This window comes from Callithrix jacchus, chromosome 4 (genome assembly GCF_049354715.1).
Source record: "Callithrix jacchus isolate 240 chromosome 4, calJac240_pri, whole genome shotgun sequence".
Taxonomy (NCBI): domain Eukaryota; kingdom Metazoa; phylum Chordata; class Mammalia; order Primates; family Cebidae; genus Callithrix; species Callithrix jacchus.
The window spans coordinates 22,702,515-22,846,693 of NC_133505.1; the positions used below are offsets into that span (position 1 = coordinate 22,702,515).

The following is a 144,179-nucleotide window of genomic DNA, read 5'->3' on the forward strand; positions in this document are numbered from 1 at the left end:
AATCTTCTCTCACTAACCTGTAAGCAGTTACCCCCATTTCATAGAGAAGAAACTGAGGCTTAGAGAAGCTAAGAGATCTGTCCAGTGCTACACAGCTGGTGAGCATTGGTGAGATTTGGGCTCTGGTGTGACACCCACACACTTTCTGTTCTCCTTACCACCTTCCCCATAGGATGGGTTGGCCTAAGTGCACTGGTTTCCTAAGCAGGGAATGAGATAAGCAGTTGAGAAACAGTCACTTCAAGGGAAGAATAAATTGGGTATCATGAGGGAGACAGTCACCTTTGGCCTCATTTGGGATTAAGTGGGGATGGATCCAAGGGTGTCTTTTTTTTTAAGATGGGGTTTCTCCATGATGGCCAGGCTGGTCTTGAACTACTGACCTCAGGTGATCCACCCACCTCAGCCTCCCAAAGTGCTAGGATTACAGGCGTGAGCCACCACGCCTGGCTCCAGGGGTGTCTTAACAGCCTAGAAGGCACTCTGACACGTAGGAAGCTGGCCTAATGGAGCTGAAGGGCTGGAGACATGGATGAGTACAGGGCCTCTCATGCACGCCTTTACCCATCAGCATCTTGGCACCAAAGAATGGGCTGGGATAGGCACTAGGGGAGGTAAGGCTGCTGTAACACAGACTCCAACTAGAGTGGCTTCACAAAATGGAAATTTCTCCCATATAAATCTGGGTGGATGATCTGACCCTTTGACGGTGTTGAGGACTCAAGCCCCTCCTGTGCAGGAGGTTGATATCATCCTGGCCAACATGGTGAAACTCCATCTCTAAAAAAAAAAAAAGAGAGGGCACTTCCCTTCCTTTTCAGAACATGACCGCACAGTTGCCAGATGACATCCCTTTGGTCACCAGCTGGTCACATGCCACACTTAGCTGACAGGGAGTCTGGGAAACATACGTAGTAGAGCTTCTAGGACCAAAGGTACAAGAAGGGAAAGTGGATTTTAGGGGAAGTTGACAATCTTTGCCATGAGCTGTAAATGAGAACGGGCTGGGGAGCCTGCATTATGTAGGCCTTCCTATGGGAACCTGCTGGGAGAAGAATGTTTCCAGATGGACTTCTTTTTGTGAGGGGCCTAGAGCAGAGGGGGGCCACAACCCCCTTCACTAATGCCCTCACACTGGACTCTCTCCCCTCTGGTCAAAGGTGGAGGGTCTGATTCTCCCTCAACCTGACCAGAGGCCCCTTGGAGGTCATCATGGAGCCCTTCTCACAGGAGAACCCTATAGAATCAGGGTGAGGTTCATTGAGGAGCACCGAATTTGCCCTGTGGGGGAGTCTGTGCCGTTCTTTGATGAGGCAGAGGGTCACGTCCCCATCCCTTAGAGAGGTAATTGAGAAGGTCAAATGTACTGTGAGCGGGGTTGAGGCAGGGAGGTCAAGGTTTGTCAAAAACAGAGGAAAGGGTTTATTTTCAGAATGTGACCTAACAGTTGGTAGATGGCTTATCCCTTTGATCACCAGTTGGTCACATGTCACAGTTAGCTAACAGGGAGTTTGAGGAACGTATATAGCAGAGCTCTTCTCTGGAGATGGGAATGTCCACGTGGCTAGAGGCTGACAGGTAGCCTTGTGGGTCCGGTGTTGACTCATTCACTTCCTCATTGATTCACTCATCCGCTCAGTGTCTATTTATTTATTTTTTATTTTTTGAGATAGAATCTCGCTCTGTCACCCAGGCTAGAGTGCAATGGCATGATCTTGGCTCACTGCAACCTCCGTCTTCCGGGTTCAAGTGATTCTCCTGCCTCAGCCTCTGAGTAGCTGGGACTACAGGTGCATGCCTCCATGACCAGCTAATTTTTGTACTTTTTACTAATAGAGATGAGGTTCCACCATGTTGGCTAGAATAGTCTTGATCTCTTGACCTCATGATCCACCCACCTTGGCCTCCCAAAGTGCTGGGATTACAGGTGTGAGCCACTGCACCCAGCCTCTGTGTTTATTAAGTGCTTACCATGGATATACCAGGCACCATGTTCAGTGTGTGTGAAAGAGGAAGGCACAAGACAGGCCCAGTTCCTTACCTCTTATAGCTTATAAGCCCTCATTTTCCCCAGTTCCTTTTCTGCCTCCCTGGGGAGGAGAGACCATGCCATCACAGCTCTGAGAGAGCCATCCTTGTGAGTCAGAGCTCAGAAGGCCCTAAGGGAGCCTACGAACACATGTGACAGGCCCTCACCTTGGAGCCCACCATTGTGGGGCAGCCCAGGTGCAGGATGGGCCAGGGTCCTGGAGGGGAGGGCAGGGGAGCAGGCATTGGAGGTACACTTTCACTTCCCTCTCACACCAGGCCTGGAATCTGATTTTTCTCGGTTGGTGAGGTTTGTGACTTCTGTGAGCTGAGGGGAGATGTCCTCACTCAACCCCTCCTCCAACTCTAGCTGTCCCTCCAGTTTTCCAGGTTGGATGGGATCTCTGCTTCCCATTCTTCCCATTACCCATAGCCCCAGGTCACCAACTGCACCTCTTCGCTCCAGGAAAGAAGGTGGTGCGGCAGTTGGAAATCTCAATGAAAACACTTCCTCTGTGAGGCCATGGTCTCTAAGGCTTCTCCCTGGGACTTAGCTTCCTGAGCCCCTCTTGGCCTTGCTGAAAGAGAGGCCCCCTGCCCTGGCCTCCTTGGAGAACTGCTGGGCTCCCTGTCCTGTCAGTTAGATCCCAGACCTTCCGTCTGCCTGCACGCAGGCCCTGCTCTCTTCCTGCCTGGATTTTATTTCATTTCATTTCGTTTCAATTCATATTTCATTTTTGAGATGGAGTCTCACTCTGTCACCAAAGCCAGAGTGCAGTGGTTTGATCTCGGCTCACTGCAGCCTCTACCACCGGGGTTCAAGCGACTGCCCTGTCTCAGTCTCCCAAGTAGCTGGGATTACAGGCGCCTACCACCACACCCGGCTCATTTTTGTATTTTTAGTAAAGACGGGGTTTCACCATGTTGTCCAGGCTGGTCTCAAACTCCTGACCTCAGGTGATCCACCCGCCTCAGCCTCCCAAAGTGCTGGGATTACAAGCGTGAGCCATCGCGCCCAGCCTGCTTGCCTGGACTTCCGAGTGGCCCCAGACTCCCAACGTCACTTCATGCTCTCCTGCTATTGAAGAGTGCCGGTGCATGCCTAAAGAGAGGGATCCTCCTCATGATTGAGGGAGGACTGGAGCCCCACAAGATGCTGGCCCTCCTTCCATGTCACTGGAGGCACATAAGCCTTTCTGCCTCTTCCACACACCAGCTGTGATATCCAGGTGAATTCTTAAACTCTCTGTACCTTAGTGTCCTTATCTGTAAATAGGGCATAATAATAGTATCCACCAGGCTGGGCAAGGTGGCTCATGCCTGTAATCCCAGCACTTTGGGAGGCCACAGTGGGCGGATCATGAGGTCATGAGATCAAGACCATCCTGGCCAACATGGTGAAACACTGTCTCTACTAAAAATACAAAAATTAGCTGAGCATGGTGGCACACACCTGTAGTCCCAGCTACTTGGGAAGTTGAGGCAGCAGGATCACTTGAACCTGGGAGGCAGAGGTTGCAGTGAGCCGAGATCATGACACTGCACTCCAGCCTGGTGACAGAGCAAGACTGTCTCAAAATAAATAAATAAATAGCACCCACCATACAGGGCTATTAGGAGAATTACAGGAGTTGTTGGGAGGCTTTATGCACATACTCAAAACAGTGCCTGGCCCTAGTACGTGTATGTGTTAGGTTGTTACTATGACACAAGTGTTTGCCTGATGTAAATACTGGCGAAACTTTTAAGCCCCAATACTAGTATATCAACCCAGGGATCTAGGCCAAATAAAAAAATAAAACCTACAGATGCCCCCGTTGTACAGTTAAGATGGTCAGTGGGCGGGCCAGGGCCCTGCTTGCATCCTGTATTTGTTGCTTTTAGTGTTGGATTCTGTACTTACTGGGTTTTCAGTGGATGATGGGTGGTGGATAGATGAGTAGATGCAGACTGGCATTCACAGGTACCCAGAGGATATTATTACAGTGTTTAAACACTACCAGTTCTCACTGTTCTCACTAGTTATGTTCTGTACAGTCACCACAAACACTGAACTGGTGGATACTGGCCCATCACACAGAGGGGAAATACAGGGTTAGGTCTCTGTGAGCCATGAGTCACAATACTTTCATAAACTAGTCAAGGCATAACTTTGTCTTCTGTGTTTTTATTTAAAGACATCTTTTTGAATATATATTATTGACTCATTAACATTGAACTTGGCCCACAGCACGATAACTCATGCCCAAATGAACCTGATCTAATGTATTTTCTCTGTAAGGCACATACAGTCATCTCGTACTTAGAAACATTTGCCAGCACATCAGCCCTAGGCTTGGGGGACATTTTAAACAAGGAAATCAATAAAAAGACCAGCAATGCAGAAAAGGTGGCACTAAGTAGGCTGTGACAAGGACACCTGTTTTTGTTTGCTGTGTTGTTTGCGGTGTCTCGCTCTTCTTGCCCAGGCTGGAGTGCAATGGTGCAATCTCCACCTCCCAGGTTCAAGCATTTCTCCTTCCTCAGCCTTCTGAGTAGCTGGGATTACAGGTTTGCACACCATGCCTGGCCAATTTTTGTATTTTTAGTAGAGACGGGGTTTCTCCATGTTGGTCAGGCGTGTCTCAAACTCTCGACCTCAGGTGATCCGCTCAACTCAGCCTCCCAAAGTGCTGGGATTACAAGCGTAAGCCACCACGCCCGGCCTGACAAGGACACTTGTTTACATTACAGGAGCTGAAACAGGCAGAGTGCTGCCCTGTCCCACCTCAGCTGAGAACATGCAGAGCCATGAAAAATTTGAGTCACCCAACGTGCATGTTCTGTGAAAGATGACAAAGCAACTCAAGTATTGATTTCAGGGTCACAAATTTTAGCAAGGAGGAAAATTCACAAATACAGGCTCCATGAATAATGAGGCTTGACTGTACTTCTACATGGTGCCCCTCTTAATCCTGTCCCCCCACAATCCAGCCATCTGCGGATCCACTGCCTGGCACAGCATGGGGCCTCCAGCACCCTGAGCCAGCTCTTAGGCCAGTGCCATTCCACTTGTTGAGTCTCCCATATCCCTCCTGGGGGTATAAATGTTGCTGCCATGGCAGAGCAGTGAGGAAGTCCTGCCCCGCCACCCTTCCCCTTCCCCTACCTCCCCACCGCACGTGGGGCCTCCCTTGTGAGCCAGACCCACGCATGTGTAAAGGAAGGCGCAGATGACATTATGAGCAGAGGCCACCTGTGACTGCTTCAGGCCGAGTGATGCATCAGCACCTGGGGAAGACCCCTGGCCATTTGGGGGAGCCCGTTTTGACCTGATCTTTATTTACCCCTCAAAGGAAGTAAATAAATAGCTCTTTATGTCTCTGTGGATGTGCCTGTACCACAGTGGATGTGCCTGCTGCACACCATTAAAAACCATGACCCAGAGGAAGTGGTAATACAACGATTGTTTATTTTCTGTTTATTCTTACATCTCCTCCCCACCTCCATTGTCCACCCTTTTTGTGTGTGCCGAGAGGTTTTCTTTAGCAGCCTGGGATTCAATCATTTGTTCATTCATTTCTTCATTCACTCATTCCGATGTGTACCGAACCATCATAGGGCTAGATGCTGGTAACTATGAAAGATGCTATAGGAGAAAGTGAGATAGGGAGATGGTGCTTTGGCCTGTGGGTTCAGGCCAACTTGGATTCCGATCCTTGGGATTGTTTCCTGGCAAGATGATCGTGGATCTCTCTCAGCAGAATCATGGGCAAACTTCAACCTTCTGGAACTCAGTCCGCAAACTGGGATCATACTATCTCATCTCATACCATCTCATCTTACAGAACTGTCTCCAGGATTAAAGACGGAGCAGTGATTTGCCCATGGTCAGCACTTAACATGTGTTACTTGCTTCCTTTAAGCCAGCAAGGTGGGAACAAAGTTTGGAATTTCCCCTCTGCCCCTGCTCCCTGTGGCTGCCAGCCTCCTTCAGCCCTTTATGGATACCCACCTGGATTACTGTGCCTTTTTTTTTCTTTTTTGAGATGGAGTTTTGCTCTTGTTGCCCAGGCTGGAGTGCAATGACATAATCTTGGTTCACTGCAATGTCCACCTCCCAGGTTCAAGGGATTCTCCTGCCACAGCCTCCCCAGTAGTTGGGATTACAGGTGCCCACCACCACGCCCGGCTAATATGAATTTTTAGTAAGACACAGGGCTTGACTATTTTGGTCAGGATGGTCTCAAACTCCTGACCTCAGGTAATCCACCTGCCTCAGTCTCCCAAAGTGCTGAGATTATAGGCGTGAGCCACTGTGCCTGACTACTGTGCATTTCTAAAGCTCAGAGACCGTTAGAGGCTTCCCAGGGCCTGCAAAATCAAATCCACCTTCTCTTGATGTTCTGGTTCTGCGAGGATCTGGGCTCAACTCATCATTCCAGGCCTTTACCCACAATGTACCTTTACAACCCTCTCCCTGCTAGCTAGATCTGAGAGATCCTGGGGTGTTTCTGCTTCCATTGCTTTGTGTACACTGTCCCCCTTCCTGGAATGCCCCTTATCCTACCCCCATCCACCCCTCTCCATCCAAACTTGACCAGTCTTCAAGGCCCATTTTAAATCCATTCAGCTCCTCCTCCCACATACCTCCTCCTAGTGTGTGTTATGTGTGGATAACATAACCCATATTATTGTCCTTACTAGACTAGGAGCTCCTTGAGGACAGGCTCTGTGTCTGATTGGTTTCCACCCTTCTCTCATTCATTCAGTGCATGTGAAGGATGACTGCTCTGTGGCTGATGCCTTTGGGACCGTCCTTGTTTCTCCAATACTGCTCATCACTGCATAGGATATTCTCTTAGGAAAAGGTGGTCCAACAAATAAGTGAGGGGAAACAGAACAGAAGATGGCAAATACTAGTCGCCCTTATTCACAGATCCCTAGTGGATGCCTGGAATGGCGGATAGTACCAGACTCTCTGTATATTGTTTATTCCTATATGTACATACCAATGATAAAGTTTAATGTATACATTACATACAGTAAGAAATTAACCACAATGACTAATAATAAAATACAAGTTATAATTATGTATTGTAATAAAAGTTGTGTGAATGTGGTCTCTTTCTCTCTCTCAAAATATCTTTTTATACTGCACGATGGGTAACTGAAACCAAAGAAAGTGAAACTGTGAGCTAGGTGTGGTGGCTCACTTCTGTAATCCCAACACTTCGGGAGGCCAGTGCAGGCACATCACCTGACGTCGGGAGTTTGAGATCAGCCCGACCAACATGGAGAAACGCCGTCTCTAATAAAAATACAAAATTAGCCAGCCATGGTGGCAGGCGCCTGTAATCCCAGCTACTCAGGAGGCTGAGGCGGGAGAATCGCCTGAACCTGGGAGGTGGAGGTTGCAGTGAGCCAAGATTGCACCATTGCAATTCGGCCTGGGCAACAAGAGCAAAACCCCATCTCAAAAAAAGTAAAAGAAAAGAAAGTGAAACTGTGGGTAAAGAGGGTGACTGCTCATGAACTCTTGGGGTGCAGGCTCTCTATGCTGTGGGAATTCTAAGAAAAGGCGAATAGGGGAGGCTGCGGGTGAGGGGAGAGCTTCCTGGAGAGCCGAGTGGTCTTTAGAGGTGACCTGGTAAAGTTTGGAGGGCTGCAATGCAAGGCAAGGGCAGGGCAGGAGCCATGACCATCTTGGCAGGGCCAGGGATTCCCGCTGAAGCCCCGCACCACCATGCAAGTGTCTAGATCTGGGGAGTGTGCATGGAAGAAGGCTCAACCATACAGAGTCCTGGGGAACTGATCAACACAGTGGAGCAAGGGAGGACAGAGAGAGAGCCAAGACCTTCCGCATGCTAGATCAGATGCAGGTGCCAAGAACATCTGAGAAAACATGCATTCATTTATTAAGACTGTTCTTAAGGTTTTGGAAAAAATTATAAAAGTATTTTCTCATAGAAATGTGGACAATAGAGAAAATAGCAAAAAGTTAGAAAAATCACCCATAGTTCTCATCACCCAGACACAGCCCTGGTTTACATTTTGTGATTTCCTTCGTCTTACATCTTTATTAATTTAAAAACTATTGCCGGGCACGGTGGCTCAAGCCTGTAATCCCAGCACTTTGGGAGGCTGAGGCAGGTGGATCACGAGGTCAACAGATCGAGACCATCCTGGTCAACATGGTGAAACCCCATCTCAACTAAAAATACAAAAAATTAGCTGGGCATGGTGGCGGTGCCTATAATCCCAGCTACTCAGGAGACTGAGGCAGGAGAATTGCCTGAACCCAGGAGGCGGAGGTTGCGGTGAGCCGAGATCGCACCATTGCACTCCAGCCTGGGTAACGAGCGAAACTCCGTGTCAAAAAAAAAAAAATTATTAATTTTTAGATTTAACTTTTAAACTAATTAATAGTAAAAATTGTAATTATAAATATAAAACAAACTTCCTTATTGTAAAAACGCATTACAAGTAGGAAGAAAATGAAAGTTCAAATTCCACCCGTCATTAAGTCCTATCCCTTAGGGAAAATCAGTGTTAAGGGTTAGTTAGTAAATGTCCTCTGAACTTTTTTTTTTCTGTACCTATACACTCACTGATAGTTTTACTGTTTTAAAACAGGATGGGGGCCAGGCGCGGTGGCTCACGCCTGTAATCCCAGCACTTTGGGAGGCTGAGGCAGGTGGATCACAAGGTTAAGAGATCGAGACCATCCTGGTCAACATGGTGAAACTCCGTCTCTACTAAAAATATAAAAATTAGCTGGGCATGATGGCACGTGCCTGTAATCCCAGCTACTCAGGAGGCTGAGGCAGGAGAATTGCTTGAACCTACGAGGCGGAGGTTGCGGTGAGCCGAGATCGTGCCATTGCACTCCAGCCTGGGTAACAAGAGCGAAACTCTGTCTCAAAAATAAATAAATAAAAATAAAATAAAATAGGATCAGAATACTGTTCATTAATAACTTTTTTTTTTTTTACAAAGTTAGGATCATTTTGCATGCCCGGTGTTATATTTCCTTTGAGTGTGTGTGTGTGTGTATGTGTGTTTCAATACAGTGTTGCTCTGTCACCCAGGCTGAAGTGTAGTGGTGCGACCTCAGCTCACTGCAACCTCCACCTCCCAGGTTCAAGCAATTCTTCTGCCTCAGCCTCCTGAGAATTGCTTGAACCTGGGAGGTGGAGGTTGCAGTGAGCTGGGACTACAGATGCACACCACCACACCTGGCTAATTTTTTATATTTTTAATAGAGATGGGGACCACGATGTTGACCAGGCTAGTCTTGAACTCCTTACCTCAAGTGATCTGCCTGCCTCAGCCTCCCAAATTGTTGGAATTACAGGCATGAGCCACCTTGCCCAGCCCATCTTTTTTAAATAGAATTTATGTAAATCTCCAAGCCTAAGTTTTTTTTGTTTTGTTTTTTTTACTGAGTCTCACTCTTGTCACCCAGGCTGGAGTGCAGTGACACGATCTCGGCTCACTGCAACCTCTACCTCCCGGGTTCAAGCTATTCTCCTGCCTCACCCTCCTGAGTAGCTGAGATTACAGGTGCTCACCACCACACTCGGCTAATTTTTGTACTTTTAGTAGAGATGGGGTTTTGCCATGTTGGCCAAGCTGGTCTTGAACTCCTGACCTCAGGTGATCCACCCGCCTAGACGTCCCAAAGTACTGGGATTACACGTGTGAGCCACCACCCCTGGCCAGAAATATCTTTTTCAATTTTGTGTCAGATGTAGAAAATTAAAGAAAAAGGCATTTTTCTGAGATCTCTCAAGTGAAATAAACATGGCCTCTGAGGTGAACATTTTACATTCATTCATTCATTCATTCATTCATTTTTGAGACGGAGTCTTGCTCTGTCACCAGGCTGGAGTGCAGTGGCATAATCTCAGCTCACTGCAGCCTCCGCCTCCCAGGTTCAAGTGATTATTCTGCCTCAGCCTCCCAAGTAGCTGGAACTACAGGCATGCACCACCATGGCTGGCTAATTTTTGTATTTTTAGTAGAGACAGGGTTTCACCATGGTGGCCAGGATGGTCTCGATCTCTTGACCTCATGATCCGCCTGCCTTGGCCTCCCAAAGTGCTGCGATTACAGATGTGAGCCACTGCACCCGGCCACATTTTATTGTTAAAATATAAAATATTATACTGTTAAAATATAAAATATTATTATTTTGGAAAAATTTTAAATTTCCAGCCTTTGCCTTTTACCTACACAACATTTTAATAAACTATTTTTTGTTTGTCAGGATATAGATTTCTTGATTGCCTATGTCATAGTCCACGCATATTCTACTCAGTCATTGCACTATTTCCATAGACACTTCTGTTTTGGGCTAGGTCCGTGAGACAAAATGCCTGCCTTCTGGAGCTCACAGACTGGTTGGGACCCCACAACCTGACCAGTTTCCACTTAGTGCAATAAGCGGCAGTAGTGGATCTTGTGCTGGGTGCAATGGAAGCTTGCAGGGTGTGGGGTGGTTGGGGGTGCAGTCAAGGAAGGCTTTGTGGAGACAAGGCATTTTTGCAGTGGATCTTGAAGGACAAGCAAGAAGTCCCACAAGCAGAGGCCAGAGGTCTGAGTGGAGAACTGCCAGCAGCCATGTGACTCCTTAGCCAGCTCCCCTCGTTCTGTAGTTTGTTTCTGCTTTTCCTTTAGAAATGACAGATTCTGCAAACAAGAGCTCCAGTTGTTTATCAGGGGTCCTGCCAGGCCCTAAGTGCCAGGGGCTCCTGCTCCCTGCTGGAGAGGCTGTGGGCCCCTGATTAGGGAGGCAGCTGAGGCAGGGGACCATGGGCACTGCAGGTGGGAGCACTGGCAGGCCACAGTGAGGGGCAAAGGTGAAGACCTGCAGGATAGGAGCAGGATGCTGTACCGGGGAGAGGGAGGGCAAGGGACAGAAACAGACCTTGTCCCTCTGTGCTTCCAGGACATACCCCTGCCCTTCTCTGCTTGGTGAGGTGCTAGTCTATTAAGGCCCCTTCAGATGGCACTCCTCTGTAATTCCGTTTATCTAGAGCTTCCCCATAGCATCATTCAGCATCAATTTTTCTCCTTTGCCCACTTAGCAGGTTGAGAGTGCGAACTCTGGAATGTTGGATGTTGTAGTTGAGAGTGGGAACTTTGAATCAAGAATAGTAATAGCAGAATAGGCACAGTGGCTTACGCCTGTAATCCTAGCACTTTGGGAGGTTGAGGCGGGTGGATCACTTGAGGTCAGGAGTTTGAGAACAGCCTGGCCAACATGGTGAAACTCCGTCTACTAAAAATATAAAAATTAGCTCTGCATGATGGTGGGTGCCGGTGATCCCAGTTACTCAGGAGCGCTGAGGCAGGAGAACTGCTTGAAGCCAGGAGGTGGAGGTTTTGGTGAGCCGAGATGGAGTCAGTGCACTCCAGCCTGGGCAATAGTAATAGCAGCTAACATTTATCAAGCATTTGCCATATGCTAGGCACTGTATTGCATGTTGTGAATCTACTTTCTCACTTAATACTTCCCAGCTGTCTGTGAGGTAGGAATCATCATTATCCCATGTTGCTGAAGACGAAACTGAAGGACAGAGAGATTAGTAAACCTGAATTATCACAGCAGAGATTCAAACCCCTGTCTGAGTTGCAATTTCCTCATTTATAACACAAAGATGAAAATAATATCTTTTTATGTTGGCCAAAAGATACAAAATTTCAGCTAGATGGGAGGAGCAAGTTCATGAGACCTATCGTACAACATAGTGACTATGGTTAATACAAACATACTGTGGTGGGGTGCGGTGGCTCATGCCTGTAATCCCCGTACTTTGAGAAGCCAAGGTGGGCAGATCACCTGAGGTCAAGAATTCAAGACCAGCCTGGTCAACATGGTGAAATTCCGTCTCTACTAAAATACAAAAATTTGCTGGGTGTGGTGGCACACATCTGTAACCCCAGCTACTCGGGAGGCTGAGGCAGGAGAATCATTTAAATCCAGGAAGCGGAGTTTGCAGTAAGCCGAGATTGCATCACTGTACTCCAGCCTGAGTGACAGAGACTCTGTCTCAAAATAAATAAATAAAAACTTATTGTATATGTGAAAACCGCTAAGCGCAGTGTTTATGTTCTCACCACACACACACACCCACACACAAAATATGAGGCAATGCATATGGTAATTAGCTTGATTTAATTATTCCACAGGATATACATATTTCAGAATATCACACTGTACCCCATAAATATGTACAGTTTTTTGAAATGACCAAATTCATTAGGGGTCCCATATCAGCCCTGAAGAGGCAATAGGACCAGGATTGGCAGGTGGAGGCTCCATTACCCAGAAAACAGGACCAGGATCAGCAGGTAGAGGCTTCAGGAAAGAAAGTTTTCACTTAGTAGGTCAAGGAATGTTCTAGTGGTCAGAAATAATCAGTAATAGAACAGGCTGTGAGAGGGGGTTATGTTCCCATATCCAGAAGTAGACAAGAGCTTGGATTCATCTGTCCCAGGATAGCATATAATGAATCTGGTAGAAGCTTGGATGAATATATATATACAGTTCCTTTTAGTTTCAGGTCATACTATGCATGAGAAGAAAAAAGGCTTTTCTGCAAATATCTTGTAACGTACATAATTCCACACTACCCTCATAAGCAGAATTCCAACATGTAGAAATCACAAGTTCTCAGAACTCCTTCACTCATCACTTTATTTATGTATTTATTTGAGACAGAATCTTACTCTGTCTCCCAGGCTGGAGTAGGGGCACCATCTTGGCTCACTACAAACTCCGCCTGCTGGGTTCAAGTGATTCTCCTGCCACAGCCTCCTGAGTAGCTAGGATTACAGTCACGCACCAACACTCCTGGCTAATTTTTTTGGTTTTGTTTTATATTTTTATTTTTTATGTATGTATGTATGTATGTATGTATGTATTTATTTTTGAGACGGAGTTTCGCTCTCGTTACCCAGGCTGGAGTGCAATGGCGCGATCTTGGCTCACTGCAACCTCCACCAACTCCCCACCAGCCCCAGGTTCAAGCGATTCTCCTGCCTCAGCCTCTGAGTAGCTGGGATTACAGGCGCCTGCCACCATGCATGGCTAATGTTTATATTTTTAGTAGAGATGGGGTTTCACCATATTGGCCAGGCTGGAAACTCCTGACCTCAGGTGATCCACCCATCTCTGCTTCCCAGAGTGCTAAGATTACAGGTGTGAGCGACCATGCTGGGCATACCTGGCTAATTTTTTGTGTTTTTAGGAGGCCCTCGTCAGCCTCCCAAAGTGCTGGGATAACAGGCATCAGCCGTCGTGCCTGACCCCACTCATCGTTTTAATTCAGTGTCCAGACATGGGCTCCAGGAACTTAATAGGGTTGCAGAAAGTTTAGCACAAGAGCCACAGGACTGGACAATGCACTCCTCTTGCCTATTTTTATTTTGATATAATTTCAGACTGAAAGAAAAATCGTAAGAATTGCACAGAAATTCTCATATAGTGTTCATACAGATTCTCCAACTGTTAACATTTTAATACATTTGCTTTATCATTCTATCTTTATATCTATTTCTATCTTACGTATATACAGTATATTCTTTGATATAAGTTGCAGTCATAATGTCCCTCACCCCTAAATACTTTAGTGTGCATTCTTAGAAGAAGGTCTTCTCTCACACAGTCTCCATAGAATTATAAAAATCAGTTGGGCGTGGTGGCTCACGCCTGTAATCCCAGCACTTTGGGAGGCCAAGGCAGGTGGATCACGAGGTCAAGAGATCAAGACCATCCTGGTCAACATGGTGAAACTGTCTCTACTAAAAATACAGAAAAATTAGCTGGGCATGGTGGTGTGTGCCTGTAATCCCAGCTACTCAGGAGGCCGAGGCAGGAGAATTGCCTGAACGTAGGAGGCAGAGGTTGCGGTGAGCCGAAATCATGCCATTGCACTCCAGCCTGGGTAACAAGAGAGAAACTCCATCTCAAAAAAAAAAAAAAGAATTATAAAAACCAGGAAACTGACAGTGAGATGTCTAACCTGTAGATCTTATTCAAATTCACATTTCTCCCAACGCTGTGCTTTACAGAAATGAAAACCAAGTCCCAGATCATGGGTCATATTCAGTTATTCTGTCTCCCAAGTTTTGTTTAACCTAAAATGATTGCTTTGTTTTTCTTTGTCTTCCACGACATCAACATTGTCAAAGAGTCGGCAAAGAACTCTAAGCAAAGTCTTAAAAATGAAGTAATGCCACCAGGCGTGGATCACTTGAAGTTGGGAGTTTGAAACCAGCCTGACCAACATGGAGAAACCCCATCTCTACTAAAAATACAAAATTAGCCAGGCATGTGGTGCATGCCTGTAATCCCAGCTACTTGGGAGGCTGAGGAAGGAGAATCACTTGAATCCGGAAGGCAGAGCTTGCAGTGAGCTGAGATCATGCCATTACACTCCAGCCTGGGCAACAAAAGCGAGACTCCATCTCAAAAAAAAAAAAAACCTCCTATGCCTTGCTACCTTTCTCCCTTTCTCCAGTTCAGCTTACCCAGCCCCTTCCTACAATTGATGTCCCTTGCCCTTTCCTGTTGTGCACATGAATTCACCATTTGCCTGTCAGTAGAAGTCATCTTCATCCTTTAAATCCTTCCTTTACACTGCTGACAAAGTCAGTGATCTTCTAAAGCCATGCCTCTAACCACACCATGCAAGGCTTAAAACTTTACCCTACCATCCAGGTACAGGGTCCTTTCGAAACCCAAGAACATAGTGTCCCTCTTCTATCCTGTGCCTGCCAACCCTGAACCATCCCCCATCACCATTGTGTGGTTACACCCTGTGAACCCTTTGGGTATCAGCTTCCCCCCAGGGGTAGGATAGCAGCTAATGGAGCAATAAGATAAAACAAGAAAAAGAAGAGGGTGGGGCATTTTGAGATCAGCCTTCCCAGCAGGGTTTCTGAAGCAGCCCAGGTTTCTGTGAAGGTGAGGCATTGTGAGAGGGAGGGAGAAGTGTGTGGCTTCTAGTTCCAGCTTGGAGTTGGACAGAGGAGACAGTCAGTGAGAAGGGGCGATAGGGAGTGAGAAGGAGTTTTTGGGAAGGATGTACTGACTAGAGTTATTAAGAAAAAGGAGATACTTCACATCCTAAACTTGCAACCACACACAGCACGATAGTACTGTCTTCTGTATAAGACTGTGTACTTAGTCATCCAAATTCTCACTTACTGGTTACACAAAGATGCTTCGGAAACTAAAGTACAATTTGAGACAATTTTTAAAAAACTACTTACTGCCTTGGCCAGGTACGATGGCTCACGCCTGTAATCCCAGCACTTGGGAGGCTGAGGCAGGTGGATCATGAGGTCAGGGGTTCAAGACCAGCCCGGCCAAGGTGGTAAAACCCCATCTCTACTAAAAACACAAAAACTAGCCAGGCATGGTAGTATGCACCTGTAACTCCAGCTACTCTGGTGGCTGAGACAGGATAATTGCTTGAACCTAGGAGGCAGAGGTTGTGGTGAGCAGAGATCACACCACTGCACTCCAGCCTAGGTGACAGGGCAAGACTGTCTCAAAAAAGAGAACGTACTACCTCATGTAGGCCTTTATTTCTACTTCTTGACCTAAGTTCCGCAGTCCTCCATGGGTTTCTGGGGCATATAACATGTTTTATTCTGTACTTTATTATTTAGGGAAATTCTCTCTTCCTTACATATGCCTCTCCAGATGTGATCAGATGCCTGATTCATCTTGCAAATCAAGATGACACCAGGAAGTGTCACCTGGTAGTAGGAATAGCCATTGTCTTATTTATTGAATGAATTAGTGCTACATATTCCTACAACTTTTCAGCTTGAAACTTGCATTCGCCCACAAAATTCTATTTCAGACTCATCCTTGCTGCTTTTGCAAATAAATGCAGTTGACAGAATCATTTGCAAATGAAGCAGCGTATCTTACACAGTAAACACTCATCTCAGAGGTGAACAAATCCAGAATGCTTTCTCTCTTCAGGATGCAAGATGTCTTAGTTTTGGCGATTGTTTTACTTTGTTTCCCTTGATGTCTTCTTGTTTACTTACAGGCCACTATAGGCGAGATATGTGCGTCTATGGCCCTGGGGATTTAAAGTGGCTCTATGAATCCTCTAGCATGTTCGCTAACAAGTTGGAGTTGGAGACCTACTCACTTACTGTGGAATGCCTAGAACTGAGGATTCGAGAGAAAACTCTGAAGCAGAGTGAAGTCCCTGGGGAACCAGACTGGTATTTGCTCCAAGAGTAAAAGCTACTTCAAAGAAAATAAAGTATCAACAATAAAAAAAAAAACTAATAACTCTTATTTTGGAATATGTGTCCTACTTTCCTCATGCGTCTTGCCTAGGACACGTGGCAGACCTGGGGACCACCTGTGAGCCTGCGGGAAGAACATCCCAGGTCACTGTGAACACGGAAGGCGTGAAAGTTCAACTGACTGCAGTTGGCAGCTTGGCCATGAGTGGCTTTTCTTAACTCCTCATGTAACTCCTACTCTAACCCATTCTAATCAGTCTTAAATAATGTTATGTGTTTTGTAAAATGCCCTAATTAAGGAGTGTCCCTTCAAAAATTAGTGGTTTTCCCTGTCTTCCTTATTGAAAGAGGGATCCAGCTTTTTTGTTTTTAAGACAGGGGCTCACTTTGTCACCCAGGCTAGAGTGCAGTGGCATGACTTCAGCTCACTGCAGCCTCGACCTCCTGGGCTCAAGCCATCCTCCCACCTCAGTCCCCAAGTAGCTGGGACTACAGGTGCATGCCATCATGCCCTGCTAATTTTTTTGTACTTTTTTGTAGAGATGGGGTCTCGCCATGTTGCCTAGCTAGGCTGTCAGCTGTTTGATATGTAAGTAAGGACAGAAAGTCACCTTAAAGCAGAATAGTTCCTTCTTGCTGTGCCAAGAACCACTAAATGATTAACACTTATGTAAGTATAGAGCCACGAGCCTTAGTATTCTGGGGAAAAGGTTTAACCACGCTCTTTGAATTTTGAGAGCTCTGTGAAAATTGGCCTCCAAGAAGGCAGGGGAACACTGTCTTCCTAGGGCTCGAGCCTGTTTGTAAAAGATGATCTGCTAGCAGAATGTAACCCTCAGCCATTACTTTGCCTTAAAAACCTAACATATTTATAGCAGCATTACTCACAATAGCCAAAAGGTGGAAGCAACCCAAATGGACAGACAAATGGATAAACAGAATGTGGTGCACGTACATTCGATAGAATATGATTCATCCTGAAAAAGAATTCTGACATATGCCACGACATGGATGAACCTTGAAAACATTGTTACGTGCAATAAGCCAGACATTAAAGATCACATATTATCTGGTTCCATTTATATGAAATGTCCAGAATAAATCTATAGAGACAGAATGGTGGCTGCCAGGGGATGGGAGGAGAAGGGGAATGGGGAGTTATTGTTCAATTGTTACAAAGTTTCAGTTTGAAAAGATAAAAAGTTCTGGAGATGGATGGTGGTGATGGTAGCCAACAACATGAATATACTTAATGCCACTGAACTGTCCATTAAATCAATAAAGATGCTCATCAATAGAGAAGGGACTGATTTTTAAATTTGCATAATAAACCTTACTTGTGTTTACTGTGCTTTTCCTGGTCACCTCTCCATAACTTGCCTCCCTCAATTTCCTTTGAGATGAAGGTCACAGGTGTTAAAGCCTGAATTTTAAGCCACCTCTATGAGAGTCACTCATTTTTCCCTGGGTATCTTCTGGGTCTGGGTATGTACACATGTTAACAATTGTCAGCTTTTCTCTCGTTAATCTGTTTTCCATTATGGTGGGGGAGGGCACCTAAAAACTACGAAGGGTATAGGAAAAAAATTTTTTTCTAACCTACAGAACTGTCAGACAACTTCAGCCCTAGCAGTGATCCCAAATGAGAAGGCCAGTCTTTATTGCTGATCCTATTTAAAATATTTTCAAAAAGATGACATGATGATTTGGCAGTGAAAAGGGTACAGAAAACAAATCAGCAGGGCCAAAATTAGACTTTAGTGGAGCCCATATTTGTTTTTAGAGAAATGACCACAAATCCATGTTTTCTTGCATATTCATTGTAAAGAAATGACCAGTTTATTTCATTTATAACAATCTTGTGTGAAAATAAGTATTATTTTTCATTGTTATTTATTATTTTTGAGACAGAGTCTTGCTCTGTCATCCAGGCTGGAGTGCGGTGGTGCAATCTCGGCTCACTGCAACCTCCGCCTCCTGGGTTCAAGTGATTGTCCTGCCTCTCCTCCCGAGTAGCTGGGACTACAGGCACTGACACCACACCCAGCTAATTTTTTGTATTTTTAGCAAAGACAGGGTTTTGCCTTGTTGCCCAGGCTGGTTTTGAACTCCTGAGCTCAGGCAGTCTGCCTGCCTTGGCCACCCAAAGTGCTGGGATTACAGGTGTGAGCCATTGCGCCTGGTCAGTGTGATTTTTTAAAAAAGTGTCTAAATGAAGCAAGAGCAGGGTTGGCCAGATAAATAGTTCTGCCTCTGAAGGCCATCCTATCTTTGTTCCAGTGATTTGCCTCTCCCATTGTAGTGCAAAAGCAGCCAAAAGGGAAACCAGTGAGCTTGGCTACCTCTCATTAAGCATTATTTAAATCCAAGGTGGTTGGATTTGGACCATGAGCTATAGTTTGCAAATCCCTGGTCTAAAAGGGCCCCTTTAAAATTTTTAAAGTAAAAATTATAAGTGGTTAAAAAAAGTATTGTCATAGTTTAATTGGCAAGGTTTTATATTTCTTAGTGGTACAAGAAATTATGGAACTTTACATTTAGTAGAATTTTAGATTGAATGACATACAGTAAGGGGCAGAGCATCACACAATAAGGCTTGATGAGAATGAATAGAAGTTAGCAGTTAGATAATGATTCTAAGGTTGTGGGCACCACTGTTAAACTCAGTTTGGTGGGGCAGCATATAACATGGCATGCAGAACTTGATGAAGCTTATTAAGATTTGGATTTAGGGTGTGATGAGGGAGTTCAGGACAAAATGAAAGCATCAGCATACATTCATATGTTTAAAAGGCTCCTGGTGGTATGAGCTCACAAGGGAATCTCCTGATCTGCAGGTTGCAAAGATCCATGGGGGAAGTGTGGTTTCATGAGTGGGGTTGCACCACTCACACTCACCACTTCCCTTGGCTGGGAGCAGGGGTTCCTTTGGCTCCAGGCTGTTCCCAATTGGGTCATCTCCCCACCCTTTTCTTTGTTCTCTGTGGGTCAAGTTGTTTTCCTAATCAGTCCCAATGCAAGAACCTGGATATTTAAGTTGAAGGTGCTAAATTCACTTGCCACTTTCATTCCGCTCCATGAGCACTGCAGCTGCTTCTAATCAGCTATCTTGGCCCCCTCTGCCTTTGAAGTGACTTTCTAAAGGAAAAACTGACCATGCCAATCCTATCCTTAAAATTCTTTGATTGTCTCCTAATTTTAATAAAATCCAAATTCTTTACAGTGACCTAAAATCCCTGCCTAAACTTACTTATGACTACCACACTAGCCATGTATTTGCAACAGGGAACAGTATCAACCTTTAAGGAGGTGAAAATTGGTTCTGGAGGAATAGAGAGGGGATAAGTCTTACTTTTTCCAATGTGTAAGGAACAGGCATAGAGCATATATAATAAATATGGAATTAAAATCTTATAGAGGGGAACAATTAGAAAAAGAGTGTGAAGAAAAATTGAGAATCCACCTAACCTATAAAGACCAGTGCTACGCAATACGGTAGCCCCTAGCAACGTGTGGCTACTGAACGCTTGCAATGTACCTAGTGCAAAAGGAAAAGCAAAGCTTTAATTTTGCTTAAATAGAAATTCAATAGCCATATGGGGCTAGTGGCTGCGATATCAGACAGCACAGCTCTACGCACATGCTATCTGTATCTATCCATGCTATAGTCAGGATACTTTGCTAGAAATAACAAAAATTCAGAGTGGATTACACCTAAGTCCAGATAAGAGAGAATCCAGGGTTGGCTAATTCAACAGCTTCGAAGCCATTATCATGGATCCAGGGTCTTTCCATCTTCCTTCACTGCCATCCCAGGTGCATCAGCACTACCCTAAGATTGTTTTCCTGATAGTCACAATATGTCTGCCACAGTATCAGGCATCATATCTAAAACTAATGCTCAGTACGAGACTGCAGCTGTCTCTTTTTTTGTTCCTCCTTTGAAAAATGAGATAAAACATCACCTCACATCTTGTTAGCCAGAATTTTATCAGATAGTCTTCACTGACCACTGGCAAAAAGAATGGGATTACTACACATGACTCAGGTGCTATGAGAGCCATTCCCTGGAGCTGAATATAGTGCTGGTCCCCATAACATATGGCTAGAGGAGGAAGGCTTATCAAGCCAGGCCTTGTAGGAAAGTAGGGACTTGCACAGCTTGTATTAAGGAAGGAAGAGTGAAAGCAGAACTTCACCCTCTGTTCTAGGTAGAACTAAGCTGAACTAGTTGAGAATATCCCTGTGCCAGTGGTTTTCAGAGTGTTGTCATCCAGAAACTTTTTAGAGAATTGAAAATCATCAGGTTCCACCCAAAACTTATTGAATCAAACTCAGGATGGTGCCCAAGAATCTGTGTTTCAACAAGCCTTCTAGGAGATTCTGATACACCCTAGTTTGAAAACATTGCCCTATTCCAGTGGTTTTCAATTGTGTGTGTGTGTGGGGGGGGGGCATTTTTGTCCCTAGGGAACATTTGGCAATGTCTAGAGAAATTTTGGTTGTCACAATAAAGTGCAGGGTGCCTCTGGCATCTAGCAGTAGAGGTCAGGACAACGTGCAAGACAGTCTCCCAGAGCAAAGATGCGTCCAGCCCCAAATGGCAATAGTGCCAAGGTTGAGAAACCATGGGGCAGAAGAAGCTCCTTTACAGTGGCTTCAGCCCACCTGGCTCTCAACCCAGGTTTCAGGTCTTTGAACCTGGTTAGCGCAAGGATTAGCATCTGTCAAGCACCTTCAGAGCAGAAGAGATGTCAGATTGCCTTTGCCCACAGTCTGATCAACTTCCTTCTAAGCAATCAGCCTTCTAGTGGTCAACTCAGATCAGTCCCTAGGGTCACTTAAGAATCAAAACACAATGATTATTTCAGGACAAAAAAAAAAAATCTTATAAGGAACACAGTCAATATACACATTGGCTGGCTTTTATGAGGGCCTAATTCCTCTATCTTAGAAACTTGACAGGTTGTTTGGATCGAGCAAACCTTTTCCACGCTTTTTTGTTGTTTTGTTTTTGTTGTTTTTGAGACAGAATTTCACTTTGTTGCCCAAGCTGGTGTGCAATGGTACAATCTCAGCTCACTTCAACCTCTGCCTCCTGGGTTCAAGCGATTCTCCTGCCCCAGCCTCCTGAGTAGTTGGGATTATAGGCATGTGCCACCATACCCAGCTAATTTTTGTATTTTTAGTAAAGACAGGGTTTCTCCATGTTGGTCAGGCTGATATCGATCTCCCAACCTCAGCTGATCCTCCCGCCTCAGCCTCCCAAAGTGCTGGAATTACAGGTGTGAGCCACCACGCCCAGCCTGATGCTTAGGAATCTTTCTGTTCAACTGAGTCTCTACCACCACCTCTAGCTCTCTCTCATGGGGCCAGGAAATGGAGATCAAGCATCCAGTTCTAACTAACATTTTCTAGACAAGACAGAAGCAAGGAACCTTACATTGCCTATGGATATAATTTCTAAGAGAGTTTGAAGTTACAGAAAGCAGCAAATCATATCACAGTAGGCAATGCCACAATCAGTTCAGCTCAAACCCACCTCATATTAAACCTATTTTCCAAGGGTTTTGTAGCACAGCTTGTTCTACCATGATTACCACATGAGCTCTTCTGACACTTACCTAATATAACACACTTCCAGGAACAGATGTGCTGGTGAAGTTTATTTACATTAATGTTCTCTTATGTCAATCACATGTAAGCCCTGGGTGCTAGTTTTCATATACAGAATCCAGTACCTTCCTGGGAGAACTACTTTTTTCCCTAAACAAAAGAAGACACAATTAATATGATAACTGGGGAGCTTAATGAACATCTTGCTTCACTTTGGGGTGTCATCTGGAATTTCTGAGTAAACTGTATCCAGCGGCTGCCAGTGGCAATTCATGAGGGAGTCGTAGAGTTCTTCACTTTTCACCATAAACTCTTGGTTTGATTCCTCAATATTCAAATGAAGATGTGGATCTGCAGAAGTCAATAATGGATATGAAAGAAATAGAGTTTTACAGAACACATATTAGAAAGTTTTTAGAAAGCATTTGCAGGAAGTACTGCAGATAGTCAAGGTTAAAATTCTTAAATTGTGTATTTCCTTTCAATTAGACTTGAAAATAGAAATTTAAGCTATAAAAGTATTAGTATTGGCCAGGCATGGTGGCTCACATGTAATCCCAGCACTTTGGGAGGCAGAGGTGGGTGGATCACCGGAAGTCAGGAGTTCAAGATCAGCCTGTCCAACATGGTCTCTACTAAAAATACAAAAATTAGCTGGGCATGGTGGCAGATGGCTGTAATCCCAGCTACTCAGGAGGCTGAGACAGAAGAACAGATTGAACCAGGGAGTCAAATGTTGCAGTGTGCTGAGATTGCACCACTGCACTCCAGCCTGGAGACAAAGTGAGACTCTATCAAAAAAAAAAATTTTTTTAAAGTAGTAGAATCAACAGACTTAACGAGCATCTGACCTCGACAGAAGAGATGGTGAAAAAAAAATGGACAGATTTGAGATGCTTAAGAGATGGATTCAACTTAGAAGGAAAGAAGAAAAGGAAGGTCAAGAACCACTGCCATGTTCCTGGCATGAGCCAGGTAGATACAATGCTAAACAGTGAGCCAAGCCAAGGGCCCCAAGGACAGGGGTTTATAAAAATAAATATGCTACTTTACCTGCTCAGTTAACACATTCATGTTAGTGAATAAATTTTACATAGCAACTAATTCAGAAACACAGGATGACTTGGCCTTCTATCTCTGAAACATGGAACATTATGAGGAGGTGGTATTATGTTATAGCAAATGTATTAGACCTGGATTTTCAGCCCAAGTTGCCAGGCTTCCAGAGCTTGCCAAGGCTTTCAAGGTCATTAATTTTTTTTAATGTAACCTGTCTTTTTCCTCTCCTTGTACTGAATGTAATGGAAGAAGCCTTTTGTGTTTTCCTTTTTAATTTTTCCAAGCCTCAGTTCCTTGAGGATCATAATTTGCTTCCTAACACTCATATAAGTTCACACTATTCATCTGTAGTGCAATGGGACTAAATCTTGGCCCCACAAAATTCTTCTGTTAAAGCCTAAACCCCACAGTGTGAAGGCATTTGGAGATGAGGACCAGGAGGTCAGATGAGGTCATATGGGTTGGTTGCTGGTATGATAGTAGTGCCCCTATAAAAAGAGAGCAGGCTGAGCACAGCAGTTCACACCTGTAACCCCAATACTTTGGGAAGCTAAGGCCAGCGGATCACTTACGTCTTGGAGTTTAAGATCAGCCTGGGCAACATACTGAGACCCCATCATCACAAAATATAAAAATAAATTTTAAAAGAAGATAAAGCAGAGAACTTGCTCACATTCTCTCCTACAAGGCATGCAAAAAGAGGTCAAATGTGGAAACAGGAAGAAGGCTGACTGTCTGCAAGCCAAGAAGAGAGCCCTCACCAGAAATCAAATTAGCCTGGATATTGGATTTCCATCCTCCAGAACTGCAAGAAGATAAATTTCTGTTTAAACCACCCATGCTGTGGTATTTTGCTGTAGTAGCCCCAGAAGATTAATGCAGTACCCTTCTATATTTATCATTTTGGAACCAAAATGGTCAAATCAGCATTAGGCATCATATAAATTTCATGAGCTACTTCTCATTTTTCTTCACTGGAATCACTGGTGACTGTGTTGTCTGATTCTTAAACTTTAGAGCTTCCCAACCTTTCTGAACCATCTTTCCCTTGAGGATTTCTGATCATAAAAGTAGAAGTTTCCCTTTTTCCCCCCCAAAACATTCTGAAATTTTAATACACTTCTGCCCCCAGTTCCTTTCCTTCACCATTGTTACAGGCAGTTGTTTGCTAAAGGGTCCCTGACCGCATGCCCCTAGTGGGGAGAGAGGTGTCAGAATCATGTGCTTATGAGCATGCTCTCTACTTAACCCGCAGCCAAGAGAACAGATGAGGTGTGGTTAGCTCCAAACCCTGGATGATATGATCTCTGCCCTTCCAGTGATGTTGACCAAAACTATAATAGAAGCCTATACAGGACAAACTAATTATGTCTTCCCTAAACCTGTGCATCTTTTAGACCAACGCTGTCCAACACTAGCCACATGCGGCTATTGAGTGTTTGAGCATTGCTAGCCTTGACTAAGATGTGATGTAAGGATAAAATACACACCACATTGAAAGCAGAATGGTGGTTGCCTGAGGGAAAAGAGAGTGAGGAGTTACTGTTATTTAATGGGTAGGGAGTTTGACGTTATAAAATGAAGAGTTCTGGAGATGAATAATGATGGTTACACAAAACTATGAATGAACTTAATACCACTGATACATTTAAAAGTCTATTGCTTCTCAGCCTTTTGGCTAAGACCAAATGTGATACATTGACAAGTCAGGATGATAAATTTTATGTTACGCATATTTTACCACAATTAAAAAAATTTTTAAATCTGCTTTAAGGTACAATCTGAATAGCCCCCAAAATAAGGATCCCCCACAATCTGCAGGTGAGAAGGCAGCCATAAAAGAAAAACAATAGAAAAAATATACATTGTATTTCAAAGACTTGATGTAAAATGAAAGTGATTAATTTTTATATTGATTGCATTTGGAATAATACCTTGGATATTGTCTTAGATTGGGCTGCTAACAACATATCAGAGACTGAGTAGTTTATAACAACACACAGTTATTTCTCACAGTTTTAGAAGCCAGAAGTCCAAGATCAAGATGTCAGCCTGGTTGGGTTCTGGTGAGGACCCTCTTCTGGGCTGCACACTGCCCAGAAGTCATATCTTCACATGGGAGAGGGCAGAGAGAGGAATCAAGCTCCCTTGTGACTCTTGTAAGGTTACCAATTCCATTCATGAGGACTCTACCCTGATGACCTCACCTAATCCTAATCACCTCTCTAAAGACCCACATCCTAAAACTATCGCATTGGGTGTGAGGGTTTCAATATATGAATTTGGCAAAGAAAAAGAACGCAAATTCAGTCCATCGCAGATATTAGGTTAAGTAAGAAACATTATTGGGCCAGGCACGGTGGCTCATGCCTGTAATCCCAGCACTTTGGGAGGCCGAGGCGGGTAGATCACTAGGTCAAGAGATCGAGGCCATCCTGGTCAACATGGTGAAACCCCGTCTCTACTAAAAATACAAAAAATTAGCTGGGCATGGTGGTGTGTGCCTTGTAATACCAGCTACTCAGGAGGCTGAGGCAGGAGAATTGCCTGAATCCAGGAGGTGGAGGTTGCGGTGAGCCGAGATCATGCCATTGATTGCACTCCAGCCTGGGTAACAAGAGAGAAACTTTGTCTCAAAAAAAAAAAAAAAAAAAGAAAGAAAAAAATAAAGAAAGTAACATTATTAATTTCACCAGTCTCTTGAGTTGGTTCTTTAATTTGGCTACTAAAAAATTTTAAGGGAGGAGGACTCAAGATGGCGCTGTGAGAACAACCCAGGATTGGAGCTCTCGTTGAATCCGCAAAGAGGTGAGTCGGAGTTGCATTTCCAGACTGATCTTTGTTGCCCACAGAACGGGGAAACTCCCAAGTGTAAGGGAGACACGGGACGCCAGGCAGTAAGTCTGCCTGGCGAAGCCGGCAGCCAGGGCGGCGGCGGCCAGCCTTACCCAGCAATCCCCAGAGGGCGCGCTTCTCTGGGTGCCCTGTTGAACCGGCAACCTGAGACTTGAGAGGGCTGGACTTGAGACTGAACGAGACTTGGACAGTAGGCCAGCCCAGGGGATTGCAGAGACAGAGCGTTCGGGGTACCCAGTGGGCCAAACAAAACCGCGTTTTCAAACTATCCCGAGCAGACGGTCCAAGACACTCTGTGGGGGAGGGGCGTCCACCACTACCGAGGCAACCCGCCCCAACTGAGATACACGCACACTGCTGACGCAGTCAGCCATTGCCAAGGCAACCCGTCCCTACTGAGATACACGCCCACTGCTGAGGCAGCCTCCCATTGCCGAGGCAACCCGTCCCTACTGAGATACACGCCCACTGCTGACGCAGCCTGCCGTTGCCGAGGCAACACGCTACAAGGAAGAGACTCCGCCGCAGGGCGTGGCGGAGACCACAGCAGAGCCTGCAGGAACAGGGCGAATCACACAACAGCAGGGCGGAGACTCGGCAGGCAAACAGTGGCTAGTCTGCCTCCTAGCTGGGCAGGACACCTCAACGAACATCGAAAAATAAAGCCCGAACCCCCCCAACACAGAGCATTTGAGAAAAAAAGGGTTTTTTAAATGAGCTCTGTTGCAGCAGAATCAAACATAGCAGCCTAACAGCCCTGAATGAACAACAGAGCTCACAGCTCAGAAATTGAGCTCCTTTTTAGGAGCTGTCTCCTCAAGCAGCTCCCTGACCCCTCTATATCCAAAAGACTGACATTTGGCAGGCATCATCCTGGGACAAAGATAGCAGAAAAACAAACGGGTAGCATCCCTCACTGTGCCACAGCTGCTAGAGGTGCACCCCAGACAAGCAGGGCCTGGAGTGGACCTCAGCAGTCGTACAGCAAAGGGGCTAGGCTGGTAGAAGGAAAACCAAGTAACAGAAATACGTCATCATCAACAATCTGGGTGTCCACTCAGAGACCCAATCGAAAAGTCAGCAACTACGCAGACGACAAGCGGATAAACCCACAAAGATGGGAAGAACCCAGCGAAAAAAGGAGGAAAACACCCGAAACCAGAACACCTCGCCTCCTAGAAAGGACCAAAACTCCTCCCCAAAAAGGGAACAAAGCTGGACGGAGAATGACTGTGACGAAATGACGGAATTAGACTTCAGAAGGTGGATAATGAGAAACTTTTGTGAGCTAAAAGAACATGTATTAAATCAATGCAAAGAAACTAAGGAACTTAAAAAAAGATATGAGGAAATGATAACAAGAATGGATAACTTAGAGAGGAATATGAATGAATTAAAGGAGCTGAAAAACACAATACGAGAACTTTGCGAAGCATGCACAAGTTTCAATAGCCGAATTGACCAAGCAGAAGAAAGAATATCTGAAGTCGAAGACCAACTCAATGAAATTAAACGAGAAACCAAGATTAGAGAAAAAAGCGCAAAAAGGAATGAACAAAGTCTCCAAGAAATGTGGGACTATGTGAAAAGACCTAACCTACGTTTGATAGGTGTACCAGAAGGGGATGAAGAGAATGAATCCAAGCTGGAAAATACTCTTCAGGACATCATCCAGGAAAACTTCCCCCACCTAGCAAGACAGGCCAACACTCAAATGCAGGAAATACAAAGAACACCACAAAAATATTCTGCAAGAAGAGCAACCCCAAGGCACATAATCGTCAGATGCAACAAGGTTGAAATAAAGGAGAAAATACTAAGGGCAGCCAGAAAGAAAGATCGAGTTACCCACAAAGGGAAGCCCATCAGACTCACAGCAGATCTCTCGGCAGAAACACTACAAGCCAGAAGAGAGTGGGGGCCAATATTCAACATTCTTAAAGAAAAGAACTTTCAATCCAGAATTTCATATCCAGCCAAACTGAGCTTCAAAAGTGAAGGAAAAATAAAATCCTTTGCGAACAAGCAAGTACTCAGAGATTTTTGTCACCACGAGGCCTGCTTTACAAGAGCTCCTAAAAGAGGCACTACACATAGAAAGGAACAACCAGTACCAGCCATTCCAAAATCACACTAAATGCTGAAGAGCATCAACATAATGAAGAATCTACAACTAACAGGCAAAACAGCCACTTAGCATCAAAATGGCAGTATCAAATTCACACATAACAATATTAACCCTAAATGTAAATGGACTAAATGCACCAATCAAAAAACACAGACTGGCAAATTGGATAAAAATACAAAACCCATCAGTGTGCTGTATCCAGGAAACCCATCTCACATGCAAGGATACACAAAGGCTCAAAATAAAGGGATGGAGGAAGATTTACCAAGCAAATGGAGAGCAAAAAAAAGCAGGAGTTGCAATTCTCATCTCTGATAAAATAGACTTTAAAGCAACAAAGATCAAAAGAGACAAAGAAGGCCATTACATAATGGTAAAAGGATCGATACAACAAGAAGAGCTAACGATCCTGAACATATATGGACCCAATGCAGGAGCACTCAGATACATAAGGCAAGTTCTTAGTGACTTACAAAGAGACTTAGACTCCCACACAATAATAGTGGGAGACTTTAACACTCCACTGTCAATATTAGACAGATCAACCAGACAGAAAATCAACAAGGATATCCAGGGCTTGAACTCAGACCTGGAGCAAGCAAACCTGATAGACATTTACAGAACTCTCCACCCCAAATCCACAGAATATACATTCTTCTCAGCACCACATCACACATACTCAAAAATTGACCACATAATTGGAAGTAAAGCACTGCTCAACAAATGCAAAACAACTGAAATCATAACAAACAGCCTCTCAGACCATAGTGCAATCAAGTTAGAACTCAGAATACAGAAACCGACCCAGAACTGCACAGCTTCATGGAAACTGAACAACTGGCTCTTGAATGTTGACTGGGTAAACAATGAAATGAAGTCAGAAATAAAGAAGTTCTTCGAAACCAATGAGAACGAAGACACAACAGGCCAGAACCTCTGGGACACATTTAAAGCAGTCTCTAGAGGAAAGTATATAGCAATAAGTGCCCATATGAGGAGGATGGAGAGATCCAAAATTGACACCCTATCGTCAAAATTGAAAGAGCTAGAGGAGCAAGATCAAAAAAACTCAAAACCCAGCAGAAGACAAGAAATAACTAAGATCAGAGCTCAACTGAAGGAGATTGAGACACGAAAAACCCTTCAAAAAATCAATAAATCCAAGAGCTGGTTTTTTGAAAAGATCAACAAAATAGACCACTAGCCAGATTGATTAAAAGGAAAAGAGAGAACAACCAAATAGATGCAATAAAAAAATGATAAAGGGGAAATCACCACAGATTCCACAGAAATTCAAACCATCATCAGAGAATATTACAAACAACTCTATGCACATAAACTAGTAAACCTGGAAGAAATGGATAAATTCCTGGACTCCTGCATCCTCCCAAGCCTAAACCAGGAGGAAGCTGAAACTATGAATAGACCAATAACAAGGGCAGAAGTCGAGGCAGCAATTAAGAGCCTACCACACAAAAAAAGCCCAGGTCCAGACGGGTTCACAGCCGAATTCTACCAGACACACAAAGAGGAGCTGGTTGCATTCCTTCTAAAACTATTTCAAACAGTCCAAAAAGAGGGAATACTTCCCAAATCATTTTACAAGACCAACATCATTCTGATACCAAAACCCGGCAAAGACCCAACAAGAAAAGAAAACTTCAGGCCAATATCCATGATGAACGTAGATGAAAAAATCTTCAATAAAATATTGGCAAGCCGAATGCAACAGCAAATCAAAAAACTTATTCACCATGATCAAGTAGGATTCATCCCGGGGATGCAAGGCTGGTTCAACACACGCAAGTCTATAAACGTAATTCACCACATAAACAGAACCAAAAACAAAAACCACATGATTACCTCAATTGACGCAGAGAAGGCATTCGACAAAATTCAACAGCCCTTTATGTTAAAAACCCTCAATAAACTCGGTATCGATGGAACGTATCTCAAAGTAATAAAAGCTATTTATGACAAACCAACAGCCAATATCATACTGAATGGGCAAAAACTGGAAGCATTCCCTTTGAAATCTGGCACTAGACAAGGATGCCCTCTGTCACCACTCCTACTCAATATAGTTCTGGAAGTTCTAGCCAGAGCAATCAGGCAAGAAAAAAAAATAAAGGGTATTCAAACAGGAAAGGTGGAAGCCAAATTGTCTCTATCTGCAGATGACATGATAGTATACCTAGAAGACCCCATCACCTAAGCCCAAAAACTCCTGAAACTGATAAGCAACTTCAGCAAAGTCTCAGGATATAAAATCAATGTGCAAAAATCACAAGCATTCGTCTACACCAATAACAGACTTAAAGAAAGCCAAATCAAGAACGAACTGCCATTCACAATTGCTACAAAAAGAATAAAATACCTTGGAATACAACTCACAAGGAATGTAAGGGACCTCTTCAAGGAGAACTACAAACCACTGCTCAACGAAATCAGAGAGGACACAAACAGATGGAGAAACATTCCATGTTCATGGTTAGGAAGAATTAACATCGTGAAAATGGCTATACTGCCCAAAGTAATTTACAGAATCAACGCTATCCCCATCAAGCTACCATTGACTTTCTTCACAGAACTGGAGAAACCACCATGAACTTCATATGGAACCAAAAGAGAGCCCACATAGCCAAGTCAATTCTAAGCAAAAAGAACACAGCGGGGGGCATCACACTACCGGATTTCAAACTATACTACAAGGCTACAGTAATCAAAACAGCATGGTACTGGTACCAAAACAGAGATATAGACCAATGGAACAAAACAGAGGCACCGGAGGCAACACAACATATCTACAACTATACAATCTTTGACAAACCTGACAAAAACAAGCACGGGGGAAAGGATTCCCTGTTTAACAAATGGTGTTGGGAAAACTGGCTAGCCATGTGCAGAAAGCAGAAACTGGACCCCTTCCTGACACCTTACACTAAAATTAACTCCAGATGGATTAAAGACTTAAACATAAGACCTGGCACCATAAAAACCCTAGAAGGAAATCTAGGCAAAACTATCCAGGACATAGGAGTAGGCAAGGACTTCATGAACAAAACACCAAAAGCATTGGCAACAAAAGCCAAAATAGACAAATGGGACCTAATGAAACTCCACAGCTTCTGCATGGCAAAAGAAACAGTCACTAGAGTGAATTGGCAACCAACAGAATGGGAAAAAATGTTTGCAGTTTACCCATCTGACAAAGGGCTGATATCCAGAATTTACAAAGAACTCAAACAGATTTACAGGAAAAAAACAAACAAGACCATTCAAAAGTGGGCAAAGGATATGAACAGACACTTTACGAAAGAAGACATAGATGAGGCCAACAATCATATGAAAAAATGCTCATCATCACTGGTCATCAGAGAGATGCAAATCAAAACCACATTGAGATACCATCTCACGCCAGTTAGAATGGCGATCATTAAAAAATCTGGAGACAACAGATGCTGGAGAGGATGTGGAGAAAAAGGAACACTTTTACACTGTTGGTGGGAGTGTAAATTAGTTCAACCATTGTGGAAGACGGTGTGGCGATTCCTCAAGGCCTTAGAAATAGAAATTCCATTTGACCCAGCAATCCCATTACTGGGTATATATCCAAAAGACTATAAATCGTTCTACTACAAGGACACATGTACACGAATGTTCATTGCAGCACTGTTTACAATAGCAAAGATCTGGAATCAACCCAAATGCCCATTGATAATAGGCTGGATTGGAAAAATGTGGCACATATACACCATGGAATATTATGCAGCAATCAGAAATGATGAGTTTGTGTCGTTTGTAGGGACATGGATGAATCTGGAGAACATCATCCTCAGCAAACTGACACAAGAACAGAAAATGAAACACCACATATTCTCACTCATAGGCGGGTGATGAAAAATGAGAACACAGGGACACAGAAAGGGGAGTACTAAACACTGAGGTCTATTGGGGGGAAAAGGGGAGGGCCAGTGGGAGGGGGAGGTGGGGATGGATAGCCTGGGGAGAAATGCCAAATGTGGGTGAAGGGGAGAAGGAAAGAAAAGCACACTGCCATGTGTGTTCCTAGGCAACTGTCTTGCATGCTCTGCTCATGTACCCCAAAACCTAAAATCCAATAAAAAATTAAAAAAAAAAAAATTTTAAACTACCTACATAAATAGCTTTGTGTTTCACATTATCTATTCTTTAATTTCTAAATGTTTCAAACTGACAAAAAAACTATGTATTTATCATGTACAACATTTCTTTTTTGTTTTTTTTTGCTTTTTGAAAGAAAACATTTCAAGTATACATTCATTGGTGAATCATCAAAAGCACTACTTCACAGTTATTTTTCATTTTTGTAGTGGAAACAATGAATGTCCTCTATGTATTTTTCTTTATTTTTCTTTTCTCCTTCTCTTTAAGACTAGTCAAATGCAGCAGTAAGAAGCAGGGAAAGAGTAGAACAAAAAGTTCAATACACAATTGACTCAACAACCAGTTGCGGTAACTCATTACCTTCGAACTAGTCTGTATTTTTCAATATATTTCTTCATTAATTATAGTCACCATGCTGAACAATATATCTTTCTCTTGTTTCTTTGACGGGGGGTTGGTCGGGGGGGGACTGGAGTCTCACCCTGTTGCCCAGGCTGGAGTGCAGTGGCACAATCTCAGCTCACTGCAACCTCCACCTCCTGGGTTCAAGTGATTCTCCCACCTCAGCTTCCCAAGTAGCTGGGACTACAAGCAGGCACGCCATCATGCCTGGCTAATTTCTGTATTTTTAGTAGAGACAGGGTTTCACCATGTTGGCCAGGCTGCTCTTGAACTCCTGACCTCAAGTGATCCATCCACCTCGGCCTCCCAAAGTGCCGGGATTACAGATATGAGCCACCATGCACCCGGTCATTTTTTGCTATTTGCATGAAGAATACCAGTGGTATTTTAATAGAGAGTGCATTGAATCTGGCTGGGCAAAGTGGCTCATGCCTGGAATCCCAGCACGTTGGGAGGCCAAAGCAGATGGATCACCTGAGGTCAGGAGTTCAAGACCAGCCTGGTCAACATGGAGAAGCCCTAGCTCTACTAAAAATACAAAAATTAGCCAGGCATTTGGCACCCATCTGTAGTCCCCGCTACTTGAGAGGCTGAGGCAGAAGAATTGCTTGAACCCAGGAAGTGGAGGTTGCAGTGAGCCAAGACTGCGCCACTGTGCTCCAGCCTGGCGACAGAGCAAGACTCCGTCTCAAAAAATATATATATATATTTTCAAATTCTATTTGTTGTAACATCAAACACAGATATAAAAGTCTCCAGCGTATAGGACCTCCACCCTACAATGTTAATTAAAACAGGAGGGAAATTCGCTGGTGGAATCATTGGAAACTTTCAGGTGTGATTCTTTGGAGGAGAACATGGGGGCAGAAGCAAAGTCAATTATTTTTTAGGAGTTTCATTGGATTTTAAAAACCTTTTCTTTCAAAGTTGTTAACTGAAATGTCAGGAATGAGTTACATTGTTCACTGATCCCTTCCCCAAACAAAGAAGAACTTGCTACTTGGAGGCCCCTGATCAATCACTAGAGATTGAAGGGCAAGAAAAGAAACATTGTTGACTGGAGATGTTGTTCCTAGACCTCCACGGGCTTTGCAAGTATCTTGGCAAATATAGTTAAATAAAATATAAAAACAAAGATTGTAGTGATCTTGCTTTTTCTCACTGTGTTTCAGATGTAATGAGAAGAAAATCACTAGTTTATGACAATCTTATATAGTTGAGTTTGATAAGAATGATGTAGAAATGCTTCCCAATAAAAAAGAAAGAAAGAAATCAAAGTCCAATAAAGACCCAGAAGAGAATAGAAATTACTAAAAGTTACAGGTTTTAAAAATTTAGTTTCAAGATATTTATCTGAAAAATCATAGATCAATGTAGATAAAAATTAACATTGTCCTTCCATATTAGCATTTGGTATTAGCACTTGACAAATACTTAAATGTTGAATGTCTGATGAGAATTTACTTCCCAATTAGATTTTTTAGTTGTTTATTTTCACATTTCTTGAGGCAAGCCGTACAGAATGTAGTGGCCAAGGTCATGGCGCAGGAGTGGTTTGAAACCCTGCTTCTCTACTTACTGTGTGTCTGACCATGGGCAAATTACTTAACCCCTCTCCTCCCCAGTTTGCTCATCTGTAAAATGACGGTGATGAGAGTCCTTATCTCTTGCGGCAATAATGAGGATTCAATAGGACAGCTCACATAAAACTCTTAGAATGGGGACTGGCATTTAGTAAGAGCTCAATACATGTTAGCTATTTTTATTTTAAGTTCCGGAATACAAGTGCAGAATGTGTAGGTTTGTTACATAGATACATGTGTGCCGTGGTGGCTTGGTGTACCTGTCAACCCATCATCTAGGTTTTAAACCTCGGTTACAATACTATTTGTCCCAATGCTCTCCCTCCCCTCGCCCCCTACCTCCGACAGGCCCTGGTGTGTGTTGGTCCCCTCTCTGTGTCCATGTGTTCTCTTCGTTCAACTTCCACTTCTAAGTGAGAACATACGGTGTTTGGTTTTCTGTGCCTGTGTTAGTTTGCTGAGAATGATGGCTTCTGGGTTTATTTTTACTTACGTCATGCCAAACCATACAATGTTATGAAAATTACTGTGATTATTGATCAAACACATAGGCCATTGGAGGAAAAATAAAATAAATTCTCAATGTTTACAGAAGAATACAGGAAACTGCTTTTCTTAAAATGTATTCACATGGTCTTTCATTTCTAAAGAAGCTGGTGTTGGCCAGGCACGGTGGCCCATACCTGTATACCTGCACCTTGGGAGGCCAAGGCAGAAGGATTGTTTGAGCTCAGGAGTTCCAGACCAGCCTGAGCAACACAGTGAGACCTTGTCTCTAGAAAAAAATTTAAAAATTATCCCAGTATGGTGGTGCATGCCTGTAGTCCTAGCTGCTCGGGAGATTGAGGTGGGAGGATTGTTTGAGCCCAGGAGTTTGAGGCTACAATGAGCCATGATTATGCCGTTGCACTCCAGCCTGGGTGACAGAGCAAGACCCTGTCTTAAAAAAGGAAGCTGGTGTTAATCTCCCCTTGGAGCACAGATGTGTGTAGCTCCAAGTGCACACAGCCTTCCGTCTCTCGGCCTAATGTTACAGGAGAGTGCAGCTGGGGGAATTACAGGCAATTTCAATGAGGGGGAATAGGTAGGAAGGAAACAGCTGGAAATCCCTGGAGTAACCTTACTCGTCTGAACAAAAGTACACGTCACACTGGCAGAACTCTTGTTCATGTTCAAAACCAAAGGTTGGTAAACTTTTTCTGTAAAGGACCAGATAGTAAATAGTTTTAACTTTTCGGCCATACGGTATGTATCATAACTGCTCAGCTCTACTTCTGAAGCACAAAAGCATCATAGATAACAAAAAAAAAAATGAATTGTGGCTGCCTTCCCATCAAACGGTACATACAAAAGCTGGGGTGGGTCACGGTTTGCCAACCCCTGATCTGGAATACACCTGAATGTGGTGCATAGCCTTCATTACATTTTTGTAAAATTGTCTCAATTTGAAGCTGGAGGTCCTTTCTTCCCCTCTGAGATTCCTTCTTCCACTCTCCCCCCTCCCCCACATTTTCTATCTGCAGCTTTATTCTGGTGGCGACCCAAAAGGTCAAGGCTTGGCTCCATCCCGCAGCACAGCAGGATATTGGCACAGACTCAACCCTCCCAGGTTCTCAAAATGGAGCTCATACAAAGCTAAGCCTCTTGATGATACTGACGACCTCACAGAGCTCAGTGCTTAGTATATTTTGTTTTTTGAGATAGGGCCTTGTTCTGTCATCCAGGATAGAGTGCAGTGGCACAATCTCAGCTCACTACAACCTCTAGCTCCCTGGATCAAGTGATCCATCCATCCCAGCATCTGAAGTAGCTGGGACCACAGGCACAAGTCACCAAGTCTGGCTAAATTTTGTATTTTTTGTAAAGATGGGGTTTCACCATGTTGCCCAGGCTGGTCTTGAACTAAGCTCAAGGGATCTTCCTGTCTTGGCCTCTCAAAGTGCTGGGATTACAGGCATGAACCACAATGCTTGGCCAAGTAATTAGTTTTTAATGGAAAATGAGTCAGTATCTCTTAAGATCTTTGGAAAGATATCCATTCTTCTTCCCTCACGGCAGCTAGCACAATGTCCTACACCCAGTAAGTATTTGTTGATGTTACTTTGAGGTCATGGCAACTGTGACTTTATCCCTTTGTACAATAGTTTGCTGAAGACCTGGCTTTCTAGTTCCAGAAGCAGAACTGAAGCAAATTCCTTTTCGTTTGGGAAAACAGACCTTTTGCAAAGAGACACGGATTCTCACAGGAAAACAAACCTGTCTTCCTGAGACTCATAGGGGAGTGAGTGGGGAAGTGTTGGAATCCTCGGGGGAAATTATGGGTTATGGTTTCTTTCCATTCTAGATAAGGGTTGGGCACAGGCAGATCCTGAAAAAAGTGGAGTCCTTTATTGCCCAGTGGGAGATGGCATTTCCAGGAGCAGTCCTGGCTGGTGCAATGGTAGCTGCTTGTACTGTTTCTTTAGGCTCTTATAGGGAGATAGCCAGGGCAGCTCCCTAAAGAAAACAACTGGGTGGAATCCTTATCCTTATCAACATGGCTAGATCACAGGGGCTGCTGACCCTATCCTATCAGGGCAAGCAGTGATTTCACCATGTCACCAACTACTCCTTTAGAAACCAACCGCATTGTTACATTTCAAGCATAACACTAGTGCCCAAATCCATTCTGCCATATTATAACTCAACTGCATCAGCAAGTTTATTGCTAAAAACCTAGAGTCTCAAATACTTTATGAGACAGCCTGAAGATGTAAGAAAGTAAGTCTAATTTCACCATAGCATTTACTTGGCTGTGTGTACGTGCACACGCCACGTCCCGGGAATGAGAAAATTTCCCCCAAAAAACTCTAATCAATTCACTTTAGTAATTTCTTGTTTGTTTCACTCTGATACTGAGTTTTCTTCTCATTCAAACATTCATTTATTCATTGAAATATTAGAAATATTAGTCGAGTGTCCTCTATGTATCTATCCATTGTCCTAGGTACTGTGGATACCACTGTAAATAAAACATGTAAAACACTTGCTTTCGTGAAGTTTATATGCAAGAGTCTGACAAAGAAATATGCAAGTGAAATATGCAAATGTCAGATGTTGCTAAGTGCAATGGAGATCAATGAAGTAGGGAAGGTGGTGAGAGAGCTGCAGAGATGTAGACTGGTTGGGGGGTTGCTGTGAGCAGCGGGACTCAATCCCTCCCAACCTGGCCCCTGTCACTCGTTCAGACTAGTGCATCCCTCCAGAGAGCCACCCTCGATCATCCTGGGCCTTCACAGAGGCTACCCTCCTGCCCTTGTCCCTACTCACTTAGGCGACCCCTCCTCACACCGCAGGGCTCAGCACACTGGCCTCCAGAGAGCCCCGCTTCTTCCCTCACCAGCGCTGACCTGAGGCCCAGGCCACTGTTCTCTGGCCCCACTTCACCTGGTGCTTCTCATGCTGAAGGAGCTTCATGGCTGGGGGGGCCTTCCTGAAGAGGCTATGGGCTCATGGAGGGTAGGGTATGTCTGTTTCCTCTGTGTCCATTACATAATCTCAACCACATGAGGAAGGAAAAACCCTACAAGGAAAAAAAAAATACTCTCTCCCTTCTCAATGGTTGACATCAACCATTGAGAGATGAAAGAAGAGGAATTGAATATGTTGCATGTAGACATTAGGAGATCTTCAAAATCCAAAAGCTATTTCAGATTTTGAAATTACAAATGATTGAAAACCACCATGGCACGTTAAACCTATGTAACAAACCTGCACAATCTACACATGTACCCCAGAACTTAAGTGTACAATAAATATAGAAAAAGAAACTACAAATGAAAATGCTGTTGAAGCGTTGTACCAGTTTAAATAGCTGGGAAACGAAATATCAATCTCTATAATCCATCTAGACAAAAAGCACTTACTTTTTAAAAAAGGAAGATGTTTTGGGGACCAAGAGAGAAAACCTCTGTGAAAGATCCCCAGCCATGATTGGCCCCTGCTTTGCTCTGAGCTCATGAAAAGCCTTTGTGATGTCATAACAGACAGGCCTATATAAGGCCCTGGCTGGGTCATGGTTTTTGGTCTGAGAAATCCCTGGAAGCTTTTTTGGTGACCTGTGGACTCAGACCAGCTTAGCGATTACGAGTTGTTTGGGGTGGTGGGGGGAGTTTTTGTGGGAGGGGCGTTGTTTTTTCTGGGTAGCGTTGTTAGCATAGTTAATATAGTTAGTATTGCTTAGTGTTTTAGTGTATTTGGGATAGTAAGTAGTGTTGTTTACTGTAGAGTTAGAGTAGTTACTTGTATATAGTTAGTGTAGACAAAGTAGGCACCATGAGGCAGGGCTTGGCCTCCACCTCACCTGCCCTGCGGCCACCTTACTATCAAATACTGAAATTCATAGGCCGTGGTGCCTTTGGCGAGGTCACGCTGGCCCGGCATTTAATAACTGGCACCCGGGTGGCGGTGAAAACAATCAACAAAACCGGCCTCCTCTCTAGCCACAGAGAGACGACTATTTTAAAGTCGGTGAGCCACAGTAACATCATTCGGCTTTACCAGATCATTAATACCAGAGAGGCGTGCCAGCTGGTATTAGAATACGCAGAAGGAGGAAGCCTGGCCGACTGGCTCGAAAAAAACATCATGGAGGAGGAGGAGGCCCGAGGCATGTTCCAACAAATGCTGTCCGCCGTGAGGTACCTCCACAAAAGAAAAATCGCTCACCGAGACATAAAACCTGACAACATGCTGTTAGATGGCAAAGGACATATCAAAATTTCCGATTTTGGATCAGCCACGATTTATCATGAGGGGCAGAGGCTGAGAGCAGGTCATGGGACCCTCCCCTACATGGCCCCAGAACTCTTTGGGGCCCAGGGCTATGAATGTCCCGCCATGGACATATGGAGCCTAGGCGTCACGTTATACCAGATGGTGTCCAACAGTCTGCCCTTCTTCGCAGTGAGTCGTTTCCAACTGATATCCCTCATTCTATCTGGCCAGTATGTTATTCGGCACTCTTTTTCAGAAGGTCTAAAAAGCCTAATTAAAAACCTTTTAATATCTAATCCCAATGAGCGGCCGACAGTAGACAAAGTCTTGAGGGACCCGTGGGTGAACAACGGCCAGGACTTGCCTCCAGCGACGTATGAAGAGCCAATTGAAGACCACCCGAACTGTGAGACCATAAGGCTCTTGGTGGCCATGGGATTGAAGCCAGAAAACATCGTAAAGGCAATCAAAGACAACGTCTTTAATTATCCCATGGCCACCTACCGTATTTTAGATGGAGAAAAAAAGCCATCCATTACCACTCCACAGTCTCTTGCTCCTGGGGATCCTACATGTTTAGTCACTGAGATTTCCAGTTCACCTGCCGGCCTTCACAGGAAGTCAGACCCCCAGCATGCCCCCATGGCCTCCCTGACCATCGAGCGCAATTGTGGAGATGTAGAAAACTTGGCACGGCAAGCCCTCCAGTGTGACCGTGTGGCCTCCTCCACTGTAAGCGCCATAGGCGGTGGTGGTGCTTTAGAAACCTTGGCAGACCAAGCCCCCCAGCGTGACCTCGTGTCTGCAGCCTCCACCAAGTGCTCCACCGGCAGTGAAAATTTAGAAACTTTGGCTCAACCAGCCCTCCCGCATAACCTCATGGCCGCCTCCACCCAGATCACCACCCAGAGCACCGTGGCTCAACAACCGGGACACGAAGGCAGCGTCCTCCAAGCTGGGCAGCCCGAGGCTGTGTTGACCCAGCCAACAAGAGGCTGGAGCTGCCGCAGGGCTGCCCGAAGGTGCATTGCCATAATAAGGAGATGCTGTTGCTGCCTCTGTCCACCCAAGAGGCAGAGTAAGAGGGCCCACCCAAGAGAAAAAGTAAGTAGGTGGGCGGTGAAGCCGCACTTCTTGCATTTTACTATATTTATTCTGTCTTTATTAGTATTGTTTTAATTGGCAAATCATACTTGTACATTCATGGGGTGCAGTGTGAGGATTAGATAGATGTGTGTACCGTGGAATGAGGAAATCCCACTACTCAGCATCTCCACCACCTCAGAGAGACCAATTCCACGTGATGCCCCGCAAGTGTTGATCTAAACAAGTTGACCCCATTGAAGTAGCCAGTAGATGGATGGTGATCCGGGGCCGGAGAGTGGCAGAGGGAGGGAATGGGGGGGTATTGGTCAAAGGACCAAAGTCTAGACAGGAGGAAGAGGTTTTGACTCTAGTGCACAGCAGGGTGACCAGAGTCAATAAGAACGTATTGCATTTTGCAAAACATGTTCATGTCAAATGTCTCTGCATTTAGATTGGAGAGGACGAAGGCCCTGAGGTCCAGGAACATTGAAACCTGAGATGCCCAGGAGCAACGATGGAGCCTGCAGCACTTTATATTAAAAAAATATAAAAATAAATTTGTCATTCTGATAAATGACCATTTCTTGCTTCTTGCAAATTTTGTAGTAGCATTGGAAAGGTGGCACGTGGGCTGCAGACACTCTGCTGCTTTGTGCCCTCCCTGCACAGGACCAGGGCTAAGAGAAGGGCAAGGCTGGAGGCAAAGGAAAAGGCAGATTTACTAGCACCTGCCTTAGTTGAAAGAAAAGCGGGGATAATGAAAGGATGGAGGAGGACGTGGAAGAGAGCAAGAAAAAGATATAGCTAAACCAGAGTCTAAAACCTGGTCCAGACTGGAGAACGGTCTATAAAGATCATGCGGTTTACCCCCGTGCAATACCTAGTGGTGGGATGTGATACAAACTGGTGGGTCACTGTCTTACACTACTACTATTGTGGTTATAGGAGTATCAGGTAAAAATGAACAAAAACAAACCCTTTTGCCAATCAAAATATGTCACTGGAAGGCAAGAGGTGTGGCACAAGTTCTTACATCTTCCCAGCTGCCCTGTTCCTTTGTTTGGGGGGGAATCTGCTCCCAAAACTACAAGTACAAATTTCTTTTAAGCCTAAAGATAACAAGACTTTAGATTTTAAGTAACCAAAGACTATGGTATTAGCCTTCACAGTGGTAATTATTTGCTAGGGATATTTCTTACACAAGAAATCTCCCTCGCTTCGGCCTACCTGCCACCATCCAGTTGGACAATGGTCCAGCATTTACAGCCCAAGTAGTCCCGCTCGTTGCCGAGTCCCTCAACATCTAGATACTACACATCCCTTACCATCCTCAGTCATCGGGTAAAGTTGAACAGGCCAACGGCATCCTCAAAGACCATTTAGCCAAACTTGCTATTGAGGTAAAACTCTCTTGGCCCACACTCCTACCTCTTGCCCTGGCCCATATCCGGGCCACCCCACGGGAGCCAACGGGCCTGAGCCCCTTTGAATTGCTGTACGGCCGGCCTTTCCTGGTTTCCCATAATCTCCCTGCACGACCGCCACCACTGGCCTCCTACCTTTCATTTCTCTCTCTCCTGCACCAAGTACTCAGGGAGCATACGGACTGCACTCTCCCTGTGGTTCTGGGACCAGAGGACCCCCACCCAGCAGCACCTCTCCAGCCAGGTGACAGCATTCTCCTCCAAGAGCTCAAAGCAGGATCCTGGCAACCCAGGAATCCTGGACTGAGGGCCCCACCACCAGGACCCATAATCTTGCACAGGCAAACTGCCAAACAGGCAGCTGTCAGTCTACTGTCTCCATTTTCATCCCACATGGTAAAAGCACCATACTCGGTGGCAATCATGGGTTTCACTTTTGGCATGGGCTGTGTTTTTTATATGACCAAACCAAGGACTGTCATTGGTGCAACACAAACTATGGGGGGGTGCCCATACAGCTCTTGTGTTATTCACAAGCCACAGCCTCCAAGCTGTCCCAACCGCATGCTCGCTCACTTCAGCAATGGTTCCTTAGCCCTCAGCATCTGTGACCCCGGCACAGCCGTTAGGATATAGGAGTGTCTGGTAAAGCCTGTGAAGATTATACCTGGAGCCACCCTCAGGGAACATGGCTAATATTTCGGTCCTATACCCGCATTGTCTCTGAAGCAATAGAACAGCTCAGTTCTGTAAGCCATACAATCCTGTAAAATGAAGCTATCCTAACTAACCAATTCAAACCCTCAGATAACACCTCTCAGTCTTTCTCTTGGTTGACTCTAGTACAGCAGGGAGCCAACATGTTAAATTGAACTAAAGATATGAATATCACCAACTGCTTTTTATGTGCCGCTCTCAGCAACTCCCCCCTTAGCTGCAGTTCCCCTCAGGTCCGGGTTCAATCTGTCACAATCATCTATGGGACCCGGCACCATCTTAACAGATATCCCCTTGTTCCAAGTACACCCTCAAAATTTTTCTCTCTGCCATGAGACAGCCAGCAGCTCCAGTCCCAGCTATAACACCACATTAAAGGTAAAATCCTCCCTCTACACAGCACCAAGAGGATATTTATGGTGTAATGGAACCTTAACTAAAGTTATTAATGCCTCCTTCCCTTTCCCTTGTGTGCCTGTCACCTTGGTCCTGCAGTTAGAGGTATATGGACAGGCCGAACTTCTATCCCTCCTTCCACCCTCCCCTAATCACCGAGACAGATGAGCAGTCTTCCTCCCAATGGTCGTTGGTCTCTCTCTAGCATCCTCTCTGGTGGCAGCCGAGCTGGGTAACGGCGCCCTAGGCTACAGTGTCACCTCAGCCACTCAACTAGAGGACAAGCTTTGTGTGGTTATCGAAGCGTCAGCTGCCTCCCTGGCCTCCCTCCAGCAACTCAAAAACGTAACTACTAGTAGCCTACTGTTGACTGGAAGCCTTACTGATGACATAAACAGTCAATTGACAAGTACTTGTATGTTATATGCGTTGTATACTGTATTCTTACAACAAAGTAAGCCAGAGAAGAGAAAATGTTATTAAGAAAATCATAAGGAAGAGAAGATACATTTACAGTACTACGCTGTATTTATCAATAATACAAGTTTGTTGTGGTCTGTTTACAAGATGAATCATCTGTAGAAAGGGTGACGACTGCAGTGCAGACCTCAGTCTATGGTACAGATCAAGCAATTCAACTTTTCCTTGTAATGACATGACTTCCCTCTGCTTTTTGGGAGCACATCCAGCATCACTAGTGATATTTCATATGCATTCCATTGGGTTATGAAGGGTTTACGGTATTGCACTAAACACGATGAAAATACACAAGAACTTCAAGAGATCACCTTTTAGTGTGATACAAAATTGACCAGGAAGAGGAACAGCTCACGGGGAAATGATTAGCATCACACTGCATATTTTATTATTACTATTATTTTTAGATGACGTCTCGCTCTGTCACCCAGGCTAGAGTGCAGGGGCTTTATCTCGATCACTGCAACCTCTGCCTCCTGGGTTTAAGCTATGTGTCCCAAGTAGCTGGGATTACAGGTATGCGCCACCATGCCCAGGTAATTTTTGTATTTTTAGAGGAGATGGGGTTTCACCATTTTGGCCACGCTGCTTTCAAACTCCTGGCCTCAAGTGATACACAAACCTTGGCCTCCCAAAATGCTGCATGACGCATTTTAAGAGAATACTTGCAACACTTAAGCTCATGGCGATAGCAACAGGAAATGGCTATGAAATTATTGCAGTAGTATGGCGTTACTACAGTTAATTTTACGCAGTTAGAATTTAATACTGCATTTTTACATTTGTTTATATATTTCTCTCGACTACAAATGGCATCATAAGCAGCCTATAAGTGTATGCACAAGTTTTGATGAATTTTAACTTTTTATAATAAATTTGTGTATATTTTATGGTGGTAAATTATAAAACAGACTAGTATCTACATATATTTTCTGAATTCATGACATACCTTACAATTTCTTAATGTTTCCAATATTTCTAGGCTGTGTTCATTGAGTTTTTTCAAATGATTGCAAATCTCAAAAAACATTTCCAATATATTTCTTGGAAAAAAATCTGCAAATAAACGGATCCACAAAGTTCAAGCACATGCTCAGGAGCACTGTACCTATTTTACATCCTGATCAGGATGCCTTATTTAAAACATACTTTATGTTAAAACGCATGCTCTGAATGAAAAGACCACTCAAATAGGCTTTGTGTGAGCAACATGGCTGTTTATTCACCCGGGTGCGGGCAGGCTGAGTCAGTGGAGGGCAGTGGGACAGAAGCTAATTTTATATGTTTGCAGTAGGCAGTGGAAAGTTACAGAAGTTACAGTTTAGAGTGGTCTTTTGCAAGCTGGGAGGGGGTCGTAGGGTCTGGAGTCACAAAGTTGACCAAAGTGGGTACAAAGCTGACCAAGAGTGGTTACAAAGTCCAATGACCTTGTCAATTAAGGCCGGAATCAGAAACAATAGAAGAATGTCTCAGGTTAGTTAGGCACCAAAAGGGTTGATTGCCTTTCACTTTTCATGGTCTTCAAATTCCTTCACCTTTTCTAATTCCAGAAGGCCCTCCAGAGGTGTATGTGTGCACCATGGCTCCATCAGTCAGCCTAAAAGAACTTACACTTTATTTTTCAATTATGAAAAAATATTTGCCATAAATTGATTTCATTTGTTCAGATAATAATGTGTTGTAAAATTATTCTTGCCCCTAGAAAGAAGAATTTAGGAGCCATCTCCTATCAATTACATAAAAACCCAGGAAAAGAGCATAAGTAAATTCCCACACTGCTATTATTAACACCACTCATTGATCCACGAAGGATTATCTGCGGTAACATGTCTCCCTCCTGCCTCAAGCTTCTGAGCTATATCCTGCCACCAAGAGCATATGTCACATTGAGAAATGCCAACAGATTTAAACAGATTTACCAAGACCTAATTAAGAAGTTCACATTTATACTGACCAGTACTGTGCCCAATTTATGACCAGCCAACACCTGAGTGGTTATCATATGGCAGAAGCTGTTAAACCACCTAAAAGTACTTTACACCCAGCATGCCCACACTTCCTATGAGATAGGTATCAATGTCCCCACTTTACAGAAAGTGAAGCAGACACACTAGAGATTAATTTGTCTAAAACTACAGAGCTAGTAGGTGAGATCTGAATCCCCTGGCAGTCTGTATCCTAAAAGAAAACTTTTACCTCCATTATTCTCATAGAGGCAGAAAACACCCAAATGCCTAGGCAAATAGGGAAGGGTCCATGGAGAACCTCCAACCTGCCCAAGTCATTGTGCACAGGGGATTTGCCTAAACATGCCCATGGTGAAAAATTCCATCCCTTAACACATGCACAGTAAGGGAAATAAATCAATGTGGAGTGGCTCAGACTAAGGGCCCACATGCACACTGGAAGAATGGGGTGGAACCACCAGGAATTCATGCCTTATGCAGGGGAGGAGCCTGGCCTTTTCAACTTGTGTGTAGTGGGCTGGTATTCAATTTGTGAGGTAGAAACCTGCATTCAGGATCCCTCTTTTTCTTGAGAGCTTTCCTTTCACTTAATAAATTCCCTCCTCCTCACCCTTCAATATGTCCGCATGCCTAATTCTTCCTGGTCATAAGACAAGAACCTAGAGGTTTAGCTGAACTAAGGAGCAAGAAATCCTGCATCAATTTTAATAAATTGCGGCCGGGCGCAGTGGCTCATGCCTGTAATCCCAGCACTTTGGGAGGCCGAGGCCGCTGGATCGGGAGGTCAAGAGATCGAGATCATCCTGGTCAACACGGTGAAACCCCGTCTCTACTAAAAATACAAACAATTAGCTGGGCACGGTGGCGCATGCCTGTAGTCCCAGCTACTCAGGAGGCTGAGGGAAGAGAATTGCCTGAACCCAGGAGGCGGAGGTTGCAGTGAGCCGAGATCGCACCATTGCACTCCAGCCTGGGTAACAAGAGCGAAACTCCATCTCAAAAAATAGTAATAATAATAAATAAATAAACTGCATAACTGATAAAGACAGGAAGAGAGATTCACACTTAACCTGAAAGAAATCCCAGAAAGCTGAAATAAGCACCCTTTAGTCATGCTCAAATCAAAGTACTAAAAACTAGAACTGCTCACCAGTATCTAAAGATTTCAACATCAATTTGATTTAATTTAAACACCAAGCACCTACCAATATGTGAACTCTGAATTAGTCACAGGGGCTACAAAGACTAATAACAACATGCTCCCTTTGATAAAGTCACAAAGACAGTGGGTGGGTTTGTCTGGTAGGGGAAGGGGTTTGATCAAGAGAGAGAAAAAAAGAACATGTGATAAGACAGGCATGTGATAAGAAAAAGACAATAGCGTTCTCCAAATTTCTCCTCTATTTTTCTTTCTTATTACTTAAAAGTGGCAAAACATTTTCTTCCCTTCCTCAAATAAGACACATTCAGAGTGTTTGTCTCCAGGCAAACTTTGTTCTTTTCAGAACAAATTCAGAACTACAGGAAGCACCACCAGCCTGATACTAAGGAGCTGTCCTGACAAGTACCCCAGGAACTAATAACCTTGAGGCCACAGCAATCGCCTCGGTGCTCTTCTCCCTTGAAAATCAGAATTAAAGCATAATTTACCTCGAAGTCTAAACTTACAGAGGAAACGGTGCTTAAAAGTAACGTATTATCTTCTTACTGTTTGGGAACATCCCCCTTTCTCAGTCCTTCAGAAGGGCCCAAAGAAGTAGTTTGGCTAAAGTTGTTCCCATAGAACCAGTTTCGAAAAACAAGAGAAATTACTAAAGAACATGGCTTAGGCAACCTACATGGGAATTTTCAAGTTCAACCTCCCAGTTTCCAGCAAGCAGAGTGAATGGAGAAACCAGGAAATGGGGTTTTGTTTTCAACCACTTGAGCATAAGGTTTATGTTACCTTCTAGTGGGTCTTCATCTTGGTTTTCAGCTAAAGCTGTGGTTTCCTGCAACAAAAAAGGATCTCATGAGAAAATAATTTTACTTAAAGGTTAAATATCAATACATACTTTATTGGGAAAAACTCTAGCTTCTAAAAATACTATCTAAAATAAAAATAATATTGAAAATTAATCCCTTAAAATCAGATTCTGAATTTGATGGAACGAATCTTTAGGTGACATGGTACAATTATGAAAGAGGTAAACTGAGTCACAGAAGAATTGTTACAAAAGAGCAGCAAGCCTAACAGGGGCCTCTGGCCTTTGGATTTTCTGGGACCTAACTAGCATCCTAGAGCCTGAGCTAGGAACCAGACACCAGGGTCCCTGGTATCAGGCTCCTTATTTTCTGTACTCATGCCTGACTCTACCTGGAGTTCCGCTCCTCCTTCCAGAATACAATCTATACAGTCTCCATAAGCACATTTTCCTCATGGCCCTCTAATCATATCCCCAAAACCCATGGCTCAGCTAAGAACCAGGATATTAGGTGCTCAAGAAAATGAGAGGCTACAGCAAAGCAAACCAATCATATTCTTACATAATGAGAAAAGTGAACTGCAGAGGCGCTCGCAAAGTAAATCTTGGTTGGTTAACCCAGACTCTGTTGGATCTACTGGGGCAGCATACATTTTTACGATTCCGCTATAGACTTGCTGGGAACCTGTCTTTTTAAGTATGGCTAGCTATTCCAAGGAATCACTCTATCAAGGAAGGGCTGATCTAGCTCCTGGCACTTAATTAAGCTTCCCTTGCTAATAAGAATGAGAAGGTACTGAGAGTCAAAGATCCACTATCTTTCCTTTTCGGTCTGTCTGAAAGTATGTCTCCCCTTCACTCTGAAATATGTACAGGTTTGGAAAATAGGTTACCATAAATTTCAAAAGACAATCTGTGTCGTTTTTGTATTTAGATATGGCTAAGACACCAGCCACGGTGGCATGCAGCCCATAGTCTCAGCTACTTGGAAGGCTGGGGCAGGAGACCCAGGAGATAAGGCTGCAGTGAGTTATGATAGTACCACCGCATTCCAGCCTGGGCAAAAGAGTAAGACATCATCTCTAAAAACTAATTCTATAAAAGGGAAAGAAAGAAATGGCTAAGACACCCAGAATCCATGCCTCCACATGTCCTTTCCCATAATGCAAGACTAAGTAACCTCACATTTTCCTCCTTTCAATATGCGTTCTGGCAAATGTGGTTGCTAAATAACCAGGGTGAGGGAAGCAGCAACTATTTGGAGACAGATAGTCTCCAAATCTTTCTGGTCTGAGGGTCACTGGCACTGTGTATGCAGCTGACTGCCTTTAAAAAGAAGCACGTTTATAGGCTGGGCGAGGTGGCTCAAGCCTGTAATCCCAGCACTTTGGGAGGCCAAGGCGGGTGGATCACGAGGTCAAGAGATCGAGACCATCCTGGTCAACATGGTGAAACCCCATCTCTACTAAAAATATAAAAAATTAGCTGGGCATGGTGGCACGTGCCTGTAATCCCAGCTACTCAGGAGGCTGAGGCAGGAGAATTGCCTGAACCCAGGACGCGGAGGTTGCGGTGAGCCGAGATTGCGCCATTGCACTCCAGCCTAGGTAACAAGAGCGAAACTCCGTCTCAAAAAAAAAAAAAAAGAAGAAAAGCACATTTATAAGTCTTTCCTCAGCTAGAGATATTCTGGGAAAGTGTGTTGATGGGCCACAAAGACCTGAGAATCATGTTGGAGACACCCACCTCCACAATGCCAAAATGTAAAGAAGAGGGCTACAGAGGGGTAACCCGTTAACTTGGGGCGATAAAGGTTATGGACAGAGGCACAGCACATTGCGGGAAGCAGGGAATAAAGCTAGGACATCTCAGCGAGGACACACTTTATTAGAGAAGAACAAAATGGGGATGGGTGAGTGAAAGAGCGCTACCACAGAGCCTTCCCGTCTTTAGTTTTGCTCAGCAGATTCCCAACAGGGAACACCCAGAAGGATGGCAGGGAGAAGGCACAGTGGGGTCACCACAACCACAAAATGTATTTATATAATTCTTGTACGAAAAAATGCATGTTACAGTAATAATTTGGCTGGAGGGCGAGATAAAAATCTCAGGATGTGCCCACAAAAATGGACAGAGGAATGGAGAGAAGGGGTATCCAGGTGAGAAAAAAAGGATGTTCATTTCTCAATTTGCTCATGAGTGATGAAAAATCAACAAATACTTTCACTTCTGAAGTTGGTAATATACTCATTCTTATACTTCTCCATTTAAAGATATAAGGGTAACCACCAAAAACAGACCATCTCCCAAAAAAGAACAAAAAGGGAAGAGGCGAAAGAAAAATAAAAAGAGTGACAAAACCTCAGGCAATGTGGTGAAATATATTTTTTTAAGTCCTTCAATATCAAACATCTGTTAAAAGGGAAAAACCCGTATTGGGCCAAAAGGGGGGAAAAAATGACAAGAAATCTAACATATTTTACACAAGAGGCACACCTAAAACAGACCTGAGAAAAATTGAAAATGAAACTTTGGGCGGTAAAATATCATAATATAAAGCAAATGTAAGTTTTAAAAGTCAAGGGTCTAGCTGTGAAATTCAACTTTGGTTTTAAGGCAAAGATCATCACACAAACGGTGTCACTATGCATATTAGGAGAAAAGCTAGGGTGGGGGGGGACATCCGTAACATTTAGAGCAAAAATTTTGTTAATTTCTCTAACCTGTGAATATCTTATGCAGTAAGCAAGAGGGACACAACTCAACAGAAAAACGAGAAAGATGGTATCAAAGTCACAGAACACAGATACCAATAAACACTTCAAGAGGTATTTGCCGTCGGTAATAGATAAATGCCTCCCTGGCCTATCAGATTGCCCAATCATATACAGAGAGGAATGTAGAGTAGCAAGAACACCCACCACAATAACGAAAAGTACAAATTCTTGCAGACTTTAAGTAATTTGCTATTTAAACATTTTTATGTTACATCCTTTAATCCAGCCCTTCCACATCCAGAAATAAATTCTTGGGAAAAAATCAACACTCAGAAAAATGCTTGAAGATAAGGAAGTTTGTTAAAGTCTGGAAAATATTTAAAACGTCAGATAAGGGATGAGCTAAAAATCACAATGTATCTAAATGAGCTCACTCTGTTGCTCACGCTTGAGTACAACGGCACAATCATGGCTCACTGCAGCCTCAAACTCCCGGGCTCAAGTGATCATCCCGCCGCAGTCTCCCAAGTAGCTGGGACTATATGTGTGAGCCATTTTGCCCAGACCATAAATGGGCAACTTTTAAAGAAAGGTCTCCTTATGCAGAAGCAAGCAAAGAGCAAAACAGTATGTACTACATAGTTCACTCTTGCCTAAATCATCCCCTAACCACCAAAACAGAAAGACAAACCGTGCTGATTTAGCAAGAGTACAGGGGAAAGATCTAGAAGACATCCACTCCAACAGCATTTTCTTCTAAGTGGAAAGGGAGTGGGGAAGGAGGAGGGGAGTGGGGGGAGCTTTTCCCTGACTTCAGTACATCTTTGTGTGATTTGAGAAATATGTCACTTTAGTAATTCAAAGTATTACAACATCTTTTTAAAGTGTGTTTATATCTAATTGCTATAAAACAAACCCCAAAACTACTTTTTGTCCTATATTAAGTGTTAAAGAGTAAAATTTATTGAATTATGATAATCTAAAATTTAGTAGCAAGAATTTAGAGAAAGACTTCATCAGCCTTTTGTTTCTGGAAGAGAATGAGAAATTATCTGCAAGTAAAAACTTAATGGGTTATACATGTCCAAACTCAGCGAATCATAAAAATTAAACATGTACAGGAGACTTTCTGGGTATCAAGTGTACACTGCAGTAAAGCTGAACAAACGTTTGTCTGAGGCTATCATCAGCTTTACTCTCTAGTTTTAAAACTGGCAGCAAAAGCCGTGGCTGTGGAAATTTGGATGAGAGGATAATAATGTGTGAAGATAGGAAAGTGATGTTTACTATTATTGGGCCCATGATTGACACACGATTCATTCCAGCAAGGGATACCTTAGGCATAACCAAAGTTCCAGCTGTGTGTTGAGGGGTCTCACGTGCAGAAAAACAGTTCTGTCCATTTCTATCCACTGCACAGCTGTAGCTGTAGCCAGAAAGAAGGTAAGAGCTGGGCTGTTGCATGTACCAGTTGCCACAGTGGTAACCCAGCAGGATGGGCTGGAACTCCTGCTTCACTCTAATAGCAGAGGGGAGAGCACAGCAATGACAACCGTCACCAACCAACACAGAATCATTCACAACGCCCCCCACCCCCCAACCTCTTTCCAGGAAGTTTGCAGTAAGTTGAACACCTATGTTCAAAGCCATTGTTTGTAAGTTACCAACAGTTATGTAGCAAATAGAACAGTAACAGCTTTCTTTTTCCTTCAAAGGAGAAAACTGCTCCCCTTTGCCAGTAGCTTGTAATAGCTATTGTGTTGAGCTATGCCAAAACCTGCAAAACTCTCCTGTTCTGCCATTTATCCAGAAACCTTACAAAAAGAGAACAGAATCCGGTTTTTATTCCTGCATCAAAAATTCTGGCCTGTGGGCTAAAACCTCTCAACCCTGACAGGTAAGTCTCGCAACTACCTGAGATAATTAAATTTAGTGGCAATTCCTGCTAGAAGGCAATTAATTGCTTGACTTTCCTGACAACAGGGCAAAGGTGTGGGGGGGAGGGGTGCACTAAGGCACCTGGGAAAAATTCTGCCACCCGTTCCTCTGGCTTCCACCTTCCCGCCCTCTCTCCCAACTGTCAGGCCTGGGGGAGCCAGCAGAACCCCAAGGAGGGACAGAAGGGGAAGATGTGTCCATCGACAATGAAAGAGTCTCCACTGCATCCCTTATCATAACGAGAGGACTCTTTAATAACAAAATCTTAAGACAAATACATCTCTCCTCAGTTATCATTCTGAGAATAACTATTGGAACTAGCTAGTGCGTTTTTATTTTTTTTAATCCCATGCAGGGATTAAAAGCATAATTATTGAAAGCATAATCCAAACTAGCTGCAAAATTAAGAGGCAGCGAAGAAAGCCTTCCTTTGCTCCCTTCCCTCCTGTCTCTCTTCCTTTTCTCTCTCTTACACCCTACATTAATGAGAGTACAGGATGCAATTTTAAAGAAATATTTCTCTGGTTCAGTATTTTTTTAAAACGCATGATAAAGCTTCCCGAAATTTAACATGCATACAAATGACCTAGACTTGTTTAAAATGTAGGTTCTTTAGGCTGGCACAGTGGCTCACATCAGTAATCCCAACACTTTGGGAAGCTGAGGCGGACAGATCATGAAGTGAGATCGAGACTATCCTGGCTAACATGGTGAAACCCCATCTCCACTAAAAAATAAAATAAAATAAAAAAATTAGCCAGGCGCGGTGGCCCACACTTGTAGTCTCAACTACTCAGGAGGCCGAGGCAGAACAGCTTGAAACCAGGACGCGGAGGTTGCAGTGAGCCGAGATCACGCCACTGCACTCCAGCCTGGCAACAAGGTGAGACTCCATATTAAAAAAAAAATAATAAATTCTTTAACTTGACAGATCTGGAGTGGAGCCTCAAATTCTGCCTTTATACCTAGCTCCTGCCACTTTAAGCAGCAAGGATACACAGTGTCAAAATTCAAGATAACTTTTGAGTCCATACCGGGTGCTTGGGGTGTGGCCATTTCCCTGCTGCTGGCTAATAACTAAGTGCTAATGTATTTTCTACTTACCTGTAATGTGAAAAATAGCAGACTTGATGAATTCAAAACATTCTGATCATTCAATCATTCACCAGTTATTTATTGAGCCATTACTACAGTCATCCCTTAGTATCCATGGGAGATTGTTTACAGGATCCCCCTCAGATACCAAAATCCTTCGATGCCCAATATAAAATGGTGTAGTATTTGCAAAGAACCTACACACATCCTCCCATAAACCTTAAATTCTGTCTAGATTACTTATAATACTTAATACAATGGCTATATATTACTTCATGTGGGTTCAACAGTAGTATCCGGCATGCGGCAAATTCAAGTTTTACTTTTTGGAGTTTTTGTTTTTAAGATGGAGGCTCCTTCTGTCACCCAGGCTGGAGCACAGTGCTGTGATCTTGGCTCACTGCAACCTCTGCCTCCCAGGTTCAAGTGATTATCCTGCCTCAGCCTCCCCACTAGCTGGAATTACAGTCCCCCAACCACACCTGGCTGATTTCTGTATTTTTAGTAGACATGGGATTTCACCATGTTGCCCAGGCTGCAGTGCAGTGGCGTGATCTCGTCTCACTGCAACCTCTGCCCTCCAGGTACAAATGATCCTCCTGCCTCGGCCTCCCTAGTAACTGGGATTACAGGCAACTGCCACCCCTGGCTTTTTAGTTGAGACGGGGTTTCACCATGTTGACCAGGCGGGTCTCAAACTTCTGACTTGAGGTGACATGATCACCTTGGCCTCCCAAAGTGCTGGGATAACAGATGTGAGCCACCGTGCCCAGCCTCCCAAATATTTTCAATCCATCATTGGTTGAATCCAGGGATGTAGAACCCACAGAAAGCTGAGAGCTGATGGCATACACAAGGCAAGGCAACTGGCATTGGTGATACAGTGGAGTTTATCCGGAGTGAATCTCCCCATGTCTTCAAGGGAGATTTTATTGATTAGCAGCAGTGGCAGATACTGTTAGGTGCCACCCAATATTGATTTATTTTCTTCCATTATAACAATTCTGATTTCACTTGGGCCAGCAATAGGCTCAAGCTAAAAGACTACATTTCCTTGCTTCTCCCTTGAAGCAAGACGTGGCCAGGTGGCCAATCTGGCTAAGAAGATCTAAATAGAAGTATTAGAATGGGATTGAGGAAAGCTGTGTGGGAAAAGGGTATTTGCTAACCTGGAAGGGGGCCTTTTTGTCCTCTACTCTCTCCCCAGGTCTGGTGCTGGGATTACAAATGACAGGTAGAGTCAGAATAACTGCAGCTATCTTGGCTATGAGGTGACATGAGGGAAGAAGTCATACAGAGTAATACGGTGATCCAAGACAGAATGAGTCTGGGTCACTGATGACTAAGGACTCTTTCCACTAGCACTAGACTGGCCTACTACTGGTTTATTTTACTTAATAAATGTCTTGTTTAAACCACTGTTATGTCAGGTTAAATACAATTCCTAACGACTATAGCTTAGACAACCAATAAAAATGTTAAAAATTCTTTTTCTATAAAAACTTTTTTTTTTACTTATTTCATTTTAGGACTGACTTTATTTCACACAAAGAAAATCACAATTACGGCTATAACCAGGTGAGTGCTGAGGCTGCAGTTGGAAAGGAATATAGAAGTTGAACACTGAGGAGGTGGTAAGGAGACCGAGGAAGAGAGAGGTCAATGTAATCATGCTGAAACCAGCTAGGAAAATGGCAGCAGCTGTGGTGAGGAAGGAGGCTCAGGCATCTAGGATCACCTCCCCCTTGATCTCCACACTGCAATAGAAGAAAAGGCTGGCTGGCTGACTGGTGCCTCAATCACCTTCCTATAGGATAGCAGGCACGGTAAGGGGGAAATCTCTCCAGAAGATACTGTTTTTACTTAAACAAGATCAAATCTCCACCCCACTCCTCCATTTGGAGACCAGAAACCTTTCACATGTAATTCCTAAAATTGTAAACCCAAGACCCTTTCATGTGATTTCTAAAGCTGTAAACCTAAGACCCTTTCACTTGTAATTTCTAAGACTGTAAACCTAAGATCCTTTCACGTGTAATATCTACAGTGTATGCCTACATAAAGGCAGAGCTTCTCTTTTAGGGGAGCTTGGCCGTTTAAACAGAAACATAAAGCCTTGCTCCCGGGCCGTAATAATCAAACCCCTTCCCTCTCTAATTCAGTGTCCGAGAGGTCTGTTTCTCACAGCTGCTCCTGCTTCAGTGAAACAGAAGATTGTGAGCAAGATCCCAGAGAAAAGATGGGCACTTAAGACCTTAGAGAGGACAGTGACCAGGAAGGGCTCACAAGCACTGTTTTGCTCTCTAAAAGCCCCAAATGCAAATCATCTGTTTCAACTAGATTACTCCCTGTCAGATCTCTTGCATGAATTGATGAATCAAATCTAAGAGACTTAAGAGAAAAGCTAACCCTTTAAAACATAGGATGGACATTTTATCAAAATTAGACAATATCTGCCTGTTACAGCAGACAAAAGGGCCACGGCACACAGAGGGAACGGCATTTCTGCATACGGACAAATGAGTCGAAGATGGTGGATTTAAGGGTAGACAGATCCCATAAGTTGACAGTATTCGAAACTTAATGAAAAAAGTTCTCGCTCTTTCTCTGAATTTCTGTCCTAGAATTTTACAAATTATTAGAACTAGATTAGGAGAAATCACTTACAGATAAAGCTATACCAGTTCGTTATTGGTTGGGAACTTATTTGCGAGCTGGGCAGTGGAGTTGCAAAGATGCTGGAGGTATGGATCTTGCCTTAGAGACATTCCCTCCATAAGGGTTGGAGGACTGAGGAGATACATAGATGGAGAGAAAGTACAGCAGAATGAATAGAAAGCTTTAGTAAATTGCCAGTAGTCAAAAAGGTAGGTAGGACTGTACTCACAGCTAGAAATCCTACTTTCTAACATCTAGCTCAGTTTTATTCTTGAAGCAATTCTCAGTATTTTCCAGAAACTTGTTTTATTGAGTACAGTACTTCTTTATGAAGTCAAGGTGTCAATCTTGAATTACCTAGATAATTTGGGAGTATGTCACTCGACCTGTTGCTTTTGTTTATTTTGTTTTCTACTCCAGTTATTTGCTTTTGGTCTTTGGCTGAAAAGTGATGTGTTTTGAATAGTCAAAGATGGATACTATTGAGTGTTTTCTTTGTAGTGAAATTACTTAACTATGTTTCAGACACACAACAGGCCTCACAGCAATCCTGAGGCAGATACAGTTGTTCTCATTTTTGCAGATGAGGAACCAAAATGTTCCTCCTAAATTTAAGTGACTGCGGAAGGCCATACAGCTAATAATTGGCAGAGCTGACCCAAAATGTCAGGAGCCCCCAAAGGGTCTCTGACATTTGAGGCTCTTAACATTCCCCTATACTGCTACTAAATCTAAGTGATAGCCTAGATAAACCCACATTGTGTGAATTTGAAAAGGTTATTTGATGTAAGCCCATAGCAGCCCCTCAAGAATGCTTGATTCAAAGGAGACCCCCTTGGTCTTAATTGATGGAAGAAATATCTGTTGCTGTAATTATGCAGGTCCTGATTTAGTAACATGTGTTCAAAGAAGTTTGATGGGTGTTTTCCTTTTTCGGTTTGTTTCCCAAATACTTTTTGATGCAGTTCCTTCAGTTTAAGGGGTGTGTGTGTGTGTGTGTGTGTGTGTGTGTATGTGTATGTGTATTTTGCTGTCATATTTCACATTCATCCAGACTTCCTAATCCTATTGTCACATGGCAATAAGCATACAGGTGCTGAGATTTCATTATTGGTGATTCTCTGGGGCTTATGTTGGTGCTCATGGAAGCATACCTTTACTCTGTTGGTTTTTCTTTATAAGATTTGTTGCTGGGCATGGTGGCACATGCCTGTAGTCCCAGCTACTTGGGAGGCTGAGGCAGGAGAATCACTTGAACCCGGAAGGCAGAGGTTGCAATGAGCTGAGATTGCGCCACTGCTCCAGCCTGGTGACAGAGAGAGACTTAGTCTAAAAAAAAAAAAAAAGAAAGAAAGTGTATAATTATCTCTGAACTGAGTTCTCTAAACTAGCTCTGGTGAGACTGGAAAGATGGCCATTGCTCCTGTGGAACCCAGCTTCTTCAACTTTCCACCTCAGCATTTGCCTTCTACCTACAAGCTGAGCACTTTTTTCTCTCCTCCACTGGAAGCCTGCTGGGGAGCAAGAAAGAGCAGCAGTTTTCTAGCTGATCTAAGTGTGCAAGTTTAATTAACTGGGGAAGAAGTAAGAAGCCCACTTGAGTTGCCCATCTAAGCCAATTTGCATGCCAGCTTTACCAGTAATAAAGTCAATATTTTTATCTCTTGGATTCCTGAATCTATTCAGCAAAAGGCAGGCTAGAATTAATCAGTACCCAACAGACCCCGACAATCACAACTTATTATTACATGTTTACGATATTCCAACAGAGTGATTAAATAAGAGCTGGGACTTTGGAATTAGACTATCTGGATTTTAATTCCAGTTCTGCCACTTAATAGCTATATAATCTTGAGGGCATTAATTAATTTCTTTCATGAAATGAGTATTATGTTTATATTTAATCTGTAGCGCATTTGTTAGGATTCCAGTTCTGCCACTTAATAGCTATATAATCTTGAGGACATTAATTAAATTCTTTCATGAAATGAGTATTATGTTTATATTTAATCTGGAGCGCATGTGATAACTTTTATAGTGGGTTTGGCAAGGAGCTTGGTCTGTGGCAAAGCTTGAATACTCCTCTCAATCAAATTTGTAAAACTAGAGCTACAAGTAAAACCTTGTTTTCATGAACAGCATCATAAAATGAAATTACTTTTATGATAAACAGGTTCTCCACACTAAAATTCAGGACATACTGTTTAACAAGGTTTTCCCCAATTGTGAATTCACATTAAGTCTTCCAAAGTTATCAGATTAGTTCATATTTTATAAAATCATTGGTATAGTAGAAAAACAAATATAAAATTCATTAGAGGTAGTTATTACAATATTAGGATGCCATTGTCACTCATGTACTGCTGACTGTGAACCCAGAATGTAACACATAAGGATAATCATTAAATAAACTTCGATGTTTTGTTACACATTCATACTTGTCTCCTCTTGTGTCACGCACACACACACACATATATATCCTAATATAATTCTGTTTAACTTCTAAATTTACTAATGCATACCTTTCTTTATTCACAATGGATTTAAAGCAGACTGGAATTGTATACATAAAACCTGATAAAATGGTAAGTGATTAAGGGAAAATAAGAAAGTCTGTACAGGTGATGTGAGCATGTATGATGAAGTTTTTTCTAAATACCCATTAGAAGAAGGGCTCAAATTTGACTTGAAGCTCTTTAAAGCCATCAACAAAGAGAACACAATCAGTTAGGACATGAGTCACAGGAACCATACAATAAAAACCAACCAGGTACTCCAGAGAGCTGAAGAGAGGCATAATTATTCCTGTAATAAACTAGAGAAAAGTTCATTCTCTATATGTTCATGAAGGAGATGTGTAATGTGGTAAAAATGTCCTAATCAACATCTTTAAAAGAATAATGGGTTTCAGATGGTTTTCTTCTTAGACCATCCATCAGTATAGATGGCTGTCATAAGGCTAAATAAAGTTCATGGTTAGCAAAGATAGTAGTACAAAATAGTAGGGTGCTGCTCTTTTTTTTTTTCTTCAAGGTCTCACTCTGTCACTCAGGCTGGAGTACAGTGATTTAATTATGGCTCACTACAGCCTCAACCTCCTGGGATCAAGCAATCCTCCAGCCTTAGCCTCCTGAGTAGCCAGGACTACAAGTAGGTGCCATCAAACCTGCTAATTATTTTATTTTTTGTAGACACAGCATCCCATTATGTTCCCCAGGTTGGTCTTGAACTCCTGAGCTAAGTGATCCTCTTGCCTCAGACTCCCAATATGTACCGGGGGTTATAGGCCTGAGCCACCACACCTGGCCTCTCTGACAAACTTAATCCAAAAGGAAATAAATCTTAAATACATTTAGAAAAATAAACTCCATATTCTTCAGACAATCCTCCAAAGATGATTGAAACTATCAATGAGTTTTTTGTTTGTTGTGTTTTAATTTTTTTTTTTTTTGTAGAGATGGGGCCTTGCTATGTTGCCCAGGCTGGTCTCGAACACCTGTCCTCAGTGATCCTCCCACCTCAGCCTCTCAAAGTGCTTGGGTTACAGGCATGAGCCACCATGTTCAGCTGCTAACCAAGCTTTTGGTAGGTATGGAGATAGGTATAGAGATTTGGGAGCTTGTGTTTATATTCCATGAAGGGCAGGTACCTGACTTGTAGATTTTTCTGGTATAAGGTAATTGAAGATCAATAAGCTTAATATTAGCTGAGTAGAGAAAGGGAGACCACCTCTTAAGAAAGGTAAGGAGCTGGACAAGTGCCCATGTCCACAGAATATGAAGGTACGAATGACTGCACCATGATTTTTCTCAAAAAGCAATCTGAGTTTTCATCAACAGAATATGAAGAATGAGTAATCACTCAGCAAGTCTTTGAGTAATTTGTGGGGATCATAAGTGATTTTACAATTTCTTTCAATGGTCATAGATGACTTCTAAGAAGATAAATACAATTTGGTTTACTTTTGGAAGTTAATGCAAATATTTAAATATACTGAAATCTGTAGTAGACTGAATTAGCAAAGTCTCATTGATACACCTCTTCTCCAGATCACACAATTTTAGGCTTTTTTTCCCACCTGAATCAGGTTAATAATAGTCTTCAAAACTTGCTTTCTAAATATTTCAGACCACTAACTTGCCTGTAGCACCTGGAACAAATTTCAACAAATGGCATACTGGAAATATTTTTTTGCACCTATTATACTCTATTACAGAAGCCTAGTTTTTCTTCCTTCCATATTCAAGTAAATGTGTAAATATCACCGTTCTGATGTGGATGCTCTGTCCCGCCATTTTGGAAATAATGTCATGAAAAGAAAGGCAACTTTTATGCAAAAATTGGAACTTAAGTTTTGATTTAGGAACCTCAAAAAAATATTCTTCAAATCTAGTGAAATAAAATAATTAAAAATTAAATATACAGATATATTCTTCAGAGTAGCAGGGAATTTAAGATTGACTTTAAAAACTCAAAATTTTAAAGTTTTTTTTTTTTGAGACGGAGTTTTGCTGTTGTTACTCAGACTGGAGTGCAATGGCACGATCTCGGCTCACCACAACCCCCGCCTTCTGGGTTCAAACAATTCTCCTGCCTCAGCCTCCCGAGTAGCTGGGACTACAGGCGCACACCACCATGCCCAGCTAATTTTTGTATTTTTAGTAGAGACGGGGTTTCACCTTGTTGACCAGGATGGTCTCGATCTCTTGACCTCGTGATCCACCTGCCTTGGCCTCCCAAAGTGCTGGAATTATAGGCATGAGCCACCGCACCCGGCCTAAAACAGCTTTCTTTTAATTATCTTTGCTAACTCAAATATCTTGTTTTGATGTCAACATAACACACCATGTATTTAATCATAAAATGGTTTCACCATTTGCAATTACATATACAATATTTCTAAATAAAACAATTTTTAATTTTTTTTGAGATGGGGTCTTGCTCTGTTGCCCAGGCTGGAATGTGGTGGCATGATCACGGCTCAATGCAGCTTTGAATTCCCAGCCTCCAGCAAACCTCCTGCCCAACCTCCCAAGTAGCTGCTACTACAAAGGCACACCACCATGCCTGGCTAATTTTTTTGTATTTTTGGTAGAGATGAGATTTCACCGTGTTGCCCAGGCTGACCTAGAATCCCTGAGCTCCTGAGCTCAAGCAATTCACCTGCCTCAGCCTGCCAAAGTGCTGGGATTACAGGCATGAGCCTGCAAGTTCCATATGAAAATAGAATGATTACATAAGATATTTCTTGCTAGGCTCAGTGGCTCACACCTGTAATGCTAGCACTTTGGAAGTCCGAGGTGGGACGATAGCTTGAGCTCAGGAGTTTTGAGACCAGTCTGGGCAACCTCATGAGGTAGTAAGATCTCATGTCTACCAAAAAAATAAATTAGCCGGGCATGGTGGCACACACCTGTAGTCTCAGCTACTTTGTGTGGCTGAGGTAGGAGGATCACGAACTCAGGGGTTTAAGGCTGCAGTGAGCCATGACTGCATAACTGCACTTCAGCCTGGGTGATAAAGCAAACTCTGTCCCCCAACCCAGCCAAAAAAATGTATTTCTTCATTGAAGCTTTAAAACCTGATTGTTCCTGACCTCAGGGAACTAAGAAATCTAGCTGAGGAGTCAAAACGAACAGAGGCACACATAAATAAATTTACCAGACTTTTACAAAGCAATACATTTGTTTCCTCTAATCTATTCTTTACATTCCAACAAGACCCATTTTAAAACAGTTTTCCTTAAACGTTCAAAACTCAAGAAACTCCAACAGCTCTCTATGACCTAAAGAACCATTTGTACATTTTTTAGAAATGCAACTGCCCGAGTCCCACTCCAGATCTCATTCTTAATTTCTGGGGATATGTTTAAAAGTTCCACAAAGAGTCTGAAGCACAAGAATGAGAACCACAACTGAGTTCACCCTATCTGAGATGTTCCCTCTGTCAGGACAGTCCTTTTCATGTCTATTCTCTTGGTTTATATTTTCTCTTGTCTGAAAATGTTCCTTTTCTCCTCTCCAAATACCCATATTTCTAAATAAGCTTCAAAATCTTTCCTCCTCCATGAAATGACACTAACCCCTATAACTCAACGATGTCTCCACTTCTCTGTAAACATCAATACCTTCATACATATAATTTATTAATATTTTAGGTCTACTTCTTTTACACATTGAGGGGCATTTAAAACTGTCTGATGGACAACTGGCAAATTTCCTTCACTACAGCAAATCTAAAACATATGCAACAATATTTATACCCATATATTTCAAACTTTCAAAATTATGTTGCCTTAATACCTAGAGTTATAGAAAACTTCAGGTAAATTTGTTCATTCCTCGATTGTGATTTTTATACTACTGTCAATCATCAGTGCTAATGATATCAGTTTCACATACCTAAACTGAAAAATTCAAGTTTCTAACATGAATCCCATAAGGGAAGTTAGTGCTACAACTCTGAGAATATCTTCAAGAAGACTGCAGGAAAGTAATCAAGGGAAAGCATGAAACATTACATCTCAATAGATTTAGAATCCAAAGGGTCAGACATTCACGAGATTAGGTTTCAAAGTACAAATTTGGAAGTACAGTATATGAACAAGACCATTATTGAGACTGTATCAGAAAATGAATTCAAAAAGAATATGCACAGAAAGATAAAAGAAAATTTTAAGAATGGATCATGGAGCCAGGCACAGTGGCTCACGCCTGTAATTCCAGCACTTTGGGAGGCCGAGGCAGGAGGATCACCTGAGGTTGGGAGTTTGAGACCAGCCTGACCAACACCGAGAAACCCCATCTCTTAAAAAAAAAAAAAAAAAGAATGGATCATGGAGCAGAAAGAAAAGAGGAAGAAAAAACTGACCAATGGATGAAATAGAATTAGAGAAACACAAGGAAAAAATTTGAATAGCAGAGTACTTTGAAGGGGTGTTTTTCTAAAAAAAAAAAAAAACACATTAAATATTAAGATTTATACATAAAAGTTAGTTACTGCCTCATAGCCTTAAAGTAATTAAAGCAGTAGCACTGGTAATTCAGGAAACTGCATTGTATCTTCTAAGGTACCAGAATACATAATGTGCCTAAAGGACACTCTAAATCAAAGAAGGCTGATCTTCCTGAGTTACTGCTACCTGAGATCTACAAGATCTTCAAAAATTCAGTCTGTTACTACCTAATATTTTAAAAACTAAGCAAACCTTCCCAGATGCAAGAAGCTTCAAAAACATACAGAAAATTAATTCACAGTATACCACTTCTTGCTTCTTAGTTTATCTGCAGCTCTCTTTGTCGTCTTCTAAACAGCATTTTATTTCTAGAAGTTTGAAAATGCTAAATACTGAAAAAGACCCAAGAGAAAGGACATAGAATACCAGAGAGACACTGGGGAAAATACTACTTATCTACCAACTTGGACCGCATGCTAATTTCTACCTACCTATCTACCTACCAACTTGGACTTCATGCTCATTTCTTCTCCAGAAAATTTCAAAACACCTTAAGTTGGGGCCATGATAATGACAAAAAACAATTATTCATGAAAATCAGGTCTCCCTCACTAACCAGTTGTTTCTCAAACGTCCCAGTGATACACCTGGCCTCTCGCAAACATGCTTGTGTAAGTTCTCCCATGTATTAAGCTTATCGAGTTATAGCTAGGACCTTGACCATTAGAAATGCTGTTACTACTCTCTTAGAAATAATGCAAATCACGTTTAGGGAGGCCCAACTTATAATGCAGAAAGTATAGTATCTCTACCTTTATGCAGGTAGAAGGTTCATGTTATCCTATCTAATTTTTACTCAGGGCCAACCAATCCAAATACATAGGGTTATGTAAGTGGTTTTTGACTAAAGTTGATGTTGTCCTCCCTACTTCCTCAAGAGATATGTGGCAATGCCTAGAGATATTTTTGGTTGTCACAACTGGGAATTGCTATTAGTATATAGTGTATAGGAGACAGGGATGCTGCTAAACACACTACAATGCACAAGTCAGTCCAGAAATTATCCCATCTAAAATGTCAATAGGTTGAATTACTCTAGGTTATACAGGTTGAGTATCCCTAATCTGAAAATCCAAAACCTAAAATGCTTCAAAATAAACTTTTTGGGCATCAACACGACACTCAAGAGAAATATGCATTGGAGCATTTTGGATTTTGCATATTTTGAAAAAGATGCTCAACTGGGAAGACAAATATTCTAAAATCCAAAATATTTGTGGTCCCAAGCATTTTGGATAAGGAACACTCGACCTGTACTATATTTGGGAGTTTGCTAATGTTTTTGTTTGCTCTAGCATCAACATCATTTAATAGTGAGATTGCCCCGCCCAGCGGCCAACTATGGCAATCGCCACAGAGAAGGGGGTGCTGGTGGAGATGGTACAGGCGCTCTATGAGGCTCCTGCTTACCATCTTATTTTGGAAGGGTTTCTAATACTCTGGATAATAAGACTTCTTTTCTCTAAGACTTACAAATTACAAGAACGATCTGATCTTATAGTCAAGGGAAAGGAAGAACTGATTGAAGAGTAGCAACCAGAACCTCTTGTTCCTCCTGTCCCAAAAGACCATCCTGCCCCTCAACTACAACATCGTTTCAGGTTAAGTGAGCACCTGGTCTTTGAGAATTTTCTCGAGACAGCTCTCTTTGGTTCCACGACTCTTCCATCCACTTTGTGTGGCCTTGCACCCATGGCTGCGTCTGCCTCCTCCACAGTGGCATATGTGAAGAAGCCAAAGCCCCTGGAGCGCTTGGTGTTTGGATCTCTCATTACCACACAGTCCGTGAGCGTTCCCCACTGCTCAGAATGGCTCCTCAGGCTGTCGTTGGTTGTTTCAAAGCTCAACCCTCCAATGAAGAACTTCCTTAGCTGTTTGGCTCTTTAGGAGACTCTGACTTAGACATGATCACAGGGAGCAGAGAGACTTTAATGATGCTTCTTCAGTGGCATCCACAGGCAGAAACGACTATTAATTATTTTTGACACGGAGTTTCGTTCTTGTTGTCCAGGCTGGTGAGCAGTGGTACGATCTCACCAAGCCCTGCCTCCTGGGTTCTAGCGATTCTCCTGCCTCAGCCTCCCAAGTCGCTGAGATTACAGGCATGTGCCACCATGCCTGGCTAATTCTGTATTTTTAGTACAGATGCGGTTTCTTCATGTTGGTCAGCTGGTCTTGAACTCCCAACCTCAGGTGATCCACTGTACCCAGCCACAGATACCAATTTTTACTCAATTCTTGGTGTGGTCAAAAGGGACGGGGAGGATGAGGGGCCCAGTAGCCACGTGGGCCAAGTCAGAGTTAGGAGGAGGAGCTAGGACCTGTGACATGTAGGTGGCCTGGGGCAGGTAGTCTCAGCAGGTCAAGAGACATCGGGTCAGGATGGCTGGCACTGCAGTTTACCGTATCTTCTTTATCCTCCCATGTCGTTTTTTTCAGTCTCCTGGATTGTGGTTTTCTACCTAATGCCCCCATGTTGTCCGTAAATCTCTCCAGGGATAGGCGGGGACATGTAGCGGGTGAGGGCCCCTCATCTCTCCCCCACCTCCATTGCTGGGGAGGGACCAGTGGCAGCTGCTGGGGTTGCCCTGACCGTTTTCGTTGCCGGGAACTGTGGCTGGCAGCTCTGGGTGGAGAAGAGCTGCTTGTTACAAGAGCTGCAGGATCCTTGTGCTGGGTCTCCTTCCCCCACATCTGCAAGCCTGAGGAGCTGGGCAGGTGGTCTTTCCCCAGCACCTGAGAGGCTGCCTTCTCTGGCCAATGGGAGCAGCCGGGAACTGGGCCAGGGAGCACTGCTGGAGCTGAGTCAGGCTTCCCAAAGGTAAGGACGCCTCCTGCAGGGCTCTGTGCGCTAGGCACTCCGTGGCCCTCGGAGTGGAAACTCACTGCAGGTACCTGGACCTTGTCAGTTCTGTTCGTTTCTGTCAGGCTCCTGCTATGGACATTTCCCTTTAAGGCCATGGGACTGTAGCCGAGCGAAGAGAGGTTTCCCTGAGTCTCCAGGGCCCTTGAGGTGGATGCTGCTCCCCCATTGCTATAGGGGCCTCCTTTCTCCTCCTCCTGCCCCTGGGTCTCTACCTGATCGTCCATCTCCATTGGTTCTTGCGGCTCTTCTTCTGACCACACCTCCGTCTTCAGGATAGGGACGGAATTCCAAGACCTGTTCCCCAGTACCTGTAGCGAAGGCAGTTGAAGAGGAAACTTGAGTGACTTCTTATTAGGCCTCACTCCCCAACACTGTTGCATTGGGGGTTACATTTCTAACATGTCAACTTTGGAGAATACATTCAAACCATAGCAGTCACTCCATTTGAGACACAGAAAAACCTAAAAAGATCTTAAGAGAAGAATCAGCAATATAAGGTAGATTTCAAATGCCAACTTAAGCTGGAAGAATGCAGAAAAGCTAGAGGACTTCCAAAGCCTTCTTTGGAACATAAATATGTCCCCTCTGGACTAATTTTTTTTTTTTTTTTTGAGACTGAGTCTTGCTCTATTGCCCAGGCAGGAGTGCAGTGGTGTGATCACAGCTCACTGCAACACTGCAACCTCTGCCTGCCAGGTTCAAGTGATTCTCGTGCCTCAGCCTCCTGAGTAGCTGGGATTACAGGCACATTCCAGCACACCCAGCTAATTTTTGTAGACAGTGTTTCACCGTGTCGGTCAAGCTGGTCTCAAACTCCTGACCTCAAGTGATCCACTCACCTCAGCCTCCCAAAGTGCTGCGATTACAGGTGTGAGCCACTGCACCCAGCCTGGACTGATATTTTCGAAAGCGGGGACCTTCTTTCTTTTTTACATCTCTGTAAACTAAACACCTACTATAGTGTTCTAGAAATACTAAATTAATGAATTTATAAAAACAAAGCACACAACTGCTATGCTTTTTCTTCACATGCTCACATGCTGTGTAGTGTCTACATTTTAAGCCATAAGCTTGGAAATGCAATCAATACATACTTTTGAGAATGACAATTAAAGCACACATACTCACGCACCTTCCTTCATAACACAGGTATGGTGATTTTACCACCAAGGCCTAAGAGAAGTAAGTTTTGAGGAAAATAAGGAATCTGTAAACCACTCATACAAGTAACAGGAGCCAACATGTTCAGGGTCTAATGTTACTCAGACAGCAGGTCTAGACAAAATAAACATTTGTTCTATTACCTTTTTGTTATGTTGCCATGGGAATCTATATTTGCAGGAAAACTTATTTTCTGCAACATGATGACAGAGCAGTAACAAAGGGAGAGATCTGATGAAAAAAGGAGGGGGGTTTACATCTGTAAAGGCAGGAAGGACAATAAATAATACAGGTTTTTACAGGGTCACATGTCTGCAGGATCTTTCAATCTACACAATGTATTCAAGTTTAACAGAGAAATCCTTGGGGCCTCAAAGCCAAGACATTAATGGCCGATAACAGTGGTCCAACCTCTACTAAAAGTACTGTAATAGGGAAAAGGCAGAGAAATGTAAAGCAGAAAAGGGGTCAAATAAAAAAAAGGGCCAAATAAGATCATAAAAGTTTAACTGTTGAAAGAAGGTAAAAATGACTTTTAAAACATGATCCAAAAGTAAGAAAAACCCTAGAAGCCAAAGAAGTTAAAAAACACTCAATCTGCCAGCAGACTAATCTTCCATTTCAGTTAAACTCAAGAGCTAATCTCTGTTCTCTTCCTTTTGGCAACAAAATCCTGAAAAAGTAAGTAAGCTCATGTTATTTAAAGAGCTGGACTGGAATATACTGTATTTCTAGGGCCCAACAAAAATACTGGCTCTGGCACTCTGGACTGCTGTAATGAGTTGTGAGGATGGTTCAGGGCTCTCCACCAATTCATCCACAGTAGTGGTTTAGGATAGAATGGGTAAGCAACAGCAAGGACAGAATTGGGACCCCAGAGCACCGTGATCTGTTAAAACATGATTTAAGTCACATCCTTCCTGTGGTCATAACCCTCCAAGGCTTCCCCTTTCACTCGAAGGAAAAGTCACAGTCTTTATAAAGGCAAATAAGACGCTACATGATACCTGCACAACTGCAGCACCCCTGCACACACACACTTTTCTACCTACATTTGGCCCCTGGTTCATTTAGTACTAGCTATACTGGTCTCTTAGCTATTTCCTGGAGCATTGGGCCCTTGCCTCTGGGCTTTTGCACTTGTAAAGCCTCAACCTAGAATGCTCTTACATCCTCACCCAGGTCCAAACAGTGTCACCTTCTTCAGGTTTTTGCTCAGTTGTTATTTAATGATGCTTACCCTGTTCATCTTGCTTAAAAGTCCAACAGCCATCCTAGCACTCACTCTCCTTCCCTTGCTGCTTTTTCTCCACAGCACTTATCTGACATACTATATTCCGACCCCTCCCCACACCCCCAAAGATGGAGTTTCACTCTTGTTGTCCAGGCTGGAGTGCAATGGCATGACCTTGGCTCACTGCAACCTCCACCTCCTGGGCTCAAGCGATTCTCCTGCCTCAGCCTCCCAAGTACCTGGGATTACAGGCACCCACCATCACACCAGCTAATTTTTTGTATTTTTAGTAGAGACAGGGTTTCATCATGTTGGCCAGGCTGGTCTCAAACTCCTGACCTCAGGTGATCCACCTGCCTCGGCCTCTCAAAGTGCTGGGATTACAGGCGTGAGCCACTGTGCCCGGCCATACTATAAATTTTACTTATTTTTTATCTACTTCCACTGCCATCCCCATTAGAATATAGCTTCTTTTTTTTGTTTTTGGAGACAGGGTCTCACTCTGTCACCCAGGCTGGAGTACAGTGGCAGGATCACAGTTCACTGCAACCTCAACCTCCCAGGCTCAAGCAATCCTCCCACCTCAGCCTCCCAACTAGCTGGGACCACAAGAGTGTGCCACCAAGCTTGCATATTTCTTAAAATTTTTTTAGTAGAGGAGTCTCCCCATCTTGCCCAGGCTGCTGGTTTCTAACTACTGGGCTCAAGCAATCCTCCTGCCTTGGTCTCCCAAAGTGATTAACTGCGTGAGCCACTGCAACTGGCCAGAATATAGCTTCTTGAAGGCAGAAATTTTTATCTCTTTTGTTCATCTTTCATCTCCAGCACTTAAGAGTAAACTATACATGGTAGGCACTCAAGGTATGAGTCCTGTCCTCAAGGAGACTACCATGAACCTATGTTCTTCCCCTTTCTCTCTACACTCTGGTACCCTGTAACACTCCTTTTAACTTTGTAACACAAAGTTCAGAAAATGGCACTAAAATATATCCATTTACCCAAGGCCAACACTTAGAAATCCTAGACTCCTCACTCTCCTATACCTCTTTCCCTCCCACATTCAGCCTTGGAGCCAAGCATGCCCAAAACCCGGGATCCATTTGTCAAGTGCAGAATTTACAAACCACCACTTCTTCTTCCCTAGAATAAATTATTAAAAGGCTTGAACATTGCACTGGAAAACTGGTTAATTTTATAAATCATTAACACATACATACAGGCGTACCTTGGAGATACCATGAGTTCAGTTCCAGACCACCACAACAAAGTGAATATCACAAAAAAGAATGACTGAACTTTTTGGTTTCTCAGTGTATATAAAAGTTATATTTTCATGATACTGTAGTCTATTAAGTATGCAATAGCAATATGTCATACACACACACACACACACACACACATATGCACAACTTAATTTAAAAATACTTTATTGGCTGGGCATGGTGGCTCATGCCTGTAATCCTAGCATTTTGGGAGGGCGAGGCGGGAGGATCACTTGAGGTCAGGAGTTGGAGACCAGCCTGGCCAACATGGTGAAACCCCCATCTATACTAAAAATACAAAAATTAGCCAGGCATGGTGGCACACACCTGTACTCCCAGCTACTTGGGAGGCTGAGGAGGGAGAATCGCTTGAACCTGGGAGGCAGAGGGAGCCTTGAGCTAAGATCACGCCGTTGCACTCCAGCCTGGGCGATAGAGCAAGAGTCTGCCTCGAAAAAATTAATAAATACTTTATTGCTAAAAAATGCTAAAGGTCACCTGAGCCTCCAGCAAGTCATTATCTTCTTACTGGTAGAGGGTCTTGCGTCAAGGCTGATGCCTGCTGACTGATCAGGGTGGTAGTTGTTGAAGGTTGGGTGACCGTGGCAATTTCTAAAAATAAGCTAACAGTGAAGCTTGCTGCACTGATTTACTCTTTCTTTCGTGCTAGATTTCTCTATAGCCTGCAATGGTGTTTGACAGCATTTTGCCCACAGTAGAACTACTTTCAAAATGGGAGTCAATCCTCTCAAACCTTGCTGCTGCTTTATCAACTAAGTTTATGTAACATTCTAAATCCTTTGTTGTCATTTCAACAATGTTCATAAGCATTTTCACAAAGGGAAGATTCCATCTCAAGAAATAACTTTGTTCATCCCTGAGAAGCAATTTCTCATGTATTAATGTTTTTTGTTTGTTTGTTTGTCTTACTCCGTCTCCCAGGCTAGAGTGCAGTGGCACAATCTTAGTTGTCACTTGTTTGCCAGTGGCTCACTGTAACCTCCACCTCCCCAGTTCAAGCCGCAACATCCAGCTAATTTTTGTATTTTTTGTAGAGGCGGAGTTTAACCATGTTAGCCAGGCTGGTCTCAAACTCCTGACCTCGGATGATCAGCCTCCCAAAGTGCTGGAATTACAGGTGTTAGCCACTGCATCCTCCACTTTGCACTATCGAGTTATGCTAGGGAGACAGATTCTTTCCTTAAACCTATGAACCACCCTCTGCTGGCTTCAAAATTATCTTTTGCAGCTTTCTCACCTGTCTCAAACTTCATAAAATTCAAGAAAGTTAAGGCATTGCTCTAGATTAAGCTTTGGCTTCAGGGCATGTTATGGTTGGTTCGATCTTTTCTCCAGACCATTAAAACTTTCTCCACCTCAGCAACAAGGCTGTTTTGCTTTCTAATCATTCATTTGTGGCCAGACACGGTGGCTCAAGCCTGTAATCCCAGCACTTTGGGAGGCCGAGGTGGGTGGATCACGAGGTCAACAGATCGAGACCATCCTGGTCAACATGGTGAAACCCCGTCTCTACTAAAAACACACACAAAAAAATTAGCTGGGCATGGTGGCGCCTGCCTGTAATCCCAGCTACTCAGGAGGCTGAGGCGGGAGAATTGCTTGAACCCAGGAGGCGGAGGTTGTGGTGAGCCGAGATCGCGCCACTGCACTCTAGTCTGGGTAATAAGAGCGAAACTCTGTCTCAAAAAAAAAAAAAAAAAAAAAAAAAACATTCATTTGTTTACTGAACTAGAACTTTTAATTTCCTTCAAAAACTTTTCCTTTGCATTCACAAATTGGCTGTTTGGTACAAGAAGCCTAGCTTTCAGCTTATCATGCCTTCCTCACTAAGCTTAATCATTTCTAGCTTTTGATTTAAAGTAAGAGACATGCACCATTCCTTCCACTTGAACACTTAGAAACCACTGTAGCGTTGTTAATTGGCCTAATTTCAATATTGTTGTGTCTCAGGGAATAGGGAGGCCTTAGGAGATGGAAAAACGGAACAGGTGGTTGGTAGAGCAGTCAGAACAAACACGTTTATCAATTAAGTCTGCCTATGGGCATGGTTCCAGACACCTCAAAACAATTACAACAGTCACATCAAAGATCAGTGATCTCAGATCCCCGTAACATATAATAATGAAGTTTGAAATACTGTGAGAATTACCAAAATGTGACACAGAGACACGAAAGTGAGCACTTGCTGTTGGAAAAATGGTGCCAATAGACTTGCTCACCACAGGGTTGTCACAAACCTTCGATTTGCAAAAAAAAAAAAAAAAGCAATTATCTGTGAAGCACAATAAAATCAGTTGTGCCTGTACTTAATTTGCGGGAGCACTGTGAAAGACAAACTACTCCTAATACTGAAAGTTTCTTTTGCAAAACATATTTCCAAGTTTAAAGAGGTTTTTGGTTATTTTCCTTATGAAACAGATGCATGACTTCCATAGCAACATGAAAAAATCCCTAGTTCCATGAGAAGAAATCCCTAGGTTCCAAGTCAGGGGAGCCCACTTTATAATGAGGCTTTTCTGAGCACTGCAGTAATTATACCTCTTAGATAAGAACAAATCAGTTTTACACCAAATTTTACTGCAAAAAGCAAAATCTAATGTATTTTCAAAGGGCTAGAGAGGTAGTTATTTCTGTTTATGTCCTATACTTATATAACACAAACATTTACAAACAGTCCCAACTTTACATAAATGTACACTAAAGAATTATAATCCAATAGGATTCATAAATTCAGGAATTAACTATGTGCACTGCCTAATAAATCCTTCAGCAAAAAATTTTAATCTGGGCAATGAGTACATTTTTGGTTTATCAATTTTGAGGAAGACACATGACTTTAATGGGTTAAGTCATTATCCCTCACATAAGCTGGGCAATGATACTGGTGGGATTGCTTTCCTATACTCACAGCTCTATTTCAAGTGACTCAGCAACCCCTTTTTCACAAGAGGAGGCAAACTGCATGGAAGGTGCCACCATAGGACCTCAGCAGCCCACATCTACAGAAAAGGAGACTACTAAAGTTATGAAACCCAAGAACCAAAACCAAAGCAGCACTGACAAGTATGCCACTCCTTTAAGGAATGAGTCCAGCTCCCCATCTATAAAATGGGGTTGGGTTAATAAATACCAGCCTCCATGGAGCTAGTGAGAACTGATTAATAATGCTTTGAATGAAAATACTTCATAAACTGCAAAATCCTATAAAAATGTCCGTGAATTACAAAGTGAGGGTGATCTACCCCAGTGAGTTCTTCCATCTTTTAATTCTAGGCCCCAGGGGCTCAGCAATATCTGCACTCTTACCTATTTAAGGGAAAGTCAACACAGATCATCTCCGAAACTGGGCTAGAGAGAAATCAAAAGCAGAGTACTCCACATTATCAAAAGCAGAGTACTCCACATTATCAAGAAATTAAACTGGCAGAACTGAAAACCTGGAGATCCAGGATAAGAAGCTTATTTTAAATAAGAACCAGTGGAGGCTGGGTGTGGTGGCTCACGCCTGTAATCCCAACACTTTAGGAGGCCAATGTGGGCGGATCACAAGGTCAAGAGTTCGAGATCAGCCTGACCAATGTGGTGAAACCCCATTTCTACTAAAAATACAAAAATGAGCCAGGTGTGGTGACGCACGCCTGTAATCCCAGCTACTCAGGAGGCTGAGGCAGGAGAAGCGCTTAAACCCCGGAGATGGAGATTGCAGTGAGCCACCAAGATCACACCACTGTACTCCATCCAGCCTGGAAGACAGAGCAAGACTCCGTCTCAAAAAAAAAAAAAAAACTAGTGGAAAACTGTTAGTGGAAAAATGGGATTTGATAAATAAAAGAAAATGTCTTTATAGCCAACTTTGAATGAACTCAATCTTAAAACAATCTTTATACATCAATAATACAAATGTGTGTCATCAATTATGTTTAAATACTTCTTATCGACTGACACTGGTAACATACAGGCAACTACCTTACTTTTTGGTTACAAAGAAAAGAATGGAAAGCTCAGCATGGATCCACTATCACTACTTAGAAAAGTAAAGGGTACACCCCTCTCATGATCAGGAGTCAAGAAAGTCACCGTTATACACTTAATAATAATGCAATTTTACATATTTGTGCCCTGGGTTATTCTAAAAAAAAGATTTAAAATGGTTAATGGCCATTAATAGTTTAAAAAAATGTTCGCTTCCCTTATTTTTATTACACTAGAATAATCTTGTTCCACAAAGCAATTAGGAAGTTGGATTTGATTTCTTAGTAAATGTTGCTATCCTTTTACTAAAGGTTTTGTTATATGCTTTCTACGCTGATAAATATAAAGTGCACAGCACAATGCTAGAACATAGTAAGCAACGCATAAAATGTAGTTATTAAACCCACTAGGCTATAAGCTCTGGGAGAGAATGGATTGTCTTGTTTCTGTCTTGTTTAGTTAGCACTGTTTCCAGAACCTAGCCTGCTACCTGGCCCATAGTTGGTATTCAATAAACACTGTTGAATAAACAGTTGAATATGATCCAAGAGTAATTCTCAACTCTCACCTCTTATTTTATGGTTACCAGTGCCCCACCTCCTCTCTAATCAACAGCAAGGTCCTGGAAAAATGATACCCCAGTGGAAAGGCACTTAAGTTCCTGTTTGTATTTCCTGAAACTCACCACAAAGATTCTTTCTTCCCTTCTGTCTCAAACCCCCAAAATCAATGCTTTGTAACAATGTATTCTTAAACAATTTTGCTTCATTTCCCCTCCCAGACAATGCATAAAGTTCCTTAAAACTGCATGACCTTGTCTAGTTCCCTTTACCCTTTAAAGAAAAGGCATATTTGTAAAACCCTATTTTGATTGACAGTTGGTTATCACACAGGCTGCTACTTGTTTTTTTACAATACTTAGTATAAATTAAAATAATATAGGCTTAAAATAATTTTTAAATGTTACACATCAAAGTATACCACATTTTAGAGCACTAAAATTAGGAAGCTGACAAACATTTCAATGACTATTTTATTCATTAAAATATTTTGTTCATTTATTTTCATTCTTGAAAATAAAATTCAGGCGCTGGGTGTGGTGGCTCATTCCTATAATCCCAGCACTTTTGGAGGCCAAGGTGGAAGGTCTGTTTGAGGCCAGAAGTTTGAGAGCAGCCTGGGCAACACAGTGAGACTCTATCTCTACAAAATGAATAAATAAATATTAATAAAATAAAATTCAGAGATTTTTTTTTCTTTTGGAAGTAGAGTTCAGGTCCAGTTCAAGAAGTCACACAAAAAAATTCTGTGCCATTACTTTATAGTTATAACTCCTATCTGACCTAAAACAGTATTATCACCAACATGATTGCCTAATCTTTCTTATCAGACTTGAGTCCAAATTCCCTAAATTATTTGGATTCTAATGAACTGTTATTCCCTAAAATCAAATCTGCTCTCAAAAAATGAAGACAGAGGTCCAGACACGGTGGCTCACCCCTTATCTCAACACTTTGGGAGGCCAAGGCAGGCAGATCACCTTAGGTCAGGAGTTCAAGACCAGTCTGGCCAACACAGTGAAACCCTGTCTCTACTAAAAGTACAAAAATCAGCCCAGCATGGTGTTGCACATCTGTAATTCCAGCTACTTGGGAGCCTGAGGCAGGAGAATCACTTGAACCCAGGAGGCAGAGATTACAGTGAGCAGAGATGGTACCATTGCACTCCAACCTAGGCAACAGAGTGAGACCCCATCTCAAAAAAAAAAAAAAGAGTAACATAGGCTCCAAAGTAGATTCTAAAAGAAGTTCCAAAAAATGTTGTCTGCCACACCTAAAAAGGTACTCATAGGCAGAACAACTCCAGGCCAGGCATGGTGGCTCAGGCCTGTAATCTCAGCACTTTGGGAGGCCAGAGAGGGCAGATTACTTGAGGTCAGGAGTTTGAGACCAGCCTGGCCAACATGGAGAACCCTATCTCTACTAAAAATACAAAAATTAGCTGGGTATGGTGGCGAGCACCTGTAATCCCAGCTACTCAGGAGGCTGAGGCAGGAGAATCACTTGAACCGAGGAGACAGAAGTTTTAGTGAGCCAAGATAGTGTCACTGCACTCAAGCCTGGACAACAGTGTGAGATTTCTTCTCAAAAAAAAAAAAAAGGAAAGAAAGAACACTTCAAATAACTACTCTGAATCTCTGAATAAAATAACATTTACTTGTAAATCTAAATTCTGATATTTCATTCCAACATTAGTTATATTGGTTTATTGTCAATTGTCATATAATTTCAGTTGTATTTTCCTTTACCACTATGCTGTAGGTTACATCTTAAATCCCGTTAGTAGAAATACTACTAAAGAAACAAGCAAATAAAAAAACTCTGCCTCCCTGGAAAGACACACAAGACATTTAACAGTGCTTGTCTTTAAGAAAGAGAGTAGCCGGGTGCAGTAGCTCTCGCCTGTAATCCCATCACTTTGGGAGGCTGAGGCGGGCGGATCACAAGGTCAAGACATCCAGCCCATCCTGGCCAACATGGTGAAACCCCTGTCTCTACTAAAAATACAAAACTTAGCTGGGCGTGGTGGCATGCGCCTGTAGTCCCAGCTACTCCGGAGGCTGAGGCAGGAGAACTGCTTGAACCCGGGAGATGGAGGTTGCAGTGAACCGTGATCGTGCCACTGCACTCCAGCCTGGCGGCAGAGCGAGATTCAGTCTCAAAAAAAAAAAAAAAAAAAAAAGAGAGAGAGAGAGTAGAGTGGCTGGTGAACAAAAAGGAAAGGAGACTTTTCACTGAATACCTTTTTAAAGCTTTCAAATTTTATATAATGTCAATGTACTACCTATTTTTTTAAATCTGTTCAATCAAAGTACTTTTAAGTGTCAGATACTGCTGACTTCTATACCACAGAAAAATATACCACTAAAGAAAAGTGGAGTTAGTTTTAATGATACTTCACTGTAAATCTGGATCTCCTGTTCCAGTTCAGAGCTAGTCACCAACAGCAGTGAACTCTTACAAGCAATTCAATTGGAGTTTCCCAAACCCTCAACAGTTGACTTATTCTGCTGTATCACTCCATTAAAATTTAAATAGCATTGAAAACAAAAAGGCGATACTACAGAAATGAATGTGTCAATTCAAGAAAGAAAAAAATGGAAGGATATTAATGAGCCATTATATATATATATATATATATTTTTTTTTTTTTTTTTGAGACGGAGTTTCGCTCTTGTTACCCAGGCTGGAGTGCAATGGCGCGATCTCGGCTCACCACAACCTCCGCCTCCTGGGTTCAGGCAATTCTCCTGCCTCAGCCTCCTGAGTAGCTGGGATTACAGGCACGCGCCACCATGCCCAGCTAATTTTTTGTATTTTTAGTAGAGACGGGGTTTCACCATGTTGACCAGGTTGGTCTCGATCTCTCGACCTCGTGATCCACCCGCCTCGGCCTCCCAAAGTGCTGGGATTACAGGCTTGAGCACCGCGCCCGGCCTGAGCCATAAAACATTAAAGGAGCAATGATCCAAATACATCTTTGAAAATTAGCAAATCAAGTAGCTATATATATGTATATACTGCATGTAAAATGCTGTAAATCAACTACACACTCTCCTCTCTCTCTGAATGTAAAATGTTGCAAATTCCTTTAAAATGTAAACTGCCACACCGTAAAAATGAGAGAAAGATGTCAAGCACTGTGCATTCTACAACATAAATTAAGCAGCTTGAACTGGAAAACGCAACATGATCTGTTGCTAAACACAATTACACAATCTCAATTACCCAGAAGATTCTACCAAACAGGAAATTCATGATGTGACTTCAGGAAACACAGCAATCATATTTAAAGATTAACACATCCAACAGCCTGGAATTTGTTCCAAAACAAAAAGCGATTTTACAGGCCCCTTTTCAAATCTTGCATACAACACGAATTACTAAAACACAGAAAAAGCTAACCGTTAAATCTGATATTTAGTTTCAGATCCATAGCTTTCAAATTACAAAATCTAAAATACAGGGTATAAAACCTTGGAAGTTAAAGGGCAGTTAGTGAAATATTTCAGGTCTGGAAATCATATGATATCGACCTAATTTAAAACACACTCATAGTGTAAATTAAAGCTAAAAAGTATTTCTTCCCTTCCTTTGCTATGTGGTTCCATTTCTTTACGAAAACCATCATGTACCTCAAGCCATAAATGCAGATAATTCCCTGCAAACTCTCTGAGGGACTTTTAAATCACAGTATTCGCAGGAATTATCTCAAAAAGAAATTTACAATACCTCCCAGCACTGTTAATAACTTTTTGATCTTGAGGGCACCTTACAGATCTGAATCTTTCTTGCTCCAAATGAGAAAATTGTTTTGTCGAACAATACTTAAATGAGCAGTGGTATGTGACTAATCAGTGAGGCTGCCGGTTTCTCAAGCTGCAGTGTTCTTGCAAGCATTACCACCGCCGCCCCTCCACGGAAAGGAAATACGCTTTCAACTGAATCGGAAACACACCACTCAAGCTGGCACAGTGCTCACTGAGATAAAGTCGGTATGTTAAGCTCTAGGGATCGGTGCTAACTCAAGTGCGAATTCAAAAAGAACGCTTCTCAAGATGGGATTTCGACAGAGGTTTGCAAAAAAAACGAAGGGAAAAAAAAAAGCCCGGAGAGAGCTCCCTTTCCTGCTCAGTTTTGTTCAGATGACTGCAGTCTTCGGGTTGGGCTCTGCCCTTCTGCTTCTCCCGGGAGCTCCCCGAGCTTGTCTGCTCAAAGGACAGGCTCCGGCGTCCCAGCGTGGGCGCATCGCGGGAGAAGGTCCTTCTGCTCCAGGTCGGTAGGGAGACCCCCAAGGAAGCAGCCCTCCCCCGGCGCCTGCCGCCGAACAGCAACCCTCCGAGAGGGGAAGGCGCAGGGTGCTAGCCAGAACCGAGGTCCAGCACCACCACCTACCTCTCGCAGCGGACCTGAGGGCAATGCCCTCCCCCGAGGAAAATTCCTGCCACTTGACGCAACGCTGAGCCGTGGGGCAGGTCTGGCCCTCGGGCGCGAGGGATCACCCTGACCACAGCAGCCCCAGCGAGGCCCAGCGACGCTCACCACACAGAGCCATAGGCGCCGGAGCCCACTGGAGACAGGTTTTGTAACGCTCGGGCACCTCCAAGATTGTCTTGTTCAGCTCCTGCGAGGATAGAACGTGGGTCTCTCCTGAGACATTTTCCAGCGGCAGCCGCCAGGCAAGAAGGTGGCCCTGTGGGGCCCCCGCCTGCAACCGCACCCTCTCCCCGGCCGTCGCTGCCCGCCCAACCGGGCGGGGACCTCGCGCTGGTCGCCCGCGCAAGTGCGGCTGCCGCGACCCCGCAGACTCCCGCGCGCGCGCGGCTGCTGTCAGCCGCAGCGGCTGGATGCGCCTCTGCGACTGGGGCAAGCCCCGTTGAGGGCAGGGACGCGCTCCGGCGCTCAAGGCTGCGCCCGCCGCGATCTCTCTGCACCTTCGCCCAGACAAGGCCGACTCTGGGCTGCGTCGCATGACTTCTGCTCCAGCTGCGCCCGCTAAGGATCCAGTGGTCCGGGTTCCAGAGCCGGCAAACGGAAGCCTCCCCCTACTCTCGCGAGAACAGCTCCTGGGACTCTCAGCGAACCGAGATTTTACCCAATATGGAACCTCTCCGCGGGCGGGGCTCCGTGAAAAGAGAATCTAGGAGAAGCAGTTCTCGCGAGAAGACAGCAACAACTGTAGACCAGAGGCGAAATTCCCAGGGACTGTCTCCTTAAGGGCGCGAAGGCGGACTAGGGAAGAAAGAGATAAGCGGGCAGCACACGCCGCGCGCGCCTCACCGTGGCCGGCGGGGCAAATACCTGGCTCTGTGGTGGGAAAAGAGAGGGACAAATAGCATGTTGGGGAAAGAGCCAAAAGATCTTTAACTGAGAGTAGTTACTAGCAGCTGAGCACCTGCTCAACAGAACCCCCAAATTCCAAAAAACACTTGCATAAAAAAGAGACAAGTTCCGGCCAGAAGGCTGTTGCATTCCCATCTGTTCAAGGACATGTGGTTACTCTTCAAGATGCTTGATGAAATCTGCCCCCAAAGACAAATGTCAACCCTGCATCAAAGCTGAGGCTCTCCATTCAAACTCTCCTAGTAGTTCTTAAACTTACACGCAGAAAAATCACTCTGGGAGTTTAAGATGCAAGCTCCGAGGACTCACAGGGAATCTAATTGGGTAGGTCAGAGGATGGCATCAAGAGCATGTATTTTTATAGTACATCTTAGGTGGTTCTGATTCAGGAAAGTCTCTGATATCTCCCTTTGAGAAGCATTAAAAAAAAACCATTACACTGAAGACTTGAAACTGACTCCTATCCTGAAGAGCCATCAGTGAAGAGGATTTTAAGCATTTAACTTAGGCCTCTTGGAGTAAGAAGAGTAGGGCAGGAGTCTCATCAAATTTAGGCAAGTCAATTGACCTTTCCTGAACCCTTAGTTCAGGAAAACCCTTAGGAATTTCTGCCCTGCATTCCCGATGAACAGAGTCATGTGTAAAAACTAAACAAGATAAATGTGAATGGGCAAGGCATTATAACCTCATGCCTACATCCATTATCAACCTACACCTATGCTAAAGCTTGTTACAATGAGCAGAAGAATCAGATCCTGTCTGATTCTCTTAGTTTCTTGTATTAGAAATAACTGGGTACAAGCCAGGACATTTCTCATCATTTCCCATGATTATTCTATTTTGTGTCATACACACCTTGGAGGGCTCAGACTTTGCCTATCTTGTCCCAACATCTCGCACAGTGTCTAGAACATAAAACATGTCCCATACGTATTTGTTGAAAAATTATGAACAATCACCATGATTTCAATTTAGGAGGTGGTACAGGATCCTCAGTCCTCCTCAAGGAAAGCAACATAAAACCAAAAAACAGAGCCATGGGTGAATCATGGAAAGTTGTCTTGGATCCAATGTAGCTTAGCTGGAATTCTCTTATCTATAAAAACATAATGCTTGAGAATGTTCCAAACTAGGGAGGCTAGGAAGCTTTCTAAGATGTAATGGAGGGTGAAGGGGAAGTAAGAGTAAAAACATGATTGTGAAGAAGAGAGGGGTGGGGTGGGGGCATCAAGGGAATGAAGGAATGGTTACAAGGGGTGAGGAGGAAGGCTGGAAGTAGGAATCCTCAGAAATGCACATTTTTACCCTACAAATTGGGATGATGAGGTGAGGGCAAATAAAAGGGCAAAGATAAAGTAAGCAGTTTATTTGTATGCTCATTCAACAAATGTATATTAGATGCCTACTGGGTGCCAAGCACTTGTAGTTAAAAAGTAATTTAAAACTACAGTTGCTGCCTGTGTGGAGCTTACAATCAATGGGAGGGCAATCATTCAACACAAATTTGTTGAACACTTCCTATGTCCACCACACTGTTGTGGGCACTGATAATAAAACAGTTACTGAAAGGGATAAAAATCCCGGCCCTCATGGGGGTAAGACAATTTACAAGAAGGAATACATAAAGTGAATAATAAGGTAGACACTAACACAGTCATCAAACAAGTGTAAAACTGTAACTGGGCCAAGCAGGAATACAAGGTGGAGTGAGAGACAGCGATGGGGACAGGGATAGGGTGCGAGCAGGGTAAAGAGAGTGAGTGCAGAGGGCAAGTCTGCCTGCGGAGCCGAAATCTGGGCAGGAGGGTGTCATCCAGTGCGGGGAGCCAGGCTTGTGGGGCCGAGGGCTATGGTTGGAGACCTGGGTGACCTTCCTAGCCTCTATTTCCTTTTACCTCTTCTGACCTGAGGAAGGCTTAAGTCTTCGGGAGATGTTAGTGAATTACCGTCTGTGCAGTAGGCTTGTGCATTACTGTATGTTCAGAGCACGAGGCTGGGCACCAAATAGGCCCTCGATCAGGAATAGTAAAACCTCGGAGAGAGTAGGAGAGCGTTGGCCTACAGGTACCGAGGTTTACCAAGTACTGGCTCAAGTCTGAGGAGGGCGGCCCAGATACCCCTTTCCTGGCTCCCCAGCCCAGCTGTTCATGCTCTTCTTTCTCGTCCCCTCACCCACTCTCATCTCCTGCCCACCCGGAACGCCGGCGGGATCGGCCGCAACGGTTCGGGAACCGCCGGTGTCCGCGTCCTCAGCGCCGCCAGCTAGGCGGGAGCGGTGTGGGATCCCAGCGCCCCACTCCCGCCCCCGCCAAGGAGCAGGTGAGCCGCTGCCGCTGATGGGAGACGCCCGGGCTCCGGGAACTGAAGGCGGTGAGCGGCGAGGCCAAGGCGAGTCCCCAGGCAGGGGCTGCGTCGGTCATCAACAGGTACCCAGGTGTGCCACAGGGCCAGTCACGTCGCGGGCGCTCAGTCAATATCTGTGGAATGAATGAATGAATGAATGACGGTCGTCCCTGGAAGCTTGTCTCTCAGGTATTGTCTCTACTTTCAAAGGCCATGTGGATGGCAATGACAATCGACCCTGTGCGCGTTTTGCAAGCTGCGTCCTTTCAAATTCGCCTATCTATATTGTCAAAAGCCCCAGAACTGATGTGCTGCCTGCACCCCACCGCCTACTCCATCCATTTCCTCCTGAGGTCTGACTGCCCAGAGTTCCTCCTCCTTTCAGTCCTCGCTGCTTTTGTTCATTTTATTCCCTGCGACTGAATCCCCACCCCCACCTCCTTGCCCCTTTCTTTTCCTGTCAAATGCCATTTATGTGTCAGGGGCCCCTTCTGAAGCAGGTGCCTTCTCCAGTACCCCCACCCCAATAATGAGCATCTCTCCAACAGACCCTGTTACTCTCTCCACATCGCATGGAAGGTGGTTGTCCAATGTTTATGTGTCCAGTGGTCTCCGCTTAAGGCCTGTCATCTTATTAAGTCATCCCCAGCCACTAGCCAGAGTGACTGAAGCTTCCATCTAAAGGCTAGGCTCTTTGCTCATACCTTTTCTGTACTCCCAATACATTCTCCATAAAAACCTGGGTAGTAACCGGCTGAGGGTTGTTTCTGATGGAATTACAAATGCTTATTTTGAAATTTTCGAAGTGAATTTCACCTTTCCATGATTATAGAAAACATAAGAAGGCCGAGCACAGTGGCTCACGCCTGTAATCCCAGCACTTTGGGAGGCTGAGGCAGACGGATCACCTGAGTTCAGGAGTTCAAGACCAGCCTGGCCAACATAGTGAAACCCCGTCTCTACTAAAAATACAAAAAAATTAGCTGGGCATAGTGGTGGGTGCCTATAATCCCAGCTACTTATGGAGGATAAGGCAGGAGAATCCCTTGAACCCGAGAGGCAGAGGTTGCAGTGAGCTGAGTTTGCGCCATTGCACTCCAGCCTGGGCGACAAGAGCTAAACTCAGTCTCAGAGAAAAAGAAAAAGTAAAAGAGAGAGAGAAAGAAAGAAAACATAAGAAAGTTAACAATATCGGGCGGGGGGGGGAAGATATTCCTGCAACTAAACTAGTTTTCAGGATTTGATATCATTTGGGTCAATAGCCAAAAAATTGGATTGTATTTAAACTTTTTATTCTTGACCTTTTTTTTTTTTTTAGACAGAGTCTTACTCTGTTACCCTGGCTGGAATGCAGTGGTGCGATCTCAGTTCACTGCAACCTCTGCCTCCTGGGTTCAAGCAATTCTCCTGCCTCAGTTTCCCAAGTAGCCAGGACTACCAGCACACCACTGCGCCCAGCTAATTTTTGTATTTTTAGTAGAAAGGGGATTTTGCCATGTTAGCCAGGCTGGTCTTGAACTCCTGACCTCAGATGATTCAACCACCTTGGCCTTCCTAAATTCTGGGATTACAGGCATGAGCCAGTGAGCCATGCCCAGGCTATTTTTTACTTTTAAAACACTCTGAACACAGATAATATAAATTAATAAATGGATGGATGGATGGATGAATGGATTGATAAGGGTAGTATGGCAGGTGAAAGAGCTAGGCCAAAAGTGCTTGTATTTTAATAATGCCCCCACACTTAGCACTGAAAGACTGACTAAAGATAATCCACTATGTTTATAGTGGTATTCATACTTTAATTTTTATCAGAATCACCTGGATAGCTTCTTTTCTTTTTTTCTGCCTAGCAAGACCTACTGAATCAGAATCTCTGGGGGCCCAGCAGTCTGGACAGCTTCTTAAAACAGACTGCTGGGCCCCCAGAGTTTCTGATTCAGTAGGTCTTGCTAAGTGGAGCCTACTCAACAGTAGGAGTTTCTGGTCATTACATCTTGTTGGGAAGGGTCCTGCTAGTACATGAAAATGAGTCACTAGGGTTTCTATGAAACCAGGAAAGACATAATGGAGCTGGAGAAATTCCAAAGAAGATTACTAAAAATAATAATAATAACAAGGAAACCGTGTGTTTTCCCTTGCTGCTGTTAGCCAGACATTTGATGGAGTTCCTTAAAGACAACTTTCCACCTGCCCCTCCTAGCCATCCTCACTGTGGCCATAGGAGTTTATGACTTGATAACCTCTCCTAGACTATTATAATATTAATGCTCTCCAACTGTCCGTTTTACCTCATTCTCTCCTATCTCCAACACTGTCCAATAGAATTTTTTGTGATGATGGAAGTTAACCTGCACCGTCCAGTAAGGTAACCACTGGCCATATGTGGCTCTTGAGCACTTGAAATCTAGCTATTATCACTGAGGAACTGAATTTTTAATTTTATTTTAAGTTTAAATAGCCACATGTAGCCAGTGGCTACCACACTGGACACCTCAGCTCTAGAACATCGTACTGGCATATTTCATCTTCCCAGAGTGCATCTCTGTGTTTATTACTACTTCTGCTCAAAGATTTTAAATAGGCTGGGCATGGTGGCTCAAACCTGTAATCCCGGCACTTTGGGAGGCCAAGGCATGTGGATCGCCTGAGGTAGGGAGCTCAAGACCAGCTTGGCCAACATGGTGAAATCCCCGTCTCTACCAAAAATATAAAAATTAGCTGGGAGTGGTGGCAGGCACCTGTAATTCCAGCTACTCAGGAGGCTGAGTAAGGAGAATCACTTGAACCTGGGAGGCGGAGATTGCAGTGGGTCAAGATTGGGCTGCAGCACTCCAGCCTGTGTGACAGCACCAGATTCCATCTCCAAAAATAAAAATTAAAAAATGTGTGTGTGTGTGTGTGTGTGTGTGTGTGTGTGTGTGTGTAAAGTAACTGACCATATTTTCAAGCCAGAAAATTCCACATAAAAATCTGGCATTATGGCTTCCCCTGGAAAAGATCAGATCTAAGCCATTCTGGGCCCCACATTGACCAATGGCAAGAATGGCTGGAGCTAAGCAGCTTCTGCTGCCTTTGCCAGCCCCACTGTTCCCACCACTCCTTGATGGTCCTATTTTGCCTATTTTACACCAATCCTGCTTTAATGTCAAAAGTAAAAGGTAAAGGGATAAGAATGTTCACTAATGATGGGATTATAGGCGCCTGCCACCACGCCCGGCTAGTATTTTTAATAGAGATGGGGTTTCACTATCTTGGCCAGGCTGGTCTTGAACTCCTGACCTTGTGATCCACCCGCCTTCGCCTCCCAAAGTGCTGGGATTACAGGCGTGAGCTACCAACCTGGTCAAGTTTATGTTTTTTTTAATTGTTCAAAGCACAGAATATTAAGAATGGTTATACTTTCTGGGTACTTTTTTTTTTTTTTTGAGAGGGAGTTTTGCTCTTGTTGCCCAGGCCGGAGGGCAATGGCGTGATCTCGGCTGACTGCAACTTCCGGGTTCAAGCCATTCTCTTGCCTCAGCCTCCCGAGTAGCTGGAATTATAGGCATGCACCACCAGGCCTGGCTAATTTTGTATTTTTAGTAGAGACAGGGTTTCTTCATGTTGGTCAGGCTAGTCTCGTACTCCTGATCTTAGGTGATCCACCTGCCTCGGCCTCCCAAAGTGCTAGGATTACAGCCATGAGCCACAGCGCCCAGCCAAGAATGGTTACACTTTCTCACAGAGATGGATCCCTATCTATCCTCATTTACTCTACCTTTTCAATCTTTTAAAAGAGCAGGATAATATAGGGTATTTTTTTCTTTTTGAGACAGGGTCTTGCTCTGACACCCAGGCTGGAGTATAGTACAGTGGTACTACAATCCTGGCTCACTGCAGCCTCCACATTCTGGGCTCAGATGATCCTCCCACCCTCATCGGCCTCCTGAGCAGCTAGGACTACAGACCCATGCCATCACGCCCAGCTAATTTTGTTTCTATTTTTAGTAGAGTCAGGGTTTCACCATGTTGCCCAGTCTCAAACTTCTGTAGCTTTTTCTTCTAGACCATGAGGCCACTAACTATATACTTGGCAGCCGTTCAAGAAATATTTGTTAAGGGCCTGCCAAGTGAAAGGCATTATTTTGGGTCCTGGGGCTGCCACTGTGAACAGTCATAGTCCTGCCCCCCGGCTTTACATTTTATGGGGGAACCAGACAATGGACAAACAGACAAATAATGAATCTAGTGCTGGCAAGTGAAGAAAAGTAAAAGGTGAAGGGTTAATGATGGCTGCTATTTTAGATAGAGGAGGAGTTAGAACACTTGTATTGAGCATTTAACCCTTCCTATATGCTGGATAGTGAGCATTTTCAATAAAAATTGTTGATCGATACTGTCTACCTCTTGCTCATTTTCCTGCAACATATCAACACAGTTGAATATAAAGAAAACTAGGCCTCCCAGCAGGACACCTGGGTTCTAATCCTAGCTCTAATAAGTATCTGACAGCAGACACTGTTTGAACTTCTGGGTTTTGTTGTCTCCATTTGAAAACTGAGAAGAATACACATAAAATTGTGCAACATTGAGTAAGTTTGGTACAACTGAAACATGCTAGGCAAGTGTAAAGCATTTTTACATAGGAATTTTATTTCCTCAAAAATGTGCTGAGGATCTGGATTACTTAAAATGCTTTTTTATTTTATCTCTTTCCAGTCAGCCAGGAATGGCACAACTGGAGAGGAGCACCATCTCTGGCTTCAGCTCTAAGTCCACGCAAAACCCCTTCGCATACGATATTAAACGCGAAGTGTACAATGAGGAGAGCTTTCAACAGAAACACAAAAGGAAGGCCTCCTCTTCTGGGAACATGGACATCAACATCACCACCTTCAGACACCATGTCCAGTGCCGGTGCATGTGTCCGATCATTCAGCTGCCACTGAGCCGGGCAGGACTGAAACCTAACCTGACTCCTTTGGTGTCCACTTCTGTCTTTCTTGTCTGAGTTCTTGTAATCAGAATCCTGCAGTTTATTGTGTAATTTTTCTTCAGTCATTTTTGTGGTTTGTCTTGTAGCACCTTTTTGACTGTAAACTTCTTGGGCGTAAAGACCGTGGGTGTCCCTACAGTATCTCAGGAGGACATTTCATAATTCTCTTGTTCAATCGACCACCACTACCAGACTCTTGACAAAAAGTAAGATAGCCAGTTGGGAGCGGTGGCTCACGCCTGTAATCTCAGCACTTCAGTAGACTGAGGTGGGAGGATCACTTGAGGCCAGGAGTTTGAGACCAACCCGGGCAACATGGTAAAACTCTGTCTCTACTAAAAATACAAAAATTATCCAGGCATGGTGGCACATACCTGTAATTCCAGCTGCCTGAGAGGCTGAGGCATGAGAATTGCTTGAAACTGGGAGGCAGAGATTACAGTGAGCTGAGATTGCGCCACTGCACTCCAGCCTGGGCAACAGAGCAAGATTCCATCTCAAAAAATATTAATAATAATGGCTGAGTGCAGTGGCTCATGTCTGTAATTCCAGCACTTTGAGAGGCTGAGGTGGGCAGATCACCTGAGGTTGGGAGTTCAAGACCAGCCTGACCAACTTGGAGAAACCCCGTCTCTACTAAAAATACAAAATGAGCCAGGCATGGTGGCACATGCCTGTAATCCCAGCTACTCAGGAGGCTGAGGCAGGAGAATCGCTTGAACCCGGGAGGTGGAGGTTGCAGTGAGCCAAGATTGTACCACTGCATTCCAGACTAGGCAACAAGAGCAAAACTCCATCTCATATAATAAAAACGATAATAATAATAATAATAATAATAAGATAGCCATGGTGAACTGATTAATGGTAGGGGAATGAGATTCTTCTAGTCTCATATCCAATAGTGCCCTCATAGTGGTACTCATGATCATCAAGGCAGAATCTACCACCACCACCTCTGATATACCCTGTGACTAGCTAAGTCCTACAGTTCAGGGGCTCTTAACCTGAACCTTCTAGCCCTCTGATAAAGTTAATCAACTTCTTTCAGAATAATTTTTTAATGCTTTTTATTGTGGTAAAACATGTATAACATAAAATTGGCTATTTTGACCATTTTAAAAGGTACAATTCAGTGGCATGATTGACATTCGCAATGTTGTGCAACTGTCACTGCTATCTATTTCCAAAACTTTTTCATCACCTCAGAAATTCTGTTAAGCAATAATTCCCCATTTCCGCTACCCTCAGCCCGACTAACCTCTCTTCTGCTTTCTGTCTCTGTGAATTTGCCTATTCTAGCTATTTCATTTAAGTGGAATCATACTATATGTTTGTCTTTTTGTGTCTGACTTATTTCACTTAGCATAATGTTTTCAAGTTTCATTCATATTGTAGCATGTATTAGAACTTCATTTCATTTTATGGCTGAATAATACTCCATTATATTTATATACCACATTATGTTCATTTCGTTAATGGACATTTGAGTTGTTTCTACCTTTAGGCTACTGTAAATAATGCTGCCAGGAACATTGGCACAGGAGAGCTGTTTGAGTCTGTTTAGGGACATAGCTAGAACTAGAATTGTTGAATCACATCATACATCTGTGGTACATTTAACGTTTTAAGGAGCTGCCAAACTGTTTTCCACAGTAGCTGCACCACTTTACATTTTCATTGGCAATATACAATTTCTCCATGTCCTCTCCAACATTTGTCATTTTCCGTTTTTTAAATTATAGCCAACCTATTAGGTATGAAATGGTATCTCATTGCAGTTTTTGTTTTTGTTTTTTACTTGCATTTTCCTGATGACTAAAGACAATGAGCGTCTTTTGGTGTGCTCATCGGTTAACCGTGTATCTTCTGTGAAGAAATGTCTATTCATTTTCCTTTGTCCTTTGTAAAATTAGGTTGTTTGTCTTTTTGTTGTTGAGTTATAGGAGTTCTTCATATATTCTGGATATTAAACTTTTATCAGATATATGTTTGTAAATCTAACAAATTTGTAAATGTTTTCTCCCATTTGGTAGGTCATCTTTTCACTCTGTTGATAGTGTCCTTTGATATAGAAAAGTTTTTTTGGGGGGTTTTTTTTTTTTTTGCAATGAAGTTTCACTCTTGTTGCTCAGGCTAGAGTGCAATGGCATGATCTCTGCTCACTGCAACCTCTGCCTCCCGGATTCAAGCAATTCTCCTGCCTCTGCCTCCTGAGTAGCAGGGACTACAGGCATGTGGCACCACACCTGGCTAACTTCTGCATTTTTAATAGAGATGGGTTTTTGCCATGTTGGCCAGGCTGTTCTCAAACTCCTGTCCTCAGATGATTCACCCGTTTAAGCCACCGTGCCTGGCTGATGTAGAAAAGTTTTCCATTTTGATGAAATTTAATTCCTGTATTTTCTTTTGTTGCCTGGACTTTTGGTGCCATATTTAAGAAACTATTGTCAAATTCAAGATCATGCATGTTTTCTTTTTTTTCTTTTTTCTTTTTTTTTTTGAGGCAGAGTCTCAATCTGTCACCCAGGTTGCAGTGCAGTGGCACAATCTCTGATCACTGCAACCTCCACCTCCCAAGTTCAAATGATTCTCCTGCTTCATCTCCTGAGTAGCTGGACTACAAGTATGTACCACCATGCCCAGCTAATTTTGTATTTTTAATAGAGACTGAGTTTCACCCTATTGGCCAGGCTGGTTTCAAACTCCCGACCTCAAGTTATCCACCCCACTTGGCCTCCCAAAGTTCTGGAATTACAGGCATGAACCACTCCCAGCTGAAATCATGCATATTTTCATCTATGGTTTCTTCTATGAATTTTACAGGCTGGGGGTGGTGGCTCACACCTGTAATCCTAGCACTTTGGGAGGACAAGGTGGGTGGATCACCTGAGGTCAGGAGTTCAAGACCAGCCTGGCCTTTATGGTGAAACCCCATCTTAAAAAAAAAAAGAAAAAAAGAATTTTACAGTTTTAGCTTTTAAATTTAGGTCTTTGATCCTTTTTGAATTAATGTTTGTATATAGCGTAAGTAAAGGTACAGCTTTATTCTTTTTACATGTAGGTATTTGTTTTCCCAGCATAATTTGTTGAAGAGATTGTCTTCACCTAATCAATGATCTTGGCCAAATAATTTTTTAATGCATAAAATAAGCAGGATTATAAGAAAAACCAGTTACATTGAAATACAGTTATCTAAATATCAAAAATACCAAAATTGTGTTATCTACTAATGTAGGTCTAATAACTACCATAATTTCTAAGTAGTGATGAATGTAACTAATATTTCAAGATCTCTGTAGCAATTGTACTGTAATATACAAATGTTTGTGATTTTTATTGGTGAAAAAGTAAAGTTCTGCTGATACTACTGTGATTTGTTGCCAACATTCATAATTGAAGGAAATGCTAAAGAGGTTAGTGAAATAAAGATATAAGTTATCCTATATAATTTTACACATATCCCCAAATATTATCTAAAGACCGCTTGGGGGTCCACAAACTTCAGGTTAAGAGTCCTTCATGACCTACCTCATTATAGTAATCATAATTATTCAAGTTGTCCTCACTCATACTCTGAATTTATGAGTCCCTCTTATCCACTGGTTTATCACCCACAATTGGCACATGTTTGTATGTTGACATGTTGGTGACAAGTATGGAAGATCCCTACACAGTCCTGCTCCAGACTGTCCCCTCCTTGAGGCATTCTCCTTTGCCCATATCCTGACTTTTGCAAGTTGTGGTCTTGGATCCCCCTCCCTAGTCCTCTCACTTCCTCTGCTCCAGGATGGGTCAGATACATGTGCCAAAGAGGGCATTTGGGGACAACATTGGCTTTGTCTCTACAATGTAATAGTCTTTATTTTTTTCTTTTGAGACAGAATCTGCTCTGTCACCCAGGCTGGAGTGCAATGGCACGATCTCAGCTCACTGCAATCTCTATTTCCCAGGTTCAAGTGATTCTCCTGCCTCAGCCTCCCAAGCAGCTGGGATTACAGGTGTGCACCACCATACCTGGCTAATTTTGTTGTATTTTTAGTAGAGACAGCGTTTCACCATGTTGGTCAGGCTGGTCTTGAACTCCTGACCTCATGATCGCCCACCTCGGCCTCTCAAAGTGCTGGGATTACAGGCGTGAGCCACCAAGCTAGTCTTTTTTTCTAACTGTACCCTCATTATAAATAAGTATTCCCAATGAAATTTCACCCTACCTTTTCTCTACCTTCCTTACTTACTTAGCCTTGCCATCCAGACACTTAAATCTGACTCATTCTGCCTCCCATGAGCTTTATAGCAACTGTTACTCCCTGCTTCTAAAACATACAGTTCTCTCCACTCCTGAATTTTAACCAGAAATGTGGCACAGCACAGGGGTTAAGAGCACAATTCTGAAGCCAGGCTGCCTGGTTTTGAATCCTAGTTCTGCTTCTCAGCTATGTGACCTTAGGTAAGCTATTGAACCCAACCCTGCTGTGCCTCAGTTTCCTCATCTGTAAGACGAACATGATAATAGCACCTGCCTCATAAAGCATGAGGATTGAAAGAGCATTTGTAAAGCACCTAGGAAACAGCTCTAGATAATGAGTTTTTTTATGTAAATAAAATTATCTTTTAACCTCATCTCTTCCTTTCTGCAGAAAACTTACTCTTTCCCCGTTTTCTTCCTCTTTTGCAACTGTAAATCTCCACTCATCAAAATCTCCCGTGTGCTTTCATTTTGATTCTTCCATTTCTCACTTTTAAGATGTCTTAACTAAAATCCAGATTCATGTCTAAATCCAGATTCAAATGCTAATACTATTCCCTCATCAGTTTCAACTTCTGTTCCTCTAATTCCCTCCTTAGTTCCTGTCACTCTTAAAGCCTCATCTCTCCATGTCTGTTGTATTTTTCACCTTGGGGAAGAGCTTTGATGACTCTGCCTTGGATGGCTTGTCTTACCCTAAAGTGACTGACACACAGAGAAGAAGGGGGACTGAACCAGGTAAAGAAACAAACCGTTCCAGTACCATGCTCTGCTCCGCTCCACAGAGGCTCATAATTAGAAAGAGCACACTTTGAACACCTGCCTCACACCCAAGGACTCTCCTAAGAACAGCAATGTGATGTTTCTTCCAAACCAGTGGTCGTCCTCATGGCTGCCAAGCAGTATTTCACAGCTGCCAAGAGAAACTTTGGAGGTAGGAGAGTGGCTAGAACACTGAACTAGAAATCAAAGACTTGGTTTCTAGCCCCATGTCTGCTCACACTTATTCCTGTGACCTTGGTAATGTCATGTTTATTTGGCATTAATTACCTTAGCAATAGTAATGCTCATAGTTGTGAGAGTAAAACAGGTTTTCTCAATCTCAGCGTCATTGACATTTTGGACCAGAAAATTCTTTCTTGTGGAGAAATGTCCTTTGCATTCTATAATGTTTAGCCTCTACCCACATGTCAATTGCAAGAATAAAAAATGTCTCTTGATTGGGCATGGTGGCTCATGCCTATAATCCTAGCACTTTGGGAGGCCAAGGCGAGCAGATCATCTGAGATCAGGAGTTCAAGACCATCCTGGCCAACATGGTGAAACCCATTCTCTTCTAAAAATACAAAAATTAGCTGGGCATGATGGTGCATGCTGTAATCCTAGCTACTCGAGAGGCTGAAGCAGGAGAATCACTTGAACCTGGGAGTTGGAGGCTACAGTGAGCCAAGATCATGCCACTCACTGCACTCCAGCCTGGGTGACAGAGCAAGACTCCATCTAAAAAAAAAAGTCTCTGGACATTGCCAAATGTACACAAGGGAACAAAACTGCACCTAGGAGGGATTTACTGGGCTAAAGGATAATAAAGCCTTATTTTATAAAATTGTTTCTTTACATAACTAAGTCCTTAAGCACAGGACATCATATTCTCTGTTTTCTGCTAATTTCTACATGTCACAGGTCAAAGTATGACAGAATAAATATTTGGTAAAAATTGTGCAGGCTGGGCGTGGTGGCTCATGCCTGTAATTCCAGCACTTTGGGAGGCTGATGTGGGCAGATCACCTGAGACCAGAAGTTCGAGACCAGCCTGGTTAACATGGTAAAACCACATCTCTACTGAAAATACAAAAATTAACCAGGCGTGGTGGCACATGCCTGTATTCCCAGCTACTTGGGAGGCTGAGGCAGGAGAATAGCTTGAACTCAGGAGGCAGAAGTTGTAGCAAGCTGAGATCACGCCACTGCACTCCAGCCTGTGTGACAGAGCAAGACTTGGTCTCAATAATAATAATAAAAAAAAAAATTAGTGCCATGCTCTACTCTCCTCCACAGAGGATCATAATTAGAAAAAACACTCTTTGTGCACCTGCCTTGTACTTGGGGACTCTCCTAATTGGGAATGACATGAATGTGTTAACTGCCCTTCCATCTTTCAATGTCCCATCTCAAAACACTGTCCTTGTCAAGAGAAAACAATAGCAGTCCATTTTTCTATTGAAAATTTGGTAGATTTAATTCTTCCCAAATAGCCTATAAAAACACAGAACCGATTATATGCGGCTGTATATGGCTTGGTTCTTGACATATACATAGCACTTGGTTCTGAAGCTAAGGTGATTTAATCCCCCAGGGAATATCTTTATGTCTGGAGACATTTTTAGCTGTTACAGCTGAAGGAGGGAGTTCTACGGATTTCAAATGGTTAGCGACAAGGGATGCTGCTAAACATCCTGTCATGCACAGGACAGCCCACCAAAGAATTATCTGGTCCAATATGTCAAACTGTCAGTAGTGCTGATAAGACTCTGCTATTTTTTGGCTATGTGGGCCAAATGCCTTTTCTTGGCTATGCAGGCATTTTCTTTGGAGAAACTAACCAAGTCTCTTCTCTCTCACAGCTGCTCATGGCACAGGTTCCTACGATGCATGCTTACAATCTTTCCCTTCCTAGAATGGATGTGTATGTATCGATTCAAGGATTGGCTTCTTGGCGACTTACTTGCTGGTATAAGTGTTGGCCTCGTGCAAGTTTCCCAAGGTAAGGAAGACCTAAAGCCTGTTCATCCAAAGACAATAAATCAGACCTTGTCCACATACCCAGGGTAAAAAAATTACTTGTGCTAGATGAATAGAAAAAAAATTGAATTTTATTCACAGCATTACCATTTGTTTTCTTATCTGCCAGATTTTCTAACCTCTCCAGAGTGGTTCCAAAAGACTTGGTTTAGATTAAACCCCTGAATGCTTTCCAGAGTACTTGCAACACCCACTCTTGGTTATTTTTTCCCTTAACTAGCTATTTCATACTTACAACTATAATACATCTCACTTGGCATTGGTTTTACCTAGAAAGGTGAAGGATGGGCCAGGCATAGTGGCTCATGCCTGTTATCCTAGCACTTAGGGAGGCCAAGGCAGGCAGATTGCTTGAGCTCAGGAGTTCCAGACCAGCCTGGCTAACATGGTGAAACCTTGTGTCTACAAAAAGTACAAAAATTAGTGGGGCATGGTTGCAAATGCCTGTAGTCCTAGTTACACTGGAGGCTGAGGGTGGGAGGATCACCTGAGCCCAGGAGGTTAAGGCTGTAGTGAGCAGTGATCACACCACTGTACTCCAGCTTGGGCAACAAAGCGAGACACTGTTTCAAAAAAAAGAAAAAAAGTGAATAATAGGAAACATAGCATACCAGCATCTCTCCAGCAAGTGACAGGCAATCCAGTGCCCACTCTTTGGTCTTCCAAGTAGCAGTTCAGATGCAAGACAACAAGATCACACAGATAGGAGTGGGAGCTTATCTGGGCTTTACAAACCTAATTTCCCAAATAGGAATCAACGACTCTTGTAACAGTTCCATAAATATTGCTTCCAGAGTCCCACAAAAGACATGTCCAGTTATAAGAGTCCTATTCTCAGCAAATCCCAAAGGTAGGGCTTCCAACTGGATATTTATCTTTCATTCACAGTCCTCTTAGTCCAGATGGAGTATACTATTTGGGCTCATTTTTACCATAAGCAATTCTGCCTGGTAACACAGCTAACATGCTACCATTATAAGGTTTCCAGGGAAACAGAGCTAGAAAGTTAACCCAAGGTCAAATTCATCCTCAAAAAATAGAATGGATTTTATAAATCCTTTACTCACAGTAGTTTATAGTTCCCCACATAGTCTTTAAACACCTCCATTTCTCTATTTTTCTGAGGCCCAACAGGCAGGGGTGAAGCCTGTGATTGGGCAGGTTATAGATATCACAAAAGAGGTCAACAAGATGGACGAGTTGTGGCTGAAATCCAACTCTAGCACAGCGCTGTTAATTGGGGAAGACAGATAACTTTTTAAATCTTTATTTACTTGTTTATAAATTTCAAATAGTAAAATTGCTTTTTTCCCTTTGGGTGTATAGTCAGATTAATTTTAACACATATGGCTGGGACCAGAGCACACCTGTAATCCCAGCACTTTGGGAGGCCTGGGCAGGTTTAAGACCAGCCTGGGCAACATAGCAAAACCCTATCTCTACTAAAAATACAAAAATTAGCTGGGCATGGTGGTGTGTGGCTGTAATCCCAGCTACTTGGGAGGTGGAGGCAGGAGAATCACTTGAACCCGGGAGATGGAAGTTGCAGCAAGCCAAGATCATACCACTGCACTCCAACCTGGGTGACAGAGTGAGCCTCTTTCTCAAAAAAAAAAAAAAAAAAAAAGATGAACACATATATAGATTTGTGTAACTACCACCACAATCTGGATGCAGAGCAGTTTCATCACCTCCAGAACTCTCTTGTGCCATACCTTTTGTCACATCCTCCTCCCGATCTATAACCCCTAGCAACCACTGATCTGTTCTTCAGCACCATCATTCTGTCTTTCTGAGCATATCATATAAATGGAATCATGCAGTATGTAAATTTCAAAGGCCGGCTTCTTTCATTATGCATTATGCCTTTGAGATTCACACAAATTGTTGTGTGTATCAATAGTTCATTTTTATTGCTGAGTAATATTCTACAATAGGGATATATCACAGCTTGTTTATCCATTCACTTGTTGATAGAGATTTTGTTTCTAGTTTTGGTCTGTCACAAATGAAGTTGCTATGGACATTCATATACAAGTTTTGTGCGAACACAGGTTTCATTTTACTAAGGTGGAGCTGGATTGCTGGTCATATGGTAAGTGTATGTTTACCTTTATAAGAAACCACCAAACCGTTTTCCAGAGTGGTTTTTGCTACCATTTTACACTCCCACCAGCAAAGTGTAAATAAGAATTTCATTTCCTCCACATCCTCATCAGCATGTGATATTGTCAATATTTTAAAAATTACACTATTTTGAAATAATTATACATTCACATGCATTTGTAAGAAACAACAGATAGAACCCATGTACCGTTTACCCAGTTTCCCCAATGGTAATATCTTGCAAAACTATAATTCAGTCTCACAACCAGGATATCAACATTGTTTCAAATAAGATAGAGAACACTTCCACCACCACAAAGGTCCCTCAAGTTGTCTTTTTTTTTTTAAGAGACAGGGTTTCACCATGTTGGACAGGCTGGTTTCGAACTCCTGACCTCAAGTGATCCACCTGCCTCGGCCTCCCAAAGTGCTGGGATTACAGGCGTGAGCCACTGCGCCTGGCCAAGTTGTCTTTTTATAGCCACCACTACCTGCCTCCTGTCCTCGTCTCCTCTTACTCCCTACCAATCATTAATATGTTCTTCACTTCTACAATTTTAACATTTCAAGGAAGTTACCTAAAGGGAATCATATAGGATTTAACCCTTTATTATGGTTTTTTTTTCACTCACCATAATTCTGTGGGGATTCATCCAGATTGTTGTATATATATATCAGTTGTTTATTCTGGGCACGGTGGCTCACACCTGTAATCCCAGCACTTTGGGAGGCTGAGGCAGGCAGATGACCTCAGGTCAGGAATTCAAGATGAACCTGGCCAACGTGGCAAAACCCTGTCTCTGCTAAAAATACAAAAATTAGCCAGGCGTGGTGACAGGTGACTGAAATTCAGCTATTCTGGAAGCCGAGCCAGGAGAATCGCTTGAGCCCAGGAGGTGGAGGTTGCAGTGAGCCAAGATCATGCCCCTGCACTCCAGCCTGGGTGGCAGAGTGAGATTATGTCTCAAAAAAAATTGTTTATAACTTTTTATTTTTCAGTAATAGTCCATGATATATGTATCACAGTTCATTTAAATATTTACCCACTGAAGGATATCTGGGTTGCTTCCAGGTTTTGTTTTGTGATAAGAACATTCACGTGCAGGTGTTTTTTGTTGTTGTTATTTGTTTTGTTTTGTTTTTTGAGAGGGAGTCTCACTCTGTCACCCAGGCTGGAGTACAGTGGCACAATTTTGGCTCACTGCAAACTCCGCCTCCTGGGTTCAAGCGATTCTCCTGCCACAGCCTCCTAAGTAGCTGGGATTACAGGTACACACCAACATGCTCAGCTAATTTTTGTATCTTAGTAGAGACAGGTTTTCACCATATTGGCCAGGCTGGTCGTGAACTCCTGACCTCAAGCAATCCACCTGCCCCAGCCTCCCAAAGTGCTGGGATTACAGGCATGAGCCACAGCGCCCAACCTCATATGCAGGTTTTTAAAATGAATGTTAAGTCTTCATTTATCTGGGATAAATGCTTAGGAATGTAGTTGCTGGAGTGTATAGGAGTTGCCTGTTGCCTTTTCACTAACCTGTTTTCCAGAGTGGCTTATCATATCACCTTCCCATTAGCAATCTATGAGTGATCCAGTTGCTCTGTATCCTCGCCAACATTTGCTGTTGTCACTATTTCTTATTTTAGCTATTCTGACAGTCACGCAGTGATAGCTCACTGTGGTTTTAGTTCCATCCTCTCAATGGCTCGTGATACTTAGCAGCTGGCAGCTTTTCATATGCTAATTTCCATCTGTGTATTTTCATAAAATGGTTCTTCACTTCTTTTGCCCATATTCTAGTTAAATTCTGTTTTTACTATTGAGTTCTGAGAATTCTTTGTATATTCTGGATACTAGTCCTTTCGTTTTTTGTGTTTTGCAGACATTTTCTGTTAGTCTGAAGCCTGCCTTTTCATACTCTTAACAGAGTCTTTCAGAGCAAAATGTTTTGATTTTCAGTCTCGTTTTTCGTATCTTTTATTTTAGCCCTTCTAAGAAGTACGTAGTGGTATCTCATCATTGTTTTAATTCCATTTCCCTCTGCCTGGGCGCTGTGGCTCAAGCCTGTAATCCCAGCACTTTGGGAGGCCAAGGCGGGTGGATCACAAGGTCAAGAGATCGAGACCATCCTGGTCACCATGGTGAAACCCCGTCTCTCCTAAAAATATAAAAAATTAACTGGGCACGGTGGCACGTGCCTGTAATCCCAGCTACTCAGGAGGCTGAGGCAGGAGAATTGCCTGAACCCAGGAGGTGGAGGTTGTGGTGAGCCGAGCTTGCACCATTGCACTCCAGCCTGGGTAACAAGAGCGAAACTCCATCTCAAAAAAAAAAAAAAAAATTCCATTTCCCTAATGGTTAATGAGGTTGATCATCTTTTCATGTACCTAACTTGCTATCCTCATATCTTCTTTGAAGGGTCTGTTCAAGTATTTTGCCTATTTTTCCATTGAGGTTTTATTTTTTTCTTGTTGTTAATTTTTGAGCTTTTGTTTTGTTTTTAGAGACAATATCTTGCTCTATCACCCAGGCTGGAGTGCAGTGGTGTGAACATAGCTCACTGCAGTCTGGAACTCCTGGCCTCAAGTGTCCTCCTGCCTTGGCCTCCTAACGTGCTGGGATTACAGGCATGAGCCACCATGCGTGGCCTAAACACCATTTTAAAGAATATCCTCCAGTGAACTGTTTTTGCTCCTTTGTCAGAGATCAAATAGGCATCTTTCGTGTGAGTCTCCTCCTAAATTCTCTTCATTATGTTACATTGACCTATATGACTACCCCTTTACCAATACCATGTCTTGACAGTGAGTTTTAAGGTTGGATGATGTGCTTCCTCCAGCTTTTTTTTTTCCCGAAATTGTTGTAGCAATTCTTCCATATTCATTTTATAAGAAGCTTATTTAAATTTGCCAAAAAATGATTTTGTTGAGATTTTGATAGCTATTTCATTGAATTTATAGATCATTTCAGGGAGAATTGGCATCTGTATGATGGTGCTTCCAATTCCCGATAATGGTGTCTCTCCATTTATTTAGGCCCCTTGATTTCTTTCATCAGCCTATAGATCCTACGTATTTTGTTAGATTTATGCAAAAGTATTTCATTTTGGCTGTTTCAATGATGGTTCAGTCTCCAATTATTCATTGTTTACATATAAAATATAATTGATATTTGTGTGTTTTTCTTGTACGCTGAAACTCATTTATTAGTTCTAAGAATTTTTTGTAGATTTCCTGGAATTAACTACATTGACAATCATGTTATCTGCTAATAGAGACAGTTATATTTATTTCTTTTTCATGTGAACGGTCTTTATAACTTTTTATTGCTTCTTGTACCAGCTAAGACTTCCAATAATATGTTGAATAAGGGTGGTGAGAATAAACATTCTCGCTTTGCTCCTGAATTTAGAGGGAAAGCATTTAGTCTTGCACCACCTATGTTAGCTGTACAATTTTTGTTGATGCATTTTATTAGGGAAGTTTTAATCTACTCTTTCATCAAACTCAAAATAAGTTTGCTTAGAAATTTATCATAAATGAATGTCGCATTTTGTCAAATGCTTTTTCTGCATCTATTGATATGACCATGCAGTTTTTCTCTTAGATGGCTAATATGGCAGGTTACATTAATTGATTTTTTTGAATATTGAACCAGCCTTACATTCTCAGAATAAGAGAGTATTCACACTAAGTTACTATATGTGCTAGTTGCATTTCTATAAAAAGAAATTTTCATGTGGCAGCTACAACCAAAATGGCCCATTTGTATTAATATAGTCACTTTATTTCTATGAATAAAATTTATAGCATATTCCTATGGTGCTGCAAGGAAACAGCTGAACTGTGGGAATTGATGCTTTCACTATGAGCCCTCTATAAGTTTCTACTTATATTTAAATAAAGACCAAAGTTGGAGGATACACACTGCTAAATTAACAAGCCATCTGTATCAAAATAAGAATGGCCTTAGAGTATACAAGTACATCTAGCATCTACCACAATACCTAGCACATAGTAGATACTCAGAATATATTTGTTGAATAAAAATGATTACAAAGCTGGGTGTCGTAGCTCACACCTGTAATCCAGCACTTTGGGAGGCTGAGGAAGGTGAATCACTTGAAGTCAGGAGTTTGACACCAGCCTTGCCAATATGGAGAAACCTGGTCTCTACTAAAAATATAAAAATCAGCCAGGTGTAGTGGTACGCACCTGTAATCCTAGCTACTCAGGAGGGTGAGGCAGGAGAATCACTTAAACCTGAGAGGCAGAGGCTGCAGTGAACTGAGATCACACCACTGCATTCCAGCCTAGGTGACAGAGCAAGACTCCATCTCAAAAAAAAAAAAAAAAAAAAAGGATTACATAGCTATATAAATGAATGAATCCAACCAGCTCTTAATACTTGATTAAGGAATTATATATTAGTATAATTGATGTGAATAATAAAATAATTTATAGTGTGAATAATTCAAAAGTTGTACTTACATTTGAATACTGACAATAATTTTATTTGAATGGCACAAAAATGCAATGAAAATCTTATTAAAAAGGTGCTGGATCATGACTGGGCATGGTGGCTCACACTTATAATTCTAGCACTTTGGGAGGCTGAGGTGGGTGGATCACAAGGTCAAGAGATTGAGATCATCCTGGCCAACATGGTGAAACCCTGTATCTACTAAAAATACACAGATTACCTGGGCATAGTGGCACAAGCCTGTAGTCCCAGCTACTCAGGAGGCTGAGGCAGGAGAATCACTTGAACCCCAGAAGCAGAGGTTGCAGTAAGCCAAGATCGTGCCACTGCACTCAACCTGGATGACAGAGGGAGACTCTGTGTTGGAAAAAAAAGGTGCTGGATCTTCTTTAAAGTAGAATTCCAATTTACAAATGTAGAATTAAAGAAGAAAATACAAAATATCCTTTAGGAAAACACTATGGTACTAATTGTACATAAGATCCACCCAGTGGATGCTAAAACTAGTGGGTGAAAGTTTGCAAACTATGAAACAGGATTTGCATATTTTCAAAGTCTCTGCCTCAAGGTATTTATTAACTACCCCATTACTTTACAATAGAAAACATAGGAGAAAACAGCTTAACTGAGTGATCAATGTGAGCATCACCAGTAGTAAAATATATGGATATCACGAATCCTGTGATATGATGCATCAAGAAAGATACAACATCATTTTTGTAGTATTCTTGCCAAAAGTGTATAACCTTAGTATAAGCATGAGAAAATATAAGACAAACCAAATTTGAGGAGCATTTGACAAAATAACTGATCTATTCATACTCTTCTAAAGTGTGAAAGTCAGGTAAAAATTGAGGAACAGTTATAGATTGCAGGAATAAAGAGAAATAAAAACTAAATAAAATGTGAGACTCTGGATAGAATCTGAGAACAAAACAAAAGACATTAGTGAAAAACCCGATGAGATTCAAATAAAGTTTTTAATTTTGAATGTTAGTTTTCTGGCTCTGATCAATATATGATGATTATATAAAATGTTAACATTAGGAGAAGATGTGGAAGGGATATACAGAAACTGCATTATTTTTCTAACCTTTCTGTAATTCTAAAATTAGTTTAAAATTAAAAAAAAATTTAAGATGTTGGGGCTGGGCACAGTGGCTCATGCCCATAATCCCAGCACTTTGGGAGGCTGAGGTGGTCGGATCATAAGATCAGGAGCTCAAGACCAGCCTGACCAACATGGTGAATCGCTGTCTCTACTAAAAATATAAAACTTAGCCAGGCGTGGTGGTGCACGCCTGTAATCCCAGCTACTCAAGAGGCTGAGGCAGGAGAATCGCTGTGATTATACCACTGCACTTCAGCCTGGGCAACAGAACAAGACTCTGTCTCAAAAAAAAAAAAAAAAAAAAAAAGAAGCAGAAATAAAATTGTGTACAGTGTAACTATTAATATAAAGTTCAAAATGGGGACAAATTAAACTATATTGTATAGGAATATGTACACTACTGGTAAAGAAAAGCAAAGAAATTATTACCATAAATGGCAAAATAATGAATCCTTCTGTGGGGAGAGGTAGAGTTATAATCAAAGACCTGGGTGGTAGTTATATGGGTGCTTGTTTTATAAACATTAAGTAAGCTTGACATCTATTAATCTATTTTAACGCATTTTCTACAAATATATTTCACAATAAAAATGGAGATTACTAATTTACCAAGACTATTACTCAACTAATTAGAGCAATTAAGACAGTATGATATTGCAGAGATAGGCAATTAGGCCAATGAAGCAGAAAAAAAGAGACACATATATGAATCACGCAATGTGTATCAGATATGTCACTAGGGAGACAGGCTTCTTTTCTTTTCTTTTTCTTTTTTTTTTTGAGACAGAGTCTTGCTCTGTTGCCAGGCTGGAGTGCAGTGGTACAATCCTGGCTCACTGAAATCTCTGCCTCCTGGGTTCAAGCGATTCTTCCGCCTCAGCCTCCCATGTGCCACCATGCTTGGCTAATTTTTGTATTTTTAGTAGAGATGGGGTTTCACCATGTTGGCCAGGATGGTCTCCGTCTCTTGACCTCATGATCCGCCCACCTCAGACTCCCAAAGTGCTAGGATTACAGGCATGAGCCACCGCGCCCGGCTCTTTTCTTTCTTTCTTTCTTTCTTTTTTTTTTTTTTGTATCTTTAGTAGAGATGGGGTTTCACTATGTCGTCCAGGCTGGTCTTGAACACCTGACCTTGTGATCTACCCGCCTTGGCCTCCCAAAGTGCCAGGCTCACAGATGTGAGCCACTGCCCTCCGCCCAGAGACAGGCTTTTAATGACAAATGATGTAAAACAATAAGGTCTTTACATGTAAAAAACATTTCAGACCTCCTCACACCATACACAAAAATCTATTCCTGGTTGATTGAAGACCTAATGTAAAAGTTAAAGCAAAAAAGACATTTTGGAATAACATAAGTGAGTATCTTTATGATCTTCAGGTAGAAAAAGATTTCTTAAACAAGACACAAAAAGCAAAAGGAAAAGTCCAAGGGAAGAGACTGATAAACTTGAATTAAGCACAATTTAAGAACTTCTATCTATTGAAAGCCACTATAAAGTTTGAAAAGCGGCTGGGTGTGGTGGTTCATGACTGTAATCCCAGCACTTTGAGAGGCTGAGGTGGGTGGATTACTTGAGGTCAGAGGTTTGAGACCAGCCTGGCCAACATTGCAAAACCCCATCTCTACTAAAATACAAAAATTAGCCAGTCGTGTTGGTGTGGACCTATAGTCCCAGCTACTCAGGAGGCTGAGGCAGGAGAATCACTTGAATCAGAAGGTGGAGGTTGCAAAGAGCCAAGATCACACCACTATACTCCAGCCTGGGAGGCAGAGCAAGATGCCATCTCAAGAAAAAAGAAAAAAAAAAAAACAAAAAAACCAAAGATTGAAAACCAAATCACAGGATGGGAGATACTTGCAACACAATACACAGAAAAGGATTTATTTATAATATACATACTCCTATAAATCCATAAAAAATAACTAGACAATGTTGTTCCACATTATTAGTAATAAATAAAGTGGAAAATGAAATTGAAATAAGTTACCACCATACACACCAATATTAAAAATCTGGCAGTATCATGTGCTAGCATAGATGTGGATAATGGGAACTGTTATACATTGTTGGTAGGAGTATAAATTCCACAATCATTTGGAAAACAGATTGGCATTATTCAGTAAATGCCCCAGAAGTTGTAATTCAAGCTATGTATTCTCGAGAAACTTGTAAATCTGTGTACCAGGAAACATGTACAAGAATATTCATAGTGGTTGGGTGAGGTGGTCACGCCTGTAATCCCAGCACTTTGGGAGGCCGAGGCAGGTGGATCTCGAGGTCAAGAGATCGAGACCATCCTAGCCAACATGATGAAACCCCATCTCTACCAAAACTACAAAACTATTAGCTGGGCATGATGGCGTGTGTCTCTAGTCTCAGCTACTTGGGAGGCTGAGGCAGGAGGATCTCTTGAACCCAGGAGGTGGAGGTTTCAGTGAGCTGAGATTGCGCCCCTGCACTCCAGCCTGGCAACAGAACAAGACTCCGTCTCAAAAAACAAAACAAAACAAACAAACAAACAAAAAATACTCATAGCAATATTGTTCGCAATATCCCCAAACTGGTAACAAAGACAGGATACCATGAACCCTGGAGACAAAGAGAATGGGGAAGTAGAAACCGTGGATTCTGATGGCTTTTGAATTCTGGTTCCAGTCTTTGATGAGGTCTAACTGCCCTTTGTAACCTTTTAAATAAATTTCCTATTTTGCTTAAGCTAATTTGAGTAGGTTTTCTCTTTCTTGCAATCAGTAGAGCCTTGCCTGGAGAAAAAAAAATGTGGTGAAAAAACTCTACAGATTACAAGAGACTTAAGAGACATGTTAACCAACGTGAGGACCATATTTGGGTCCTGATTTAAACCCACAGATTGTAAAACAAAGCACAACATGTAACAGCAAATAATTTTTTAAAGACCACCCCGAAACTCACCATACCTCTGGTTCAAGGTCTCTTGTGAGATGGCAGTTTATCTCAGAGCTCTGCTGAGGCTGGAGGACCTGCTTCCAGGCTCACTCACGCAGCTGTTGGCAGGCCTGAGTTCCTCCTCATTTTGGCTTCTCCATATTCATAACATGGCAGCTGGCAGGACCGACTATGTGTGTTGGGCCCAATTCAAAATGAAAACACAGGGCCCTTTGTTCAATAATTATTCAGAATTTCAAGACAGTGACAACAAAGCATTAAACCAAATGCAGAGTCCTTCTGAGCCCAGGACTCTGTCTTGACTTTATAGATTATAAACCTTTGAAGCCACCTCTGTCAGGTAGTGACTTGAATGAGAGAAAAACCAAGATGGAAACCAAAGTTATTTTGCAACCAAATCTCAGAAGTGTCATCCAGTCATTTTTGTTATAGTCTACTCCTTAGAAACAAGTTAGTATACAACAAAGCCACAGCGCATATGATGGAAAAAAAAGAAAAAAAGAAACAAGTTAGTATACAACAAAGCCACAGCGCATATGATGGAAAAAAAAAGAAACAAAGAAACAAGTTAGTATACAACAAAGCCACAGCGCATATGATGGAAAAAAAAAGAAACAAACAAGTTAGTATACAACAAAGCCACAGGCATATGATGGAAAAAAAAAAAGAAAAAAAGAAACAAGTTAGTATACAACAAAGCCACAGCGCATATGATGGAAAAAAAAAAGAAAAAAAGAAACAAGTTAGTATACAACAAAGCCAAAGCCACAGCGCATATGATGGAAAAAAAAAAGAAAAAAAGAAACAAGTTAGTATACAACAAAGCCAAAGCCACAGCGCATATGATGGAAAAAAAAAAAAAGAAAAAAAGAAACAAGTTAGTATACAACAAAGCCAAAGCCACAGCGCATATGATGGAAAAAAAAAAAAGAAAAAAAGAAACAAGTTAGTATACAACAAAGCCACAGCGCATATGATGGAAAAAAAAAGAAAAAAAGAAACAAGTTAGTATACAACAAAGCCACAGCGCATATGATGGAAAAAAAAAAGAAAAAAAGAAACAAGTTAGTATACAACAAAGCCACAGCGCATATGATGGAAAAAAAAAAAAGAAAAAAAGAAACAAGTTAGTATACAACAAAGCCACAGCGCATATGATGGAAAAAAAAAGAAAAAAAGAAACAAGTTAGTATACAACAAAGCCACAGCGCATATGATGGAAAAAAAAAAGAAAAAAGAAACAAGTTAGTATACAACAAAGCCACAGCGCATATGATGGAAAAAAAAAGAAAAAAAGAAACAAGTTAGTATACAACAAAGCCACAGCGCATATGATGGAAAAAAAAAAGAAAAAAAGAAACAAGTTAGTATACAACAAAGCCACAGCGCATATGATGGAAAAAAAAAAAAGAAAAAAAGAAACAAGTTAGTATACAACAAAGCCACAGCGCATATGATGGAAAAAAAAAGAAAAAGAAACAAGTTAGTATACAACAAAGCCACAGCGCATATGATGGAAAAAAAAAGAAAAAAAGAAACAAGTTAGTAAGTCGGTTCCACACTTAAGGGGGAGGAAGTTGTGCAAGAGCAAGAACACCAATTGGCCATTGTGGATCATCTTAGAGACCCTCTACAACAACAATCGTTTGTGAGATAATCAGGGAAATTTGAACACTGAGTCGATAATGATGCGATTGCAGCTAAATTAGAAGAGTACTATCATTTAGAGACACATACCAAAATATCTACAGATTAAGTAATCAAATGCCTTGGATTTGCTTCAAAGTAATATAGGGTGGGAGAGGAGTGGAGACATGGATTGGTTATGGGTTGACCATTGTTGAAGTGGATGATGGGTAGATATGGAATTCATTATAGTCTATTTTTGTATATGCTTGAAATGTCTTATAAAAAGGAGCCTTGCTTATCTAAGACAATAAATAGGCTCACTAAATTCATACTGAATTTAGATGAGTATGTTGGTATGATGCAAATTGAGGACAGACCCTTAGGGAAGGAAGTATGGGCTTGAAACGTCAAAAGGATGACACTATGCCTGTGAGTCCATTCGCTCCAGAATTTCCAAATTCACATGGTGCTTCTTAGAAAAGAAAGTAAGTAGTAAAGAAGGAGCTGAAGGAAGAGGTTGGAGTGATTGGGCTATAGAAGAGAACCAACATAAACCAACTTCAAGTCAGTGAAGTGTGATTCTTGCCTTGCTCTCCAGTTTTATCTTCAGCCCTGGAGAATTCCCAGGGCCTTCTTGTGCTAGACTAGGAATAAGGATGGTGCTGCTTTTGATCTGTTGGAATTAGCGGTCTTACTGCTCTGGTGTTTGCTTCACATGTTTAACATTAAGATCCTGCAGTGAAAGATGTTTAAGCCTATGATATTGAATTGAAATGTAAAAGCATGTGGCAAAATAGGAAGATAAGCTAGGAATCAAAGAAGACAATAAAAAGTACTAATGAAGGACTCCATGTTTAGAAAACCAATGACCACACTCGGTCTGCTACACACATGGATCGTTTTTATTTTAAATGTTCTTTACAGTTTTCATTTAAGGTGACTTTTAAAGCCAAGCTACTTTTTCTTAAATTATCTTGCTTTTCAGGCCTGACACTTAGTTTCCTGGCAAGACAACTGATTCCTCCTCTCAACATCGCTTATGCAGCTTTCTGTTCTTCGGTAATTTATGCAATTTTGGGATCCTGTCATCAAATGTCCATTGGTGAGTTCAACACTGAAATACACATGCGTTAAATGAAGTTTATATCCTGATCATATACTTATTGCTAAGGAACCCAACATAATGCTATCTGTAAGACAGAAAGAAAGGAAGCAGAAGATAGACATTCTATCCATATAGTGTTCAGATTATAGAAATTAATATTTCTGGCCAGGCGCGGTGGCTCATGCCTATAATCCCAGCACTTTGGGAGGCCGAGGCGGGTGGATCACAAGGTCAAGAGATCGAGACCATCCTGGTCAACAAGGTGAAACCCCGTCTCTACTAAATATACAAAAATTAGCTGGGCATGGTGGTGCATGCCTGTAGTCCCAGATACTCAGGAGGCTGAGGCAGGAGAATTGCTTGAACCCAGGAGGCGGAGGTTGTGGCGAGCTGAGATTGTACCATTGCACTCCAGCATGGGTAACAAGAGTGAAACTCCATCTCAAAAAAAAAAAAGAAAGAAAAATATTTCTAGTGTATCATTATTATTTTCACCACCAGAAAACAGGCCAGCAAAATGTTTCCCAAAGAAATTAAAGGGGTCCAGGCGCAGTGGCTCACACCTGTAATCCCAGCACTTTGGGAGGCCGAGGTGGGTAGATCAAGAGGTCAGGAGTTCGAGACCAGTCTGGCCAACATGGCAAAACCCTATCTACAAAAAATTAGCCAGGTATGGTGGCACACACCTGTAGTCCCAGCTACTTGGGAGGCTGAGGCAGGATAATTGCTTGAACCCAGGAGGTAGAGATTGCAGTGAGCCAAGATCACTCCATTGCGCTCCAGCCTGGGCAATAGAGCAAGACTCAGTCTCAAAAAAAAGGAAAAAGAAATTAAAGGGCAGAGGTACCTTCCCTGAGAAATCACCACACATTGGAATCTAACTTCCCTCAACCCAGAAGATCCAGAAGTGTTTGTGTCAATACTCCTAGAGTAGATGCCTCTTTCATCTGCCCCATAATAACCAACCTCCATGGGCTGACTTGTTATACAGCATACCGGCTTATCAATTTACAGTGAGATAATGTTGTCACAGCAATGAAAACACTGACATCCACAGGATGAGTACTTCCATTCTCTGAGTCAAAAGTCCATCTACTAATTTATAATTAGAAATAACTGGCCAGGTGCAGTGGCTCATGCCTGTAATCCCAGCACTTTGGGAGGCCAATGCAGGTGGATCACAAGGTCAAGAGATCGAGACCATCCTGGCCACCATAGTGAAACCCTGTTCTCTACTAAAAATATTATAAAAAATTAGCTGGGCATAGTAGTGCACATTTGTAATCCCAGCTACTTGGGAAGCTGAGGCAGGAAAATCACTTGAACCTGGGAGGCAGAGGTTGCAGTGAGCCAAGATTACACCACTGTACTCCAGCCTGGTGACAGAGTAAGACTCTGTCTCAAAAAAAAAAAAAAAAAGAGAGAGAGAGAGAAATAACTATTACAGAGGCCAGACTAGTTAAAGGTCATATAATCACCACATTTACCTCACCTAGGTGGGGCTGCATAGAAATCACATCACAAAATTCCCCCATAAGTTTAGGAGGTCATTGCCAACATTTACTCAATGATGTGCCTTTTCCTGGATTTCCCCACTGAACAAATGACCAATCCACCAACATTTACTATTCTGATTGACACATTCTTTATACATGTTTATATATTCAGTCTAATTAATATCCTGTCCTTCTAGATGTGAAGTGCTACTTTTCCTTTTTTTTTGAGATGGAATCTTGCCCTGTCACCCAGGCTGAGCCACTGCACCTGGCCAACCTATTCTTTTTTTATTATTATTATCTCTAAGTGAGAAAGTGCTTGTGGAACAACCTATTCTTAAAAAAAGGAAAAGTACGCTGGGCATGGTGGTTCACACCTGTAATCCCAGCACTTTGGGAGGATGAGGTGGGTGGATCACCTGAGATTAGGAGTTTGAGATCAGCCTGGCCAACATGGTGAGACCCCATCTCTACTAAAAATACAAAACTTAGCCAGGCATGGTAGCGGGCACCAGTAGTCCCAGCTATTGGGAGGCTGAGGCAGGAGAATCTCTTGAACCTGGGAAGCCGAGGTTGCAGTGAGCCAAGATTGCGCCACTGCACTCCAGGCTGGGTGACAGAGCAAGACTCCATAAAAAAAAAAAAAAGAAAAGAATAGTTCATAGCTTCATAACTGGGCACGGTGGTGCATGCCTGTAATCCCAGCACTTTGGGAAGTCGAGGCAGGTGGATCATCTGAGGTAAGGAGTTTGAGACCAGCCTGGCCAACATGGTGAAACCTCGTCACTACTAAAAATATAAAAAATTAGGCTGAGCGTGGTGGCTCACGCCTGTAATCCCAGCACTTTGGGAGGCCGAGGTGGGTGGATCACGAGGTCAAGGGATCGAGACCATCCTGGTCAACATGGTGAAACCCCATTTCTACTAAAAATACAAAAAATTAGCTGGGCATGGTGGCGCGTGCCTGTAATCCCAGCTGCTCAGGAGGCTGAGGCAGGAGAACTGCCTGAACCCAGGAGGCAGAGGTTGCAATGAGCCGAGATTGTGCCATTGCACTCCAGCCTGGGTAACAAGAGCAGAACTCCATGTCAAAAAAAAAAAATTAGTCAGGTGTGGTGGCAGGCACCTGCAATCCCAGCTACTCAGGAGGCTGAGGCGGGAGAATTGCTTGAACCCAGGAGGCAGAGGTTGCAGTGAGCTGAGGTCACATCATTGCACTCCAGCCTGGGCAACAAGAGTGAAACTCCATCTCAAATAGTAAATAAATGAATAAATAAAAGTTTGTGTCTTTACTCAAATTCGTTATGTGTTGATTTTACATTTGAACAACAAGAGAACGATTTTATTCCTACATTTCCAGGTTTCTGAGGAATCTCACAATCATTTCCAAGTATTTATAAGGGTTGTTAGAGATTTATTTCTGTTAGGTAAATTTTAAGTTAAGATTTGCCTTTGCTCCAATATGTGGTATGTCAATATGCGAACTAAACAAAATAACGTTTGAAATCGGTTTAATTTAACTAAGTATCAGTATTATTTTTCTCCTATTGTTATTGATTGGTTTATTTATTTATTTATTTTTTGAGAGGCAATAGCACAATCTTGGCTCACCGCAACCCCTTCCTCCTGAGTTCAAGAGATTCTCCTGCCTCAGCCTCCCAAGTAGCTGGGATTACAGGCATGTGCCACGATGCCCGGCTAATTTTGTATTTTTAGTAGAGATGGGGTTTTGCCGTGTTGGTCAGGCTGGTCTTGAACTCCTGACCTCAGCTGCTGTACCTGCCTTGGCGTCCCAAAGTGCTGGGATTACAGGCATGAGCCACCGCGCCCTGCTTGATTGGTTTGTTTTCTAATGTTTTCTCTACCATCTCACTTTTAACCTTCTCTAAGAGCAGACACACCCAGAACATTCCTACCACACAGAAGAGTATAGCAAAGGTGATTTGAGACCGTTTCTGGGGAAATTAAACAAGTTGAGTTTTTGTTTGTTTGTTTTGCTTTCCATCCAGAAATCCTTCGTGTCAAAATGTTACCATTCAGTACAGAAAAAGTCGCCAAAAATAAACTTCAAACAATTAATGGAAGCCTGGCATGATGGCTCATACCTGTAATCCCAGCACTTTGGGAGGCTTAAGCAGACAGATCACTTCAGGTCAGGAGTTTGAGACCAGCCTGACCAACATGGAGAAACACTGCCTCTACTAAAAATACAAAAAGTTAGCCAGGTGTGGTGGTGCACACCTGAAGTCCCAGCTACTCGGAAGGCTGAGGCACAAGAATCCCTTGAACCCAGGGGGCAGAAGTTTCAGTGAGCCTAGATTATGCTGCTGGACTCCAGCCTCGGCAACAGAGCAAGACTCTGTCAAAAAAAAATAATAATAATAATAATGGAGAGAAAATTCAGTTTCATGCTACATTTCCTAACAATAGAAGAAGAAATGATAAACTCCTTAAGTTGAGTTTACTACATTAATCAATTTAACACAGTATTTCTTAGTGAAGATTATTGCCTTAAAAATAAGGCTACTTCTTAAGATTTTTCCATGCAGTTTTATAAGCCATTACCTTCAGAAGACAACCTGGCAGACATGACCAGCTAAAGCCAACTTAACTCAACTGAATAGCCATGGTGCCAGAGCCAGGAGTCATTCACGCTGAGTAAATAAGGCTGATTGTGTTTATTTTACTGTCTGTGTGAGATATATTGAGGCTTGAACAGCTGGTAAATTTTTGTTAAAATGTTTTATATTCTTATCTACAAAGCTGCATTCCACTGTTCTTTTCTTTCCCCCAAACTATAGCTGTACTTGTTATGAGAATTATTATGGTGAATATTCCCAGCCAAAGACAATTGTGATATAGATCAGGTTTACATTTGATGGGAGACCAATGTCACCCACACTCCTTTGTCACCACGTTAATGGTGGAGTCATTTGATTCATCATAATGGAGATGGAGCATTTGACAGATCAGAGATGCTGACTTGGGTACAAGTAAGATACTCTTTTCTTTTTCTTAATAGACCTTTGTTCTTGGAAGAGGTACTGTTTTGACGGCAGATCCTGGCTTAAGCATGGGCTGTATGTACCAGCAAGATTCAGACCTGCACAGTATGATGGACTGCCAGAGTCTATCCACTTGAAGTCTAGTTGTAGAGAGGCTGAAACTTAGCAAAAAGCACAGACTTAGGCAGATGTGTGTAACCTGGACGCTAGTCTCCTCCAATTTTGGTGTCTGTGACTCTTCCCTGGAGAGAAGGGAAATGTTTAGAGGAATCCCTCTTCCTGGGTTTTTTTTTCCTACGTTGTAATCCCCACAAATGGGCTCCATCAACATGCACCATGATGATATCTCAATTCTCTGCATACTTCCTGGGTGGCCTGCATGATTGTTCCAGCTATTTGTTGCTGCATAAATAAATGATCCAAAATGCAATGGCTTGAAACCACAATTATTGTTCACAATTGTGTGGGTCAGGAACTTGGGCAAGACTGAGTTGGGGGAATTCTTCTGCTCTCCATGCTATATTGACTGGGGTCACTAATTGGTATTCAGCTGGAGGCTGGTCTGAGTCTGGAAAGCCTAAGAATGTTTCACTAACAGGCTGTGTGCTTCAGTAGAAATGTTTGGAAGACTGAACTGAGCTGGAACCCCCTTTCTCTCTGTGTGGTCTCAGGGCCTTGCCATGTGGTCTTTTTAAAACAGTAGGTGGACTTCTTGGAGTCATGAAAGCTCAGGACTCCAGGAGACCAGAGTGGAAGCTGTCATCTTCTCAAAGCCAAGACCTAGACCTGCCATAGCACCACATCCACCACTCTGCTTCAGAGCTGTCATGGAGCAGCCCAGATTCAAGGAGGGGAATGTTGACACTACCTCTTTATAGGAAAGGGCCAAAGAAATGGCATCCATCACAAGGCCCTCCCACTGGGGATGAGCACAGACCTAGAGCCCGGATGAAGATGGAGGCACAAGAGAACGAGAATTCAAACTTCTCATGGATGGACTGCAAGCTGCACTCAGATCCTGCTCTGGGGAAGCCTGGGGTGGTTGGCCTCAGCCTAGAAAGGATTTTCCACCAAACATCTGAAGCAGAGGCCACGTGTTAGAAGACACATTCTTCTTTTATGTACCTCTGTGGGGCACCTTTAATGACGACCAGCTTCCTATCCTCACTCAGTTTCTGTCATTCTCCACCACTCACCCAAACCTCCTTCAAGTTAAACAGATCAAGAACCTGAGAATCTCTCACTCCTTTAAAGGCTTAACCAGTCAAACAGGTCTCTACCATCTTCTAAAGCATTTCAAAAGTATTCAGATAAAAGGTAATGAGGCCGCATCAGAAAGGTAGATTTTTTGATCACCAAAAAAGAAGAAGGAACTTTATGTTTTAAAAAGTATAAATACTTGGTCAGCTTCTGCAGAGAGCTTCAAAGGAAGAATGTTATGTCTGAACCAGAATGTGAGCATAAAAGTTGAAAAGAGAGCACGATAATGCTTGCTTGGCAATCCCATCTTCCTGATGGAAATGGAAACAGGCAAAGGCAGGGACTTGTTTTCAAAATGGATTGTAAACTCTAGGCCCTGCTGACATGCTAATTTGAAGATTATTTTATTACTATGTACTTTTCAAGGCTAAATTGGAAACATCTGTCTCCCTGAGAATGAACTGGAGAAAGATTACAACTGAGTATGAGATGGAACGTCCATTTCAAGGGCTTCCTGGATGTAGGAAGCATTTTCTGCTGTGTACCTGCCCCAATAATCCACAAACCACCAATGAGAATATATTATGAGTATATGAGGCACCCAGACTCCTCTTTATAAAACGTAAGTTTATTCTTTAGGTTGCCTTCCTCTCCCACCCAAAAAAAGCACAGGAAGCTAGAAAACTCCAGGCTTCACTGGCGTAGCTCCTCACGTTAATCAACTTCAACTGGCTCTGCATCTAGAAGCTCGGAGTCTGCACTTGAATAATCACCTTGAATTACAAGCAAGCCTATCTTTCCCCAGAATCCTCCTCTTGAGTGCCCCCCAAACTCCCCACAGGGGTTCTCCATATATCCAGGTTGTTCCTTAGCCTTTCTTTCTAATGTCCCAAGAAGTTCACCCACAGTGAGGGTTGCCGCCAACTGCTCTCCAGGCCCTGTTTTGGGGTCCACCGCCCTCTCCGACCTTATGCCCCACTGACTGTTATTTCTCTGCTCTCTCATTGTTGCTCCCCCAACCCAGCTAACCTTAGGCCCCTCCCATCCTCATAGTCACCCCTGCTATACCTCCAGCCTCCACGGTGCTCCTCCTTGGACTTATGGAGGTGTTTCCTGATCCACATGGTCAGCTCTTTCAGAGGGGTTCCCCACCCCAGAGCTGTTGAGCTCTTAGGTTAGATATGATTGCCTTCTTTCCATGAAAATGCTCTCTTTCCCAGCACTCACTGGTTCCAGGGGTGGCTGCTGCTAGAGAGGAGCCAGAATCTGGCTGGTCCAGCACAGCCTCACCCCATACCTAAACAATTGCACCTGGTTCCACTGAACTGAGCTATTCATCCTGCCAATTCTTCCAGCCTTTTTTCTTGTCCATTGTTTTGTTTTGTTTTGTTTTCTTTTCTTTTCTTCTGTTTTTGTTCTCAGCAGCCAACATGTCCTCTCTTGAAATATAGCTTCATTTAGGAAACCAACTTGACAGTCAAGAATGGCCATTAGACTCAGGTAAGAGGTAAGAGGATCCACTGCCCTGGGCCACATGTTTTAAGGGTCCTTCTCTGGCTTTCTAGACATGCTCCATCTCACAGGGTGAGGAGTCCATAGGACTAAGGAAACATGCCTTCTCAGAGGCCATGCTCTTCTATGTTCTGAATACCTGGGACCCCGGGATCCCTGCCCAGATGGCCCCAAAACCACTTCCAGTCACAGATGGCCATTTTCTCCTCTTGTCTTCACAACAGTGGAAAGAGCAAGAGAGCTCCCTGGAGCCTCTTTTATAAGGGCACTAATCCCATTCATGGGGGCTCCACCCTCGTGACCTAATCACCTTCCAAAGTCCACACCTCCTCCTCATGTCATCACCTTGGAAATTAGAATTTCAACATATGAATTTTGGAAGGACACTAATGTACATTACAAATTTCTCAAAACTGGTTCATGACTCTTGGGTTCCTCAATCACATGGAGAATGGAAGGGTGGAGGGCATTGACAAAGGGGGATGTATAGAGAGTTCTTGATGTGCTGTCTGTCTATCCCTCCCTCTCTGGGGTAGGATGGGGATGCTTACCTCTTGCCTTAAGCCTAGGGAAAATGGCGTAGTGAGACCACTTAGAAAGCATTTAGTGTGTCACTTGTAGTTTAGGGGACACAAAGGACTGGCGTCCGACTCACATTCTCTAAAGGGAGCAGGTTCCTGAGCTGTGGGCAGAGGGAAGGAGAGGTTGCTGCACTGGGCTTGTCCTGAGTGCCCTGAACTTGGCAAAGGATGTGTGATGGGAAGAGGAGGGGCCATGAGTGAGATAAGGCTGGGACGGGCTCTCTTAGATTCTGCCCCAAAAAGACAACTCTACAGGGGCAAGAAGACCCCAAAACAAGAGACTAGAGGGGTACAGCAGATGCCCAGGGACTGTGAAAGGGGTACAGGGGACCAGCTACCATAGAGATGTATTCACCTTTGTCAAGAGAGTGAGGGTGAGAGATCCACATTAATGAGGTCCTCCCAAGAACCCACAAAAGAATCCTCAAGAGAAATACTCTGTTTTAAACATCTGCCACATCTGGTGCACACCAATGCTACATCCTTGAGTCACTACCAGTTAAAATGACCAGAAAAGCCACAATCCTGCCTGAGTATTAATCCAGGGGCGGGACAGGTACCAGCTCACCACAAGGAGCCATGGGACATAAAAGCAGCCTGCTTTCTGATTACCCTCTCACAATGGTAAGGGATTATATGGGATTATAGATGATGTTACATTTAATATATGTACATTTTTATCTATTATTAGCATTTACTATGCACAAGGCACTGTTTATTTTGTGCCTTTTTTTCTGAAATTTTTAGGTTCATTTTAGAGATGAAGAAAAGGAAGCCCATGGAAGGAAAGCTGTCTATGCCTGTCCCCTTGTCAGGCAAGAAGCAAGGCGAGAATCTGAGTGTCAAAAGTGAGCATTTGGCATCAGCCAGCTCTCCATGGCCTCATCCAAAAAACACAGCTGCATAAGGATGATGTGCTAAAGCAAGACCAACTGGAAACATCCCTTAAGTGTTAACACATGCTACATAAAATACACAACTTGAGCTTTGCAGACTCTATTGACCCAAGAACCATGTATTTACCAGGGCAGCATCCAAGCATACAAAGGAGAGATGTTCACACAGTAATGTTCTTTCTTCTCTGCTACACATTGTACATAGTGTCATATCAGCCAGAATTTTACAGATTAAAAGACACCCCATTCCACAGATCCCCCTGCCCTCAAAAATGCATATAGTAGTCCTGCATTCAAGGGTTTAGAGATTAAAGAATGATCCCATGTTCATGCTTCTGTCTCTAGCCTCATCTTTCCAGACTGACCTCTTCATATGCACACATATGAAAAAAATGTTAATCTCATCTCAACGCACCCTCATAGAAATATCTAGAATAAGTTTTGACTACACATCTGGGTACTATGGCCTAGCCAAATTGACACATACAGTTAGCTGTCATGCTTAGCTAGCTGCAGGCATCAGAGCTGGGAAAAGATCCCTTTCCACAATAAGAGGCCCTGGCTGGCAGGGAGGGTGCTACCACATGGAGGTTAGAGGTGGGGAGCTCATTGTCCTCCAACTCAGGAGGTCTAATGGCAATAAGCTATGCCGGACGAGAGCAGGTCCTAGTTGGACATGTTAAATAGAATTGGGGTCAGATTCCATTTTTTGGAGCCATCTTTTTAAGAAAAGAATACAAAATTAGGGGATGGGTGCAATGGCCCACACCTGTAGTCCCAGCATTTTGGGAGGCTAAGGTGGAAGGATTGCTTGAGGCCAGGAATTCAAGACCAGCTGGGCAACATAGGGAGACCCTGTCTCTACAAAAAAACATTTTTTAAAATTGGCTAAGTGTGGTGGTGTGTGCTTGTAGTCTCAACTCCTTGGGAGGCTGAAGTGGGAGGATCGCTTGAGTCTGGGAGGTTAAAGCTGATGTGAGCCATGATGGTGCCACTGTACTCCAGCCTGGGTAACAGAAGCTGGAGTGACACAAACTAGGTGACAGAGGATAAGAAAAACATTAGATATCAGGCCTTGGAAGGAGACCCAAGAATCAATTTTGTTACCCCATAGTAAATCATCTATGAGAAAGAATGAAGGTGGAAAAGAAAGACAAGAGGCCCACTTCTCCAGCATTCCTGGAGCAGGTAGAAAATAGATTATCAGCATTTGCATTTGAATAGGTGACTGAGGGATGAAACTTTAAGGGTGAAAGTTGGGTGATGGTTGGTAGCTTTTGGTCATTGGCCTTGCTGTGCTTCTGAACCATGACTCACCACCTCCATAAATGAACCAGTGTCTGAGCTTGTCCAAGTTCATCTGTCTTTCCTCTGAATCAGGGGTTGGCAAGCGTTTTCTGTGAAAAATCAGGGGCAAATATCTTAGACTTTGTGGGCCATACAGTTTCTGTGGCAATGACTTGCCTCCACTACTGAGCACAAAGCAACCAGAGACGTTGGTAAATGAAGGCGTATCTGGCACCAGTGGAATTTCATTTACCAGAAGAGGCAATGAGCAAGAGTTGGCCCCCAGGCTGCCTTTTGATGACCTCCGCTCTAGGTCACTGGTTTTCAATATTTAAAAACAGGATATTTTCTTCAAATCATCTTCCATAGCCTCTAACACATAAGCCAGATGAAAACAGTTGCTGCAGTTTAAGTTTGGGGGGGTGGGGGTCAGCCTAGAGCCTGACCCTTCTCATGGTAACATCAAAGGAAGCTCCCTAAAGCTCCCTGGGTTCTGGGGAACCTACACTGAAGTGCACTGCCCACCCCGCATGGCCTGTTCCCGACATGCTTCTGAATGACCCTTCCTACATTTGCTGTGATGTTACTTAGTATCTATTATCCCCACAACTAGAGTGTAAGACCCTCGAGAGCTTGGGCCAAGGCCTTGCCAGTTTTCCCCTTTATTATGGGAAGTAAAGCATGAGCCAAGACTTGGGCACAGCTCTTTAATGTGGTCTCACCTGGGAGCTGGGTCTAACCTGAGTCAGTCCCTGCCGCAAGGTAACCAGTCGCTGAAGTACAGATGCTAGATCTGGAAGAAGGCGGGGTTCCACTTTCTTCTCCGTGTGGCCCCATCCCCCAATTTGTCAAGTGAGAGAATGAGGCCCATTCATTCATAATGTCATTCACATCTGAATTTGTGCTCTGACCAAGATTTTACTTTCTCATGGGTATTAAGTTTGGGTTTATCCCCAGTGTTTTTGGAAATAAGCTTTCAAGGTTGTTATGGAATTATTAGAAGGAAAAAGGTGGGTGGCAGTGGTGGTATATATGTGTGGTGGTATATATGTGTGGTGGTATATATGTGTGGTGGTATATATGTGTGGTGGTATATATGTGTGGTGGTATATATGTGTGGTGGTATATATGTGTGGTGGTATATATGTGTGGTGGTATATATGTGTGGTGGTATATATGTGTGGTGTGTATATATGTGTGGTGGTATATATGTGTGGTGGTATATATGTGTGGTGGTATATATGTGTGGTGGTATATATGTGTGGTGGTATATATGTGTGGTGGTATATATGTGTGGTGGTATATATGTGTGGTGGTATATATGTGTGGTGGTATATATGTGTGCGAGTGGGTTAGGGTGGGGTGAAGGAAGTCAGTCAATGTGTATAGTTCCTGCAATGGAAAAGGAAGCATGTTTCAGGTAAAGGGAATGCTGTCGTCAAGCGTCTTTACTTATGCCTAGAATGGTGCTGGCAGACATTCTTCAATATTGGGTGAATTAAATGGAATGGTAGCTTCAGGAGCCCTCACTATTCTAGTACTCATTATCTGAGTTCCTGAAGTTATAAAGTTAGTTACACCAAAAAGCAAAAATAGACACATCATTAAAATATTTAATGGCCACATATAAAATCTTCCCCTGCTTGGCCAGGTGTGGTGGCTCACACTTGTAATCCCAGAACTTTGGGAGGCTGAGGTGGGCAGATCACTTGAGGCCAGGAGTTTGAGACCAGCCTGGCCAACATGATTAAGCCCTGTCTCTACTAAAAATATAAAAATTAGCCAGGCATCGTGGCACATGCCTGTAATCCCAGCTACACAGGAGGCCGAGGCAGAGAATCACTTGAACCTGGGAGGCAGAGGCTGCAGTGGGCTGAGATCATGCCCCTGTACTCCAGCCCGGGAGACAGAGCAAAACTCCATCTCAAAAAAAAAAAAACCCTGCTCAAACATGTTCCAGATACCAAAAATCTCTGCTGACAGTCTGGTGTTATAAACACTCAATGCCACAGTACTAGAACACAGGGACTGCATAGTAATGAGGCCAGTCTGGCAAAACAGGTAGAGTTTTTGAGAAAATCGTAGTGGATTGCTGCTAAACTCTCCTGCAAAGCCATAAGCAAATGAGGCTCCAGAAGCAGGAGACTAGTTGAGAAATGAAGAAGAGAAAGTTGACCAAAAAGTCAGGATAGATTATTGAAAAGGGGATGATTTAAATATAAAAGGATTCAGAGAGACCCTTGGAAGAATTGATAAAGCATTTTTTTTGTAAAAAATGAAGGCAATGATCTTACACATCATAAAATTGTATCAGAAATATTACCTTCTTTTGAAAAGTCTGATTTACTTCTTATTCATTTTGAAAATTAGTGTATGTTTGAAATTATATATAACAAAAATTTTGTTAGATATAAGATGAAAACACATTTAATTTCACGTCCCCCATAAAATTTCAACCAAAACCCCCTTTTCATTATTTCAATCCAAAACTCTTTTTTCATTATTTGTTATGAAAACATTTTACCTCTTTTAATGGCGTTCACTCTAAGCCATCTTTCCTTGGTACCAATTATCCTTCGGTAATGAGGACTGTTTTCCACAATGTTGGTGTAGGAAAAAACCTTCTTGTAAGCAAGACACAAAATGCCAGAGGAAATGACTGTCAGAATTGAGCAGGAACATTTTGATACTTTTGCATGATAAACTAAGAGACTACAACACCCCAGGTGAAAATATGCATAACAGATATAATCACAAAAAGGTGAATAGCTGTGATATAGAGAAGGCTATACACATCAAGAAAGAGAAAAGTAACCTGGGGGCAAAATGGGCCAAAGCCGTGGCTGTGGATTCACAGAAGAGGAAAGCGGGGAAAGAGTCGGGCATGGTTAACAAACATGTGAAAAGATCCCCACTCTTACCGACAATCAGCTAGGGGCAAAATAAAGTATCAAACGCCACTCCACCCATACGCTGGGAAAGACTTGGGGATAACAGCCAGGATTGGTGGAGGTGCAAATACATACACACTCTCATACCCATTTTTGTCCTTTGATTTCACTACTAGGAGTAGGAATGCGTCCCTTAGAAATACTCACACACGCTCACAGAACTATTTACAAGCGTTAGACTGTTATAATAGCAAAAATAGGAAATATTGCTATTACTATTGGGAAAGTTATCATCTTCAAAATGAAGTCACTAACGTTAAGAAACCTCCAACAAATAGGGCCGAGGAAGGCCATAAAGAGAGGACTCTTGTGCTTGTAAAGATTGAAAAAACCCACAAAGCTTCTTGGACAAAGTTTTCTTGCACAAAAGCCATCACAACCCTATACAAAGAAATCCCTCCTCAGGAACATCTGCCCCTGAGGGCAGTGCTCCCTGTCTAACCTCAGACTGGTATCAGCCTTGTTACTCATCTTTGTAGCCAAGGATAATTATTTCAAAACAATTAGGTACTTTAAAATCTTTGTCTTCCTTTACCTCCCTGAATACACGCCTGCTTTACTATGTCACACATATTCCCATTGCAGTGCTCTGCTCTCAAATAAACATCTTTTCAGGAGTGGCTGTTTGTTATTTTGGTTGAAGCTATTCATAGCTGATACTTACATAAGGCCTTCTCTGGGTGGGCACTTTTCTAAGCACTTTACATAAATGAGCTCAATCCTCCATGACAACCCTGTAAGAAAGTACTTTTATTACCCTTCGTATGCAGACAAAGGACCCGAAGCACAGAACAGAGTGGTTTACTCAGGGTCACTCAAACAGCAGGAGGCAGAACTGTGATGTGCCCCAGGCAGCCTGGTCTGTGCTCCATACCTCTTACTATGCATCTTACACCCAGGATAGGATTGGTTAAGTAACCCATAGAAAATCCTTACAAGGCATAACGACACATATTGTAAAAGGAAACAAATGGGTGGCAGTGTCATCCTTTTTTTGAAATATGCAAACTGTGTATGTGTGGTTTATGGGATGTGTGTGTGGTTTATGGGATGTGTATGTGGTTGTGTGTGTGTGTATAAATGCACTACGGTAAATGGAATAAAACACACAAACTCAATAGTGGTTGCCTCTGCCAAAAAGCATGGGATGGGGGCAGATGACGGGGGTGGAGCACTGGTATAGAAAGACTTCTAATGTCTGCTGCATACATTTTTGGATTGTTGAATTTATAGGAGAATGTGTTTTACTAGATCTATATTTTCCCCTTTTGCATGATAAACTAATAGACTACAATACCCCAGGTGAAAATATGCATAACAGATATAATCACAAAAAGGCGAATAGCTGTGATATAGAGAAGGCTATACACATCAAGAAAGAGAAAAGTAACCTGGGGGCAAAATGGGCCAAAGCCCTGGCTGTGGATTCACAGAAGAGGAAAGCTGGTGGCCTAAAACAGTGGAAGTTTATTCTTTCACAGTCATGGAGGCTGGAAGTCTGAAATCAAGGCATCGCAGCAGCATGCTGTCTCCAGAGACTCTAGGGGAGAATGCTTTCTTGCAGCTTCCTCCCCAGCTCCTGATGCTGCCAGCAATCCTTGACTTGGAGATGCATCACTCATCGCTCCAGTCTCCGCCTCCTTTGTCACGTGGTTTCTCACTGTATCTCTCCTCTTCTTATAAAAGGCATCAGTCATATAGATTTAGAATCTACTCGACTCCAGTACGACCTCATCTTAATTATATCTGCAAAGACCCTATTTTCAAATAAGATCACATTTACAGGTACCAGGGGTTAACACTCAAACATATCTTTTTGGAGGACACGATTCAACTCACAAAACACTCTTAGGATGGATAACGGGAAGACAGAAACCCCTGATAGCCTCGTGCAGCCACTCCCAATCTTGGGCAGTCTACTTGTGACTGCTTGTTGTGTGATTTAAATAAGTTCCTTATTTATTGAAGCCACACTTTAGGTTTTCTTTTGCTCAAAGTTGAACACGTTTCTAACCGCCACACTTATCCATCCATCCATCCATCCATCCATCCATCCATCCATCCAGTCAATCAGTTTTTGGGAGGTGCCTATGTTGTGCCAGACAGGAAGCTAGGTGATGTCTTACTCAGAATTGAGGCTGGCACAGAGAAAGTACTCAATATTTACTAAACACATGAATGGAAGACAAATTCCTTTCATGGAACTTAAGAGTTTAGATATACACACAAAAAATAGGCAATTAAAATGTGTGCACAGCCTTGTATAATACCTAACTCTGTCTTGGGGCTTAATGAGTTTTCCTGGTGACTAAGAATGGTGGTAAGAGAATGTACAGAAGCCAGAGAGAGATTGAGAAACAGAAAAACTGACTACGACATGGAAGGCAGGGAAGTGGGGAGTGAAGAGAGGGAAATGGGAGGTAGGGGGAGAGAGGGAGAGGTTTATTCATACAAACAGCACAGGAAGACACCAGCCCTGTGCAGAAAACAGCCCAGGGAGGGGTCACCCCAGTCCTTCTGTCCTCACACCGGCAGATGGAGCACTCTGCTCCAGAGCCTTCATGGATGCCTGGGCACCTCTGGAAGCCTGAGCAGGAGCTGGAACTGAAGCTGGAGCTGCAGCTGAAGCTGAGGCCCGGGTCTTGGTTTGATCCTTGGCCTTGGCCTTTGGCCATCAGAGCCTGAGACCCTTAGCAATGTGGGCCTGAGCATGCTTCCCAAGCTTGGGGTGGGCAATGTAGGCAAACTGGTTGAGCTTGCAGCTGATGCCCTTTGGGGTCTTGGGCTTGACTTCCTTCAGCTTTAGGGGGGCCTTGATAGCCTCAGCTCCCATGTTGTTGGCCTGCCTCTTCTTCAGGCCCTTCTTGTGGTACTTCTAGGTGAAGCGTATGTTTCTCAGGAGCTTGGGGTCCATTCCTTTGAGATCAATCTTTGTGATTAGGATTTCTGGATGCATTTCTAAGCTATTTTCAGGACTGGTTGTGTGTAGTGTGGTTCTTGAATTTTTGTCTGCACCATAATCCACAGTTCTTGAAGCCAAGATTAACATTTAAATCAGCAGACTTTGGGTAAAGCATATCTCGCTCCTGGATGTGAGTGGACTACATCCAATCAGTGGAAGACCTGGACAGAATTCCCTGAGCAAGAGGGAATTCTGCCAGAAGACGGCCTTCAGACTTTATCTGTAACATCAACTCTTCCTGAGTCTCCAGCCTGCTGGTCCACCCTACAGACTTGGAAATTGTCAGCCTCCACAATTGCAGAAGTGGATCCCTTTAAATAAATCTCTCTTGGCCAGGCGCAGTGGCTCACACCTGTAATTCCAGCACTTTGGGAGGCCAAGGTAGGCAGATCACAAAGTCAGGAGTTCAAGACCAGCCTGGCCAATATAGTGAAATCCTGTCTCTACTAAAAATACAAAAATATTAGCCAGGTGTGGTGGCACATGCCTGTAACCATAGTTACTTGGGAAGCTGAGGCAGGAGAATTACTTGAAACCAGGAGGCAGAGGTTGCAGGGAGCAGAGATCATGTCACCGCACTCCAGCCTGGGCGACAGAGTGAGACGTCATCTCAAAAGAAAAAAAAAAACAACTCTCTCTTTCTCTCTCCACACATCCTATTGACTCTATTTCTCTGGAAAAACCCTGAGAAATACGATGAGTGAGCCCAGGGCAGATCCACACAGGTTCACACTGGGAGAGGATGTGAGAAGTCCACATTCAGTCTCCAAGCTGGTCCCACAAACACCTGAGAGTGAGTGAGCACCTGCCTTCATGTCATTGATGTAATCAAGACTTTGTTTTTTTGTTTTTTGTCTTTTTGCTTGTTTATTTGGTTTTTTGTAGAGAGGGGTTTTGCCATGTTTCCCAGGTTGATCTCGAACTCCTGGGCTCAAGTGATCCACTCACCTCAGCCTCCCAGAGTGCTGGGATTACAGGTGTGAGCCACCATACACCCTGCCACAATTAAGACTCTGATCTCCATTTTGGCACTTCTGAACCTTAAACACTTACACAGTTATGTCAGTGGGGATCTGAAATTCATTGTGACAAAGATGTAAAAGAGAGGAGCCTTTATTCGTATTTTTCCCAGAGAGATTTGGATTTCAAAAGGGAACAAAGCATTCCGGGTTTCCTAGTGGTTTTATTTTTCTTCTTTATACTTGTGTGAATTTGTCATATATTCTTCACTTAGAAGATTTTTTTACATTGGAAAAATAAAATTTAAATATAAATTACTGTCTCATCACTTCTTCCTTCCCCAAAATCATCATTTGCCAGTTGTGTTTGATACTGAGCTGACGGGCATTCTACTCCACAGAGCTGCAGTTCAGCCTCCCTGCTTCTACAGACTCCTAGATTCCTACATGGAATCATTCAACATGTTCCTGGGTGCCTTCTGTGTTCCAGGCTCCATAGCATGTGCTGGGTGCCCTGGAGTCAGGCTGCCTGAGGTCCCATCCCAGTGCTGTGTGAGCTCAGTCAAGTTGCTTAACCTCTCTGTGCCTTGGGTTTTATTGGTTGCTTTGGGATTGGGGGTGTTTATGTAGGAGAGAACAAACCATCAATTAGATGGGTTAGTATGTGAGGCCTGGAGGGCAGCCCTGGCTCTTTGGAGGCACTCAGTACCAATCAGCTCTCATCATCCCAGATGCCCAGAAGGGAAGAGCCTTGGTGACAGGATGTGAAGAAAGTTTGTGTCTTCCAGTTTCTATTTTAGAAGTGAAGGTAGAAGTGGCCAGGATGCCAGTTTGAGGAAAGCAAAGAAGACAGGAAGAAGGGAATTAAAGGCATGGAGGGTAGCGTCTGGGGTCCTTACCCCTTCGTGGCACCAGGCTGGGGTCTTGTGGTGCTCTGTAGCAGCACAGTGGTAGGAACAGAGAGAAAGGCTTGGATGAGTCTAGGCTGATTGCCCCCTGCTGCTGTGATGGAAGCCATCAGGACAAGGGATATGGCCTCAGAGTGGGCGAGGTGACAAACAGAAGATGCAGACAGCAGGGATGCCACACCCCACTTGCTTCTGCAGGAGGTTACCAGGTTGTTACACGGCCACCATGAGCCACTTCACCAGATTAGCATACAAGGAAGGCAGTGTCACTTTTATTTTTCATATTGAAACCAGCTCAGGCTACGACACACCAGATTCGCAGGAAGTTCAACACCTCCCATTTGTGGCTTGGCACCAACCTCTTCGCATTGTCCAAAAACCCCTATGTGCTTATTAGTGTCTTCAAGGCCAGTCCCATCCAGTCACATGAAGCAAAACTCAGCCAATGCCCTTGGGGCTGAAGAAAACCACAGCTACCCCAGAACGAGGCTGCTGCGGAATGAGCTGCCCAGCCAGGCAGTGAGGATTGCAAGAACTACAATCAAGTAGTCTTCTTGTCTAACTCAAAGAGATCATTGGCACTACTGCGGGTTTCAACACTTAGCGATTCTTCAAGGCAGCAAAATTCCACTTTTCCCAGAATATTTTCACCCAGGAAGTCCCACACTGGATCCCCCAGATCCTACTCACAAGCATACACCCCAGGCAGAGAGGTGCCCCACCCAGCACTACCCAGACAGAACCCCTTTCATGCCCATGACAACTTGGAGCCCAGGTCACCAGGTTGGCTGGCTGAGGGAGACTTTGGAGCTTCCTTCCATCAATAGACCCACCTAGCAGGCACGATCTCCAAATGTAGAGGTCTAGATAATGCTCAACCTCTGAAAGGAAAAGATTGAGGTTTTCATTTCTTTCCTCAAAGGAAGTTCCTCATCTCCCTACACTTAAGGGAGGGATCAAAGTAAGGCACAGCCTCCTGAAGTCACCAAAAAGGCCCTGGCCCACCCCTCGAGGACAAAGCTTGCTACAAGTCCACAGAAACAAATGTATTCACTCGATTCTTCCCAGGACAGAGAAAATCCTCCTTGCTGTCTCCGTCCAGACACAGAAACAATGAACAATGGCAGTTTCTCTCCACATAAACACGTAATCAATTAGTTAAAAATTCATTAAATATACTGTTGCTTTAGTCAACCAGAAGTATACAGGTTAGAGAGAATATGTTCCTTTTTTTCTAAAACTGGATAGCCTTGGACACTGGTCCTCATTCATTCATCTGACATGTATCTGTGGCACATCCACCATGTGCCAGACACTGTGGATGCAGCAGGGAGCAGAAAAACCAAGTCCCTGCACCTGTGAAACTTACAATCTCGTAAGCTACATTAGGTTACAGAGTGCTACAGGGAAAAACGATGGGAGGGGACAGGGAGGGAAAAGTACAGTTTTAAATAGGAGGGTCTGAAAAGGCTGCTCTGAAAAGATGACTCTGGAATAGAGAACCAGAGGACATGAAGAACAAGATTTTCAACAGGAGGACTAGGGAGAACATGAGACGGGCTGAGCCTCATGCACTTGAGGAGCAAGGAGTGGATGCAGGATGGGTGAGGAAAGCCACGGCACAGGGTGAGATCAGAACGAGGGGTGGACACAGACCATCCGGGCCTTTGAGGTCTTGGTAAGAAATCTGGACTTTCCTCTGTGAGAGATGGGGAGCTGCTGGAGAGTACCGAGCAGAGAAGTGACATGGTCTTACCTTCTGGCTCCTACACAGAGAAATAGACAAGAAGCGAGACAAGCTGGCAGCATAGAGAGACAGAACAAAGTCGTCCGATTGTCTGGGGTAATAAGGCTTTGATTAGGCTGATGGTAAGCATGGTGGTAAGAGACAGGAAAACAGGCCGGGCGCAGTGGCTCAAGCCTGTAATCCCAGAACTTTGGGAGGCCAAGGCGGGTGGATCACGAGGTCGAGAGATCGAGACCAACCTGGTCAATATGGTGAAACCCCGTCTCTACTAAAAATACAAAAAAATTAGCTGGGCATGGTGGCGCGTGCCTGTAATCCCAGCTACTCTGGAAGCTGAGGCAGGAGAATTGCCTGAACCCAGGAGGCGGAGGTTGCGGTGAGCCGAGATCGTGCCATTGCACTCCAGCCTGGGTAACAAGAGCTAAACTCCATCTCAAAAAAAAAAAAAAAAGAAAGAAAGAAAGAAAAGAAACAGGAAAACACTGAAATCAGTAGAAGTTGCCAACGGATTAGATGTGGATATGAGAAAAAGTGAAAGATGAGCCACTGGAAGAATGAAATTGCAATTTACTGATATGAGGAAATCCAGAGAAAGGCTGGTTAGGATGGGAAGTGGAGAAGAAATAAAAAGACTGCTATTAAATATATTTCCTTCGAGATGCCACCTGGGTATCCAAGTGGTGGTGTCCAGTCTGGAATTCGGGAGGAAAAGCTGGTGGCATTTGGCATCGTCAGCATAAAAAGGGCTTAAGTGGGGCATGGTGGCTCACATCTGTAATCCCAGCACTTTGGGAGGTCGAGGCAGGCAGATCACCTGAAGTCAGGAGTTCAAGACCAGCCTGGCCAAGACGGTGAAACCCCATCTCTACTAAAAATACAAACATTTGCTGGGTATATGGTAGCATGCGCCTTTAGTCCCAGCTACTTGGGAGGCTGCGGCAGGAGAATCACGTGAACCCAGGAGGCGGAGGTTGCTGTGAGCTGAGATCACGCCATTACACTGCAGCCTGGGCAACAGAGTGATTCTATCTTAAAAAAAAAAAAAAAAAAGCGGGAGTGGGGGACTTAGGGAGAGAATGCAGACAGAGAATAGGTGGGAAGAGTGAGCCGTGAGCCTTACAATGCTTAATGCTCAGAAATATGAGCAGAAATGAGCCACAGATGCTGAGAAGGAACAGCCTGTGAAGAGGAGGGAGAACCAGGAGAGAGCAATGGCTACATATAGTTGGGTGAAGACAAAGACTGAGATGGACCCATTGGATTTGGCAGTGCAGAAACAATTTCTGGCCTTGGCCGAGAGTTTGAGTGGAGTGTTGGGGCAAATCTGATTGAGAATAGACACAAGAGATGATAAGAAAACAGAAAGTGAGGACAGCAACTATAGAAACTCTTTTGAAGAGGTTTGCCATCAAGGAGAGCAGAGAAGTGGGGTGGGTAGAGAAAGGCAGGGTTAAGGGAAGGTCTTCCTTGTTGCTTTGTTTTGAGATAGATGCTCTGTAAGCTGATTTGAGGGCTGGTGAGAACGAGTCCATTTGAGAGATGACGGTCAATGATGCGAGATAGAGGGAAGTAATTATGAAGAACATCTTTGAGCGGGTGGGAGAGGACGGTCTCCAGCACTCAACGAGAGGAGATATTCTTTGATGAAATGCAGAATAATTCATCCATTGCACTAGGAATAAACTGGAAAATTGTCAGGCTTTTGTAAGTTTTTTTTCAACTTTTTGCCATAAGGTGGCGGTAGGCAGCTGTGTATGAACCAAACCACCCTTAGCCAGAACCTTTGGGAAAATGGGAAAAGCTGGTCTGTTTTGAGGATATTCTTTTAAAGACATGGCAGGTATTCTGAAGAATGTGCTCCTCATCCTTCTCTTTTTTTTTTTTTTTTTTTTTTTTGATATGGAGTCTCCCTCCCCTAGCCTGGAGGGCAGTGGCTCGATCTTGGCTCCTGCGGCCTCCACCTCCTGAGTTCAAGCAATTCTCCTGCCTCAGCCTCCCGAGTAGCTGGGATTAAAGGCCCAGTCTCATATCTTCCCAGTCAGTCCTTCCCTCTCCAGCATCTCCAGGAAGGTCCATAAGGCTTTCTGGAGGACATGATCTCTGTTCAGACTCTGAAAGCATACTTGACTATAATGGGGCAGAGGGAAGAGCTCAGGGGAGGAATCCAGGCAATTACTTAGACAGCTATAAGTAGGGCTGGTCTGAGGGCAAAAAGAGGCAGAAAGAACAAAAAGGAGACAGTTGCAGTAGTGTAGGCAAGAGGTGTCTGCCACTCAAACTAGGCAGGATAGTAAGATACTGTGATTTACAATAAGAAACATATATTTACTCTTCAACTCTTTCTGAGCCATAGCTCCCAAAACTCTCTGGACGCTCCAGTGATGGGTGTCTTTTTGTACCTAACAAACTGATAGGTGGCTGGGGGCTCCTGGATGGCCTCAGGATGGGGGCTAGGTACCAGGGGAACTGGCAGCGTGATGATAGGGTTGGTACCTTCAGCACTACCAGTGTCCCATCTCTGAGGAGGGGAGGGGGGTTAAAAGTTGAGTTGATCACCAAGGGCCAATGATACCATCAATCACGCTTACTTTTTTTTTTTTTTTTGAGACGAAGTCTCACTCTGTTGCCAAGCCTGGAGGGCAGCGGCATGATCTCAGCTCACTGCAACCTCCACCTCCCAGATTCAAGCAATGCTCATGCCTCAACCTCCCAAGTAGCTGGGACTACAGGTGCCTGCCACCACACTCAGCTAATTTTTGTATTTTTAGTAGAGATGATGTTTTACCATGTTGGCCAGGCTAGGCTCGAACTCCTGACCTCAGGTGATCCACCCACCTCAGCCTCCCAAAATGCTGGGATTACAGGCATCAGCCACCATGCCTGGCCATGCTTGCTTATTGAAGCGTCCATAAAAACTTTAAAAGTCTGGATTCAGAGTTTCCTTTCGGGTTGCGGAACACATCTAAATTCAGAAGGGGTGGTGCACTCCAACTCCCTGGGGACAGAGGGTCCTGTGCGCGGGACCCTTCTGAACCTTGCCTTGTGTATTTTTTCATCTGGCTATTCATTTGTAGCCTTTAAGATATGCTTTGCAATAAATCAGCAATATCAAGCAAAGTGTTTGTTCTCCCAAGTTCTATGAGCTGCGCTAGCAAATGATCAAAGGGAGAAGGGGTGTGGGAACCCCCAGTTTATAGCCAGTCCATCGAAAGGATGAGGAGGGTCCCAGACTTGCATCTGACTGTTATCTGAAGTGGGGGTTAGTCTTGTGGGACGGGGCCCTTCACTTGTGGTATCTGATGACAACTCCAGGTAGACAACGTCAGAAATGAGTTAAATTGTCGATGCCCAGGTTGTGTCCCCCAGAGAAGTGATGTATGGGGAAAATTCACACACATCTGGTCACAAAAGTGTTGTGTGTTGAGAGTATGTAAGAGAAGACAGTTCATTGGCTTTTTCTTACTAAAAGAGTAGTAACTATGGAAGGAATGGGGTGGGCTCAGTACACGTTGAGTTTCTGGTATCTTAAATGCTTGAGACCAGAAGCCTTTCAGATTTTAGATTGTTTTCAATCTAAATTTGGGGATATTTGCATATGCAGAATGAGATATCTTGGGAATGAGACCCAAATCCAACATGAAATTCACTTATGTTTCATATATACCTTATATGCATAACCTGAAGGCAATTTCATACAATATTATTTAAATATGAAACAAAGTTTTGACTGAGACCTATCACATGAGGTGAGGTGTGGAATTTTCCTGTTGAGGCTCAAGAGCATGTCAGTGTTCAAAAAGTTTTGGAATTTGGAGTATTTCAGATTTCATATTTTCAAATTAAGGATACTCAACCTGTACAAGATACTTAGGAGGTAATCTATAATGGTAATGGAAAGCGGGGAATTGAGAATCGTTCTCAGATCCCTTTTTTTTTTGAGACAGAGTCTCAGTCTGTCGCCCAGGCTGGAGTGCAATGGTGCAATCTCAGGTCACTGCAGCCTCAACCTCCTGTGCTCAAGTGATCCTTCTGCCTCAGCCTCCCCAGTAGCTGGGACTACAGGCATGCACCACCACACCTGGCTAATTTTTCGTAGAAACAGTGTCTTGCTATGTTGCCCAGGTTGGTCTTGAACTCCTGGGCTCAAGTGATCCTCCAACCTTGGCTTCTGAAAGTGCTGGGATTACAGGCATGAGCCACTGCACCTGGCCAGCTCTCAGGTCTTTAGCATGATTGAAAAGGAAGACAGTGACGTGAACTAATGCAAGAAGAAGAATGAGGAGGCAGAGGCTTGTCAGAAGGTGATAACTGTAATTTTGCAGTGTGGAGTCAGAAGTAGGTGGAGAGCACTAGGGGGGAGCTATGCAATTGTACACATAGACGCGCTTGGCGGAGAGGGCTGGGCTGAAGTCATGGAATTGGTTGTCAGCATAGTTAAAACATCAGAGTGTGTGACAGCTGCTAGGCAGAGCATGCAGAATGAGAGAACACCAATCTGAGAATCCCCAATATTTAAGGATGGGCAAAGGACAGGAAGTCCATCCAGAGAGAACAGTTGGAAAAGTGTGACGTGAACCGAGAGGATGTGGAGCTGTGGGAACCCAGGCCATAGTGGCTTTCAAAAAAAGGCCAGATTAGCTTTCTGGGGCTGCCGTGGGAAATAGTGCAGACTGGGTTCCTTCTGTAGAGAAAATAGATGGAAATCTATCTTCTCACAGTGCTGGAGGCTGGAAGTCCGAGATCCAGGTGTGGACAGGGTTGATCCCCTCCAAGGTCTCTCTTCTTGCCTTGGCTTGTAGAGGCATCTTCTCCCTCTGTCCTCACACGGTTATCCCTCTTTGCATGCATGTGTCCTCCTCTTCTTATAAGAACATCAGTCAGATTGGATTAGGGCCTACCCCCACGACCCATTTTAATGCAATTCCTCCTTTATTTTAATTTTTTTTCTAAAACAAAGTTTTGCTCTCTCACCCAGGCTGGAGGGTAGTGTCATAATCTTGGCTCACTGCAACCTCCATTCTTGGGTTCAAGTGATCCTCGTGCCTCAGCCTCCCAAGTAACTGGGATTACAGGCATGTACCACCATACCCGACTAATTTTTGCATTTTTAGTAAAGATGGGGTTTCGCCACATTGGCCAAGCTGGTCTTGAACTCCTGACCTCACGTGATCCTCCCGCCTCAGCCTCCCAAAGTGCTGGGATTACAGGCATGAGTCACCACGCCAGCCAACAATTACTTCCTTAAAGACCATGTCCTCAAATATAGTCATAACCTGAGGTACTGGGGGCTAAGATTCCAACACATAAATTTAAGGGGGGCGGTACAAAACTCAGCACATAAGGGAGGGCAGATAGAGGGCACCTGGAGACCAACAGTACAGGAGGCTCAGTAAGTTAAAGGAGAAAAGGATCCTTTGAATTTGGCAGTGCAGAAACTATTGCTGATCTCAGAAGTGCTTCCTGAAGCCAGATAGAGGATTATACAGGAAGTCCCTGAATGGAAAAGAATACTCTTTGGAGAAATGTAAATAAATGCATTTGCATAGGGAGTTTAGAAGTGTAATTGTTAATATTGCTGATGACTTTTCTTGCTTATAATGCAAGACATAAGGATATTTGTTACCAAAATTTGGAATGTTCTGAATATTATGAGATGATCTCTAGTATAGAATAATTTCATTTTTTGATCACTTTTTAAAAAACTTTTATTTTACGTCCAGGGGTACATGTGTGGGTTTGTTATACAGGTATTCTTGTGTTACAGGGGTTGTTAGGCAAATTGTTTTATCACCCAGGTACTAAGCCTAGTACCCATATTGAGTACTTTTTATGTGCATTTAATTTGTTCAATCCTCACAGCAAATCTATGATGTATTCTTTATTATTTTTATTACTGAGTTGAGGGACTGAGACTTTGGGGAAGTTAAGAATTTCCCACGGAGACATTGGTGCCAGTGGTGGGGCTGGGAGTCACACTCGCAACTGTTGGAGAGCTCCTAAGCCTCCACCCTGAACCACCACTATATTGTCTGCATTTAGACAGTCATCAAATTAGAGTCAGATTATTTGAGCAAAGTTTATTTGTAAGTAATTTGCTTGGCTCTTGGAATGTTTTTTCCATACAAATTTGATCCATGGTAACTGGGTCTCCACCAGCCCACAGACACGTTTAAAGCAAAATGTACAAGAAATGCCATTTATATACTACCAAAAAGACAAAAATCTAAGGCTTCTGCCAAGCTAGTGATTTAAAACAACAGCCAGCCAGGTGCGGTGGCACATGCTTGTCATCCCAGCACTTTGAGAGGCCAAGGCAGTCGGATCACCTGAGCCTAGGGCTTTGAGACCAGCCTCGGCAACATGGTGAAACCCTATCTCTACAAAAAACACAAAACTTAGCACTGTGTGGTAGTGCACACCTGTAGTCCCAGCCACTTGGGAGGCTGAGATGGGAGGATTGCTTGAGCTTAGGACTTTGTGGCTGCCGTGAGCTATGATCATGGCACTGTATTCCAGCCAGGGCAACAGAGAGAAGCCCCAACTCAATAAAAATAAAAATAAAATAGTGTTACATTCAAAGAGCCTAGAAGAGCACCCAGCACATATCAGCTGATTACAATATGCCAGGCGCTAGTTTAAGTATTTTACATGTATTAACTAATTTTCAATAAAATGTTCTGTTTATCTCAAAATTGCATTTATGAGTCAAAAAAATTCCCCAATCATGGCCAGTGAATGACTTGATTCAAGCAGGATGTCAGAGGAAAGGAAAGGGGATCCGACGTTTGAAGTAAATTAGATGGGATAAAGAAACAGGAGTTTCAGACCCAAATATTTACACAAATACCCCAAGGCTTCTCCTACTCACTTTCTTATCAACATTTAATCAAGTTCTAGCATTCAATAACATGTTTTAAAGCTTCTTGCTTAAGAATATTCTTGCTTCGCTGTTTTTGTTTGGGCTGATTTGGCTTGGGGTGTTGTTGTTTTTGAGATATGGTCTCACTCTGTCACCCAGGCTGGAGTGCAGCTCACCCTTGGGACTGAAGTGATCCTCCCACCTCAGCTTCCTGAATAGCTGGAATTACAGGTGCGCACCACCAAATTGGGCTAATTTTTTTTGTATTTTTTCTATAGATGGTGTCTCGCTATGTTGCCCAGGCTGGTCTTGAACTCCTGAGCTCAAGTGATCCACCCACCTCAGCCTCCCAAAGTGCTGGGATGACAGGCATGAGCCACCTCACCTGGCCCCATATTAACTCTTTTAATCTCTATAACAATCCTATTGCTGCTTCTGGCTTATATTGGGGAATAGGGGACCAGAGACACAGTAACTGAAATTGATGGCAGAGCCAGTGTCCAAACCTATACTTTTAGTTCCTTTAAATGGGAATACAGGAACGAATGAATGTGTGTATATCCATATTGCAAGGCCATCTTGGCTTAGCCTTGGTGTTCAGTTGTTTAGTCAAACACAAGTCTAGGAGTTGCCCTGTAGGAAGGTTTTAGATGTGATTAGCATGTAAATTAGCAGACTTTGAGTAAAGCCGGTAACGATGAGGGTGGGCCTCCTCCAATTAGTTGAAGGCCTCAAGAGCAAAAACTGGGGTTCCCCCATGAAAGAATTCTGCCTTTAGACTGGAGCACAGAAATTCCGCCTGGGTTTCCAGCCTTTGGACTCAAGGCTGCAATATCAACTCTTATCTGAATTTTCAACATGCCAACCTGCATGGTAGATTTCAAATTTGCCAGCCCCAACAAGCATGGCAGCCAATTCCTTAAAATCTCTTTCTGTCTTCTTTTTCCAAAGACGGATGGATGGATGGATAGATAATAGATAGATAGATAGATAGATAGATAGATAGATAGATAGGAATATATACATACATATATATATATATATATATATGGGAAAAGCTAGGTAGATAGATGGATAGATCATTTGGCCTATTTCTCTGGAGAACCCTGCCTAATACAATGTGACAAAGATTGCCCATGATCAGCAGTAAAGCTGTGAGAGTGAAGGACAGAGGTGAAAGGAAAGCTTGCCTCCCACAGAGGATGGGGGTGGGGTGGCAGGGTCAATGTCAGCTCATGCTGCACTTGGGGCCAGTAACCAGTTAGAAATGCTAAACCTAGGGGTGCTGGAGATGAGGAGGGTCCCTTCAGACTGGAGCACTGGGGTTTGGGTGGGTGGAGGGTGGGGATATGCAATACACAAGTCAAAAATATTAAAGAGGCCGGGCGCGGTGGCTCACGCCTGTAATCCCAGCACTTTCGGAGGCCGAGGCGGGCAAATCATGGGGTCAGGAGATCGAGACCATCCTGGCCAACATGGTGAAACCCCGTCTCTACCAAAAATACAAAAATTAGCTGGACGTGGTAGCACATGCCTGTATTCCCAGCTACTCGGGAGGCTGAGGCAGGAGAATCACTTGAACCAGGTAGTTGGAGGTTGCAGTGAGCTGAGATCACGCCACTGCACTCCAGCCTGGCAACAGAGCGAGACTCCATCTCAAAAAAAAAAAAAAAAAATTAAAGAAACATTAGCATTCACAATCCAGGGAGTCCCTTCCACAGGTCTATCAAACCTTCAGGCACGAGTCAGTCAATTCCTTTATGACCATCATCTTTATTCCTATCTTAATGATTTTTGTCAGCTCTTTTGAGATATAACTTATGGACAATAACATTCACCAATCTAAGCAAACAATTTGGTGAGTTCTGCCAAATGCATGCAGTCCTGCTGCCATCCCTACCATCATAATATGGAATATTCCAGCAGCCAAAAAAGTTCCCTCGGACCCCTCTGCCACCAATCCCCTCCTGCAAGGCCCTGGCAACCACTCTGCTTTCTATCACTGTAGTTTTCCTTTTTAAAGAATTTTATGTAAGTGGAATCATACAGTCGGTCGTCTTTCGCATGTAGCTTCTTTCACTTAGCGTTGTATTTTGGAGGGTGATCCGTATGATTACGTGTATCAACAACTCCTTCCTTCAGTTTGCTGCATAGTGTTCCTTTTTATGGATAAGCCAAATTTGGGTTCCATTTACCAATGGGACTTTTGGATTTTTTCCAGTTTCTGTCTATTATGAATAAAGTTGCTGTGAATACTCAAGTTCTGGACATACGTTTTCATTTCTTTTGGGTGAATAGCCAGGAATGAGATTGCTGGACCACACGGTCATTGTATATTTAATGTTATAAGAACATGCCAAACTGTTTTCCAAAGCAGCTATGTATGATTTTTAACTTACAACAGGAGAAAGTAGGTCAAGAAGCCCAAACATTTTTTGCAGTTGTTTAAGATCTACAGGAAAAGGGCTTAAAGGAGGAAAAGTAGTTAGGGATTCGAAGTGGCTTCCACATCTATGTGCTGTTCTTTTCCATGAACACAAATCAAAAATATTAAAGAAAAATAATTTTGATTTTAACTTAAGAGTTTATCATATTTTAACTTCTTCAAGTTAACATAATGTGGGACAAATATGACTATTCTCTGACCTCATATTCACGTGCACCAGAAAAAAATGCATTTTAAAAACGTTATTTAGATCAAATTAATTTTGGCTAGGTGCCCACCTTCCCCGGGCTGGAGGGAAACCATCTCAGCCATTTTTAGGGTTCTCGTCTTATCTCCAGAGAAGTGAGATGGTGCCGGGGCCAAAACAAAGAAAGGGGTCCTGCAGTGGACAGTCACTGGCACATCTGGGCTCTCAGCCTTCCAGTCCTTAGGTCACTCATCTGTGCTAGAGTCACTAAGGTGTTTCTGCCCATCTTAAGGGACTGATGACAACAGGCTCCTGTTGGTCTCTGTGGTTCCAAATATCCAGCATCCCCGACACTCCAGTGAGATCCCGGGGCACAGGAATGCTAGGTAAGGCAGGGGACCTGCAACCAGATCCCTTCTGAGGCTTTGTTTGCCACCCTGAGTGCAGGATACAGTTCCCAAACATGTGTAAATAAAAACCAGGGAGGCGGGGTGCGGTGGCTAATGCTTGTAATCCCAGCACTTTGGAAGGCAGAGGTGGGTGGACCACCTGAGGTCAGGAGTTTGAGACCAACCTGGCCAACATGGTGAGACCCATCTCTACTAAAATTACAAAAATCAGCTGGGCGTGGTGGCTCGTGCCTGTAATCCCAGCTACTTCGGAGACTGAGGCACAAGAATCGCTTGAACCTGGAAGACAGAGGCTGCAGTGAGCCAAGATCACACCACTGCACACCAGCCTGGGTGACAGAGCAAGACTCTGTCTCAGAAAAAAAAAAAAAAAAAGCAGGAAAAGAGGCCTTGGAGATGACTCCCCTTTTCCAGCCAAGTAACCTGGAAACATAAATGAACACTACACAAAGTATCCTGCCAATATGTTTGTAACATGGCTTAAAATATTAATGTAATGTTTTTGAAAGACAAAATGAACACATACAACTACTAGAAATATTGATACCAAATGGAAAAGGATTAACTGTCAACTCTTATTCTACCTGCCAGTGATGACCATACCGTTCAGAAGACCCTTTAGTTCCCTGAATGCCCTTCAAATTACTCACCCAGAGTAACAGAGTTCACAGCCTGGGCCTGGTTGAAGCTGAGAAGAGAACGTGAAGACCAAATGAAGCCACTCCTAGAGAGAAGAGTCATCTCTGGCTGAAACAGTGACCTGGGGTGGGCTTCCGGCTCTTCTCCTCTCTAGACACGTCCTTTGATCTTAGATTTTCAGACTTTTCATGCAACAGAGAGACTAGAAGGTAGACTTGGGTGGAGACGTTGAGAGAGCTTTGAGAGAAGAAACTGCAGGGATATATATGACGCAGGTGCCTAATGTATTGCAGGTGGCCAATCCTCCGCACAGTCAGGGTAACGATTATCACCTGTGCTTGCCATAACGCCTCAGTGGGCAGTCACGAGATACCTCCACCAAGCACTTGCAGATTGATGGCAATGAAACCCCACTGGTCAAGGTGGCTTTCAAGGGGCCTGCATGCCATGAGCTGGCCTATCTGACTCCATTCAAATTCTCATGGCCTGGGACTCCTCACCTCCAATATGCCAGATCCAGTGACAGTATTAGATCCTCAGAGCGTGGAATCAGTCCACAGTTCTAGTCACAGCAGATGGATTCTTCTTCGTGGTGCACCCACTTCTCTTGGCTCTGGGACCTCACCTGGCTTTTCTCGTTTATCTCTGGTCACTCCTCTTTGCTAGCCCTAATTCTGCACTTGATCTTCAAATGGCAGCGTCCCGCACAGCTCAGCCCTCTCCTCCACAGTCAGTCATGCATGGCAGCCTCCTGGGGCGCCTGTTTTAGGTACGCCTCCTTCCTCAGTAGCCCCTCTCTCTTCTTCTTCGTCTCTGCATTTGGAAGTCATTTGTGCAATTTGCTGGGATTTCATTGACTCATTTCTCCCAGGTAGTGTTTCTGTGGAGGGTGGAGTTAGGAGCTGCTGGAAACTAGATGCTGCTGTCTGGATTTTCCTTTCCTGCCTGTAATTGTAAACCAGCCCTTCCCTTCACCTTACTGCTGCTGATGGGTATTTGCTGACTGTTAACACTGTTAGGTTTTGGGGAGACGAAGGTTTTGAGATTGGACTTCCCTTTGTTGATTTTAATCAGAAGTCAGGGACCCAATGAATATGTTTTCTTTATATTAAAATTTTTTATTAAAAGAAGTATATGGCCAGACAAGTTGACTCACTCCTGTAATCCCAAAACTTCAGGAGGCCAAGGTGGGAGGATGGCTTAAGGGCAGGAATTCCAGACCAGACTAAGCAATACTGTAGGACCCTCATCTCTACAAAAAATGTAAAACTTAGTCTGGCATAGTGGGGTACGCCTGTGGTCCCATCTACTGAGGACGCTGACATGGGAAGGTCACTTGAGCCTGAAAGCTTGAGGTTGCAGTGAGCCACGATCGCTCTACTGCACTCCACCTTCCTTCCATGAGATAGAGTAAGACCCTATCTCATGGAAGGAAGGAATGGAAGGAGGGAAAGAAGGAAAGAGGGAAGGAGGGAGGGAAGGAAGGAAGGTAGGAAGGAGAGAAAGAAATAGCCAAAGAGAGAGAGAAAAAGAAAGGAAGGAAGAAAAAATAATAAAACTTAAAAGGGATTTCTGCAGTAACACATAAAACAGTCTTATCTATAAATTTCCTTCCTGGATCTTATCATCTCTTGTGATTATATATTTATTTGAGGAATAATATTTAAAAATTTTACCCCATTCTTTGAAAAGTCTCTGAAGGGAAAGACTGTATCTGCATTGTGGCCTCAGTCACTAGCAAAATGCCTGACATATGATAGATGTATATAAAGTATTTCTTGTGGTGAATGAGTGAGTTTGTCAGTCAGTCAGTCAGTCAAGTAGTTAATCTACTTCTAGGACCAGGTTATTCCCTCTCATTCATAGTATTATAGTCAGTTATGCACCCCCCACATTGGGGTGTGTGTGTGCGTGTGTAGTTGGCATTAACAGCCAATGCTATTTGAGTAAAATGTATTTGTGATATGCCTGATACTCTGCTACAAATCAAAGTGATTGGATTCAAAGTGTGAATCCTTTATATGCCTTTGTCCCCAGCCAGCTTGAAGGCCTGAAGCAACAGTAGCTGGTGAGTGCCAGGTCAAAAGTATAGGCCAAAATGTGGTCTGTCCATACAATGGAATATGATTCAGCCTTAAAAAGGCAAGCAATTCTGACCCACACTACAACATGGATTAACATTAAGAACATTATGCCCAGTCAAATAAGCCAGGAGTGAAAGGACAAATACTGTATGATTCCATTTATATGAAGTACCCAGAGTTGTCAGATTCAGAGAAAGGGAAGTAGATTGCAGGTTGCCAGGGGTGAGGGAGCCAGCAGGGGGAGTTAGCAGGGAGTTAGTGTTGAATGGGTATCCGGTCTCAGTTTGGGAAGATGAAAAAAGCCCTGGTGGACGGATGGTTGTGATGGTTGCACAGGAGCATGATGTATTTAATGCCACTGAACTGTACACCTAAAACTGGTTTCTGTTGTGCGTCTTTTATCAAATTTTTTAAACTTAAAAAAAAGTATAGGCCAAGGGCTGTGGGAGCTCAGAGGAAACATCTGAGGGAATTCTGATGCCAGCTACTAAGATAATGTATTTTTTTAAATCTCTAGTATAGCGTATTAACTGAGATCATATGGGAGGGAGGGGTAGTTTTCATGAATTTGATGACAAAATTGGTAAAACTAATAAGAGAAGAGAAATGCATTTCTCAAAGTGTTTCTCCTGTGTAAAGATGTTTGGAATCTCATCGTGAGTAGGCTTGGGCACTGATGCGGTTTGGCTATGTCCCCACCCAAATCTCATCTTGAATTCCCACTTGTTATGGAAGGGACCCAGTAGGAGGTAACTGAATTATAGAGGCAAGTCTTTCCTGTGCTATTCTCGGGATAGTGAATAAGTCTCATGAGACCTGACGGTTTTATACAGAGGAGTTTCCCTGCACAAGCTCTCTTTGCCTGCTGCCATGCATGTAAGACGTGACCTGCTCCTCCTTGCCTTCCGCCATGATTGTGAGACCTCCCCAGTCACGTGGAATTGTAAGTCCATCAAACCTTTTTCTTTTGTAGATTCCCCAGTCTCGGGTATGTCTTTATCAGCACCATGAAAATGGACTAATACAGGCATCGTCTCTGAATAGCAGTCTCAAATTCTGACCTTGATTTTGCATCACCCTGACTGCATAGACCACTGTTTCCAAGTCAACCTGAACACAATGCCTACCATACATCCCCGACTATTCACTTATGGAGAGATTTGCCAGGTAGAGTAGAGCTGTTCAACTACATTTGCTGCTTCCAAATTACAGTATTTTCCCATTAAAAAAAAAAGCCAATTTCATGTTACATTGTCAATTCCAATATGTGCTTAACCGCACAATGACCTCAAGCATCCCAAGTGTTCCAGGAGGATGGAAAACATTCACCTGCACATATGAATATGGCCCTGAGCCAAAAGAAAATGCTGAGTCAGGGGTTCTCAAGGAGAGGTGGAGGCAGGCCTATAGATCCCTTCCTTTTTTTTTGAGACAGAGTCTCACTCTGTAGCCCAGGCTGGAGCGTAATGGCATGATCTCAGCTCACTGAAACCTCAGCCTCCCGGATCCCCATTCAAGCAATTCTCCTGCCTCAGCCTTCCGAGTACCTGGGATTATGGACACACACCACCATGCCCAGCTAACTTTTGTATTTTTAGTAGAGACAGGGTTTCACCATGTTGGCCAGGCTGGTCTTGAACTCCTGACCTCGTGATCCTTCCGCCTTGGCCTTCCAAAGTGCTGGGATTATAGGCATAAGCCACCACGCCTGGACTTGTAGATCCCTTTCAGGAAAACCAGGCTTTGTGGAGGGGGAGGGGTTGTTATTTAAAATGATGTCCTCCAGAGCTTGATAAATAATAAATGATCCTTTTGTAGTTCATATACATGATGATTGGGTTTCAGCATGCACTTGTGAGATGTGCCTCCCTCCAATCTTGTTACCACATCTGCACATTACCCATCTGTGTGAAAAATAGACACATTATTATTACAAATGCTGCTCTTACCCATCGCCTCTTTTTGCCTGCCACTTTCTGGTCTACTCTTTTACCCTGACATATGAACTACTTATTTTTCCCACATGAGTGCAGTACAATGGACCACGGGGGTCAAACCCTGGTAAAGGAGCTCCCTGAACAGTATCTGCAGCCAGCATAGCACAGCCCATCCTAGGATGAGTCTCGCAATGAGAGAGCGAAACACTGTGAGAGCTGACTTGTTCCATCTGGTTACATAGTGTTCCATTTTAGCTCCTTTTAATGTTAAATGCTCATAAAATGCAACAAAAACTTCTCCTCTGAGACACTTGGTCTTTTTGAGAAACACAAAAGAAACAAAGGATTTACAACCTGATCATTCAATTTCTCTAGGCATGAAATCAATGTTATCACCTTTGCAGAACTGCAAGGCTCATTGATTTTTCTATCTTGATTTTAATGTCTCTAGGATGAAATCCGAGCATGTACTGTGTCTCCAAGACCACCTTTCACATTGGAAAAATCTTCTATTCACCTAAAAATGTTTGAAGGTTTGTTTCCCGCAGGTGAAACTCAGCTGCCTTTCTGTTGCCTTTTGTGGGGCAGCAGTGATGAAAGTGCTGAGCTAAGGGAGAGGAGAAGGCAGCAGGCTCCGAAGGCCTCAAGTTTCTGAAGCTTTGCACTCACTTGCCTGCTCTTAAATGATGCCCAAAGACTGACCAATCTCCCAGTATCGCAAAAATTACCAATGATCACATTTTTTTTTTTTTTTGAGAGATGACGTCTGGCTGTGTGGCCCTAAGCTGGTCTCAAATTCCTAGCCTCAAGCCATCCTCCTGTCTCAGCCTCCTGAGTAGCTGGGACTACAGGCACCAGCCATCATGGCTGGATCACATTCATGGCTGATTTAATGACTGCTTTATCAGCCACATTTGGTACACCTCTTTAGGTGGGACAGCAGACTCTGAGGAGATTTCTTGAAACTGTGTTTTAAAGTAGGTGATCCTGCTTCAAAGGATGCTTGACTGGCGGATGAGGAGTTGAGGTACCACCTTCAGTTATCTCACAGCCGATGGGTACCCCAGGACACTCATGATCCGGGATTCCCTGATGCTTGTTTTGTCGTGGTTCCCTCCAATTAGAGGTATAAGGGGTTTTGCTCCCTCCCTGTGAGAGTCATCCAGAGATTGGCTGTGCTGTGCTGGCCCACCTGTCACAACTCCAGGACGCCTGGAGATTGGAGGAAATGACTGTAATTCACTTGGCTAAAGCCAGTTGTCTCTAACAAATGCTTTTATCAGTACTTATGGGAATCCCATGGTCCTAATAACCCAGTAACTTCCATTTTAGATCAATAGAGAGACTGATTAGAAAGTGCCTCAAACAGAATTACTAAATGCCTGGTGCCCAAGCTTCCTCGTCTGTAAAATAAAGATGCGAATAATAGCATCTTGGTCATCACTCAATCAGCATTGACTATTATTGTGAGCACATTATGATGGACATCGTCATTGAGAATCTACTTTAAATCCACTCACTCATTCCTTGGTCTAAGAGTCTCATGGGGCCATGAGAGCCCAGCACCTTCTCTTTGGCATCCCTTGGATGTCTTTTTGTAAACAGCCTGAGAGATTCACAAATCAGTGTACAAGACTAGCATGTTTCACGGTTAAGTATTGATACAATGACTCACCGTTTATAATGATGCCATTGAAGATTACCTAATGATGTAGAATCATGTACCTAGTACAAATAGTAAGTTTAATAGTGGACTAAAAATGATATGTAACCCCATTCAAAACTGTATTAACTCGATATATGTACATAACTTTGTAAAAACTTCCTTTTTTTTCTTTTTCTTTTTTTTTTTTTTGAGACAGAGTCTTGCTCTGTCACCCAGGCTGGAGTGTAATGGTGTGGTCTCGGCTCACTGCAACCTCCACCTCCTAGGTTTAAGCGATTCTCCTGCCTCAGCCTCCCGAGTAGCTGGGACCACAGGCACCCGCCACCATGCCTGGCTAATTTTTGTATTTTTAGTAGAGACGGGGTTTCACCATGTTGGCCAGGCTGGTCTGGGACTCTTGATCTCATGATCCACCCTCCTCGGCCCCAGTGCTGAAATTACAGGCGTGAGCCACTGCTCCTGGCAAAAACTCTTTTTTCTTTAAAGGACTGGAAACAGTAGTCCTGCGTTTCTCACCTGGGCTAATGCAATAACTTCTTGGTTTTCTCTGCTTCCTCTTCAGCCTTCCCATAATCAGTTCTCCACTCAGAAGCCAGATGATTTAAATATTCAAATTAGATCCCAACTCCTGACTACAGCCTGCAAGGTCATGGTCAGCCTACAAGGTGCTGCCTTTCATTGAGGGACCTCTCAGCCTTCACCTCACTGCTCTCCTCTTCACCCGGCCAGCTCCTACCACATGGGCCTTTGCTTCTGCCTTAGGAGGTCTCTGCCTGCAATGCTCTTCCCCACCCCTCCACAGCTCCTAGCTGGCAGCCCCTTATCAATCAGGTCTCAGCTCTAACGTCCTCTTCCCATGGAGGTCTGCAGATTTCCTGATCACCAGTGGGCACCCAGTCACGCACTGCCACAGCATGCTGCTTGAATTCCCCTCATGGAACGGCACGATTGTCTGAAAGTTGTTTGCATGTCTGTTCCTTGCTCCCCCTCTGCACTGTGAGTCCCTGCACTGTGAGGCAGCAGGGATCTCCTTTGTCCTGTTCATTGTCATAGTCCCTCACAGTGCCTGGAACAATGCATGGGACATAGCAGGTACTCCATGTGTACGTGCGGAGTGAGTGAGCAAATGACAGCAATCAAAGGTAAACTGGGGGAATCTGCACGGGAGAATGACACAGCAATGACTTTTTTTTCTTGTCTCTTATTTCTCAAATTTCCCACAATATGTATACAGTGTGTTTGTGTCATTGAAAATTTTTTTTGTCTTAGGCAATAAAAAGGAGGTCGTTTGCACAAATAACTATTCATGTGGCATAATAAAACCTGTGCGAGAATGGAGTCTTGAGGAATCACACAGACAGGGCTCGGCCGTGTTCTAAGTCCCCTGGCCTGCTATCTGTGTAACCTGTCAACAGTCTCAACCTCCTTGGGGCACATACAAGGTTTTCTGGCTCTTCTGTTTCATTCCAGGGTTTGGAACATCACCAGGGACACTGCATGCTTTGACAGTCACTCATTCATACATAGACTTATTATTTTTCCAAGCTTATTGAGGTATGATCAACAAAAGCTGTATGTATTTAAGGTGTATAACTTGATGTTTTTGTACACAGATACATTGTGAAATGAGTGCTACAATCAAGCTAATTAATGCATCATCAACTCACACGGTTCCTGAGTGTGTGTGTTGCTAATACTTAAGACCTACTCTCAGCAAATTTCAAGTGTATAATACATTATGATTAACTACAGTCACCATGCTATACTTTAAATCACCAGAATGTATTCATCTTACAACTGAAACTTTGTACTGTTTAACCACCATCTCCCACCCCTCCGGCCCCCTCCTGACCCCTGGTAACCACCTTTCGACTGTCTGTTTCTAGGAGTTGACTTTTTTAGATTCCATACATAAATGAGATCGAGCAGTATTTGTCTTTCTGGTGTCTGGCTTATTTTAGTTTAATTGTCTTCAGGTTCATCCATGTAGTTGCAAATGGGAAG

At 43.2% G+C, this 144,179-nt stretch overlaps 3 protein-coding genes and 1 non-coding gene across 4 annotated transcripts; 3 read left to right on the forward strand and 1 right to left on the reverse strand.

Moving 5' to 3' along the window:
• Nucleotides 1–12,171: 12,171 nt before the first annotated feature.
• On the reverse strand, nt 12,172–79,413 carry LOC108590053 (uncharacterized). Its single transcript, XM_078370878.1, has 6 exons — nt 79,408–79,413; nt 77,911–78,508; nt 65,371–65,466; nt 50,922–51,105; nt 46,851–46,896; nt 12,172–22,260 (listed from the first exon to the last, which is right to left on the reverse strand). Exons 1-4 carry the CDS (start codon nt 79,411–79,413, stop codon nt 51,101–51,103), a joined length of 705 nt encoding a protein of 234 aa, XP_078227004.1. The 3' UTR covers nt 12,172–22,260; nt 46,851–46,896; nt 50,922–51,100.
• LOC118152788 (serine/threonine-protein kinase MARK2-like) lies at nt 38,147–41,874 on the forward strand. The gene is made up of 2 exons (XM_035294977.3): nt 38,147–39,942; nt 40,376–41,874. Exons 1-2 carry the CDS (start codon nt 38,398–38,400, stop codon nt 40,412–40,414), a joined length of 1,584 nt encoding a protein of 527 aa, XP_035150868.2. The 5' UTR covers nt 38,147–38,397; the 3' UTR covers nt 40,415–41,874.
• Nucleotides 77,312–106,557, forward strand: LOC128931704 (testis anion transporter 1-like). Its single transcript, XM_054253712.2, has 4 exons — nt 77,312–81,145; nt 85,756–85,953; nt 92,903–93,042; nt 106,324–106,557. Exons 1-4 carry the CDS (start codon nt 80,859–80,861, stop codon nt 106,470–106,472), a joined length of 774 nt encoding a protein of 257 aa, XP_054109687.2. The 5' UTR covers nt 77,312–80,858; the 3' UTR covers nt 106,473–106,557.
• A 33,821-nt stretch (nt 106,558–140,378) lies between these two features.
• Nucleotides 140,379–140,482, forward strand: LOC118153389 (small nucleolar RNA U13). The gene has a single exon (XR_004742627.1). It is a non-coding gene; the product is annotated as a small nucleolar RNA U13 (small nucleolar RNA).
• Nucleotides 140,483–144,179: the final 3,697 nt, after the last annotated feature.

Excerpts from the sequence above, each read along its gene's own strand:
- LOC118152788 (XM_035294977.3), top strand. The coding sequence starts at position 38,398 with ATGAGGCAGGGCTTGGCCTCCACCTCACCTGCCCTGCGGCCACCTTAC. Across the intron at positions 39,943-40,375 it reads GGGCCCACCCAAGAGAAAAA|ATTGGAGAGGACGAAGGCCC; the intron begins GTAAGTAGGTGG and ends CTCTGCATTTAG.
- LOC108590053 (XM_078370878.1), bottom strand. Across the intron at positions 65,467-77,910 it reads GGCGCCTATGGCTCTGTGTG|GTACTGGGGAACAGGTCTTG; the intron begins GTGAGCGTCGCT and ends CCTTCGCTACAG.
- LOC128931704 (XM_054253712.2), top strand. The coding sequence starts at position 80,859 with ATGCTCTTCTTTCTCGTCCCCTCACCCACTCTCATCTCCTGCCCACCC. Across the intron at positions 81,146-85,755 it reads GGTCATCAACAGGTACCCAG|TCAGCCAGGAATGGCACAAC; the intron begins GTGTGCCACAGG and ends ATCTCTTTCCAG. Across the intron at positions 93,043-106,323 it reads CCTCGTGCAAGTTTCCCAAG|GCCTGACACTTAGTTTCCTG; the intron begins GTAAGGAAGACC and ends CTTGCTTTTCAG.